Below are 132,026 nucleotides of genomic sequence, written 5' to 3'. Positions count from 1 at the left end.
GCTCATGGAAGGCATTCGGTGTCATGATCCACAATTGTATTTCATTATTTGTAATATGTAGTAATGAAATATTGCAGGTATGTAAAGAAATATTATTGTACATATGTGTCCAGTTTGTATGAAACATATATGTACCTATGTGTTCTCATATATTTTTGAATACAGGTATGGAGATGGACTCCTTGCTAAACCCAGTTATCGACTCGAGCCACAGGTCTTACTTTGCAGCTGTTGAGCACCGAGCCCTAGATGTGCTACATCCTCGTCCACCGGGGGAGGCGATCTCTATTCACCACGATTGGTGTGACCGGTATGTAATGAAATATTATTGTTTATCACTTATGTATTGTCGGTATTCCTTTGTTTCGACAATTTTGTTTATTGCATGTTACGTGAGGCCGGTCTACTGACTCTGAGCCGTCTTGTCGAGGTTGGCCCTATTCAGCTCGACCGATCCCTCCTGACGGCGCTCGTTGACAGATGGAGGCCGGAGACACACACGTTCCACCTCCCGTGTGGGGAGATGACTCCTTCGCTGCATGACGTGGCCTACCTCCTCGGCCTCCCTATCGTCGGGGAGGCTGTAGGTCCGCATGTGGTGGCGGCCTCGTGGAAGGATGACCTGGAGGCCCGTTTTGCCCTGGTTGACCGCGTGGAAGAAGCAGGTCCGATCAACCCGCACCCGCGAGCAGCAGGTCCTTCGAAGACCTGGTTCCTACAGTTTACAGTACGTATTCATTCCATATATAAATTTAATTGTTACAATTCACATGTTTCATTGTCAGTTGAAACCATTAATCTTAATTGTTTATGCAGCCTGCCCTGTTGGCTGCGGATGCCGATGAGTATAGTGTGACCAGATCGCTGGAGGCGTACCTAGTATGGTTGTTTGGTTACATCATGTTCAACAACACTCATGGCAACTCGGTCGATAGGATTCTCCTTCCGTATGCACGGGAGATTGCGGATGGGGACGAGGACGTACCGCCCTACAGCTGGGGTGAGGCGGTACTTGCAGCCACTTACCGTGGACTCTGCGACGGCTGCATGAAGACACATGGGAACGCTATCCTGGCAGGGTGCCCACTACTGCTACAGCTTTGGTCGTACGAGAGGCTAGCCATTGGTTGGCCCATGGTCAGCCATGAGCCTTACCACGGGGGCATGTACGGCGACGAGGAGGACGAGAGGCCCACTATGGGAACTATCTGGATCTGGCGTCAGGTACGTTCGCAACAAATCTAATTTTATTATTCATTGTTGCATGCGCAGGTCAGACGCGCATATCCTGAGTTTGTTTCGGAGCTCGACATGCTGATGCCCGAGGACGTTGTCTGGGAGCCTTACAGCCCAGAGGCTGTGGCTACCCGTGCACCAGCAGGCCTGTCTTCGCACTGCTCCGCAAATGCGAGCCTGTGGCTTACTACCTTCGTCCTGGTTTATGACATCGCGGTTGAGGCATATTGCCCCTGGAGAGTCAGGAGACAGTTTGGGCAGCGCCAGGAGTTTCTGGTGCCCACCGCGTTGGAGCGTGTCACTCGCCAGGACCACAAGTAATTATGAATGAACTTGGCTCATACATTCGTGTGGAATCTAACGATTCTTCGTGGTCCACTTTTGTAGGTTGTCAAGGAGTGGCTTGTCGTGCTCTGATGATTGGCTCACCAAGATGCAGCCGTGGGTGGACCAATGGGAACAGGCAGACGAGCACTTGGTCCATCCAACAGGACCACACACAGACAGCTCCTTTAGGGCTTACCTCACCTGGTACTTACCCCGGACTCGGGCTCGTCTGGTTTATGTTGACACTCACCCGCAGCCACACCAGGCGAGGCCTCAGGATGGCTATGCCAGGCACCACGTGGAGGCACTAACTGGCGCGGTGAGTCTCTTGATCATATTTGCATATATATATTCATATTCATAAGATAATTCATGTGTTTCTAACTGTACCTTTACTGAATGGATGCAGTTTCGCTTTTGCAACATGATGAAGACGGACTGCTCGACTTACCTGACGAGGGTACATGCCGGATCCCCAATGACCCAGTTTGAGCAGACAGAGGCATGGTCGAGGCAGCGTGATCAGTTGCGTCAGGTAGTGCACAACTTGGGAAGCCGTGTGCAGTACGAAGACAGCCACGGCTCGTCCCAGGCCTCATCGTCGTTCCCGTGTCCGTCAACTGTGCATGGGCCGAAGTCGCAATTCTTCCCAAGTGCAGGTAACGTACATATCTCTTTAAAATTAGATCAATTGTTCCTACATATTTACTAATGTCACATACAGTATACGATCCAGCTACTGCGTTCGGCCATACTGCAATGTTTAGAGGGACAACACCAGTTGGCGGACTGTATCCAGGGATGGTACCGGGGCCACAGATACCGGTCTACACAGGTTAGTTTATATTTTGTATTTCGGTTTCTACATGTCATGACGAAATACACGAGCGTACGCTAACATCCACATTTTATGCGTAGGATTCTACCCCAATGCGGGCGCCGGACCTTCTTCTTCCTCCTTTCGACCAGATAACGAGGCCTTCACCTTAGATGACCTCGACAACTTGACTCCAGAAGAGCGACAGGTGAGGTCTCCGGATGTTCTCACCTACTCCGAGGGCCATGTCCGTACCCAACAGAGGGCTAAGAGGGTCCGACGCCCTAGGGGTGGTTAGATATATCTGATGTTTATTTGTAATGAGATAGCTGTGGACCGCTTATTTCTATCCGATGTTTATGATTGTGCTAGTTTACTTGTCATTTGTTTCTATAGATACTATTGATGTGAACTTGTTATGTTTGTGGGTTCCATAATGCTCGTGAAATAAGGGAAGTTCTTGCGAATTTTTTCGTGATTTAATGAAGGACAAGTTAGGTGCGGTAGGAGTTAGCGGCCGAGATCCTGCCGACGATGATGACGACTACACGCTCGAATAGCTCAAAATAGGAACCATAGTGTATCTAGCTGCGAGTACGAGATCACAGGTTGCCACTGCTCAGTACGGCGATCACGGGTTTCCCAAATGTCGCATTCTTTGCCCAGACATACGTGACCCAATAGCAGTGCCCTTCCACCATTTCAAAAATATGTGACAACATGACAACCACTCCAGCTCACCTTCAAAGCAGTCTCTCCGGCGAGGACGACGGACCTATCATTCTACAGCGCAGGTCTGTGGCGTGTAGTGGGGAAGGCGGCATCTAGGCGCGATCGACCGAGCGGCAGCAATGCAGCGCTGTGAGTCTGCATGCACAGAGATGCATCGAGTAGTCATTTCGAGAATCGAATCTAGCCTTTTCAGTGTTAGGTCAGCTAGCCTCTTCACTGTGTTGTCATGTAGGCTTTTTAGGTGCATTTACACTCCACACTCCGGGTATCAGATCTTTGTGCGCCTATAAATACTCCGAAGTTTGTGAACTCCCAGCAGCACTTAAACACCAAAGCTCATTGTATACCCAATGTCTAGAGGTGGGTCTAGCGGGAAGAATTACTAAGGTTTTGGGAAAGGAAAAGGGGGAAGAAAGGGAGACCCCATAATATGGGAGGGGCCTCTTGGACCTGATTCCTTTCCGGAACCAGTGTTTGAGTTTCCGCCACAGCACAAGAGTGAATTTACCCATGAAACTCCTCTTCGACAATACGATAACAGTAGAGAACCGTGGCCAAAATGCAGACATGGTGAGGACTGCTTAGTGCAGATGTGCACCGACGGGATGGATGGCGGTCGGCGTTTCTTTAAATATCCACACGCATGGGTAATACTCGGTTGTTTCATTTCTTTATCTTCAATGAAACACCTTACATGAAATTTGTTTTGCAGTCTTCCGATGCTCCAGAAAACTGTGGTTTTACTAGGTGGGTCGATCCTGCACCATTTGATTCTATTCAGGAGTTCATCGAGTACCTCCAGATAAAGATCTTTGATCTGGAATGCAAGGTGAACCATTATGAGAAAGTGAGCGAGGGTAACAAAGGCGACGAAGTTGATGATACCAGCAATGCTGCCGGTTCACAGGATGAACCATGCACTATTCCTTACTGCAACTGCCCTTGTCACAAGAAGAAGGGCCCTGCGCCTCCGGCACCACCGCCTGCACCACCTGCAATGGGTGCATACTGCGGAGAAGGCTCAACGCAGTTTGCTACGTGGGGGTACGGCTACTAGGACTACCCTAGTGCTAGTGACTTGCTGCATCGTTGTGTTTGTTCTGTTTTTTTTTAAAATTACCTAATGCATGTTAGGTTAGTCCGGAATCTGTTTACCGTAGTTTGCAACGGGTTCTGCCATGCCACTGCATGTGTGATGTGTGTTTCATTATCGTTGTACTATGATGTAAAATTTGATGGTTCACATTATGTAATGCATTTCTTAGTTCTTATTTCTTATCGTTATATTAATTAAATGTGTGCTTTTTAGTATTCTAGTCACATGAAAAGCTCCGAGGGCCATGCCCGTGCCCAACAGAGGGCTAAGAGGGTCTGACGCCCTAGGGGTCGTTAGATATGTCTGATGTTTGAATCTCTGATGTTTATTTGTAATAAGATAGCCGTGGACCGCTTATTTATATACTTCAACGTTCGCCTCTGATCACTCTTATATTTTCCATTACATACAATAGATGATATGTTTATACTTCAATGCTCCATTACGACTAAGTACGATTCAAACTCGACATTATGTACATGTCCAGTGAATACAAGTTTGGTACGAGACATACATACAAGCATAATACAACATTAACAATACTAAATGCGAATACATCTTAAACCGATGAACATCATCTGTTATAGATCATGGCATGAAATCATCTTGGTCGTCATCCCAGTTGACAGATGGTGGTGCTGCAGGTGGTGTAGTATGGCTCGACGAACCTCTTGGCTTTCCCTTTCTCTCTTTTCTGGATATACGTTCATGTACAGGAGGAGGAACATCATGTGTTGGAGGCCATGGTTTGGGGGGCATGAAGTCATCCATGTCGTCATCCCAGTTAACACAAGTTTGTGCTGCAGGTGGTGCAACATGACTTGACGAACCTCTTGCCTTTCCCTTTGTCTCTTTTCTGATTCTAGGTTCATGTAAAGGGGGAGGAACATCATGTGTTGGAGGCCATGGTTTGGGGGGCATGAAGTCATCCATGTCGTCATCCCAGTTAACACAAGTTGGTGGTTGAGGTGCTGAAGCATGACTCGACGAACCTCCGGGCATCTGTTCTTGCGCAGGCCAAGTACTATCACCCGAAGATCTTATCCACCTCCTTCGTCTAGTTTGCGGCATAAGTCCACCGAAGATACATACCAATTTACGGAAATTTGGTATCGTTTTGTTAATCAACTCCGTGTCCTCGGGGTAATCCTAGCATATAATTAAAAAACAATGTTACTGTTTCATAAATATGGATTCGAAATGACGGACGGGATTACAACTGGATGAGAGTTACCTTAATGTGCATCTCATACACCTCTGGCCGCATCCATATCTTATAAGAACTTTGTAAGAATCCAATGATATTAGGATGATTCGCTAGTTCACATACTCTCATGTATATCTTCCGACGTTCTAGCAGGTGTCCCTTTACATCTTGCGTCGTAATACCTCGAAATAATGTGAAATCTTTAAACTCTACTACTTTGGACAACACCATCTCTATCGTACCATCCGCTAACGGATCCAACTTCTTATTGATAACAAGATGGGTCATGATATCAAGTATTATACTAGATTTTTCTTCGGTCCATGAAAATCCTCCACAATTGAACGCAGCCATTGCCTTATGCTGCAATATCAATAAGGTACTTTTATAATTCTATTCTAATTCATAATTAATTTAAAAACAAGTATGTAATAGTACTGAAATTGTAATACTAAACGAGTGTTCTAAAGCACCAAATCTAATTCAGCTAATCTGCTAATTAAATTAAATTGTTATACAATATCAATGGATTTATACGGAAGTTACCGGTAGATCAGAAGTACGCAATTCGGCAGAGCTTCACCGCTTTTCTTCTCCTCACCCCTCTCTTTTTTCCTGAATTTTTAGGCTCAAATGACAAAGGGAATGGCGGCATATGGCGGCCAGGGCTTATATAGGGGGAGGGGACCCTGTCGCCCCCCCAACGGGCGACAGGCCCCTGTCGCCCCAGGGGTGGGCGACAGGCCCTTTTTTTCCAGGGACCTCGTTGCGAATTTGAAGAAAAAAATAATACTTAGGGCCTGTCGCCCTATGGGGGGCGACCGGGGGTATTTTTGAAATATTTCAAAACGGACATATATTTTTGAAATTTTTATTTTTTAAAAAATATAAAAAAGAAAAAACCGCACCCGGCGGGCGGGAGTGGCGGTCCAGGCCCGGCACGCCCTACCGGGCCGGGCCAGCATGGGCACGGAGGCCACCGGGCCGGGCCGGTCTTGGGCCGGGCTAAAAAACATGCTTTCGGACGAGCTGTTGGGCTGCGGGCTGCATGGACATCTATAGTTGCGGCGTGAGGAGATAAACCCTAACTGCGACGGCCAGGGATACCCTTTTATAGCGTCGCGACTTAGGGCTCCCAACTGTTTTGGGCCTCTTATCGCAAATACTTGACAAGTCCATGTCTACTGAATTGGGCCCATGTAGGTAGACCTGCTCAGTTTCAATTTTATTTTTATGTTTATGGATAGCCATGGCCTCCTGGAGTTCATTTAGCTTTTTTTTCTCCCGAGTCTTGCGAGATGTGATCGGTGCAGGTGGAGAGATTTCGCTGTCCAGATTTTTCTTTTTGAAAGCCTTCTATTTCGAGGCTAGTTGATTGAGATTTCAGTTTGTCTTTGGTAACTTAGTCTCTCGTTTTCATCATCTGGACAAATCAATATCAGTGACATGAACACGACCATATTTTTGTGCACCACTGAAACTGCAGCGTGTTCCTCACAGATAGAACATTTCAGTTAGACAAAAGCAGCTACTGCAAAACATCAGCCAAGCCTATCTCGGTCTTCAGAACATACTGAAACAAAAAGCTCTTCCGAACAGGATGAATAACCTAACCACATCAGCAGAGACCAGAGAACGCTTCAGTCAAGCACTCAAGCCAAAGGTAGCCATAGCATTGAAGCATAGACAATTGCGAATACAGAAATAACTCCATTTGGGTTTCTATAGATGTTTCTCGCACAACACACCAGTTCACAAATGCACAGCTGATAAATATCACTAGAACATTTGGTGCGCGTTGCGCGCCCTATCATGATCATCATAATAGTTGTGTGAATGCTCTGTTGTTTTTACTGCAGATAATTTTATCATCTTAAAAAACTCTTATATTCTATTAGCCATTTAGCGTATCCTTATGCTCAACAATTGAGAAGGGATAATAATAGTGAAAAAGCAACAGTGAATGCAGAATTATAGAAAATGATATCACACTATATTGAGATCAGCAGCAAAACATTTTCGCACTATATAAACCAAACAATTTTTCATGCTGTTTCAAGTATATCAAAGCACACATTTAATTTGACAATATAGCATTTGGTGAAACAGGAAGTGAGAACTTGATATCTTGAGCTATTTCCAAAAGATCTAAAAACAGAAAAGCATTCCAAAGATAGCACAATAATCAATCAAATCAGATTAATTAATATATACATTTTGGACCATCAATATATGCAATTTAGAAAGCTGATGAGTACAAAATACATATAAATCCGCCATTCCTGGCAGCTGCATTTGGTCCCCTAACATTTACAAATTGCATACCATCTTGCACCCTGCCTATTTAAAAGAAAATGATAAGGACCTTCCACCGGCGCTAAATAATGGGGCCGACTTGCATCTCCATCTCTCAAGAGGTCTAAGATCAAATATAAAAACACCAAGTGAGTCTGGATAGAATGTTAAATGCTTGCATGAAAATACTCATGAAAATGGCAAATGAGCTCGTCATAAAGAAAACGTAATGCTATAACGACACAACGAAACAGAAAAAATGAGTTGAGACAACCTTAACAAAATACCATGGAAGCACTATGAGCAAACCTACACCTAACTCAAGCACAAACTAACAGAACTTAGAGGTTGGCACAGAGTTAAAAAAAAAGGCAAAACATATACTGTTAAAAGTTAATCTAAGGAGTAAAAAAATGTCAGCCGTATGTCTATGATTTGGAAGATGTGAGAAAGAGCATGTCTCAACTGAAAGAGTATCTAGATTTAAGAAATAGACAAATTAGCCTACAGTGTCAGATTCTACCTGTATCCAAGGTCCCTTGACATAGTGCTGTCAGGACCATCTTTCATGAGAGCAGATTTCTTATCAAGTCCAACAAATAAATTTCAATAGTTGAATCCTTTATGGTCAGAAAGTTCAGAAAGCTTACACTTTGCTACTGCAATCGCTAGAGCTCTGTGTCAGGCATCACCAAGAATGAAAGCATTTGCGGGCGAGCAATCTGCTTCTAAGAATAAAGAATAATAAAAGATAAGCAGATAAACAGATAGAACCATGAAACCAGCAGGAACCATTTTATTATTGCTAGAACCAAAGAATGAAGAAAACTTATAGCAATTCTGAAGTCTCCTTGTTGGTGCCTTCCAAACAGACAATATGCACAGGAGAATCACCTGCCATGCATGAGAGTTTGGTTGGCAGTGAAGGTAGTGATGCAGGTCACTTTTCAATAACTAAGCTGGGAACAATTGAATCTTTGTCCTCTAATTTTTGCAGCCAAGGAAATGCTTCTGAGCTCAAGGTAAGAAACATTGAAATATCATTCCCTTATGCGAATTGCCTCCTCCATTGATCAACACAGCAGTACTGCTTATGCACCCTACCAGTTGATGAAAAATTAGAGAATACAATAACCTAAATTACATGTAGGAGGGTAGGTTGTTTCATACTTTTATTCATAAGGTGTTTAAGAAAAATTGTATCAACGATATTAGGTATTGATTAAGACAAATCATTTGTGGCCAAAGTTGACTGCAATTTCTACAACCCTGCATAACTTACCTTGAAGTAGGAAAAAAGAACCTGAATAGTAAAATATTTCTAATCCACATATGCTAATGCTCCAATGGATGAGAAGGACCTGAACTTAATCCTTATGCAAGGTAAATTCCTTCGAACATTTCAGAAGAACTTAATCCATGGTTTTGATTCTTTTCTTGGATTTGATGTTTTTAAGCATTTTTAAGCAATGTATACTGACCGACTTGGTGACCCAATGTAACTTTGTCGAATTCAGGCTGGTTCATTTTGAATATGCATGGACACGGATCAAGGTGCTCTAACAGTACCTAAGATGACTTAAACACATAAACCTAAGACTTTGGACCATGAAACTACACAAATCAGTGAGGGACAAAGGAAGCTGATTCAGTAAAGGATCTATTAGCAAACTTACTAATATCACGAAAGGGAATACGTCAGCTTTATCTATCAAATAAGATGCATGGCTGAAACAGTGTGGCTGGATTTACCTAGTAAGTGTTTTGGAATTGCCCTAAACTCATCGAACTTATTATGTCAATCTCTGTACTAAACTATAGACTCAATAAATATGCAAAGCACAATTGGTAAAGATGTGTAATTAAAATTGAAAGGGGATAAAAGAAAACAATGTATACCTTTATGCCCATTTGATCGAACACAATGAGGGCATCGTCCATGGGAGGTTGATGGCACCAGTAATAGGGAGCAGGAATGATCACGAGGGGGTGCGGAAGCTGCAGATGCATGGTCGGTGACCACCTAGCCGAGCTATAGTCCAGCACCATGTCGTCCTCCACCAACCTCCAGTCTCGGCGCCGCCGGCCTCCGCCACGGCCCACGGCCACCCGGTCCCCGCACGCCTCCGCCTCGCCGTCCTCCTCCAACCTCCATTCCCGCAAGCGCCGCCGGCCTCCGCCACGGCCACCCAGTCCCCGTGAACCTCCGCCTCCGCCTGCTTCCCCGCACGGGCCTCGCGACCAGCAGCGGCCACGGGGGTGGGGGTGGGGGCGGTGGGGGGGAGGATGCGGCGTCAGTGGCCAGGAGCAGGGCGCCAAGGACGACAGCGACGGAGCGCGGCAACCGAGAGCAGGAGAGGGGGAGAGGGTGAGATGGACTTCGTTGTGATTCATAGAATGTTGGAGGATTTTTTTGTGAAATAGCCAGAATACGCTATAGGTGGACAACCGGGCCGCACGGCACGGGCATGGCCCGAGCACGGCCGGCACAGGCATGGCCCGAGCACGGCCGGCATGTCGCAGTGCCGCCGTGCCGTGCCGTTGGGCACGCTGGGCCCGAGCGGCGCAGCGGTCTGCGCGGGGCGGCGGCGGACGACCGGCGACGGCGGCAGCCGGGGGTGACGGTGGAAGCGGTCGGCGAAGGCGCGGACGGAGGCGAGCGAGCGGAGGTCGAGCCGTCGAGGGGATGCAGACCCACGCGCCGCGCCGTCTCGGCTCCGGCCGTCGATGTCGCTGAGGAAGGGATGGAGGGAGGACCAGAGGAGAGAGGAGGCTCGATCGGCGGCGGCCGGGGGAGCAGCGCTGCGGCGGCGACGGCGCGGGAGAGGAGCGGCGAGAGAGAGAGCGGCGGCGCGAGGGAGAAGAGGGAGCAGAGCGAGAGAGAGCGGCGACGCGAGGGAGAAGAGGGAGCAGAGCGGCGCTTAAACGGGCCGCAAACATGCCGGCCCACTAACCGGGCCGGGCCCGTGCTAGTGCCGCGGGCCGCTTCGCTTGCCCAGGCACGGCCCGGTGCTTGCCACGGGCACGGCACGAGCCCGAACGGCCACAGGCCGAGCCGTTCTCGGGCCGTGCTTTCTCGGGCCGTGTCCGTGCTGGCCCAACGGGCTCGGCCCAGTTGGCCACCTATAGAATACGCCTTGATCGACACGCGTCCATTCTTTCACGAGGAATGCGGAGAGAGCAGCAAACCTGGGTAGGTTTTAATCAACCTAATTGCGGCTAAACTAAGAATACAATCACCAGTAGTACATCACAGATTTTTGCCCCCTTGCTTTCTTGTTTTCCTAGTTCTCCACCACAGTGGCATCCTCCTCGCTGTCGCTGTCAGTGAGCTCAATCTCGTCCTCCGCGTAGCCCAGGGCATTGTACTGACGGATGAGAGCCTGCTCGTAGTCACGGAGCTTGGCATTGATAAAAGTTGAGAGGGCATGTATTGACGGAATTTAGGAGAACGTTTTGCCAGCTGAGCAGGAGTGAGATAGTTGCCGCTCCCGAACGGCCAAGCCACCATGTGGTCGATGAGCGCCTTGGGCACCCTGCACTTGACCACCCTCTTCCTCTTCTTCTTCTTCATCGCCTCCTCCTCTGCCGCCATCTTGGCCTTCATCTCCAGCCAGTGATCCATCCAGATATCTAGGCCCCCCGGGATATGCTTGAAACGATTGAGACGAACAGCCGCCACCGCCGCCTTCTTCGCCTTCAGGATCCCGTACCCCTCCTCCAATCTCCTCGTTTTCTTCAGCAGCATCCCGTCCGACGCGCTCCCCTGCAGTTGCAGGTGGCGGTCACCGGCGCCCATCTCGCAGCAAGGTGAGCGCTGGTGATGGATGGAGATGCTAGCCCCGATCTGGATGGCGGCTAACGACGAGCCGGTTTTATTGCCAGGCCGCCAGGGGAAGTCCGGAACGGGAAGCTCTCGCTCTCGCTCTCGCTCTCGCTGTTGGATTCGGATTCCGATCGCGCGTCATGCCCACGCACGGTGCTCGCCCAGCCCGTTCTGTCGGGACTAGCGCTTGGCTTGACTAGATTGATTAGCTCGGACTCGGGGTGGATCCGGGGTGTCTCGTCCGTCAAGGTCCGACGCCGGGAGCTGCTCCCTCAGAGAGATGCTGCAAGATGCGCATACATGCGCAGGGCGCAGAGGCTCACCGGAGCACTGTCTCAAGTCTAAACCACGTGTTGGTCCATTCTGTGGCGGCGGTGGCAAGGCCGTCAGGATGATGGGGAGGGAAGGTAGGCACGCCCTGAGCGCCGACGAGCTCCGGCTCACCGCGGCGTGATCGTGAATCGGAGGCGGCGCGGCGTCTGGCTGGGATCCCGGGGTGGACGCTATTCGACCGGGGGTGGACGGCATTTGCTTGGGTGTCTGAGGCCCGTCCAATCGGCATCGTGCCGCTCGGATCGGGTGGATCCGGGGAGGCGGGGCTGCCCTCGCCGAGCTCGGAGTCTCGGACGCCGGGGGCGCAGGCGGGCAGCGCGGCGCTCCGCCGGCTCGGGATTCCGCGGAGGAGCTCGGGCCTGCACTCGCCGCGGAACAACGGGACGTTCGATCAAGACAAGAGAGGGCTGCGTCCGGCCGGCCGCCAGCGCCTTGCCTGATTCGAGCGCCGGAAAGCACGGCAGGGTGATTACTCGTGGCCGCCGACGGCACGGTAGAGCCCAGCGCTAGCGGGTTGAAGAAGCGCGGCTGCAGGTTGTCCGAGGCGTGGCAAGGAGAAGAGGAATGGGGTAGAGGAGCGGCATTGCCAGGCGGCGGCGCGGCACGGTGTCGTGCACGCGCGCTCGTGCCACCACTGATGGCAGGCACACGGCATGCAGCGGAGGCTTCGTTTCTCGCGACCACCTGGGAGGGTTAGCATGTTCAGCACGGCAAGCTGGTCGCGAGGCCTGAACGCGGTGGCTCCGCGGGGTGCGCGCGTTGGTTGGGACTTGGGACCCCGGGTGTGGTCGGTATTCCAAATACCGTCCGGGGGGGACGGTATTTGAAATACCGTCCACCCCTGGGTACGTTAGCTCCGTCCGATCAGACATCAGCGGCGCAGATTCGGCAAGGTTCATGAGTCGTCTTCCTCGTCAGGCATTCAGGCTTCAGGGAGAGCAGGGTCCGCCGGCATTCAGGCTTGCTTGATGCTCACCCGGTCCGCCGGCGAAGATGTCGCTACCGGGAGCGAGCCATGCCGAATGTTGCCTTGGAATGGATTTGGAGACACCGAGCTCATGTCAGAACACAGGCCCAGGCCCCTTGTGCCATCGACGCCAAGTTGTTGAATCGTCGTCAGGGTCGCAAGGACTCGCATTCTGGCATTCGTACTGTCGAGTTGAATCGAAGACGACCTGCAACTGCACTACTACTCCCAAGATTGCAATTGCATCGTCAGTCAGATAATCAGTTTGCGAACAGACATCCTGAGAAGACTCCAAAGCAAATTAAGCAAAGCAAAATAATAGAGGCGGCAGTAGCTCACTTTGAACTTTGAAGGCATCATCATCTTGTTGCCGTCAGGGTCGGAAGTCGGGAGACGATCTGCAGTCTGATTCAACGCCAGCAGAGGCAGCAGGGATTCTGATTCAGAGAAACGTGCAATGCACACCGTGGTGGGTTGGATTCGGGTGATCAATCCAGAGCTGGCGTCTGATACCACTTCCTTTCCATACTCCTCTGCTGCGCATATAGGCAGGCAGCACTGATCCGTGATGTTCAGAGAAGCAGCGCATGTCGATGTGAACAGACGTCCTGAAATCCAAGCAGATGCACTGCGGTTTTCAGTTACTACAGGCTAGCAGCCAGGCTTCCTGCAGCGGCAGCTAAGCGCTGGGACAGGCGCAAGTTCCCCAGAACGAATGGAGTCCGCCCGCCGGAACGCGCGACGCTCCGGCGGAGGCATGGGACCAAGCGCTGGCCGTCATGCTTTTTTTTTTATTCACCCCCAGGCCGGGGTGGCCGTCGTCTCAAACGCGTGTTCGTCCGTTCGGCGGCGCCTCCTGCGATCCCGGGGGTGGACGGTGTTTCAGATAATACCGACCGGGTGGACGGTATTTGAAATACCGTCCACCCTTTGGGTTGCCGAGGCCCCGTCCAATCGGCTTCGTGCGGCTCAGATCGGGTGGATCCGGGGAGTCGGGCTGCCTCATCGAGCTCGGACGCTGCGGGCGTGGCGCTCGGCCGGGGACGGAAGGTTCCGCCGCGGAGCCGCAGGGATGCACCCACGCGGGACGACGGGACATTCGCTCGAGAGAGGGCTGCGTCCACACGGCCGCCGTCGCCTCGCCTGATCCGAACGCCGCCGGAAGTGCGCGGCAGGGCGGTGGCCATGCCATGGATGATGGGAGGGTGACCACGCACACTCTCGAGCTAGCTACGCCACTCATGGCTGGCAGGCACACGACATGAAACGAAGGGTGCGTTTCCCGCCATCAACTGTGAGGGCCGGCGCGGCGGAAGAAGCTCACAGGCGGCGCACCGTCCCGAGAAGGCGAGGAAGAGCCCGCGGCACGTCTGTCATGGCAGCTGTTCAGGTTCACGCCGGAGCAGAGCTCTGCGCGTCCTCGCCTAGTCATGTCCAGCACGGCGAGCTGGCTGCGAGAGCTCTCCGCGAGGAAGCTGGAGGATGCGGGAGGCGGCCTGGACGCAGCGGCGCCACGGCGTGCACGCGGTGGTCGGGACGGCGCGGCGGGTGCGGTCGGTATTCCAAATACCATCCGGGGTGGACGGTATTTGAAACACCGTCCACCCCCTGGATTCGTTAGGTCCGTCCGATCAGTCTTCGACGGCTCAGATTTGGCAAGGTTCCCGAGTCGTCTTCCTCGTCAGGCTCGGGGGAAGACTGGGTCTTGAATTGATGATGCGCACCCGATCCGTCGGCGACGACGGCCAGCGGCGCCGCGAGCCGCGCCCGCGCCCAACCTCCGGCGGGGCTGGTTCTCGATGGCTCGATGCCGCGTGCATCTGCAAGCACCGCCCAGGAGCGAGCTGAGCCTTCTGAAAGTCTGATCAACCTGAATGCGCAAGTATTTTTTTTCTTTCTTCAAATATCACTATGCATAAATTGGTGTTCAGCAGCCGGCGTTTCCTCCTCTCGTCGGCCGTCCCGCTCGCCCGCCGCCGCCGCCGCCGCCGCCATCTGCTACTGCGGAGAGACGACTCACGGCCTGAGCGCGATCGCGGAGTTACCTGACGCTGTTGTTGTACAGTCTGCAGCGGCAGCAGAGCGACCTGAACGGCTGAACCTGTTGCCCATAGCTTAGCTGCAACAAAACGCATCGCATTCGCATTGCGGTTGCAGACTTCCAGCGCGAATAAACAGCTTGTTCGTGGAAAAATTTTACAAGGCAGAAAAACGTCGTGTTACTGGCAGAAAAACGCGAAGAACAATTTGGTATTTACAAGGCACCAATAATGTACTGTCAAACCAAAATTTTACATCGCCGGTCACGGTACATTGGGAGAAAACTTTCTGGCTGCATCACAAGTATACAGAAATGTGCCAGACCGTCGAACCAAACCATTTCTTTGAACACAAAAACCATGTGCTGCACCTATCTTCCCATACGCTGCACAAGTGCTCACTGACCAACGGTGTTATCATCAGTTTTCCAGACGTGGGGGAGTTGACGAAAATGTGCATTCCAAGCATGCTACAAAATCGCCCGTAAGTTGTATGTGTCTCCCGGTTCGTTTAAAAAAAAAAGGGCCTCCCGTAGTCTTGGATGCCCCAGAGCGCCTACAAGCTCGGACGGTGCGGGGGTGGCGCTCCGCCGGAGACGGAAGCGTCCGCGGCGGAGCCGTAGGACTGCACGCACACGGGACGACGGGACGTTCTCTCGAGAGAGGGCTGCGTCCGCTCGGCCGCCGGCGCCTCGCTTGATTCGAACGCCGCCGGAAGGGCACGGCAGGGCGGTGGCCATGCCATGGATGGGGAGGGTGACCACGCAGCGCCGCGGCGACTCTTGGCTCTCGAGCTAGCTACGCCACTCATGGCTGGCAGGCACACGACGTGAAACGGAGGCCGCGTTTCTCGCCATCAACTGGGAGGGCCGGCGCGGCGGAAGAAGCTCACCGGCGGCACGGCTGGGCTGTCATGGCAGCTGTTCATCAGGTTCACTCCGGAGCTGAGCTTTGTGCGTCCTCGCCTATTCATGTCCAGCACGGCGAGCTGGCCGCGAGAGCTCTCCGCGAGGAAGCTGGAGGAGGCGGGAGGCGGCCTGGACGTGGCGGCGCCACGGCGTGCACGCGGTGGTCGGGACGGCGGGTGCAGTCGGTATTCCAAATACCGTCTGGGGTGGACGGTATTTGAAACACCGTCCACCCTCTGGGCACGTTAGCTCCGTCCGATCAGACATCGACGGCACAGATTTGGCAAGGTTCGTGAGTCGTCTTCCTGGCCAGGCTCAGGGGAAGCAGCGGGGCTTGATGCTCACCCAGTCCGCCGGCAATGACGGCCACCGGCGGCGGGAGCCGCGCCCGCGCCCAATCTCCAGCGGGGCCGGTTGTCGATGGCTCGATGTTGCGTGCATCTGCAAGCACCGCCCATGAGTGAGCTGTGGCACCCCTGCTCCCGCTCCCGCTGTGGCGCTTGAAGGACGTGTGTTGCTGGGAGCTGGAGTGCCGGTGCAAGGCGCTGCGGGAGCTTGAGGAAAGGTACCCATGGCCTCAGCGCGTACGAGCTCCGGCGAGCCGCGGCGTGAATTGGAGGCGGCGTCTGTTGCGGTTCTGGGGGTGGACGGTGTTTCGGATCGGCATCGTGTTGCTCAGATCGGGTGGATCCGGTGAGTCGGGCTGCCTCGCCGAGCTCAATACAGAGCTTCGAACGCCGGAAGGGTGTGGCAGGTGCGGCCGGTCGCCATGGCTGGGGAGGGTGAAGCGCGGTTGCAGATTCGCACGTTGGCCGGGCCTCCGGCGGGATAAGAGGCGGCGCGGTCACCGCGTTCCTCGCCGTCACCATCAGGGAATGGCTTTGGCTGGTCGATGTTTTTCTCGCGGCCGGCCTGAGCGCGGTCGCGGAGAGACAACTCCTTCACAGACGCGGCCCATCCCACACACACCGCGCTGACTGACTATGGCGGCGGCAGAAGCTCGCCACCAGGCCGGGGCGCCGTCCGAGGAAAAAGAAAAACCTGCCGCGGCTGTCATCGGCATGCATGGCAGGCACGGTGATAGCTGCTTACGAGGGCTCGGCGGGGAAGAAGAAGCTGGAGGATGCAGAAGCCGGCCTGAACGCGGCGGCGTCTGATCGGGCATTCGAGGCCCAGATACGATGGCCGTCTTCCTCGTCAGGCTCAGGCTCAGGGGCATGTGGTCACCCGGGCACGCTAGATGTTTTACAGTCTGCAGCGACGGCAGAGCGACCTGAAGATTGCCCAAAGCTGCAACAAAATGCATCGCATGCAGTTGCAGACTTGCCGCGCGAACAAACAGCTTCTTAGCGGAAACATAGGGTGTCAGTGTGTCTGTGTCACAAAATAAGGTGCTCGCATTTCTTAAGTTTATATATATACATAGGGTATCAATGTTTTTGATCGCGGGCTATGAAAAATAGGGTCGTCCTAGTCTGGCCGCTATTTGGCGCTATTGCGCCGCTATAGCGGCAGCTACGCGCAGTAGCGCTAGCTTGCTGCTGCCGCTATATCGCCGCTATAGCGGCCGCTATAGCGTACTATTTGATTGAAACAGCAACAGCTGCATGATAGTGTTCAACCAACCTTAATAAGTTAATAATTCAAACAGCCATGACAATAGACAACATAATATGATAAGTTCTCAACCTCAAAGCAAATACCAAATAGCCATGAAGGCATCAAGTCAACACTTCAAGTACATAAGCAAACAACCATGGACCACACAACCATAAAGTTCACAAATCACAATTCAAACAGCAACAGCCTAAAGTTTATAATTGAAAGGAAACAAGCAACAGCCATAAAGGCATCAAGTCCAAGAGCATGATCTATTATGGACCAGTTCACACTTCAGTCTTCACCCTCAGAATCGGAAGGAGATGTCATATCAATATCAATGTCATCTTCTCCTCCATCAGAAGATGGAGATGACTCCTCTTCCTCAAATGTAGGGATCAACCTCTTTCTCTTCCTACTTCTTAATTTCTGTTGGTTAGCTCTCTTAGTTCTCTCTTCTCTTTGAGATGTAGCTGCAACTCCTTGTGATGACGCTTCAGTTTGTTCCTCTTGCTCTTCATCTCCTTCTGTTGGCTCAATGCCAGTGATCCACTCGTTGTCTTCATCTTCTAAAACCACATCATGGACAGGTTTCTCAATGGGATCTTTATCCTTGTTGTCCCTCTTTTGCTTTAGTCTTGAGTTGAACTTGACAAACACAAGATCCTTCATTCTGTCATGAAGGAGCCTGTTGCGTCTCTTTGTGTGGACTTGCATAGGTTTCAATAAGTCAATAACATAGGAGGATTAAATCACTGCTGAACTGAACATAGAAATCAATAAGTCTAAGTCAAATTCATACTTGTTCAAATGAACTCCAGCATCTCTCACAAGCTGATGAACTGCATGTCAAACTTAGAATTCTCGCAGCTAACTTTCTGAGATTTGGTGCACTACTTCCATAATTCAGCCACCATTTAGCTAAGGAAAAAAAGTGACAAACAAAGGACAATGTAGGTATTCAGCCACCACTCAGCCACCATTTAGCTAAGGAAAATAAATTAATAAATTTTCAATTTTTCATACCTGGATCAAAATTGATATTTTTACACTACCTTTTAGCAATTTCTTTGCCAAAGGATCCTTCAGCATCCTGAAACAGCTACAGCTCTTCGATAATCTTGTCTTAAGTCTCTTCTTCTGGAACAAGCTTGGTAATGCAAGTGACTACAGCATCTCTAAAAGTTTCATTCTCCTCCATAGCCAACTTGTTTTGATTGTAATAGAAAGAGTTCAAGTAGTAACCAGCCCTATGTAAAGGTGTCTTCAGCTTGCTCTCCCACCTTTTGTCAATGATGTGAAAAACTTCCTGAAACTTGGTACTGTCATGGTTGAACCTCCTAGATATCTCAATCTTAGCTTGTACAAGATAACCATACAAGAAACCCATGGCTGGAACATCACTGTCCATTCTCCTCAACACAACCGCTAATGGCTCAAAGAAATTCACAGCAGTTTCAACTCCTTTCCAGAAAGTTTCAGATTTGACAATCATGTTTGCTTTCTTCCCTTTGACACTTTTTAGGTAACCAAGTTCATTGAGCTCATCATCTCTAAAAAGTCTCTGCAATTCTTTCTTGTTTTCTAGCAAACTCTTCAAGTTGAGATAAGATGTTGCAAACCTTGTAACAACACACCTTACTAAATCTCTGGAAAGAAACTTCCTCATCAAGTTCAAAACTCTAGTATGGGCATATAGAAAAACAGTCACGCACTTTGCTTTGGTGATTGTTGCTGCAACCCTTGGCAATTTTCCTATATCTTCTAACATCAGATCCATGGTATGGGCAGCACAGACATTCCAAAAGATAGAGGGGTGCTTTGCTTTCAACAAACTTGCTAATGCCTCATTAGGTCTTGCATTGTCAGTTACAACTTGAACTACATTTTGCACCCCTATCTCCTCAATACATCTATCAACTAGTTCAAAAATATACCTACCATCCTTCTTCACAGCTGAACAATCCACTGAATCAATAAAGCAAACACCATATGCACTATAAACTACCAAATTCATCACACCTCTACCTCTCTTGTCTGTCCAAGCATCTGTCATAACTGTGCATCCATTTAGCTCCCAAGACTCTTTGTGAGACTTCAATGTCTCCTGCACTTTCCTCTTCCTTTTCTGTAAGAACTTCCCACTCATCTCATATGGAGTTGGACCTGTCAAGTTCCTGCCAAAGTCTCCAATAGCCTCAAGCATAAGATCAAAGCTAGGCAGTGTCACTGAATTGTGTGGGATACCCGCTTCATAAAAAAATTGGCATATGTACTCACATGCTCTGTCCCTTTTCTCTTCCCTTTTTTCAGTTGATAGCTTGGATTGGACCTTTTCAGCAACACCAGATTTGCCCTTCCTTGCAGCCACTACCTCTTCTGGTGTCAGTTTACAGTACTTATCCATAGGATCACCTTTGCTTGTCACCTTCTGTCGGTGTCCCGACCCGGGGGTCCGGATCCCAACTAGTAAATGCTGCGCGTTTCCTCGTCCCAGATGATGATGCAAGAGGCAACACAGTAATGCATGGGTTTACCCTGGTTCCGGCCGCGGGGCCGTACGTCCAGCAAAGGGGGTGTGCGAGGACACTGTATTATCTTGCACCAGAGTGCTTGTAGTAGGGGGTACAAGCAAGGCGAGAGAGGGAGGGAGGCTCCCAAATCTCTGCTAGAAATGGAGTCGGTTGAGGCGAGTGCTCAGTGGTGCTGAGAGTGTGGTGATGATCGCGAGTGTGGGTGACCGTGGTCGCTGATGTCCAGAATGTCAGAACCCCCCTTAAAGGAAGCCCGCCTCCTCCTTTTATAGTCACAAGGAGGGGCGGGGTACATGTGCAGGGGAACGTGGAAGTCATCGTCTTCCCCCGAATCGCGGGGGTGCAGTGGTCGAACACTGTAGGAAGTACACTGTGGGGCATGACGTCGGGCGTGGCGGTCGTCCTGGATATCGTCCTTGGTCTTGCAGAGATTGCGCCGGCGTCCTGCCAGCTCCAGCAGGCAGCGTGGTCGTCGCTGTAGGGTGTACTGTCCTCCAGACGTGGCGTGATGGCATTCCGTGGGCCCCGTAGGCCAAGGTCTTACATGCCCCAGCGGTGGCGGGGCACGCGGCGGTCCCGGACCCCCCTGGATAATGTGCTGGTGCGCGCACTAAGGGGGGGTCCGAGGGTTGCATGGAGGTCCCGGACCCCTCGAGGAGGGATGTCCGGGACTCCGGCTGCGTGTGCTGTGCGCCCCTCTTGGAGGGGCACATGGCGTCGCCGGACCCCTTCCCAGGCAGGAGGTGGGTCCGGGGCCATACGTGTGATGAGGTGGAGTCCGGACGGCCGGAGTTGGCAGAATAGTACGGGGGAAGTGCCGGGCACGCTTCGTCCCGCGTCGCAGGTCCCACAGTGCGCCACAGCGCCCGGGATGGCTGAGCAGTGACCGGAATTGGCGGATGGGACTCCGGTCACATTCACTGTGGGGGATGGCGGCCTGACACCGTCTGTCTTTAGCACTGCGGAGGAGTGGTTGGCATTCAATGCCTCCGTACGACGGGCAGTTGAGTGGCGGGGCTGTTTGTCCCTTATGCCGAGGGGTGGCCTCAAGCGAGGCGGAGACGAGTTGTCTGCTCGAGGGAGGTTCACTGCCCTCGAGCGAGGCGGAGATGATCTGCCCGCTCGAGGGTAGATTCGCTACCCTCGAGTGAGGCGGAGATGCGGGGCGCAGTCGAGGGCCCCGATGGGAGCCCTCGAGCGAGGCGGAGATCGTCTCGCGGGCCCGAGAGGGGTGTGAATGGGCTGCATGCTGGGCTTCTTTGAGTCCTTTTCTTTCTTTCAGATTGGAAGGAGGCCGCGGGTCTTCGTGGGCCCAGTTGCCTTAACATGTATTTGCATTTTTCAGAGTGATTCTAGTACCCCGATTAGGGTGCCCCTAATCGTGTTACTCGACAGTAGCCCCCGAGGCTTTGGTCGAGTCAAGGGATTCGTCCAAAGGGTATTTCGGCGATTTTCCCCCTTGATGTGATCGGTCGGTGCTGTGCATCCGCCAGATGCACCTGGATGCCGACCCAGTGGATGCGACGACTCGTCGGTCGGGGTAGTGCGTCTGCGAGGTAAGTTCTTCGAGGCGCGTGCCTTTTTTGTTTGTTCTGGGGACGAGACGTGTCCGTGCGCTGAGGGGGCTAGGGCGACGATGGTGCCTGCTGCTCGGCAGCTGGCGCTTTCGTCGTGCTGTCCCGCACTCAGGGTCTTGGCCCGGCTTTCCCTGGCTGCCTTGCGTCGCGCCGTTTGAGGGCGGTCGGCCTGAGCTGATGCTATGCCGCTTAGCGTCCAGGGGCTCAGCTTCGCTTTATTTCGTGCGGTCGCGTCTCGGTGCGGTAATCGAGGGCATCCTTTGCTCGTGGAGTGCCGCGTCATCACGGGCGGTCCAAGCCCTTTGCCCTTCGACAGGCCTGAAGCTTGGTGCCCGACGCAGCTATAAATAGGGGTCGTGGGGTTCCCTTTCTTCTCCAACTTCCCTGCTTTTTCTTCCAGCGTCGCCTAAGTCTTGTAATGTTTTCCTTTGCCTTTCGTGACCGGCCCCCAGATGGGGTGGCCTGGCCTTTTTAGGCTTTGGTGCTAGAAGAATGCTTGCGAGCGGCGGGAGAAGACCGGAGAGGGCGTGCGCACCATCCCTCAGCTTCAGTGGGATCAGCAGAAGAGCATTGGGCCCGTGGAGTCCTGCTCCTGCGATGTCCCCTAGCTTGAAGGGGGATGGAGACGCCTGACCATGGCGTTAGTGCCAGGTTTGGTGGCTGTTCTTTGCATCGTGCCCCCCGTCAACAAGGTTGCTCTCGGGGAGACGGTGCAGAGGGTGCTGTCCGCCAGCTCGATCCCCCGCATAGTCTTCGGTGGAGGAGATGCTAGAAGAAAGCTTGCGAGGAGAGCATCCCGCTGGACCCGTGAGGTCTGGGGGCTGTTCCTCGCATCCCTAGCAGCCTGGCCGTTGCACCAGCCAGGGGCTCGGTGCCTTTCTTTGTCGCTCGCTCCTCCCCAAGACAGGGAAAATTGCCACGCGTGTGGCAATGTGTTTGTATTTTTCGACGGCTTCGCGCCGGTAACCCTTTGTAATCTTTGTGTGTATTGAGCAATAAAGTCCCTTTCCTCCATTACGGGGAGGATGGCCGAGGGTATTGGGATGTACAGAGGGTTACAATAATCGAATATGTGTGGAGTTTCCTCCGTGGGGGCGCGTCAGCGCACCCGCGGGTGTAGCCCCCGAGGCCTTGGAGGAGTGTTTGTACTCGTCCAAGGGCTACAAACGTCGCCCCGCTGGGTTGCCTCACTGGGGTGGCTTTTCAGCGTCTTTTCAGCCGGCATCGGCACTCTTTCAGCCGCCCTCGACATTCTTAGCGCTGATACAGCGACCCGGCGTTCAACTCGACCATGAGGCGGGCGCGCGTTTACAGTGGGGGATTTGGTTAGACACACGGAACTTCTCAATCGACGATTGTCGACTCATTCGAGGGTGCGACCTAAGCCGCAGCGTGCGAGGAGCCCCCGAGCCTAGGCCCATGTGAAGGTGTTCAGGGGCAGGGGCGGAGACAGGGGGCGGGGAGGGGCCTGGCCCCCCCATGGTCCCCAAATTTACATTACAAATTTAAATTTTGATTAAATTTTTATATAAATTTGTATGGTTGGCCCCCCTAACAATGAAAAAATCGACTTCCTGGCTCCACCCCTGTTCAGGGGAACCCTCGTCTTTGATTACGACCCTCGTCGCCCTTCCGCAGGGAGGAGGGGTGAAGCGCACCATGCTACCCATGCCCGGGCCGCGAGCTATGGCTGCTTCAGTGAGCTGTTAGCGAGTAGTTCAAGCAGACGTCCGTGCCCCGTTCGATAAGGGTCGGCTCGTGGTCCATGGACACGTCTCGTAGAGCGCTCGCGAGGGTTCACTAGGCGGGGCTCGGATCTGTTCGATAGGATCTGAGGGCTCGATGCTCTCCCTCGATGGGATCCCCCTTCTAGGCACCCTCGACTGGCCTTGAACACTGCATAGGATGTCTCGAACTCCGTGTTCGATGGTAGCTTGTATGGCACATCCATGCAGTCCCTGACTCTGGCGATCTGGGGCGCCTGTCAAACCCCCGACGGGCCAGGCTTCGAACCCCTGATCAGTAAGGCCTCAGAATGCGATTCCTTTGAGGGTAAAGAGCCCCCGGGAGGAATATTCCGTCACGATTCGAGAACGACGCGGAGTCGGGAGTCACGCGCGTGGGTCTTCTGCTGGTTGTGGGCGACGTGGCCCGATTCGTGTGGTGCGGTGCGGGCGTGCCTTTTCAGGCGGCAGCCTCGGGCAGACGAAGCGGCGTGGGCGGCGGCTGACGATTGGGACAGTGTAACAGTCGCACCGCGCTCGCCGGTTATCATGCCGAGTCAATGCGGTAGATTCGGGCTGTGGCTGCAGACCCGCCCGTCGCGGTTAATAAAAACAAAAAGGAAGGGGTTGTTTTGGGCTGACCTGGCCATTTGCCTTCGCCTCGCTTTGCCTTCTCCGCCTCCCCTGCATCCTGAGCCCGCAGCCAAGAGCGAAAGGAGGAAGAGGAAGGAGAGTGAGAGCGCACCTTAGCCATCCTGGAGCCTTCATTTCCGCATCCCCCCTCGACTCGAAGAGATGTCGGATGTCCAGGAGCCCTTGCCGTGGGGGAGGTCCTCCGCCACCGTGGCGGTTCTGGAGCAGTTGTGTCGGGTACCACGATTAGGGGCATCCTAATCGGGGTACTAAGATCGCTTTAAAAACACAAACACCTGTTAAAGCAACTAGGCCCACGAAGGCCCACGGCCTGCTTCCCATCCGGAAGAATTGAAAGGACTCAAAGAAGCCCAGCATGCGGCCCATTCGCATCCCCCTCGAACCTGCGAAAACGATCTCCGCCTCGCTCGAGGGTAGTGGACCTACCCTCGAGCTGGTGACTCATTTTCCGCCTCGCTCGAGGGCTCCCCTCGGGACCCTCGACCGCGCAACACCTCCGCCTCGCTCGAGGCCGTCTCTCGGCACAAGGGACAAACGGCCCCGCCGCCCAACCGACCGCCGTACGAAGGCATTAAAGGCCAGCCACTCCGCCACGGCTCAAAGGACGGGCGGCGTCAGACTGCCACTCCCACAGTGGATGTGACCGGGGTCCCATCCGCTGACTTCGGTCACCGCTCCGCCATCCCAGTTGCTATAGCAACACTGTGGGACCAGTGATACGGGGCCCCGCCCGGCACTGCTCCCGTACCATTCTGCTGACACCGACCATCCGGACTCACCTCCCCGCTGGTGAAGGGGTCCGGCGATGGCACATGTCCTTCCGAGAGGGGCACTCAGCACACACGGGCGGGGCCCCGGACCTCCCCCCTTGTGGAGTCCGGGACCTCCGCGCGTCCCCCGGACCTCCTAGTGTGCACGCCCGCACTCCGACCAGGGGGTCCGAGGCCGCCGCGCGCCCCGCTACCACTGCCGCCGGTGCATGCAGGACCCTAATTCGTAGGGCCCACCGAATGCCACCGCGCCGTATATAATAGACCATACATCAGCGACGACCACGCCGCCTACAGGGACACTACAGGACGACCGGCGCGATCCTCGCAGAACCAAGGACGAAATCCAGGACGACAGCGACGCGCGCTGCCTTCCCACAGTGTACTTTCTACAGTATGCAACCACTGTACCCCACGATTCAGGGGAAAACGACGACTTCTATGCCCCCACTCATGTACCCCGCCCCTCCTTGTGACTATAAAAGGAGGGGGCAGGCTTCCTTTAGCCGGGGCTGCTGCTGGCTGGTTAGTCTCTCTCTCTGGCTTCTCTTTTCCAAGAGGACATTCAGGGACTACTGAGCACTCATCTGAGCCGACTCCACTTCTAGCAGAGACTTGGGGGGCTTCCCTCCATCTCTCACCTTGCTTGTATCCCCTGCTACAAGCACTCCGGGTGCAAGATAATACAGTGCCCTCGCACATCCCCTTTGCTGGACGTACGGCCCCGCTGCCGGAACTAGGATAAACCGCGCGTTACTATGTTGCCTCTTGCATCATCATCTGGGACGAGGAAGCACGCCGCATTTAATAGTTGGGATCCGGGCCCCCTGGGTCGGGACACCGACAGTTGGCGCGCCAGGTAGGGGCTCAGCGTGACAATTTTCTATCTTTTTCCCATTTGATCTCCAGGGATGGCGGGCAGATCCAACCCATACCCCATGGGCGTTTTGGATCCGTTTCCAGTGGGACGCGTGATCTCGTTTGGGAGTCTCGAGTTCAGGGCAACCGGCAACGGTTACCTCATGCAGCTTCTCTCGCCCGGACGCAACCCCGTCACCCCGACTTCACCAGCCCGGCGCAACAGGCGCTCGGGCCAACGTTCGCGACAGGCGCAGGCGGAGCGGCGTCGCGCGGCACGCCACAACTCCCCCACGTGGGTCGAGGCTGTTATGTCGCTGCTCAGCATCACGACTAGCGGGGCCACCGCCTCATCATCACGTGCCTCGGCGTCATCTGCGCCGATATCGTCACCTGCTGCGTCACTAGTGCCTCCCAGGAGGGGCTCGACTTCGGCGTCACCCTTCCCCTTTGGGATGTGCAACGCTGCCGCCCACGCCTCATCAACCAGCGCTAACTTCATCGAGCATGAGGATCTGCCGGGTCATCATCTTCTGTCGATCCACAGCCTCATCGCATCGTCTTCTGACGAATCCTACCCCGAGACGGCGAGCTCGATCGCCGACGACGTCAGCTTCTTCATGAACAACTTTATGGCCGAGACCCCGACGCTCTCCACACGTTCCAGCTGTCGACGGCTTACTGCCTCACCTGCTCCGAAGACTCCAGTGAGGGAGATTTCGATCCTTCCCGAGAGTGCTTCATGGCGGACCTCGCGGACGAGCAAAACGACAACGCCCCGAGCAACCACGAGGACGGCGGGGCGGACGCGCAGGCAAACCCACCGGTGATACCGCTTGCATCCCCTTCTTCGTCAAGCTCGGCGGCGCGACAAGCTCAGCTGGCACAGCTCAATGAGCTTCAAGCCAAGCTCGACGAGCAGCGTCAACTGTAACACCCGGTTTATAAAAGAACATAAACCGAGCAATCATATACGTGCCAGGATCAAGTCACACGTATATACAACAGAATGAACAGTATATCATAGCACATATCACGTAAAAAGATATAATAAATCGAAATACGAATGTTATTTATTACAATAATGACAAAAATGTCTGATACAGCGGAAGCGAAGTACAAAATACGGTAAAAGCTCTCCGAAGCTGAAGCAGGGCGCCACAGGGACGTCGACTGGGAGACGAAGCACCTAGAAGTCCTCGTAGTCCTGGTAGCGCTGGACGAACTCCCTCGTGTCGGCAGGAACTGAGCAGCAGTAGCGTAGCCAAGAGGAAAAAGTAGAGAAGAGGCAAGGGTGAGTACACAACTTGTACTCAACAAGTATAACACAAACTATGAGGCTCTAGGCTGGCTGACTCAACTGCATTAGCTTTTAAGTGTTGGCAAAATTTTATTAAAGCTATTTACTACGAGTTGATGAATTACCATTAACCCAGTTACATAGTAATTAATCAGAATTAAATTATACTACTACTGAGAACCAAACCACGACCAAGCCACCAAGGTAACCCCGAGAAGCACCTCCCTCATCGGAAGGAGATAACTTCACTAATCAAAAGGAGGATCTGGGCCGCTCATAACCGTGAGCACGGCTAGTATACCAGTTTTACACTCTGCAGAGGTTGCACATCTTTACCCACAAGTCGTGAGCTACGCCAGTTGTTCATCACACTTCCTTAGGTGAGATGGCCAGCGACTCACTACGAGGCCTTTAGAAAGAATCTCGTTGGTAAGGCGTAACCGCGAGAGTTAGGTCGGCGACGATGGGGCCCACCTCCGGGGGTACAAGCACAGGAGCGCAATCCAAGCACAGACCAAGCCGGAGGAGCAGGGACCATTGAAGCTTACTACTCTTGCCCCGCAGGTAAGTTACTCCAAACCAAAAAGATCTAGTTATTACGCCAAGTCTATCCCATTCTAGCCTTGTGGTAGCGCTGTTGTCCCAGGTTGTCGCTCTATGAACCGGTCCTTATGGAGAGTGGCCAACCAGGCAGTAAGCACCGTGCTGGCCCCCTAAACCATGTTTCTAAAAAAAACATCTTTTAACGAGAAGTGAGCCACTCAAGCCACATAGAGTGACACTCTCAGAATTAAGTTCAAGTAAAACATTAATCAATTTAATTAAAAAGGACCAGAGTGTGTTATGGCGCAGCAAACTAGCACAACTAACCAAAATGCAACCCAAAGGTATATATAAAGGGTATAAAGTGGCTAGGAATGTCCTTATAGGCATACAGTATTAAAATGCAGTATGAAATTGTAATTAAAAGTGATAGGTTGTTCATGTTATACTTGCCTTCCTCGTACTGCTCCTGCTGCTGCTCGAACTGCTCGGAAGACGGCTGCTCCTGGTACTGGTACTGGGGCTCCTCAGGTAGCTCAGCGTCTACTCACGAACACATGGCCAAAACAATGCACAACAATAAGCATACAAGCGAATACTAACAAAAACTAAGAAACAGTACATCAATACATAAAAACAGCGCACAGAACTACTCTAGAACTATTCTACGCGTTACAACGATCGCGTGGATATAAAGAACGCTAAAAACGGAGCTAAAAGGCATAAACTAGGCCTAAAACAAGTTCTAGGGGCTTATTTGTAAGAAAACTGAAGTTCTAGGGACTTTTCTGCTAAAACCGAGGGCTAAAACGTAAATAAACATTAAATCTAAGGGCTAACTCGCAAAAAGAACTAACCTGGACGGCGGGTTTGATATTTAAAAAGATCAGGGGCTTAAGTGAATAAAACAGGACCTCTGCGTAAATATTTTTGAATAGATCAGGACCGCGGGTTGATTAGCAATAAAGGGAGGGGCTCTTTAGAAAAAAGTCAAGGCCGAACCGGTACGCGCCGATCTGGATCGTTGGATCCAGATCTGATGGCCTGGGTTTTAAGGCCGCTGGATCTAATCTTGGCCGCTTGTTTCGGATCGAACGGCCGAGAACGGTTGGGGCGTGGGCGGCGGCGGCACGCTACCGCCGGCGAGGAATCCCGCGGCGGCGCGCAGGGGAAACCCGCCGGAGTCGGGCAAATCCGGCGCTCCTGGGCTCATTTTGGGTCGGTGTTCGGCCGTGGAGCACCGCCGTGGCATGAGTAGTCCACAGGTGGGCTCGGACGGGCGGTGCGGGGCTGGGAACGGGTCCCTCGACGGCGAGGGCGGCTCGGCGGCCACGAAGCTCGCCGGAGCGCGACGCCGGGGCGCCTAGAGCGCGCCAGGGCCTACGAGGACTAGCGCAAGCGATCAGGGGGGACTTGGGGCGCTTACCCAGGGCTCGAATCGGGCCGGAGCTGCAGCGGGGAGGGGTCAACGTCGTGGACCGGCGGCGGTGCACGGGCGGAACTTGGCGACGGGGTCGGCGCAGGGGCTCTCCGAGCTCCTGGGTGGCACGAGTCGATGCCTGGCGTTACTGCGAAGCAGGTAAAGGGGTCAGCTGGATCCGGTGCGCCACGGCGGCGAGAAAACCGGGCGGCGGAGTCTTTACCGGCGGCGTTGAAGTTCTGCTACGGCGGAGCTAGACAGGGGCGGTGGGAAACGGGTTCTGGTGGCGCTGGAGTGCAGGGGTGGCGGCGCAGGGGGTGTGGCTGGGTTTAATAAGGGGAAACCAGGGATCTCGGGCGGGATTCGGGCGCGGGGCTCGCCGGGGATCGCGGCGGTTTCCGTTGCGCGGGCGAGCGGCTCTGGAGGAAGACGGGGCTGACGGCATGGGCCCACCGGTCAGCGGGAGGGCGGCGACGCGAGTCACAGGCCGAGCGGGGTGAGGCGGGGTGCGGGCTGAGCGCTCCGCGCGGGCTGAGCAGCGGCTGGGCCGCGGGCTAACGCGCGTGCGGTGACGGGCCGAGCGGGAGAGGAGAGTAGCTGGGCCCAGGAGAGAGGGAGCGCGGGGGGGGGGGGCGCTGGAGCGGGGCCAAGCAGGCCCAGAGTGAGAAGAGGGCCGGGCTGAGCTGCTAGCTGGGTTTTGGGCTCTCTGGATTTTGGGTTTTCTTTCTAATTTCTATTTCTCTCCTTTCTAGATCTAATTCAAACTAAGTTTGAATTCAATATTGAATTTGAATTCAAACCACACTCAAATAAAATTATGCACCAGCATGAATGCAACAAAAAATTTAAACCTATGATAAATTTTAATTAATTAAGGAACAAAAATTAGATTAAATGCCAACTAAACACAATAAACCTTAGAAAATTTAACTAAAGCCAATTAAATTTATTAATAAATGCTGAAATTTAAAATTAGGGTGTTACATCAACAAACCCAGGAGCTGCGCGCCGCACTCGAGCAGCAGCGTACCGCGCGTGGTGCACACGCCCAGGCGGCGGGACGTGTTGCACGGGAGCGCATCCTGGCCGACCACAACGTTGACAAATCTCTGGAGCTGAAGACGGCGGGCGAGAAGCTCGTCGCTGTGGCTTACCTACTCCAAGCTATGCCCGAGCCATCAACACCTTCCGGCCGCAACCTGCGCCGCGAGGCACAGGAGCTCATCGAGCAAGCTGCCGTGTAGCAGGCCGAGAGTTCTGCGTCTAGTATGCGCTCGAAGGCCCCGGAGCAGCGTGATGGGACTGCGCATCAGGACCGCGAGGTTTCTGTGCACACCCCCCCCCAGTGGGGAAGGGCAAGGCAGCCGTAGCGCCCGGTGCGAAGGCGCCCTCGGTGCACGAGTGCATCGGGAGAGTTCCCGTAAGGGAGCGAATCCGTGACACTCGCGGGCACGCTGGCGACGGCGACGCCCAGAACATCATCGACGGCAGGAGGTACACCCCTCGACGGGGTGGACGCTTCGACCCTGAGCACGACAGGGGAGAGTCACCGGAGCCTCCGGGCACCCGGGTGTTCAGCCGGGAGATTCGAACAGCATCTTTTCCCCCGCGCTTTCGACAACCCAATACCCTCGTCAAATACTCGGGCGAGACTGATCCTGCAGTCTGGCTCAATGACTACTGCCTAGCGTGCCAGCTAGGCGGCGCGACAGAGGATGCGGTCATCATCCGCAACTTTCCTCTTCATCTTGCTGACGCCACACGAACGTGGCTCGAGCACCTGCCTGCGGATCAGATCCACAACTGGGCCGACTTGGTCCACATCTTCGTGGGCAATTTCCAGGGCACGTACGTGCGCCCTGGGAACTCCTGGGATCTCAAAGGGAGTCGCCAGAAGCCCCGCAAGTCCCTGCGTGACTACGTGCGATGCTTCTCCAAGCAGTGCACCGAGATCCCTAGCGTCACCCACGTCGAGGTCATCAACTCTTTCCTCGAGGGTACGACCTGCAGGAACCTGGTGCATGAGCTCGCAAGAAGCCAACCCGTCAACACCAATGAGCTGTTCGACGCTGCCACCAACTACGCCCCCGGCGAGGAGGACGTTGGTGCCATCTTCGATGACAAATTGAGCAAGCGCAAGGACGATGCGCCCACGGAGGGCAGCAACGCCAAGCCCAACGCCCCCGCCAAGAAACAAAAGCGGGGGAGGAAGGGAAAGAAGCCGGTCCCACCGAACCAGCGTGGGTCGGGGCAGGCAGAGGACTCCGACGAGGCCTTCGCTGCCGCACCAGATCGCAAAGGACCTCGAGGCCCCCTCGAGGCGGTGGTGGCCAGTTCGACGACATGCTCAAGAAGCCGTGCCCTTACCACAAGGGCCCGGTCAATCATACCCTCGAGCAGTGCGGAATGCTCAAGAAATGCTACAACCGCGTCGCGCATCGTGACGAGGACAAGAAGAAGGATGCTGGCGACAAAGGTGGAGATGACGAGTTCCCCCCAGTGGAGAACACCTTCTTCTTCTTTGGAGGAGCAACGACGAATATGACTTCTCGGCAGCGCAAGCGTGAGCGCCGCGAAGTCTTTTCCGTCACCAAAGCCACGCCATCCTACCTCGAATGGTCGAAGGATACCATCACCTTTGGCCACGAGGACCACCCCGACTACGTCCCGCATCCGGGATGGTATCCGCTCGTTGTCGACCCCATCATCGGCAACTCTCGCTTCTCCAAGGTGCTCATGGATGGAGGCAGCAGCCTCAACATCATGTACGCCTCTACCTTGGAGCTCATGGGGATCGGACTGAACAAGCTTTGCCCCAGCAAGTCGCCATTCCACGGCGTCGCGCTGGGGAAGCGAGTCCAACCCCTCGGCCAGATCGATCTGCCTGTGTGCTTCGGCACAACAGCCAACTTCCACAAGGAGGTACTCACTTTCGAGGTGGTAGGGTTTCGAGGATCCTACCATGCCATCCTGGGTCGTCCTTGTTACGCCAAGTTCATGGCCGTCCCCAACTACACCTACCTCAAGCTCAAGATGCCGGGTCCAAAGGGCGTGATCACCATCGGCTCTTCGTTCGAGCATGCCTACGAGTGTGACGTTGAGTGCGTTGAGCGCGCGGAGGCTCAAGCGGAGGACGAGGCCCTCGCAGCCACCCTCGACAAAATGGCAAGCGAGGCCTTGGACTCCACGCACCGACATACCGGGAGCTTTGAACCCGCCAAGGGTATAAAGAAGGTGCCCTTCGATCCGAACCACTCCGACGACAAGGCGTTGCAGATCAGCGCCAACCTCGACGGCAAATAGGAAGTGGTGCTCGTCGATTTCCTCCGCGCCAATGCAGACATCTTTGCGTGGAGCCCCTCGGACATGCCTGGCATACCGAGGGAGGTCGCCGAGCACTCCCTTGATGTCCGACCCAACTCCAAGCCGGTGAAGCTGCGCCTGCGACGCTTCGACGAGCTCAAGCGCCGGGCGATTGGCGAGGAGTTGCAGAAACTTCCGGCGGCCGGATTCATCAAAGAGGTATTCCATCCCGAGTGGCTAGCTAATCCAGTATTAGTGAAGAAAAAGAGTGGAAGCTGGAGGATGTGTGTAGATTACACTAGTTTAAATAAGACATGTCCGAAGGTTCCCTTTCCTTTGCCACGAATTGATCAGATTGTAGATACTACTGCGGGATGTGAACTCCTATCCTTTCTTGATGCCTATTCCGGTTACCACCAAATCAAGATGAAAGAGTCCGACCAGCTCGTGACTTCTTTTATCACACCCTTCGGCATGTGCTGCTACGTTACGATGCCCTTTGGCCTCAGAAACGCCGGAGCCACATACCAGCGGTGTATGCTCCACGTTTTCGGAGACCATCTCGGGCGGAGCATAGAGGCATATGTCGATGATATCATTGTAAAATCCAGGAAGGCGGACGACCTGGTTGCCGATCTCAAAATCGCGTTCGATTGCCTATGGGCCAAAGGGGTGAAACTCAACCTCGAAAAGTACTTATTCGGGGTGCCTCGAGGCATGCTCTTGGGATTCATTGTCTCCCAGCGGGGCATCGAACCCAACCCTGACAAAGTCTCGGCCATCACTCGGATGGGAACGATCCGAGATCTAAAGAGGGTACAGAGGGTCATGGGATGCCTAGCATCCCTTAGCCGTTTCATCTCGCATCTCGGCGAGAAAGGCTAACCCCTGTATCAACTCTTGAGGAAAATCGAGCGCTTCACGTGGACCCCCGATGCCCAAGAAGCCCTCGAAAGGCTGAAGGCATCGCTCACTCGCGCCCCATTCTCACACCACCTACGGACGGCGAGCCCCTCTATCTGTACGTAGCTGCGACGACCCAAGTGGTCAGCGCGGTGATCATGGTCGAAAGACAAGAGGAGGGTCATACTCTGCCCGTCCAACGACCGGTATATTACATCAGCGAGGTGTTGTCTGAAACTAAGACACGCTATCCGCATATTCAAAAGCTGCTCTACGCAGTGGTTTTGGCTCGGCGCAAGCTGCGCCACTACTTCGAGGCTCACCCCGTCACCGTGGTCTCGTCTTTCCCCTTGGGAGAGATGACCCGCAATCGGGAAGCCGAGGGTAGAATTGCCAAATGGTCTGTGGAGCTGATGGGAGAAACACTCACCTACGCCCCCCGCAAGACGAGGGTCGTAACTCTATGTACACCCCTATACCCTCGGTAATCCTCCCCGTAGAGGAGAAAGGGGACTTTATTGCTCAAATGCAAATAAAGATTACAAAGGGTTACCGGCGCGAAGCCATCGAAAGATACAAACACGTTGCCACCTATGTGGCAATTTTCCCTGTCTTGGGGAGGAGTGAGCAACGAAGAAAGGCACCAGGCCCCTGGCTGACGCAACAGCGAGGATGCTAGGGATGCGAGAAGCAGCCCCCAGACCTCACGGGTCCAGCGGGACGCTCTCCTCGCAAGCCTTCTTCTAGCGTCTCCTCCACCGAAGACCACGCGGGGGGTCGAGCTGGCGGACAGCGCCCTCCGCACCATCTCCCCGAGAGCAACCTTGTCGCCGGGGGGGACGATGCGAAAAACAGCCACCAAACCTGGCGCCAGCGCCCCGGTCAGGCGTCTCCATCCCCCTTCAGGCTAGGGGACATCGTAGGAGCAGGACCCCATGGGACCAATGCTCTTCTGCTGATCCCACTGAAGCTGAGGGATGGTGCGCACGCCCACTCCGGTCTTCCCCCACCGCTCGCAAGCTTTCTTCTAGCGCCAAAAGCCTAAAAAAGCCAGGCCGCCCCATCCGGGGGCCGGTCACAAAAGGGCAGAGTAAACATTACAAAATTAGGGCAATACTGTAAGAAAGAGCTAAGAGGTTGGAGAAGAAAGGGAACCCATGACCCCTATTTATAGCTGCGCCGGGCACAAAGCTTCAAGCTTATCAAAGAGCGGAGGCTTGCATCGCCCGTGACGAAGCGGCGCTACACGAGCAAAGGATGTCCTCGGTCCCCGCGTCGAGACACGACCGAACGAAATAAAGCGGAGCTGAGCCCCTGGACGCTAAGCGGGGCAGTGTCGGCTCTGGCCGACTGCCCTCGAACGGCGCACTACAAGGCAAACAGGAACGCCGGGGCCAAAGCCCTATCTGCGTGACAGCGCGACGGGCGCACCAGCTGCCGAGCAGCAGGCGCCACCGTCGCCCTGGCCCCCCTCAGCGCGCGGACACGTCTTGTCCTTCAAACAAATAAAGAGGCGCGCGCCTCGAAGTATTCCCCTCGCGGGCGTAATACCCCGACCGGCGTGTTGTCACATCCGCCGGGCTGGCGCTCAGGCGCGTCTGGCGGGTGCGCAGCATTGACTGATCACATCAAAGGAGAAATCTCCGAATCACCCTTTGGTCGAATCCATTGACTCGGCCAAAGCCTCGGGGGCTACTGTCAGGTACCACGATTAGGGCACCCCAATCGGGGTACTAAGATCTCTTTAAAAACACAAACACCTGTTAAGGCAACTGGGCCCACGAAGGCCCACGGCCTGCTTCCCATCCGGAAGAAGGGAAAGGACTCAAAGAAGCCCAGCATGCCGCCCATTCGCATCCCCCTCGAACCCGCAAAAACGATCTCCGCCTCGCTCGAGGGTAGCGGACCTACCCTCGAGCGGGTGACTCATTTTCCGCCTCGCTCGAGGGCTCCCCTCGGGACCCTCGACCGCGCAACACACCTCTGCCTCGCTCGAGGGTAGCGGATCTACCCTCAAGCGGGTGACTCATCTCCGCCTCGCTCGAGGCCGTCTCTCGGCACAATGATAGAGCCGGAGTGCCCGATCTTTCGGTGAGTGGGGATAAATTCGACTTGGCAGAAGATGACCCTCACGATCCGACTACGACGAGCGAACCCGAAGCGCCAATGCAATCGCTAAACCAACTCCTTGTGGTTACTGACCTTGTTGAAGCAAGATCAGCCTGATCACGAAGATCGTTTCCTGTCCGCAATCGAAGAACGAACAAGAAAAAGATGCGAGCAATCTGATTATCTCTCGAAGGTGGAGTTCTGAATACATGAGGACAGCGCTGATTTGCGCGTGTTCCAGAGTAGCTAAAGCTAGATGTAAAACAAAACTCAAGTCTGAATTGAAAAGAAACCTCTCTATAAATAGAGGGAGAGGGGGCGCAGCCCCTAGGGAAAGGCGGCCAGGAGATGGGGGCGCCGCCCCTAGCATCCAGGGCAAAGGGGAAGGGCGCAGCCCTAGGCGCCCACACAAGGGCCTTTATTGGGCCAGCCTCTATTCTTCTGGGCCTTCATTCTTCAGTAGCATGACGAAGTTCAGTTCTCTTACACGGGCCCGAGTGATTGGCCCAGAAGGTGGCGCCTGGGGTGGAGGTGCATCTGGAGGCGCTGGAGAAGGTGTTGCTGGTGTAGACGTACTCGTGGTGTCCTCATCACACAAGGGACAAACGGCCCCGCCGCCCAACCGACCGCCGTACGAAGGCATTAAAGGCCAGCCACTCCGTCACGGCTCAAAGGACGGGCGGCGTCAGACTGCCACTCCCATAGTGGATGTGACCGGGGTCCCATCCGTTGACTTCGGTCACCGCTCCGCCACCCCAGTTGCTATAGCAACACTGTGGGACCAGTGATATGGGGCCCCGCCCGGCACTGCTCCCGTACCATTCTGCCGACACCGACCATCCGGACTCACCTCCCCGCTGGGGAAGGGGTCCGGCGATGTCACGTGTCCTTCCGAGAGGGGCACTCAGCACACACGGGCGGGGCCCCGGACCTCCCCCCTTGTGGAGTCCGGGACCTCCGCGCGTCCCCCGGACCTCCTAGTGTGCACGCCCGCACTCCGACCAGGGGGTCCGGGGACGCCGCGCGCCCCGCTACCACTGCCTTCGGTGCATGCAGGACCCTAATCCGTAGGGCCCACCGAATGCCACCGCGCCGTATATAGGAGACCATACATCAGCGACGACCACACCGCCTACAGGGACACTGCAGGACGACCGGCGCGATCCTCGCAGAACCAAGGACGAAATCCAGGACGACAGTGACGCGCGCCGCCTTCCCACAGTGTACTTCCTACAATATCCAACCACTGTACCCCGCGATTCAGGGGAAAATGACAACTTCTATGCCCCACTCATGTACCCCGCCCCTCCTTGTGACTATAAAAGGAGGGGGCAGGCTTCCTTTAGCCGGGGCTACTGCTGGCTGGTTAGTCTCTCTCTCTCTCTGGCTTCTCTTTTCCAAGAGGACGTTCAGGGACTACTGAGCACTCATCTGAGCCGACTCCACTTCTAGCAGAGACTTGGGGGCTTCCCTCCCTCTCTCACCTTGCTTGTATCCCCTGCTACAAGCACTCCGGGTGCAAGATAATACAGTGCCCTCGCACATCCCCTTTGCTGGACGTACGGCCCCGCGGCCGGAACCAGGATAAACCGCGCGTTACTGTGTTGCCTCTTGCATCATCATCTGGGACGAGGAAGCACGCCGCATTTACTAGTTGGGATCCGGGCCCACTGGGTCGGGACACCGACAAGTTGGTTGCCGACCGGCTATTGCCGCAAAACTCCGACTCGGGGGCGCCGGCGTGGATCTCCCCGCTGCCAGAGGAGACCGAGCCGAAGCCTCCCCACGGCTATGTTGTGAGCTTCGTGCGTCTTCATGAGCGAGGCTTCGGCGTCCCCATCTGCAGGTTCATGCGGGCGTTATGCGAGTACTACAGAGCGGAGCTGCATAACTTCAGCCCCAACTCCATCTCGCAGGCGGCAGTCTTCGTCGCTGTCTGCGAGGGGTACCTCGGCATCGAGGCTCATTGGGATCTTTGGATCCATCTATTCCGCGGCGAGCTCTTCGTCGAGAACGCGCGGGGCCAGCCGAAGTGGTTCGCGCGCGCCGGTGGCCTGACGCTGCACGTGCGCCCGTACCGGAAGAATTTGTACATCCCCTGCAAGATGACGACGAACAACGCCGGGTGGAGTCGAGGGTGGTTCTACCTTCGGAACCACAGCGGCGCGCTCCCGGCGTTCACCAACATGGTACTCCGTGAACGACCACCGAAGTGGGACTGGGGGGTATCGCCCCCAGTGCAACAAGCCAAGCTCGGAGTCCTCACGGACGCGCTGGCGCTCCTGGCGAAGAAAGGGTTGACGGCGGCGGCCGTCGTCGCGAACTTCCACCGGCAGCGGGTGATCCCTCTCATAGAGAGGTCCCTGCCGATCTACAAGCTCACCCCCGAGAGCCAGGCTGAGGGCTCGAGGACGGCGTTCGAGCTGCTTTCCCGCACCACCGTCGCCCGGAGGGCGAGGTACGCGGTGGCGGATTTCCCCCATGACCCCGAGGATCTTTGGAGGATCAAGATGTGCCCCGAGGCGGGGTACATTTCACTGGTGAGTTTCGATTCCAAATTCGTTATGTCTTGTGCAGCCCCTTTCCTCGCCCCTGACTCTGTCTCGGTTGTACTTTGCAGGGGTTAAAGTGCCACTCGTCGAGGCCCCCGGCCCCGTTAGAACGCCAAATCAACCGCCTGCACGCAGAGAAGTTGAAGAGGCGGAAGGACGCGGCGGAGACGAAGGCCGAGAGGAAGAGAAAGAGGAAGGCAAAACACGACAAGGCGTGCAAGATTGCACGCTTGGAGGGGAAGCCGCGGCCTGCCCCGCCTGAGTCCACAGACAAGGAGGAGGACGCCTCGGATGCTGAGGGCCACCTTCTGGGGGACGACTGGGCGGTAGCGGGTGCGAGCTCCCCGCCGATCTATCAGTGGGATGCCGATGAGGGGGCGTCGGCAGCGCCGGAAGAAACGAGAGCCGCGGCGGAGTCGTCGGCGGATCCGTCCCTCGAGGGGGCGGAGCGGGAGTCATCCCCTCCGGCGGGTGAGGAGACGCCCGCGCCCCAGGTGCTGATTCGTGGCGACGAGTCTGCGGCGAGCGCGAAGACGCCCGTGCTGACAGCTTCGAGTCCGCACCAAGCCGACCCGAGGGCAGCGCCCTCGGGACATTCTTCGAGGGGCGGCGTGGTGCCACGGGCCCAAAGAAGTGGTACGAGAAAGGGGAGCATGAGCGCTCGATCTGGGTAAGTGGACTTGGACTTTATTTCTGTCGTCTGTTTGGTCAATTTCTCGATTCTGTTGTCCTCAGCTTTTGTTCCTCGATTTCCAGCCCCGGGGTCGCTGCCAAGGATGCGGTCCAACTCGCCCCAACTAAGGCCCTCAAGACCAGGGCACGCAGTTCGCGGCATACGGCGCCGCAGCCCCTGCCTGCCGTGGACCTCGTGGCAGAGGCCGCGAAGCTACGGGAGGCAATGGCTCGAGGGGCCCAGGTGGCCCAGCAAGCTCGGGCACAGGAGGATGAGGGCAACGCTGGCCAGAGTAGCGAGGAATACAGGGATTCGATGGACATCGACCCAGCTGCTGCGGCAAGCGCCGCCGCGCACATCGCCGAGTTCGCATCGGCCAACGCAGATGTGCTCGAGGCGGGGACGTCCGAGGGGCCTCATCACGGGGCAATCGTCCCATCCGGGCTCCCCTCGAAGTTTCTCTGCAAAGAGCAAGAGGAGGAGTAGGCCTGGAACGCGCAGCTCGACGTCGGCCGCGAGATCCTACAAGCCCTCGACCGCGCCTTCCAGCTCCATCAGAGGACGGATTACTAGGTCAGCCAGGTAAATGCTTTCCCCTGAATATTGCTCGGATTCGATTTCGGCTTTAACATGCTTTTACCCACACCCTTTCACTTGCAGCGGCTGAGGGAAATCTCGCGCGAAAAGAGCGCCGAGATGACCCGGATTGACTCCCAGATGAGCCAACTCGGGCAGCACAACGCCGAGCTAGTGCTCAAGAACATCGAGGCTAACACTAAGATGGCGGATCTGGGAGCGCGTCAGTAGGCGCTGGAGGAGGATCTGGCGCGGGTTACCGGTGAGCGGGATATCCAGAGGGCCGCGGCGGAGCAGAAGGCTCGGGAGGCCGAAGCACAGGCTACCGAGCTGCAACGCCTCCGGACAGCGCTCGAGGAGACGGCTCGAGAAGCCGAGGCGCAGAGCGCCGAGCTACGGCGCCTCAGGACATCGCTCGAGCAGCAGGAGACCGAGCTCCTCCACAAGGAGGTGACCGTGGTCACGCTCACCGGGACCCTCCGGGAAAAGGGCGAGGCCCTTGAGGAGAAAGAGGTGGCCCTCCAGAACGTGGGGGCCGCCCGCAAGGAGAAGGAAGACTCCTTGTCCTCGCTCGAAGAGGCCGCCCGAGTCCAGAGGGAAGAGGTGCAGAAGAGTATCATGGGTAAGTACCTTCGAGTTTTCGTTGGTTTGTTTCTTTTCGTAGCTCACGTTGATTTCCTTTCCTCAGAGCTGAAGCAGAAGGTGACGGATGAGTCCGCGGCGAAGGAAGCAGTCCACACCGCACTCACGGCGGCGCAGGTGGAATTCGCCGAGCTGGAGCAAACCGTCGTGAGCGTGTGCCAAGAGCTCGAGGGGGAGGGTGCCGTGTCGGGTAGTTCGGTGATCAGCCGACTGCGAGCGCTAGGCGGTCGGATTGCCGAACACGCCAAGAGCACCTTCCACCTCAGTGTCCTGCGGGCCCTCGCCGTGGCCTCGACACACTACCTCATGGATCTCCAGAGGGTGTCGTCGGGGTACGTCATTCCCAATGACGCTGATGCGGACGCCGCATCGGCCATTATGGACGATGCTGATGCAGCCGCGGAGGAGTTTGCCACCATCCTCGCCGGAAAGCTCGAAGCAGACATCCCTCCCATCGCCAAATTCGACGCCCCTGAAGGCCTGCAAGGGGGGATGGTAGCCTGTAGGAGATCTGGGCCTCGAAGCCCATGTAATAGATTAGCGTTTGTTGTAATCGTATTTTGCAAATGTGCTTATGAATATAAGAAACTCGTTTTCGTTAAATCGACTGTGTGGCCCATCGAGGCCTTCTGTGTTCGAGCCTTCGTTTTCTTTACTTTATTTCCGTGTTCTCGTATGTGACTTAGATAAACTTCTACGAGAAATTTCGCGTTCATAAGCAACGTAGGCGTGGGGTGGTGAGGAGGGTGCCGTATCCCGGAGGCGTAGGCGGCCCCACGACTCGGCCGGCCACGTACTGTAGTTGCTTACGCCTCGCGTCCGTTTTTTCCAAGGATACGAGAAACTTAGGGGCGAGACGGAAATATTTCGAAAAAACATTGGCGATTTTTGGGGACGTTCGGGGGTTCCCCCCGTAGTAGCCCCCGAGGGAGGCGTGGCTTTGCCGAGGGTAAAGCCAGGAGTACCTCAGTGTTCATGCGCATCCGAGCCTTCGAGGGTCTGGAAGGTTCCCAAAAATAAACAAGTAAAGCGTACTTCTTTATTATTTCGGGAAATCGAGAAAGTGAGTACAAACGATGTACAAATAGCTTAGAACTCTAAGGATATAAGCGACGTAGCTATTGTATGTTCCAAGCGTTGGTGAGAACTTCGCCGTCCTCGTTCGCCAGCTTGTACATGCCGGGTTTGAGCACCTCAGCGATTATGTACGGGCCTTCCCACGGTGGTGAGAGCTTGTGGCGGCCCCTGTTGTCTTGTCGAAGCCTCAGCACCAAGTCCCCTTTGTTAAGGTCTCGGCGCCGGACCCTCTGTGCTTGATATCTTCATAAAGATTGCTGATAGCGCGCAGAGTGTAGGAGTGCCACATCTCGAGCCTCGTCCACTTGATCCAGCGAGTCTTCGCGAGCTCGCTCGCTGGTTCTGCTGCTCTTGGTATGTCTTGAGCCTTGGCAACCCGTACTCCAAGTCCGTGGGGAGTATGGCCTCAGCGCCATAGACGAGGAAGAATGGGGTAAAGCATGTGGCTCTGCTTGGGGTCGTCCTCAGGCTCCAAATAACTGAGGGTAGCTCCGTGAGCCACCTCTGGCCGAATTTGTTCAACTTGTTGAAGATTATTGGCTTCAGTCCTTGGAGGATCATGCCATTGGCACGCTCCACTTGCCCGTTCGTCTGTGGGTGCGCCACAGCCGCCCAGTCCACACGTATGTGGAAACTGTCACAGAATGCCAAGAACTTCTTGCCTGTGAACTGGGTGCCGTTGTCGGTGATGATCGAGTTCGGGACCCCGAACCTGAAGACGATGTCGGTGAAGAATAGAACCACTTGCTCGGATTTGATCTTGCCGATGGGTCGAGCCTCGATCCATTTGGAGAATTTGTCGACTGCCACCAGTAAGTGGGTGAAGCCCCGAGCGCCTTCTGCAGCGGACCGATGAGGTCCAGTCCCCACACGGCGAAAGGCCATATAATGGGGATGGTTTGCAGAATGTGGGCCGGGAGATGTGTTTTTCGAGCGTAGAACTGGCAACCCTCGCAGGTCCGCACGACGTCGGTAGCGTCGGCGACTGTGGTGGGCCAGTAGAAACCTTGCCGAAACGCGTTACCCACGAGGGTACGTGGCGCAGCATGGTGGCCGCAGACGCCAGCGTGGATGTCGCGGATCAGCTCCTTGCCCTCGGGGGATGGGAATGCATCGCTGCAAGACGCCCGAGGGACTGCGCTTGTATAGCTCGTTGTCTATTAGAATGAAGGACTTGGCCCGCCTAGCGAGGCGCCGCGCCTGAGCGCGGTTCGAGGGTAGGACCCCTCGAATCATCCAGTCAAGGTACTGGACGTTCCAGTCTTACGAGGTGGGGCCTCGTCAACTTCCATTGCTTCGGCCTCGTCCGCGGAGGTGGTCCCGAAGTCAATGTCCATGGGTTCGACCTCGTCCGCCGAGGGTTCTCGTCGAAGGGCCCGGCGATCGAGGGGCCTGGCTCCGCTGGATCCTTAAATTCGACATAGGGCTTGATGATGTCGCGAGCGAAGATGTTCGGGGGGACGGTGGTCCGCCCCGACGCAATCTTGGCTAGTTCGTCGCCATCCTCGTTGTACTTGCGCGGGACATGTTGTGCTGGGCTGGTGAAGTCGGAGTGACGGGGTTGCGTTTGGGCGAGAGGAGCTGCATGAGGTAAGCGTTGCCGGTTGCTCTGAACTCGAGACTCCCGAACCAGATCACGTATCCCGCTGGGAGCGGATCCGAGATGCACATGGGGTATAGGTTGGATCTGCTCGCCATTCCTGGAGATCAAATGGGAACAAGAGAGAAAATGTCACGCAGCCGAGCCCCTACCTGGCGCGCCAACTGTCGGTGTCCCGACCCGAGGGTCCGGATCCCAACTAGTAAATGCTGCGCGTTTCCTCGTCCCAGATGATGATGCAAGAGGCAACACAGTAACGCACGGGTTTACCCTGGTTCCGGCCGCGGGGTCGTACTTCCAGCAAAGGGGGTGTGCGAGGGCACTGTATTATCTTGCACCCGGAGTGCTTGTAGTAGGGGGTACAAGCAAGGCGAGAGAGGGAGGGAGGCTCCAAAATCTCTGCTAGAAATGGAGTCGGTTCAGGCGAGTGCTCAGTGGTGCTGAGAGTGTGGTGATGATCGCGAGTGTGGGTGACCATGGTCGCTGATGTCCAGAACGTCAGAACCCCCCTTAAAGGAAGCCCGCCTCCTCCTTTTAGTCACAAGGAGGGGCGGGGTACATGTGTAGGGGAACGTGGAAGTCGTCGTCTTCCCCCGAATCGCGGGAGTATAGTGGTCGAACACTGTAGGAAGTACACTGTGGGGCATGACATCGGGCGTGGCGGTAGTCCTGGATATCGTCCTTGGTCTTGCAGAGATTGCGTCGGCGTCCTGCCAGCTCCAGTAGGCGGCGTGGTCGTCGTTGTAGGGTGTACTGTCCTCCAGACGTGGCGTGATGGCATTCCGTGGGCCCCGTAGGCCAAGGTCTTACATGCCCCAGCGGTGGCGGGGCACGCGGCGGTCCCGGACCCCCCTGGATAATGTGCTGGTGCGTGCACTAAGGGGGGTCCGAGGGTTGCGTGGAGGTCCCGGACCCCTCGAGGAGAGATGTCCGGGACTCCGGCTGCGTGTGCTGTGTGCCCCTCTTGGAGGGGCACGTGGCGTCGCCAGACCCCTTCCCAGGCAGGAGGTGGGTCCGGGGCCTTACGTGTGATGAGGTGGAGTCCGGACGGCCGGAGTTGGCAGAATAGTACGGGGGAAGTGCCGGGCATGCTTCGTCCCGCGTCGCAGGTCCCACAGTGCGCCACAGCGCCCGGGATGGCGGAGCAGTGACCGGAGTTGGCGGATGGGACTCCGGTCACAGCCACTGTGGGGGATGGCGGCCTGACACCGTCTGTCTTGAGCACTGCGGAGGAGTGGTTGGCATTCAATGCCTCCGTACGACGCGTGGTTGAGTGGTGGGGCTGTTTGTCCCTTATGCCGAGGGGTGGCCTCGAGCGAGGCGGAGACGAGTTGCCTGCTCGAGGGAGGTTCGCTGCCCTCGAGCGAGGCGGAGATGCGGGGCGCAGTCGAGGGCCCCGATGGGAGCCCTCGAGCGAGGCGAAGATCGTCTCGCGGGCCCGAGAGGGGTGTGAATGGGCTGCATGCTGGGCTTCTTTGAGTCCTTTCCTTTCTTTCAGATTGGAAGGAGGCCGCGGGTCTTCATGGGCCCAGTTGCCTTAACATGTGTTTGTGTTTTTCAGAGTGATTCTAGTACCCCGATTATGGTGTCCCTAATCGTGGTACCCGACACCTTCTTCAACACAAGAATAGAATTGCCATCTCTATCACTGTGTTCCTCTCCTTCAGAATAGTTCAAATCAACTTGAGCTCTTTCTTCTTCTTTCTCCACACTCTTCTTTTGCTTGTTATCATCCTTCTTTGATAGCAAGTTAAGCATTTCTTCTTGCACATCAGATGGAACTTTACCACACTTTGCAACACCACATTTAGGAACTTTACCTAGGTGGTATTTTATTCTGGTTATTCCACCATGATAAATCTTGTCACAGTAGTTGGACTTGAGATATTGTTTCTTGTTCACATCTGGCATTGTGCAATACTTCCAAGCTGGGTCAGTTAATTCAGCAACATCATTTGATTGCCTTGTGGATGCAGTGCTAGATAAGCCTACAAAGAAAAATGAAAAGTGCATATTAATCTTTCAGAAAACTATGTAGAAGAGTACTGTACTCAACTAGACAATATCTGAAAGACTGAAACTGAAATATAGCTACATCGAACATATGACAATCTCAAATAATCTGATAATCTGAGTATCTGACAGTAACATCGAACATATGACAATCTGAAATAATCAGATAATTTGACAGTAACATCGAATCAAACATATGACAATCTGAAATATAGCTAATAGAAATCTGATCTCAATATCTCATAGTCCACAGAAGAGAAGAGTACAGGACCTAACTACTAAGAATCAGATAATCTCATAATCTCATATTCATAGAAGACTAGATCAGGGGAGAAGACTAAAAACTTGCCTGTTGTTAAAGCGGTGGGATCAGGACTTGGACCTGTTTCAACTGGATCAGCCATGGTTGCCTGCTGGTGGCCTGTAGTCGCGCTCGTCCAACACCCGTCCGGCGGGGCCGCAGCCGCCGCGCCTCCGAGCACCCGCGTCCAGCGGGGCCACGTCCGCCGCGCCTCCGAGCCCCGCAGCCGCCTTGCCTCCGAGCCCCGCAGTCGCCGCGCCTCCGAGCAGCCGTCCGCCCGTCGCCGCCGCATTCGACCAGCAGCCGTCCGAAGGAGCATGGGAGAGTGAGGAAAGATGGACGAGAATTACTGGACTAGGATTCAGTAAAGCGGAAGCCTAAGGCCAATTGGGCCGGGCCACTATTTTTTTATAATTACGGTCCTCTTGTCTGTGTTTTTTTTGCCGGAGCCTATAGCGGCATAATAGCGGCGCTATGCCGCTATTCTGGAATAGCGGCGTAATAGCGCGATATAGCGGCAATAGTGCCGATAGCACAGAAAAGAAGAATAGCTTCACGGTGTGAGCTACGGGCCGCTATAGCGCCGCTATTGCGCCACTATAGAGCGCTATTTAAAACCATGATATATATAATACATATAAGCCTCGTATTACTAGCTGTGGCAGACCAATTTATTTTTTGGGTCTGTTTAGTTGTCTGTCGACAGAATTTTCTCAAGATCTGGCACTTTTTCAACCAGTCATAAGCTGACACGTATCCAAAAGAAATCTGACAGATTTATAGATATTTCAAATCTGTCATTTTTTTACTTGGACAAACATGTGTCATATAGAACCTATATCTAAGAAACAAATATACATACAGCAGCAAAAGTGAATGCAAAGCCCAAACCACGAAAAGCAAGACAAAGAAAAAGCCCACAAAAATATGCAACATGTTCATTATTACATAAAAAGTGACCAACTCAAAAATAAAAATAAAATATTTTACAAAATACAAATTTATTACATAGAAGTACAACCCTACTACACAAAAATACTTGGTCTAGAATAGCTTGGAGGTTACTTCATCTTTCTCGGTGATAATCTTCAAGTTCGAATTGTCTAGAAGCAATTGTTTGCAAGGCATAACACAAAAAACCTGTAACTCTAGATGCTTTGGCAAGCATACTTTTGGCCATGCCCGTCTTCAGCTGTGCAAATTTGGAGAAACTAGAGAGGATGCAAGTTTTTCTTCCTCAAATATGCAGAAAATTTGCGTAATTTTTATATTAAGGAAGAAGAAAAAATTTCAACACGATTTCGTGCGCTGGCTCGCTTTTTGCTAGATTACATGAAGAAGCCCGGGCCAAGTAGATTACAAACGTGATTACTTACAAATTAGACAACCTAATTTAACTGCACCAGCGTCAATCTAGGATTCAGCTCCCTTCCTTATGGCTGCGAGCAATTGCTGAATCGAACAACGACGCCTCTGGGGACTTTTGCGTTTCTTTCCTTCCAGATTTTCCATTACACCAGAGCAAACAGCGAGTTGAATCCCTTCCTCTTGCATTGCTGTCTAAGCATTGCCCCCGAAGTTGTAGCCAGCGATCATTGGTGGTCAAGGCCTACCTACCTCCACGTTCGCTATCTTCTTCAATGCGGACATGCGGTGCACCCCTTCAAGTCAAGCTAGGCCTACGATGTCAACTCGGAGCAGCTAGCTAGCTCCGGCCGCCGGCGAGAAGGATTACCGGTAGAAGCTTACAAAAACCTGAATGTAATTTTGTCTTTTTACATGAGTGTCTTTTGTAAGTGTTGGATTGTAAACTATCAGATTTTTTTAAAATATATACTTAGTTTTTTGTGTTCCTCGGTTGGAGGTTCGTAGTCTAGCACTCATGTAATTTCTAACTTTGTGGCCAGATTTGTTTTTTTGTTGTCGTAGACATTCACATGTGAATGTTCAAGACCAGAATATTTCTTTACTAAAAATATCTGTTTAAAAAAAGATAAATTCTCTCAGTGCCACAAAAAAATTAATGAATCCCTTCTATGCCACGAGATTTGAGAAGTTTCTTCGTGGATATTGAGATTTTGATCCCTTCACTACCATTCCGTTCCTATTTCTAAGTGTTGTTAACTCAGATGCGAAAACATGATCTTACCTTTAACGCTACCTGTCAGTTCGATGCTTTCTTTGTTCACCCCACCTGTCAATTTGATGCTTTCTTTGTTCACTGGCTACGTTCGACTTCATCAGAGCTGGCTTAGGTGTTAGGAAAGCAATGACAAGGCCTTCTACGAACAATCAAGAGTAATGCTTCCTCAACTCAAAAAAAGAGAGTAATGCTTCCAGTGGCCAATCTAACAGACAGGCAGACACACGCACGACATCATTAATGAAAAAAATCCCAAAATCTGTAAACTTTCAGTACTATAATATCATCTCGTAATTGGATGAATAATCGTAAAGTTGAAACAAGCCAAAAGACATTTTCAAAGATGGCTTTGCCACAAAAGAGAAATTCCAGCAACTTAAATGAGTTTTTTTTTCTTTTTTATATTTAAAAAATACAAAATTTCAAAAATATATGGCCGTTTCAAGAAATTTCAAAAATGGACCCCTGTCGCCCGGGCCTGTCGCCCAGGCAACGGGCGACAGGGATCTTTCTGTAAATTTTTTTCCAAACTTGCAAACAGATCCCTGACATGGGACGTGGTGCGGGGGGGGGGGTCGCCCCCACAACGGGCGACAGGGTCCCCCTCTATATAACGCCTCCCCCCTCATTCCCTCCTCATTTGAGCCAAAAATTTCACCAAAAATTCAGAAAAAAAAGAGAGGGGTGAGGAGAAGGGAAGCGGCGAAGCCCTGCCGGATTGCGCACTTGGGATCCGGCAGGGCTTCGCCGCTTCCCTTCTCCTCACCCCTCTATTTTTTTCTGGATTTTTGGTGGAATTTTTTGGCTCAAATGAGGAGGGAATGAGGGGGGAGGCGTTATATAGAGGGGGGGACCCTGTCGCCCGGTGGGGGGCGACATGCCCCCCTTGTCGCCCGTTGGGGGGGGCGACCGGCCCCCCTGCACCACGTCTCCCGCCAAGGATCTGTTTGCAAGTTTAGAAAAAACAAGTTTGGAAGAAAAAAATTACAGAAAGGTCCCTATCTCCCGTTTTCTGGGCGAAAGGGGTCTATTTTTGAAATTTCTTGAAACGGCAATATATTTTTGAAATTTTGTATTTTTTAAATATAAAAAAGAAAAAAGTCCCTTAAATGACGTTCGCTGGGCCGAAACATCCCGCGTAGACGAACGGAGCCCATCATAAGGCCCAGCCCAAACCGGGCAGCCCTAGAGCGAAACCCTCAGCGCCGCCGCTCACTATAAGTATCTTCCCCCAAACCCTAGACCGCGCCCTCTCCTAACGCCGCTCGCGTCCCCTCTCGCCCTCGCGCCGCCGCCGCCGCTGCAGCTGCAGCAAGACCCCGCCCCGCCGTCGCCGAAGACAAACCCCCAGCCGCCGCCATGGGGCGTATGCACAGCCGCGGGTAAGCCCCCCCCCCCTCCTCCTCTCCCTCCGCTCGTGGAGCCATCGCGCTCCCTCTCCCTTCGCTCGTGGTGGCATCGCGCTCTAGCTTTGCGAATTCTGCGCGCGCGCTCATGGCCGATGTGCTGCTCCGTGACGCAGGAAGGGTATCTCGTCGTCGGCGCTGCCGTACAAGAGGACTCCCCCGACCTGGCTCAAGATCGCCGCCAACGATGTGAGTGGTTTCCCTTCTCATTCCTCGATTCGATTCGGGCTTCGTTGGCTTCGGTGTTTGATGCGATTCGTTGGTTGGTTGGTAGGTGGAGGAGATGATCACCAAGGCCGCGAAGAAGGGCCAGATGCCGTCGCAGATTGGCGTCCTCCTCCGTGACCAGCACGGTATCCCGCTCGTCAAGAGCGTCACTGGTAGCAAGATCCTCCGCATCCTCAAGGCCCATGGTGAGAGCCCGGAACGTGCTCTCTTGTTTGATTTGTCGTTGTGCGCGCGTGCTGTGTGTTGATGAGTGGATGCGCTTTCGTAGGGCTCGCACCCGAGATCCCGGAGGACCTTTACTTCCTGATTAAGAAGGCGGTGGCGATTAGGAAGCATCTGGAGAGGAACAGGAAGGACAAGGACTCCAAATTCAGGCTCATTCTTGTTGAGAGCAGGATCCACCGCCTTGCCCGTTACTACAAGCGCACCAAGAAGCTCCCGCCAACCTGGAAGTAGTAAGTCAATCCGCCCATTCATGCCTACTCCTGTTGTCAGGTCCTCGTAGCTGCGACTCTGAAAATGTTCGGTGCTTGTGAAATTTGTAATTGGTATGTCTTAGTTATGAGTTATAAATGTCGTGTCCTCATTATGAATTGTATGTGGTTCGATGAGAACTTGAACAAATATTTAGATGTTATAATCCACTTAAGCTCGATAGACATGTTAGGTGTGCCTTTGCCTTAAACTTGTAAGCTAGATAGTCATGTTAAGTGTGGCTTTGTCATTAGCGGAGGGGAGGATTTAGGCTATTATGTGTTTAGAACATCGGTACATAATACAACAAAGTTGATAGACTACAAGTTGTCTGCAGTTGAAATTTTGTTCTGCACTGGTTTCCATAAAAAAATGATGTTGTATCCTTGAATATAAGCGAATGTTCACTAGTAATTGTATCGTTATGAATTCAATAATCCCTTTATAGTGATGTTAAATTGAGAAACAAACACTTGTATGTGCAGAGCCACATTTGTTTAGTACTAATTCATGTTAACTGATGTAGCTGCTGAAATTTCTGGGTTCATAAGTATAGTATGCCGTTGTTTCCAGGGTATTCCTTGTTCTCTGATGTATGTCTAAAGTTCATCACTCTGTTTAGCAGAGCACATGCTATGAATTGAATCTGTTCTCTCTACTTGAACTCATAGGTCAGAACCTGTATTCTTATTGCTGATCATTAATGTATCCTTGTTTTTGTGCAGTGAGTCGACTACTGCCAGCACTCTGGTGGCCTAAGTGATCCCATCAGATGGTGTGGTCCTTACCTTCTTTGAGATTGGCTTGTTCTAGATATGAAATTTATGTAATGCTTAATGAGTCTGGAGCGGGTTAGATGGACAAGGAACCTCAACTTTTTCTATGTTTACTTGGAGAATCCCATAAACCATTTTTGGTTTCTCGAATCTGTCTGTTAAACGTAACATGCATCCATGTTTTGTCCCTGAGCCTGATTTTTCTGCATCAGCTATCATTGTTATGGTGGTTCAGTGCTCGTGAATCCTCCTTTTCTTTCTGGTTGACTGGTTGATTATTCTCTACGGATAAGTGCGCAAGGCAATTGACAGTACTAAACCAGCCTTGAAATGTTTTTACATATTAAACAGTTATATGCCTGTGTTTGACATATGAAAAATGTTAGCGTGTTACACTCTGTATCATTGGCCAGCTTGTTATGACGATTGTAAGTGTAGCGGTGAACAAAGTTTCAGAATGTGTAGGTTAGTGTTACCTGATGCATCGACTAGTGTTTACTTCCAAATCAGATATAGAAAAAATATTCTCGTCAGGTTCCTCTGCTGGCTCGTTTCTTCTTCTTTGCATGTCAGGTTCCACTGCTGGTGGAATATTTTTTCGTGCCTTGAGTTATAATAGACACATCAACAATCGTGTGTTGCTGTGGTGATGCATTTTTGGCCCGTTCGTCTCATACTCTCACTTCCCTGCTTTGGTAATGATATTGTCAGTACATCCTTTTTTGCTATTGAGCCTTGAACATTATTGTGGATCCAACCTTAATGCAGACAATGTACAACAATAGTATTTGCACCAGAGTGGTGAATTCCGCTCCATTTCCTCTGCAAAGTTGACGCCTAACAAACCCCCGCTCGGCAGGGGATTGCCGGTGGCCTCGTCTTTTATGCGACCGACTCTTTCAACCTAACATTTCGTGGAGAAGAAAAGTGACTTCACACGCCACCACCGAGTAGGTTCACAATCCACTCCTAACCGTGCTTGCTAGCTATGGCCAAAGCTTTATTGTGGTAATATGGAAAAGAAATTACCACTCCAACATTCCCACACGATCACCATAGAAAATCTGCTTAAGAATTTGCCTATATACGAAAAATGATAATTGAACATGCAATCCCTTACGCGGACCACCTCTGAGAATCTTATTTTTACGAACGGGTTATTAAGTTTATGTGTATAAATTATTTCACAACCTGAATAAAAGCATTATAGCACTTGGAATCCATATCCAGATTTCTAGATCGTCATTATTGTTGCAACTATGTAACTATCACACAGGCTCGTGAGCTCTGTTAATGGTGCTATATGAGAACCTTTGTGCATAAGCTATGATCTTGCTTGCTGTCACCGCGAACGGACACGCAAATTGGCTCCGCCTCCCCATCAATGCCATGGACAAGGCTAGCGAATCTAGCAACAATTGTGGACGAACCTGTGGAAGAGTTGAAGAATACCAGTTAATTAGAGTCATCAGGGGATAAATCCTACTTAAATTTTTCATAGTGCGGAGTTCCTAATATTAATAATCGCCTCTAAAAATGTTTCTAAAAATTTAGCTTCAATTTGTGTCTTTATGATTAAATTGAGTTTGGTAATGAAATTTTGGGAAAGGATATATCATAGCCATCTCATCTTCTAGTAAAAATTATAAATTGTTTGCAAACAATTTTAGTATACATAAAAATAGAATGTCCAGCACCACCATGTTTCAATACTGCACATTCCATTTTCACTTGTCTGTAAAGTTTTTCAGTAAGCACGTATCTGCAAATAGTACCATTTTATAAGGATCCAAGTGAAAATTCTCTCAAATAGTACTAGTAAGCACCCCAAAACCCTAACCCGTTCCCCTCTACTCGCACTCGCGCCGCTTTCCTCCCTTCCCGCGCCGCCGCCGCCGGAAGCACCCGACCGCCGTCGCCCGACTCAACACCCCAAAGCAGCCATGGGGCGTATGCACAGCCGCGGGTATCCCTCCCTTCATCATAGCCTAGAGCTATCGCTCTTGTCCAGTGAATCTGTGTGCTAATGGCGGCTGTGTGGCTCCCTGACGCAGGAAGGGTATCTCGTCGTCGGCGCTTCCGTACAAGAGGACCCCGCCGACCTGGCTCAAGACTGCCACCTCTGATGTGAGAGACTTCTCCTCTCCCTCAATTGTCGATTCCATTCCATTCGGGTGTCGCCTGCTTCCGTTATTAGTGGGATTGCTGATTTGGTTTGTTGATGCGTGCTTTGGTACTCCTGGTAGGTGGAGGAGATGATCACGAAGGCGGCGAAGAAGGGTCAGATGCCGTCGCAGATCGGCGTCCTGCTCCGTGACCAGCACGGTATCCCCCTTGTTAAGAGCGTCACCGGCAGCAAGATCCTCCGCATCCTCAAGGCCCATGGTGAGAATTGGATCCCCGTTGGTCGATCTACTTATTGTTATATTGTGATTTATGGTGTATTCATGTTTCGTATTTTTTGTGATTTGTGGTGTATTCGTGTTTCGATGGACTTGTGTAGGTCTGGCACCAGAAATCCCGGAGGACCTGTACTTCCTCATCAAGAAGGCGGTGGCAATTAGGAAGCATCTGGAGAGGAACAGGAAGGACAAGGACTCCAAATTCAGGCTTATTCTTGTGGAGAGCAGGATCCACCGCCTTGCTCGCTACTACAAGCGCACCAAGAAGCTCCCGCCCACCTGGAAGTAGTAAGTCATTTGAGTCCATGATACCTTCAATTGTTGCTTGTCAGTAATATCTAGCTCCATATATATGCGGTGCTAGTTTACATAACTTTATAATTGTTCCGTGCCTTGGTAAATTAAGTATGCTTCTGCCAATTACTATATAGGAGCTGCAGTCTTATCATTTTTCTCCATGATGAGTATTGTTGATTGTGTGCAGAAGCCACTGGTTGTTTGTTACTTAAAGAAACACATTATTATGATCTAGATTCTGCACTGCTTGAGCTTGCCTTTATAGAATGGTAGAGCTACATGCCTACATTGCTGCACTGCGTGGCCTGTAATTCTGAAGGTGCTAGATTGGGCTTGTGCCCACTTGTTAGTTGAGAAATAGCTGTGGGCTCAGGAAGTTCGGTTAAGTTCAGAGTATTCTTGTTTGAAATGCATCTGCGGGCTCTACTTCACCATAGTTCAGAAGCTTGCTGAAGCATGCCAACCTGACACAATTCCATAGGGCAAATAAATTCATTCACATTTCAGTCTGTACTGTTTTGTTTTGTTACCTTGATACCACAGTAATAACAAACTGAAAATCGGACTTGTGTAACAAAGAAAACATCAAACAATTACTGTTGAATTTAGGGATACATAGTACTTGAGCTGATTTACCTGTAGTTCTTTTTTTTTAGATTATGTGTTGATTTTGTTAACCTCGTAGGGCGATGTGTGGTTCTCATGCATTTTTTGGGTATTATATACTTATGATATGATGTAGCTGACACAAATTCTTGCTTTGCTGCAGTGAGTCCACCACCGCAAGCACTCTGGTGGCCTAAGTGAGGAGCTCAGCATCAGAGACACTCCCAGCGGCTTGAAGCTGGCCCTATTCTTGGGATATCGCTTTATAAGTTTAGAGCCTACTAGAAATCGTGAATCTCCTGTGGAGGATGGTGTAAAACCCTTTTTGGTTCCGCAGATCTGCCTGTTGTTGACTTTTGCTACTCTGCATCCAGATTTTGCAGCTACATTGATCATTTACATTACATGTTTTGCCCATCCTGTGGTTGCCTCTGCCTTTGTTATTTCACATTCTGGTGTATGAATAATTGTTACATGGGTTTATAATTCTTGTGATGACAACGTTGGTGATGAGTTATGGGTGGGCTGAATAGCATCCTGTTAAATAATGTGCTTCAGCCAGGTTGTGTGGGAATTACCACAGCTTGCATCTGCTTGGTGCTTACCGCGACTAGAATCACATAATTATTTGCAACTTGTACTTTGTGTTTTGACTCTTTTTGAGTATGTATCCTCAATTAGGAGTGAAACCAGGACATGCGATCTATGGCGGGGGCTTCACAAAACTGTTATCATGTGGTCTCTTGCTGCGCCACTTGTAGAGGCTGAAACGCAAAACATCATGCCACGTCGATGTGTAAGGAGTGGAGATCTCAACTCACAAGATTGTTTATATCAAGACAGACGTTACTGAGGACACTTAATGCTTACGAATATCTTATGGCTACAATATCAGTTGTCAATGCCTCGTAAATTTTTCTCAGTCACCAATCCCAGTGTTAACAAAATTGCAGCAGCCGCACACTCTTACTCAATTACGCTACCACTTCTCTTTTTGTTTGATGAACTGTGAACTCAATTGCTTCATACATACATAAGGGGTCATGCTCGTTAGCTGTGTGGCCTGTGCCTGGAAAGTAGGCTCAATTAGCCAATAAACCATAGAGAAAAATGCTGGAGTTCTGAGGTGTAACACTCAACGGCTCATGGTGACGGACGCTCTACATGAGCTTCCTTGACGACGATATCCCGTCCAAAAAAAACCTGTTGTGGAGACAAGAGTTTATATAAGCCAAGATGCTTGTGAACATGGGAGCAATATTATTGGGTATGACAAGCAGAAGACTAGAGTACAGGACTAGCAGCAGGTGTTCAGAGTTAAATAGGAACTAAGGGCTGCTAAGTAGGGCTAAACTCAAATAAACATTAATGGAGCTTTTATCTAGGATACTGGCAGGAAAAAAATTGCACCATGTTTCAATGTTTGAATTTCATATGAATCAGCTCAAGTCCTCCAAAATTCATATGAACTTCCTCCATTATTCAGAACACTAGGTATGCTAGAGTAATATATGTAACCAAAGTTGCAGAGCAATTTGAGGAAGGAACTTATAATGACTGTTTTGTAAACGCAAGCTACCAGAATGACTCAAATGAATAATGAAACACAAAACTTGAGCCTTACTGTTTTGTCAAGCTTTAATGCGGCCTCAAGCTCTTCAGCCGAAGAAAACGAAAGGAACCCATACACACGGTTTCTCCCCCCTTTGCGATCTGTCAACAGCCTAGTACTAACAACGGTTCCACACTGGGTAAAGAGTTCTCTCAAGTCTTGAGGCTGAACAGACCAGGCAAGGTTACCAACATATATCTTGTGTGGGCTTTCGAAGATGTGGTCCTTTGTGGGCGTTATATGGGTCAGATTGACATTTTTCCTATTGGAAATGACATCAGATGCTAGTTTAACAAATATTTCACGCCCATCTAAGTCCTGAAAGAGAGAAACACATGCAAGTACAACTGTACAAGTTAGTGACTCATAGGAAGAAGGATTGGTACGTGCGACAAAAATACATTTGTTGACAATGTGAGAATGGAGTAGCTCCATTTTAGATAACAGGGAAAGAAACTGCAACTGAAGCTGTGGTGTAGTGTGACTCACAAATCCATCCAGAGCACTGATGGCTGTTCTTGCTTCTGCTAGAGAACACATTGTGACAAAAGCAGTCCCTCGGCTAATTCCCGTCTCAGCATCACGTGAAACCTGCATGTTAAAAAAAAACGGGGTAAGCGTCAAAGCACATTTCAAGGTCCTGGTAAGAGTTGCAATACACAACAAAAGATTTAACAACATCGTTCGAATGAAGGCATGAAATGAAATGTAGTTTATATTCAGTGTACCTAGGCCACCATTTAAAAAATCTAGCTAAACGGTTCCACGTTCAGTCGGCCAGACATTTAAAAAGTAGCATCTAACATAGTCCGGAACGAAGTTATTCGGGATAGGGTCGGGGTGGCACCAATTGAGGAGAAACTTACCCAGCATCGGCTGAGATGGTTTGGACATGTCCAACGAAGGCCTCCTGAGGCGCCGGTGCGTAATGGGGTTCTTGAGCGGGTCGATAATGTAAAGAGGGGTAGAGGTAGACCTAAACTGACGTGGGATGAGTCGATTAAGAGAGACCTTAAGGATTGGAATATCTCTAAAGAGATAGCTTTGGATAGGAGCGCTTGGAGACTAGCTATCAATGTGCCTGAACCTTGAACTTATTTCTTTCGGGTTTCATCTCTAGCCTACCCCAACTTGCTTGGGAAAAAAGGCTATGTTGTTGTTGTTGTTGTTCATCTAATAGTTCTTGATCTAGATAATAGCAGAGTACAGTAGATGCAAGACTAGTAAACTACCAGTGGAGATTCTAGATGTCTGAAAAAAAATTCAGCATATTTGCCCGAACAAAGTATCCAAGCCAACCATAATAGATTCAGAATAAATATACTGAATTCTAAGCTTTGCTGATGCATTGTTTGGCAATGGCGGCAAGCTACTTGTACAATTACAAGGGGTGTATGTATGCATTTTCCAAGACCGCTGAGGATCAGTTCCTAGTAAACTACTCCGGTACCAAGCACAACCAGAGAGCAACTAATCTATGCACTATGCAGGCCTGCCGGGTAAACATACTTGTATTCAGAGCAAACATTCAGAAATTCTAATCCTTAGTTGCATTGTTTGGTGGGCTAGTAATACAAGTTCAAGTGGCGTGGGAGGCCGATTCCTACTAAGGCGCTACAGCACGAGCCATCGGACACGCATCCCCTCAACCAGAGCGCGGACGAGTTGGATGCTGCGGCAGGTGGGTAGTGTACCTCTACGGAGAGGACGGTGCCGTGGGGCCCGAAGAGCTCGAGCAGGTCCTCGACGTCGCAGCGGCGCGGGAGGTTGCACACGAAGAGCTCCCGCGGGCGCGGCCACTGACGCGTCCAGCCGCTCAGGTCCTCGCCGGCGTCCGCCCCCAAGTCCTTCCCGCGCGCCGCGCCGTTGCCGCCCGCCCACTCCTGCTCGTCCTCCACCTCGTCACTGAACTCCGCCTCCGCGTCCGACCACCCACGCTCCTCCTCTTCCTCCACCACCGTTTCAAAAACCGGTGGCGGTGGCGGACCCGAGCTCGCTCTCGCCCTCGGGCCGAAACGGGCGACGGCCGCGGCTCGGCGGGTGGCGAAGGAGAGCTCCAGGCGGTGGGTTGGCGGGGTGATGCGGCGGAAATGGGTCGGCCTGGGCAGGTGGAGGAGGGTGTTGCAACAATAGGTGGAGGCCGAGGTGGTAGCGGTGGCCATGGCGGTGATGGATAGGAAGGAGACGGGGGGATTGGGGGCGGGCGAGAGGAAGAGGAGCTTGGGTTGGCGAGGTAGGGAGGACACCAACGGCTGGATGCGAAGCCATGTGTGCAACCTGCCGACAAGACAAGCCGATTACCATTGCGGATTTGCGGAGCAAAACCGAGTCACAGAATATTTTTTTTATCAAATTCAACCGAGTCACTGAATGGATGAAAGTACTAGACTTCAGCACTAATTCATCTATACTGGAGTGCTAATGGGATGACCTTGAAAACTTTAAGCAAAACTTCAAAACTATAGTATGTGTAGCACTCGACTTTCTCATCCAAACAGACCCAATATCGCCAGAGCAACAGACAATGAAGATGAGATGGGAAAACAAATGAGAGCAAATCCTCAAAAGCAACTAGGCAATTCCAGCAAAATAATTTCACACGAGAAAAATCTGATATACATATCAATAATTTTTTTCCGCCACATTTCAAACAGGTTGATCCTCCAAGCATACGATGATCTGTTCTGCAAGTGTACCACCAATAGCTCCATGATTTGTGATCCAAATGTATGGCATGGTTCGGCGGCTAGCTCTCATATGCGATGAGTCGAGCGAGATACACGGACAGACATTCGATATTCGGCTCTAGCCATCAGCCTGGAACAAACCCAAACGGCCGGAGGAGGGGCGCGGGCACGAAATCGAGCAGGGTACGGCTCCGGGCTGCTGCTCCAGCAGTGGCAGCGGCAAGCTGGGCCTGAGCGGAGATCTCCTGCGCGACTTCGAGCTCACGCCTGAGCTTCTGGTTCTCATCAGTGAGCTGCAAGCGGAAAGCGAGAATCAGCCCCTGAACCTTGGAGTCCTGACAAACGGTGAGACAAGGGTAAATTTGCACCACAGCAGCGAGGTTGGGTTAAGGTTTGAATGACTGGTGCTGCTACCTCTTCCACGGTTCCTTCGAGGTCTTCCACGGCTTGCATCAGCAACAAGATCTCCTCGCTTCTGGTATCCTGGCAAGCAGAGTCGATGTCCGTGATGGAATTGGGATCAAAGATGATGCCTTCTTGCAGGAACAGTTCCTCCAGGAGGTCTACATCTTCCTCTTTCAGGCTCAACCTTAGCTGAACAGGAGATTTTGTTCAGAGTAAGACGTTGCCATTGAAATATTATACAATCCAAACTAATCGCCTCGGCTTGATTGCTACAGACCTTGCTCAGTATCCTATCACGCAGATCATCTTGATCATGGGTTCCAAGGATTGGCTTCTTGGCATTGTCCACCACCTCAGGAATAGATTTGGGAGAAGCCTTTATGAGCTTTGTCCTGAAAGGGTATTTACCATAGAGAACAATGAATTACAGTGGTACAGTAAAGATGTATGTGAGGTTGAGTGGTTGGCATGCCATGTTCATGGGGCATACCTGGTTCCGAAGCGAAGCGTAGACAGACTCTCTGGTGCATTTGATGGGCTGGGAGAACAGCAGCACAGCAACGCTGCTCTTGAGTTGCCACCCTGGAAAAGAAGTAGCGTTTATAAAAGCCACATGATCTTGAATCTTGTAGATATACTTCTCTTCCAAAAAAGGTAATGCTGGAGAAACTTGTGACAAACCAATGCATCTTGGAGAATGCGCGTAAGCTTTGAGTCACGGAAAGGCACATGGTTCTGTTTACCTGAAGGTCAATATGACAGGTAAAACCAATCACAAACACATAGTGAGCTAACTTTTATATCGAGTTTGTTCTTTCCACACAAGATCCTTCTGTCCTTACCAGTCGTTAGGGCGTTGATGACATTTCCTAGAGCTGAGAGGGATTTGTTTATTGTTTTTGCCTCATCAAGAACCCGTCCTTCAGCACCAGTTTTCTCAACTTTCTCAGAACCAGCCAAGTCAACAAGAATAATCTTCCCTGCTTTTACCCTATAAGGTTCGAAGGTAGTCACTAACTGCATGCAGTAGAATGATTTTCTTAATGATTACAGTAATGCAAATGTCAGAAACTATGTTCAAAGGTAGTCATTACCTGCATGCAGTAGAATGATTTCTTAATGATTACAGTAATGCAAATCTCAGAAACTAGTTTCCTTTGCAAAAACAGATTCAATCATTTGAGTGAAAAGAAATTAGGCATTTGGACACTTTCAATTTCCGGTCTCCAGCACGAGAAAGGAGAATTGCATTGCACACAAATCATTGCATGTGTAGCAAGATGAGAGTTGCTTAATAGATATTTTAACAAAAGCACTTGAAATTTAAATATTCATGGTCACTAATGGTCTAAAAACATCATGATGCGTGAATCAACCTAAAGTCCTGATCATCTATCTAATGTTATAAAGGTCTATAACAGTCTACAAGAGCCATCTAATCATGATGCAGGGAAAAAAAAGAAAAACTCAACAATGAGGGGACTTTGTTTTAAGAAGGTGGCGTGCTTTGAACACATGTTGGGATGGGAGTTTCAACGACTCTCGGAGATCAACGCTCTAACCGGTCCACCACGAGAAGCTTGGCAACCATGATGCAGAAAGAAACATGAATAATGCCCCCCCCCCCCCCCCCCTCCATACACACACACACTAAATGCACATAGAGCCATGTACTGCTGATGTTTGGCATACCTCTCATCTGAAGTAGATCCATGCTGTACTGAGAAAATGTATAAGCAATGACTTCTGCTGCTAGCAAGGTTCATTTCTGCTTACATTAAGGATGGCATACCCTATCAAATTCAGATGTTTTAGAATAACTGTTTCAGGACTCTAGATTAACAAATAGAGGATACGTGTTTCCCCAACAGCCCTGTTGGCAATTCCTTGCTGTAATTTAGACAAGTAAACAAACATAAATTCATATCTGCTTAGAGAAAGGCATTCCAAGTAAAGCTCAAGAAAACTTACAGAAAGGTTCTCTAATGCATCTGAACTGTTCGCAATTGATATCTGCAGGGATAACAGTTACCAGATAAGTGTTCAAGAAAAAACAGATATTGCGGAGGTCCCAATGCTAAGTACCTTTTTTCTGAATATCAAAGAAAAACAAAATAGAAGGATGGTTTCATGTTCTCCATTCTGACCTCTGTTGCTCCAGAAATGTATATCCCTTGGGTTTTACTCTCCTTGATCTGTAGGTTGTCTTTGGACAAGTCGAGAAGGTCCCTGGGATATGAGGAAAAAAGAATTGATCCTGTCCAGCACTTAACAAAATATTCTCCAGAGAGAAATCATAAGAAATTCTCTACCCAGTGCTCACCTCACTTTTTCCAAATATATCTCCACCTGAGAAATGGTAGATGAACTTAATGTTACTATAAATCAACTAACCTAAACGTTAAGCAAAAGTCTACCAATGTAAATGTTAAATCAGCATGAGGCTGGCATGTTACCATTGACAACTTCACAGTCCATGTGCCTGCTGATGATCTTAAACATACAAATAGCTCGTCCACAACTCGCTGTACCAGTCCAGTTTTCTGCTCATTGCAGTGCAAGATGCTTGGTCCCTATGTTACATTTCAAATTAAATACACGTGTAAGGTCAAAAATGAAGCGAAAGGATCAGTATTTATCCCAAGTTGATGCCCAAGGACGTCCACTTTACCTCCATGCTATATGTCTTTCCAGCCCCAGTCTACAAAAAGCAAATTTAAAATAAAATGTCAGTATGGTAAAAAAAACATTCAGACATGTACAGTAGGTGCACCACAACGACAAATAATGACCGTTTACTGCAATTAGAAAGTTGCAATACGACAGACATTGTTTAAACTTTTAAGAAAAAGCAGTGGTTTCACATATACATCCTGTGCACCAACAAGTGTGCAAAGCAACACATACCTGACCATAAGTAATTATAGTCCCATTTATTCCGTTGATGGCATCTGTTTCCAAAAAATATAGAATTGCTATCAAACAATCCAGGCATGAGAAAAGTACAGTAATACGAAACAGCTCAGACTGCCTTGAATAATAAATCTAGAAGAAAAGCTCAAACCTGAAACAATGGGCACTGCAAGGAAGTCGTAGACATCAGACTGTTGCGCATCTTCATAGAACACCTTGTCAAAGCTGAATATAACATCTTCTTCCCTCTCATCCTAACTCAAAGTGTTTGCCAGCACATTAGAAGCAGAAGCATTAACTCAACATGAGGAGGCTGAAAAGACACACCAACAAGATCAAAGAGATGATGATTGATGACAAGGAATGCATCAACACAGAACAAACAGGGGTGTCTTCCATTCTCAATTCACAAGTTCTTGATTCCACCCTTGCTCGTAGTGCTCATTACGTAACTGTGTATAGTGATGCTTAAGCAGGTTAATGTTCAGAAGGGCATGATCACAACTCATGATAACTGACGATATTCAGTAAACTGATCTAGTGCAGTGAATAAAACAAGAACATAACAGCAAGCCCCAAAAGAGACTGCACATGAATATTCACTGCATGCATTTAACTAAGAAAGCTAAAGGCAGCAGACTGGAGAAGGTCCAAACCTTGAAAACAAAAGACTCGGAGTCCAGTTTCCTGAAGCAGACATTGTCACCATTAGCCTTCCTCTCTTTGTGACTCAGCGGTCTGAACCGCACACACACAGTCACATTGGACATCCTGGCCCCTGGCAGTCCAACACCTGTCGGATTTGGTCAGAATTAAGAGGACCCTTGAGCTTGTACTCGTATCATCCTGATCACACGAATCCAATGATTACTACTCAAATCCAGGGAGTTGCTGTCCAAGGGTGCTGGGGCGGTGGCGCAGGAGCCCAGGGGCGTGGGACGGTGGGGCAGGACTCCAGGGGCGGTGGCGCGCAGGACCCCAGGGGCGGTGCCGCAGGGGTGTCGGGAGCTGCTGGCGGTGGTGCAGGGGCGCTGGTCCCTGGCGCTGTGGGAGGGGTGCCTGGGCCTTCGCGCTGGAGGAGAGCGGGTGCTGGGGCCAGCCGCCGCCGTCGGCAAGGGGCACCGCCGGCCAGGAGCGCCGCCGGCGAAACCCTAACCCTGACCTGCGACCTGGAGGAACGAGCGAGGGGAGGGGCGATGGGCCTGGGGCAATGGGGTTCTACTGAGCTCCCAAATGTTTCCTCAAGGAACGGTGTCAGGCGAGATTAATAGCATACATCAGGGTTTCGGGAGTTCGGTTTCGCACAGCGGGAAGAGAAGGGAATAAGCGGGCGTACCTTCCGAATGCTCGTCGCCGGCGCTCGACGAAGACCAGGCCAAGGGCGGCCGCCGACGAAGACCTGGCCGAGGGCGTGGCTGCTCGATTTGTCGTCCGCCGGTAGGAAAGAAAAGCCGCGAGAAAGGAGAAGGAAGGGGAGGGAAGGAAGCTGATGGGCTGGGTTAAAATGGGTGGACCGTGCTGGGCCGGAAGGCAGCTTGCCCTGCTAATGGGCTGGGTTAAAATGGGTGGGATACACTTCGGGGATCTTTTTCATTTTTATATTTAAAAAAAAATAAAATTTCAAAAATAGACCCCTGTCGCCCCCTGCCTGGGCGACAGGGAGCCTGTCGCCCCCTGGCTGGGCGACAGGACCTAAACGTAAAAAAAAAATTACATTTAGGTCCTGGCGCTCAGGATGCATTAAACAGCGAACTTGTAAAATCGATATAAAATCGTAGAAAAATCAGAAAAATACAAACTCAACTGTTATGGATTCTATGAAACAAGATCTACAACTTTTGTTATATAAAGTTTTTCATTTGATCAATGTATCTTGCTCTGTTTTAAATATCAATTTAATGCACTTTTATTTAAATCTCAAGATCCATCCTTTGGATGCATGTCATCTTTGGCCATAGTGTTGCATATGGTGAGCATAGGCTTGTAAAAAATTGGTAGGCCCAGAAAACATTTCTAGAATAAGCTTTTAAATTAAATCTTGCAATATGTCTAGTTTAAATGGGTTATTTATCCATGCTGCTATACTGAGTTTTAGAAGCCATAACTTTTACAGTACTATTATTTTATTTCCTAAGAGCTATAAAAAAAGTTTGGTAAATTTTAGATAAGCACAGCTAGACCAAATGAATTATGACTAAGGTAAATGCACTAAATCAAGAAAAATAGTTCTTGTACCTAGAAAAATTTGAAATAATTCATTTGGTCTAGTTGTGCTTATCTAAAATTTACCAAACTTTTTTTATAACTCTTAGGAAATAAAATAATAGTACTGTAAAAGTTATGGCTTCTAAAACTCAGTATAGCAGCATGGATAAATAACTCATTTAAACTAGACATATTGCAAGATTTAATTTAAAAGCTTATTCTAAAAATATTTTCTGGGCCTACCAATTTTTACAAGTCTATGCTCACCATATGCAACACTATGGCCAAAGATGACATGCATCCAAAGGATGGATCTTGAGATTTAAATAAAAGTGCATTAAATTGGTATTTAAAATAGAGCAAGATATATTGATCAAATGAAAAACTTTATATAACAAAAATTGTAGATCTTGTTTCATAGAATCCAGAACAGTTAAGTTTGTATTTTTCCGATTTTTCTACGATTTTATATCGATTTTACAAGTTCGCTGTTTAATGCATCCTGGGCGCCAGGACCTAAATGTAATTTTTTTTACGTTTAGGTCCTGTCGCCCAGCCAGGGGGCGACAGGCCCCCTGTCGCCCAGGCAGGGGGTGACAGGGGTATAGTTTTGAAATTTTTCGAAATGGCCATATATTTTTGAAATTTTAATTTTTTTTAAATATAAAAATGAAAAAATTCACACTTCGGATTCTCCAAGGGTCACTTTTTTTTTTTTGATAAATTCTCCACTCCAAGGGCCACTTTGAACAAGATAGAGAGGCATGTTTAAGGGCAACATTTTTTATTCTTCCAACTACTCCCAAACTCATGGGCTAAAGGAACATAACCATGAGCAATCATGCCGACACTTGGCGGCGTCACATGCCCGGCCATGTGCAAATGCATTGCGCTAGCTTCTCCAGCCTCACAAAAGGGAGCAACAATCAATGGGGCTAGCATTGAAAAATGATCATGCGGCGGGCAACTAATGAGCGTTACGATACCTATCATTGTCTGCATCCTTTCGGTGAGGGAAAAGTGAACGTCCTTTATCTCATCTTTTTTTTCTCTCTCTTAGAGAGAGGACACAATGCTTACGCGACTCTAGTACTCTACCAACCACCTTTGTGTCTCTAGATTGCTGACGAGCTCAAGTTGTATGTGTAGAGTAATTACCATGCAGAGCTCGCTTATCTTCGATGAGGGTCCATTGTTTTCTCTTGTTTGAGAGGGAAATGCTCCTACTATTAACCCCAAGGGACCAACCGGCTTAGTATTCTAGAACAATAACTAGCTTTACTCAATTACCGTGTGCGAAACTCACTTAACTTTGATGTTTACGTTTTGATTATTTTTTTTTACTTCTCACGGGGATGCTTGCTTACACTACTACTACTCTTACCAACCAGCTTGGATCTTTAACCAATGCTAGATTAATCACACTACTACAAAAAGCCTTTTCCGAGGCGGGCAAAAAGTTTTTTCCGAGGCAGGCAGCGAAAACGCCTCGGAGCTTCCGTCATGGTTAATGAAGCATTAACCGAGGCGGTTTGCTGCCGGTCTCGGTTAATCGAATAAAAAAATTAAAAAAAAGAAAAACCCGTGACGAGCCCGCCGAGCCCATCACAGGCCCGCCGGAGCCATCTGAACGGGGCAGCTCGCCGCAGCACCGCTCGCCTGCGCCGCTCGGGGCCCCGCACCGCCGCTGTCGTGCGCCCACCGGCGCCCGCTCAGAGCCCCCCCCCCCCCGCCGCCGCCGCAGCTCCTCGTCGTGGATTCGGTGGAGCGGTGGATCCGGTGCCGTGGAGCTGCGGCCGCTCGTCGGTGTCCACCAGATCCGCTCGGCGCCGCCGCAGCTCCTCGTGGCCACCACCCCCCTCGTGGCCGCCCCCTCGCGCCCCGCCACCCAGATTCGCCGGCGGGGAGCGCGCCGCCGAGATCTGCGCCCCGGATCTGCCGGCGAGGGCCGCCACCAGAGCTCCCGCGCGCCGCCGCCGCCGGGGGGGCCTCCTCCCTGACCTCCCGCGCACCGGGTCCGCGTCGCCGGGAGGGAGGGAGGGGGGCGCCTCCGCCGGAGGGGGCCGGGCCTCCGCCCGCGCGTCGCCGCAGCCGGGAGGGAAGGAGGGAGAGGGGCGCCGCCGGTTGCAGAGGGAGGGAAAGGGAGGGCGCCGGGTGCAGGGGAGGGAGAGGGAGAGAGTGGAGGGAGAGGGCGCGGAGAGAGAGTGAGTGAGAGAGTTAGGGTTAGGGTTTGTGGTTGTTATATAGTTCTTCTATGCAACTGGGCTCGTATGGGCCGGATTTGGGCATGGTCTATTAATCGAGGCGGACCACTATAAGTGTACCGCCTCTGAAAATAGAAGTATTAACCGAGACAGTTATTTTAATATTGACTGCCTCGGTTAATCAATTTTGCGAGACGGTTTTTGTAACCACCTCGGTTAATAGAAAATAACTGCCTCGGTTAATGCTTATTTAATGTGTCCGCCTTCGAGGCCTTTTCAAAGCGTCTCGGTTAATCAGTTTTTGTAGTAGTGTCACCATAGGATCTTTTTAGACGAAGTCGACATTGTAAATAGATATTGTGGTTGGGTAGCTCATGAATCATCTCGGTTGGAACAAATAAAAAAACACACTTTTTACCAGCTTTGTCAAGAAGTTCCCTCAGCTGATCCTCCATACATGATACACTCCCTTATCAATAATGCTCTGTATCTTTTTACCAAAAAGCCCCTAGCTTCGCCTTGGCCTAGCCTCAGGTGCACTAGCAAACAGCCATCAATGACAGTGGGCCCGCAAAAAAGGGTCCTTTACACTGCTGGCCGTATGCCGGTGGGCTATGCCGGTGCACGGTGCACGGCGCTGGTTGGCTTTGCCCCGCGCGGATTCGTGGTACGACGGCGACGACGTTTTTTTTTCAATTTTTTTTTGCGAGGGCGGGCAAGCAACCGGCGAACCTTCCACCACGGCGCCACCCGTGGACGCATTGGCGGAGCCTTTTGGAGCCCCGGTCCCCATTTCTCCCGAATTTACGAGGCTTTGATTTATTTTAATAGTCCGCTTATTACAAGTAATTCATGTATCCGAGTTCATTCATAAATCTTTAATAGTCCGCTTATTACAAGTAATTCACGTATGCGAGTTCATTCATAAATCTTGCAGGACTATCTAGAGAGGACCACGTGCAGTCATGTCTATTGCTTTCTTTGTATTTTGCATCGTTTGACTGTGATTGTTGGATAATGCATCGCGACGCTCTTTTTTTATTGTATTGGCTAGCTGTTGCTACCTCACCGGCTGCAGAGCTCGCTAGGCACTGTCGTCTGGACATAAGAAGAAGAGCACATGGCTCCTAAAAAACTACAGCTAGTCTCTTTGTCGATTCTTTTCTAAAACTTAACTTTGTAAATTCATAGATTCATAGCTTTTGGTGATAACTTGATTTTTATGCTAATTGCTACCCTCAAAAGCTTAGGTAGCCAGGTTTATATTATTTGATGCCTCACACATATTTATCTAATACCAACGTCAACCTTTCTCTCCATTACGCTCTAGGACGCCATGATATATAGCATTTAAAAGCTTGCCTGCGGTGCGGCATATGAGCTCTTTGAGCTTGAACCTTCGTAAATTGACCCCCTTAATTGAGTACTATACTATCGGGCCAAGAATTGCTGGCCTCCCGTGAGTTCTGGCCCCACGTGGGCCCGTGCACTGTTCACGCAGTCCCACGTGGGACCCGTGCACTGTTTATGCGGGTCCCACGTACTATTTAGGTGGGGCCCACATGGGCCCACGTACTATTTAGGTGGGGCCCACATAATTTTTAAATTTAATTAAATGCTTCCTTCCCTTCCTACATTACCCTTCTTCATTTTTATGTTTTTCTCATTTCTTATACTAATAATTGATATACAAAAAGTCATATGCAACACCATTTTAATTTTTTCCCACACCTCACAACGGTAAACTAAAAATATATTTATAAGAGTTATTAAAATTATGAACCAGTTTAATCTAACATAAATAAATCTATTTCCTTCTAATAATTAGTTTTCATAATTCATAACACGAATCACACGGTATTATTTACAATGACCCACATACTGTTCACACCTACACTCACACAAATACTACTAATCATAAACTTTAATACATATTTAAAAAATTACCAAAAACCTTAAACCATTCCAATGTAACGTACAAATCCCAACAAATATTCACATCCAAATAATTGAATTTTAATTTTCATACAACTTTTTTCACTATATAATGCTTTTTTAAATTATTTTAAATAATATTTTTGCACAGGCGCGCATCGCGCCAACCTGTCTAGTTTTATCTATTGCTCCGCCACTGCGTGACACGGCGGACCATCAACACCCAGCGCTGGCAGCTTGCGGCCTCGGCCCCCCCCCCCACCCCCATCTCCTGGCTCTTTGCGGAGTCGGTGGTGAGTCGCCGCACCTGTGGTCTTCCAACACCGGGTCCAGGCACAGCCAGCCACGGCCTCCGCAGAGGACGAGAGGAGAGGACATGCCCGCTTCGTGCTCCGCGTACAACACAGGAGGGCTACAGCGCCAGTTAATGCCCCTTGTCTGCGTGCAGAACGCGAGAAGTTGTTGGTGCACCTGGTCCATGGCAAGGATTTTTTTTCCAAGTAAACAAGATTACAAGAGAAAATTTCATTTCCGCAAGGAAAAGACAAGGTACCACGGTCCGGTTGAATCAGTGCTGGCTAACTTGCGGTGTTTCTGTTGCTTCGCTTGTGTGGATTAGAAAGTTGCCATTAAAAGCATATTTCGTAGCCTAAAGAAGCATATCTGTTAGACAAGGACAAAAGGAAAATAAATAAAGAAAAGGAAATCTGAGACTAAGATGAAAGATGTACATGCAGGAAATGCAACAGGCATCATTGAAAAAAGAAAGTTCATGCCACCTTAGTCTTCTTCAAACAATGCAATTTCATAGTTGTATCCAAAAGCCGTAGTCGTTTAATCAAACACCGTTGTCACAGAGGATAGTGATTATAAGCCATTGGATTATTACAAATGGTCGGTGAAAATACTAAACCATACATAAAAACACTTAGCATGCCACATTCAGAAATCAGGAGTTATAAGTACTAAAGCTTTTTTGTCACTATTTTTTTGAAATAAATTTATCGCTATTTTTTTTATTTAGCACCCCTAGTGTCGCATAGAATGACGACACTCCCAAGTGCAGTGCAAAAGATGATGAAGGGGTAAATGGAAATTCACAAGGAAAAAGGCAGGGTATATAAGCATGGACCGAGTCCACGGAGCACTCAGGCGCCCTGCGTTGGCAGCATTGCAGCAGCAAGCAGGCAGAGCCAGAGCTCTCAGCCTCTCACAACGCGGACACGGCCCTTCCCTTTCCCTCTCCTCTCCCCACCCCCTTTCGAACGGAGGCATCCGAGGTGGCCAAGCGCAGGCGGGCGCCATGATGGCGGCGGCGGCACTGAGGCCGCACAAGGCGCCGCCGGCGCGCGTGCCCACGCGGTGGGTGGCCGCGCTCTGCGCCGCCTGCTTCCTCCTCGGCGTCTGCGTCGTCAACAGGTCAGCTCGCCCACGCCCCCCCCCCGCCCCGCCCCCCAAATCCGCCGTGCTTTCAGACGGAGTCCCCCCAGTTCCTCGCTACTCTGGTCTTGCGTTCACCAATCCGTCCTCTTTGCTGCTGATTGAGACAATGCTCGTCGATTTCGAGCCCGGAAACGGTGTTGTTTGGTCTACATTGGTGTGCTTTTCTGCAGGTACTGGCCAGTTCCCGAGCATCCCGGTTGCCCTGACAAGGTAATGCATAGTAGTTTTGTTTTCAGATTTCTTCTCCTCCCCCTTTCATGTTCCCATGGATGCGCATTGACATCGGGTCTCCAATTTTCCAGGCAAGCTCTGACCACTCCAGGGCCGCGCTGAACCAAGTGTCACAGACTCGCGAAGTAATTATGTAATGCCACAGACTCTTCAGTTACTCTGAAATAAACTTCCCCAGTTCTGAATTTATCTTAACCAAGCATGGAATTGTTATGGTGTATTGATGTTTCCATTTTAGGGCTTTGGATAAGACGATTTCGGACATTGAGATGCGCCTGGCTGCTGCAAGAGCTGCCCAGGCGATGAGCCAGGGCATGTCACCGAGTGATTCGGAGGGCGACCAAGGAATCATGCGGCACAGGATGTCTTTTGTTATGGGTGTTTTCACCACTTTTGCTAACCGCAAGCGGAGAGACTCGATAAGGCAGACATGGATGCCACAAGGTGGATGCCCTTTTCCTAATTTTTGTACCGTGGAGCCTTTTTTCATGTAAAATGTTGAACATTTTGTAGGTGATCAGTTACGGAGATTGGAAGAGAAGGGTGCTGTTATCCGTTTTGTCATTGGACGCAGGTATTGACCTTGTTTGGAGTTTGGTTTTATAAAAAAACAATGACACAATCTTAGTCTGTGGTATATTCCTGAAATTTGGGGATTCCTTCTTGCAGTGAAAATCCAAATCCCAACAATGAGGTGGACCGCGCAATTGATGCAGAAGATAAAGAATACCATGACATTTTGAGACTTGTATGTTCAGTTGATTAGTGTCAAACTTTCTTCTTCTTTTTTAATCAATGACATGCACCACTTATGTCTTTGCTACATTGATCATCCTTTACAGAATCATGTGGAAGGCTATGGAGGGCTACCTATGAAGATTCAGATGTTCCTTTCAACTGCTCTTACCACGTGGGATGCTGATTTCTATGTAAAAGTTGATGATAATGTTCATGTCAACATTGGTATGCCAACATGAGGACCTTTCCATTTTTATGAATCTGCTATAGCACCAGTGCACTGCACTGAGATTGGAGGGACTCTTTTGATACAGGTATCACCAGATCGATTTTGGCACGACACAGGATGAAACCTCGGGTGTACATTGGCTGCATGAAATCCGGACCTGTTGTTGCTAAAAAGTAGTGTTCCATAGTTCCAGTCTTTCTTTTTTTACATAACATGGTTCATCTCCAAAGCAATTGAACAATCAAGATTACACTTTCACATTTACTCATAAGGACATTACTTAGCAGTTGCTCCCTACAGATAGATTCATCTTACCAAGATTTGTCCTCAGAAATGGCATAACAAAGTGCCTGTTTATGTTAACAGTGACTCCAAGTATTATGAGCCAGATCATTGGAAGTTTGGGACTGATGGTAACAACTATTTTAGGCATGCAACAAGGCAGCTTTATGCTGTTACCAGGGATTTAGCTACTTACATATCAGCAAACCGGTGAGTTGTAATGATGGTGTGCAATACTATATACCAGATTAGCTGTCTGTTTAATTCATTTTTTTTGTCCGACACCACCTTTCAGGCATATCCTGCACAAGTATTCAAATGAAGATGTATCATTTGGCTCTTGGTTGATTGGGTTGGAAGTCGAGCATGTTGATGAGAGAAGCCTTTGCTGTGGTACTCCCCCAGGTTGGCACCTGTATTTTACACTAAAAAATTTTCATGCTTCTTGGGTATTTACTCCTGCCGCATCTAGTTAATTATTGCATGGTCATTGTGATATTAGCTGAGCAATTTTTTGAAGTTTCTAGTAGAGAAGGATGATATGAATGCGTAACAACTACACCACTGGCTAGCATCCATCTTCACTAGTCAAAAGTTGCTTTAACAAACTTTCTGTCCTCCGCTTACCAGCATTGTCCTCCGCTTACCAGCAATGGCCCCATACTCAAAACATATTCATAGCTGACACATTGGTGTCCAACAACAATCTCACCAACACAATACAAGCATCTTTTTACTTGTCATATGTTCGCAAACCTATTCAGGTCATTGTTCAGGTTACAGTGTGGTACCTCTCATAAGTCTCACTATACTCTGCACACATTTGATGCATCTCTGTTGATCTTGCAGATTGTGAATGGAAAGCACAGGCTGGAAATCCATGCGGGGCGTCCTTCGACTGGAACTGCACGGGCATCTGCAACCCGGTGGAGAGGATGACAGAGGTGCACCGGCGATGCTGGGAAGGCCGTGGAGCCGAAGGGCACGCACAGTTTTGACAGCCAGGGGACATCGTTGTACCATTTCTTCTGTAGGGCTCTGTAATTAGTCAAGAAACATTCTTGGTATGCAATGGTCGGGTTTTTCAGATGTGCAGCAATGCCATCTTTTCTTGGTCTGGTGCATGCGGGGAATGGGAGAGGGTGAAAGATCAGGACGAGTGGACGACTAACCTGCAATTGACCTTAACTGACGAAACCTCAGTGTATGCTTGTCTAGATATTGGCAGACTGATCTCTGAAGAATCGGCTATGTGAGTTCTCTAGATTTGTCCTCGATTCCGAGCGGAGGATCGGGCCTCTCTTAAAAAAGAAGAGAAACGAAAAGCTTCCTACCAGAATTCAGATCTTACATGAAGACGCCAACGGATCCAGCACGCCTAAAAAAACAAATCTGTTGTCTTTTTTTTTTGAAACTTTTTGCACAAGTATATCGTGATGTTGAGAAAGTTTCTCAGTTATTTGATATACACAGACCGAATTGTGGATATTACATGTGAATTACGTTTCTTTTTCCATACGAAATACTGAAATACATGCCGAGTAGATATGAAATACTAAAATACACGACGAGTAGATGATATGCATTGAATGTACTAGAAGATAAAGGAATACTCCTTCCGTTCTAAATTACATTTTCGTTTGACTATTTTAGCTCTAAATTTGGCTCTCTCGTCTTATTCAAAAATTTATAAAAAATATTACTTTTTTTTGTTGTGACTTGCTTTATCAACGAAAGTTCTTCAAGATTAATTTAAATTTAACTATATTTGTACGATTTTTTTAATAAAATGAGTGATCAAATTTGAGGTTAAAAATTAAATGAATTATAATTTGAAGTGAAAATGAAAAAATAGGTTATACGATTACACGGATACTTGCCGTGTACTCGCATACGTGGCACGACGAATCGCCCAGACGCAGCGCAGCAGAGGCCAGCGGCGGCACGAATCACCGTCGCCTTCATCGCCGTCATCCGCCTCCTTCTCCAAGCAAACGGAACTGAAAAAGCCCAAGCCCCGACCGCCGCCACCCGGCCTCTCCACCATCCGCCGCCCGCCTCCCGTATCCTCCTCGTCACCCTCCGCACCGCTCCACCCTCTCCCCGTCTCGTCCCCGCTACATGGGAGCGCGGGCTCCCTAGGTTGTCCCCGCCGCCGCCATGTTCGAGGGGGTGGTGAGCCAGGTGCTCGCCGGCCTCCTCGGCCGCTACGTCAAGGGCATCCAGAAGGAGCAGCTTAAGATCGGCATCTGGAACGGTGGGTCCTCGATCCCCTCCCCTCCCTCTCTACCGCCGCTTCGCCCAATCATAAACGCGCAAACTGGTGGTTGCCTCAACCCCGCTGCGCTGCAATTCGTGCCTGTCCTGTTGCCGCAGCATTTGTTTTGGAAATTATGTGACTGCATCTGGTGTTTCACTTGTTCGGGTTTTCACACACTATCACAATTCACAGTGTAGTACCCCTGCCTGATCAGTGTCCAGTTTGATATGACTGCGGGTTTTAGGGGCAGTTTGCGCATTGTTCAGAGTGTTACAGTTATTTTAGTAAGGCATGAGTTGCTAAGTAATGCTTTGTAGTGTTGATACTTGATAGCATTGGCTCGTGACCGTACTGTGTATGTGATCGAGATTGTGTTTTTGATGACCCCCATGTGCTGCAGAGGAAATACTGCTGGAGAATGTAGAGCTGATTCTGGAAGCCTTTGACTACCTGCAGCTGCCATTCGCGCTGAAGAGCGGTATTGATTTCTTGATGCCGTTGCAGTGTTTTCCTGTATGTTAATCATTGCATTGTTGCAAAGTTTTAGTTCTACTGTGCTGCTTTGCAGGACGAATTGGGAAGCTAAGCATCAGGATTCCATGGAAAAAGCTTGGATGGGATCCTATTATTATTGTCATAGAAGATGTCTTTGTTTGTGCATGCCCGCGGGAGGATTCGGAGGCATGTCATTGAATTTGGATGTAGTAGTAGTACACTGCTCAATTTGCTTGCCAAATATGTTTCCACACTTGTGACCAATGAATTCTTTGTTTCTTTATCAGTGGAGCTCCGATTCTCTGGATAAGAGAGAACTAGCTGGAAAGTTGGCTAAACTTAATGCCATTGAGCTTGCTAAATTTTCCAGAAGAGTTACAGGTCAGCCTTCATACCCATGTTCTTTATAGGCTATTTGGATTTAGTGATAGAGTGTTAGGATTGGGATTGCAGTATGTCAAATGGGTAGTTGTAACCCTCAATTGAAAAGGATGAAGTGTTGGGATTAGCCTACCCTACTTGATCCTTATGCCATCTATGTATCCCAAATCTAGGTAACCTTCTGTTTGTTTAGTAAACTTAGCTTAACAACTTCATTTGCATATTCTAGTTGTAGCTTTAGGTTTCATACCGTCGCCATTTTTGTTTACTATGCCACCGCCTACATTTTCTACTCTATTGAATATGAAACTTCACGGAACTGGTAGCATAGACATAGCCTCACAATTTTCATGTCATATATACTAAAGTATGTCTATAAGATGTGTTTATCAAAGGACCTTCATAAAAATGATTTGAAGATTTCCCATCATAAACTCTTCGCAATCACTTGATAACATGTTTCTTGTACTTATTGTTGGATGTATATGTATCTTTCGTAGTTTTCCCGTTGTGTAAGGGGTTTTGTGCATATTTCCTAATACCTAGAGCCCTCATAATGAATACAAGTGCTATTCATAACACTTATATTTATCCAAATTTAACATAACTGCTGCTAACATCATGTGTGTTCAGAAGAGTTATGCAATTTACACTATTCATGGCCTTCCCTATTCTTTTGACCTCTAGATAACCAAACGGGGCAGTCATTTTTGTCATATATATCAGCAAAGGTAAACTTGCATTATTTCAGTCAAATACATTAGTTTCGAAAGTTGTGCTCAAACATTGGTTATTTATTGGTTCTGTTTGACTCCTGATGGCAGATACTGGACAATATCCAAGTTTCTATGCAAAATTTTCATATTGTATACATGGACACCCACAACAATCAAGTATGTCCGTTTTTATTTCTGCTATTCAGTGTTGTGCATGGTTTTGTTTCAGTTGACATCTAAGTTTGGTTTTATTGTTTCCTCAATTAGGTCTAAACCTTTTTTGTAAAAGATTTCCCATGAAGATGGAAATATCCAAATTCATTTTTATGCTATCACAACGACTGCTGGATATAAGTTTTTTAACCTGTTAGGGGCCCTTTTGAAGTTAAAAAAAAAAACGTGGCCCTCTCAAGTCTCCATAGATCCAATTCTAGTCCATCCAAAATCTCTCTCTCTCTCTCTCTGAAATTGTAATTGCGTTGCTTGAAATAAATATCCAAATAACATCTAATGGGCATTTCCTTCTGTCAGCAACCCAGTTTTAGTCCACTTTACTCACTTATGTTCTAAAATCTACAATTCTGGCCTTAACTGTTGTCTCTGTTTTTTTTTCCTGTCTTGTTGATCTGTCTGCTATTCTGATATTTGCCTATTATTCTTGGTGAAATGTCAATAGGGGAACTTTGTATTTGGTTTGGAATTCTCCAGTCTCTCAATACAAACAGATACTCAGAAGCAAAGTTTTACCATGTGAGTTTATCCAATCATTTTATTCCTTTGTTCTAAAAAAAGCAATATTTTGAGAACAAAAGCTTCCACTATGCTAGTTAAGTTCTTCTCCACATACAGCTTATTCATCACGGAAGATTAAGATTAGAAGGATATGTTCTGCTTAGAAATTATATAATTTTGGAACATATGAAATTGCGACACAATTAGTAAAATGAAATTGATCACGGGCAGAGGGGCTTTGTCTTAAAGAAGGGGTGTGCTGAACCCTTGCTGGCAAGGAAGCTCACTGAAATCAATTCTCAGAAAGGTACTTAAATTTTGCAAGCACCCGGGTTCGAGCGCCAGTTGTATTAATCAAGCTCACTCGGTTCTCAGATGCAATTACTAAGAAATGAAGAAAAGATGTTTGCAATTATGTGGAAATACCTTTGTGTCAGATAGCTTTGGGAACATTGCCAGCTTAACATGGAAGCATACTGTAGAAACTACCGTTACTCATGAATGCCTTGACTCTTGAAGGAGGCAAGGAGCCCAAAATCTTGTGAGAGTAGTTTACTTTTGACTTTAATTATAGTTATGTCTTTGGGTTTTCCTGTGGTGCTCTACATTTGTTTAATGGAGGACATAAGATCCTGATATACCTGATTTTATTGCGGATAAAAGCGCTCATTTTTCTGGTGTGGAAACTGTTAGGAAGTTTTTACACGGCCATTAAATTTTTTTATTGCATATTTTCAAGGACATTATAATTATGGAATAAGGACAAAATATAGAAACATTGTTACTGTTGGTGTATATGTGAGCCCATGTATAGAGGCCCATCTAGAGACCCATGTATAGGATCTATATATCCCACCCTTCTAGGGTTTGGAGGAATACATCCATTATTTCCCTCCTACAGTTACCATGTACCTTTTAAGCTCATCATAACAGACATTTTAGTATTTCACGCAGTTGATACAGACCTATATTTGTACTTTCTATGCAATATGTTAATGTTCATCGTCTTTTGGTGCAGGTCATTGATGTCTAGGTCAAGACAGGATGAAGTGAATAAAATGATAGAGATATCAGATGTTGGAATTTACTGTCATGTGTTAGAAGAACAGCAGGACCCATGCAATGTTGGTGCTCTTGGAAATGGCCATTCAAGAGATGATCATCTCGTAAATCCATTTTCCGTTACTGTATCTGTGCTTGTAAGTGCATTGTTCCCTCAGCATGTTTCCATCAACATCAATACTGTCATCAGTCTGGTTTTTCCAAAAGGCTTCCAAAGCTTTCTGAATACTCTCATATTTGCTCAGTTACTTTTTTTTACTGAATGTGACCAGCCTGATCAATTCAATCATGTCTTCATTGTAGGCTAACAAAGCTGCAAAGTTTGACGGTGCCCCTCAGTATGATATGACTGTAGAGCTTTCTGCATTGGTTCGTTTGTAAACTTTTCTAGATGTCTAGTTTTATATGTAGCACAGAGTATCATATGTGATTAACTACAGGATTGATCTGAGCAGTTGCTTATATTTCCATCATGTCTATGTAGGCCCTATCAGTTGATGAAATCCAGCTCACGCAAATCTTAAGTCTTTGTGATTACTTCACTATCTGTGCTTTGCGAACAAAGTAAGCATTCTAATATCTAATTTAGAAGGCTAAAAATCCTATCCTGCTATCTTATTAACAAAATCTGTTACCATTCATTTTGTGTGCGGATACCATGGGTTTCTTTTGTTGTTTTTCGTAAAAGATATCATTCCTAGCTTAAAGTCGTTGCCTGTTCGCTTGTCCTTTATCATTCTACCTTCAAATAGATAAGGTTGTGATACATAATAACTGCCGCAATATGGCCAATAAATGGGCTATGGAATTTGCAGCAGGTCCTCACTCCCACAGCAATATTTTACAATGGAATTCATGTGCTTTGAATATATGAAACTCAATTGGTTTACTGATATGCCAGATTTTTGAGTTACCTATAATTCTGATGCAGCAAGCAGAGTCCAACAATATTCCTGTAACTTTCACAGATATGGTCGTTACCGTCCATCTCAAAGCTCTTTATCTAAGAGACATAAAGGTTGGCAGAGAATGTGGTGGCAGTATGCTCAGAATTCCGTATTAGCAGATGTTCGCAGAAGACTGAAGAAAACTTCATGGCGTTATTTGAAGCGGCGACTGTAAGTTTGACTTTCCTTGTACAGTTTGATTGCGAAATTTAAATTGAGAACAAATACTGTATTAGTTGAATGGTACAATATAGGCATGATGAGTTTGAAATTTCTTGAAGGTTGTTCTTTACAGCAATAAAGTATGGTTTCATGGTCTTCTTTTGTGTCATGGTTAGGTTGTCAATAACAAAAAATGCACTAAATCTATCTGCTGACAGATAGGAATATCAAATGAATTGATGACCTGGTTTTCCCTGTAACCCTAGAACTCTTGATTTGGTTCCATCAGCATAAGGCAATACCTTAAAAATAAGTGTATGGTTTTCAATTAGGTCTGGTACAATTGTGAGAACACTATTTACATTTATGTTCATGTTTACTTGCTGTACTGCCTCATTTCGCTCCTGTTGCACTAGCACTTTGCTGTTTGGTGATTTTGCTTATAAGGTAGAACAATACAATAGCATCGCTCCTGTTGCACTAGCACTTTGCTGTTTGGTGACTTTGCTGTCTTTTGCTTACAATAGCATCGCTTTAGTGTACCATTTACCTTGATATTGGATTAATACACATTTAAATATGGCAGCCCTTAGTTGTGTTTTTTCTATATGTTTGGCAGAAATTATCGCATAGGATATGTCAAATTGTACCGAATGAAATTGGAGCTTCTGCAGAAAGGACAGGTATGCATCTCTTCATGAACCTTCATTTTTCATGTTTCTGAAGTACTGCACAACTCAATGAACAATTGTTATAGTTTAGTTCAAATGTACAATGACCTCAAAGGCTGGGTAGCTGTAATTGCACTTACTGATTCCAATCTTTTAAAGTTTACACATAAATCCTATGCATATGAACCTGTCACTTTTTCACTTCCGTCTCTCGCAAAAGAAGCTGATTCTCATATTGAGCTTACCATTCCTATGTTCTGAATTTGATCACACTCACTATATAACCCCTTCTCGGGCTGCTGACTTTTCATGATACTGTGTATATTTCTTCCCTCTCTCAAGCAAGCAATATTTTATGAATGAATTTTCTCTCTAGACAAAGTTCTGAATTAAGGCTTTAGATTTTATTATACCAGGAGATTCTTCCTTTATGTGTATGATTATGGTTTCTACACATCATGGTTTTCTTGAGTTTTACTTTGTTTGATGTTTGCTTTTTTCAGATTGTTAGTAAAGACATTCTACAAGAGCTGGAAAATATGGACAAAGAATGCGATATAGATGACATACTTAACTACAGAACAATTGCAGAGCAACAACTGCAGGTAGTTGATGCTTCTATTAGAAGAACGTGTGAGGGTGATTGTGAATTACATTTTGTTCAGTTTAGCCATTACGGTTGAAAATGTGACCTAAACATTGGACCACTGTGATTGAATCTGTATTTGCCTGCATTTCATATATAACATCATTCATGGTTGGTATACTACTTTGGCCTGGGAAGTACCTGTTTAAGATGGCTTAATGCTGTTTAAACTATTGTTAGCCTTGGAACCTAAGCAAGCATTGGCTCTCCAAGGCTGAAGTGCATACAGTGGACTCTAGTTTCATGTCGGAACATATCTGTATGTGCATCATACCTGAAGTGTTGTAGTAACTCAAGGGTAACTTTGACACGACGATGCTGTTCAGGTCTTTCTGATAATGAATCCTTTGGCACATCAAATATCAGCTTCTGAAAAAAAGAAACTGTTTGAAGGCAATTGATGTGAGCTGCTGTAAAGAAAAAAACTGATTGAAGGCACTTGCTGTGAAGGACTACCAAATTACATGCCATGTGTATGTTCTTTAAAGTGGGACTGAACCAGGTGTATTATAACAATTTTTTTGGGGTAGAAATTAACTTTGATTCATTATGCTTACTAGAAGAATAACATCATATTTGTCTAATGCATGCAGTATTGGAAGGTATATATATCCTTAGGTGCCCATTCTTCACATTTTTCAGTATAACTATAATAAGAGTCCTATGTATTTTCGGCGTTATCTATGGTAAATTTTTACTGATCGTTGGCAGGAATCATTGGTGAAATCTACCAAAGATACTTCTAGTCCAGGAAGTCCTCGAACTGATGAACAGTCAGCAGGGGCAAGCCGGGGATGGCTAAACTGGCTTTCTCTTGGAATGCTTGGTGCTGGTGGAACAGCTGACACTAGCTCATTTGCTGGTGTTATTTCTGAAGACATTATTAAGGTTATACTTTATAGCGCTTGACCTATTCTGCTTATGTGGTTAGCCAGTTTAGTGTTTTTTTCCTTGGACATGGTTAACCAGGTTTATGCACTTAAGTTTTTAGGAACAGGCAGTTCTAACCTTTGTTTTCCGTTTTCAGGATATATATGAGGGAACAGAATTTCATCCCGTTTCTTCTGCTGAAAATTATTTGACAAAAGAAAACTACTATTCTTTGTTTGTTAGACTCTCTGTTTCTCAGATAGTCACAACTATCACCTCCAGGCAAGTGATGTTTTTTTTTCATGGCCCTTCCATAACTAGTAAAGTTAACTACTCAAAAAAATTGACAACCCTAGTAGTAAAATGCACCCGGGGTCCTTAAACTTTTCTCTGTGGGTCCTTAAAGTTTTCAAGTTGTTCACTCTAAATTGTAAATTCATTCTATGAATTCTCACTTGGGACAAACCACTTAAAAAGTTTTAAGGACCCAGATGGTTCACTTTGAGAGTTCATGGATCTTGATGAGAATCTGCAAAAAGTTGAAGGACCCCAGATGCATTTTACTTCTGTTCTATTATGGCTCTAAAGATGTGGTTTCCACTTAGTCTTTCTTTATAAGAGTTCGAACAACTCGCAAGGGAGGAAATTGCATCGCGGTGGCAATTGAACTCTTAATTATTCTATTTCTGAATGTCCACATATACTAGCAGCTTTGTGGAATCCTGAAGTGTTAGACTTTATAGGATTCTGTGTGGCCTAATTGAGAGTTCCAAGAACTTGCACAAAAAAAATGCCGTCAGAAAGCCATGTTCAGTTATTCAGTAAGAGTTGCCCAAGATGATCCTTATCCTGATCTTTGCCCAAAAAGTCTTGAATCCCAAGCAAGTTGGGGTAGCGTAGTGTTGAAACAAACAAGAGCCACATGAACCAAAAAGAAGATAGCAATAGTAAAAGTGCATTGTACTTTGAACATGAATAAATGCAGATTTACTAAATTTTCTTCATTTAGTTCATCATATGTCCTTCCAGGTTTTATTTGTACCTTTTAACACTAGCAACTCAAAACTTAAGTTTCTTAAAGTTCAATATCTTCAGCCAATGGTCAAGATTTGTTTTTCTGCGTGAATGATTTAACTTAGGGACGAGATGCCTTTGTTATCGGCTAACATTTCTGCTCGTTGATTGGCTAGGCGGTTCGGCATGAAGCTTGTAAATACAGTGTTTGCTGGTCTTGGTATGGAATGTAAAATATGGGATGACTCAGCAACTGTTCTTGCCTGGCTTGATTCTCTTCAAGCTATCAACCCGTTAAACGATATGAAAATCTTACTGGCTGAAAAGGTACAATGCGGTTTAATCCTCAGATCTTTTTCATTACATTTGTGGGTTGCTTATATCTCAAATTGATATATATTTTAGTGTAGCGCTCCTGATGGTCTTGGGGCACCTGTTATCAGTATCCAAGTTGACTTTCCCAAGGCAAACGAAGGATCAGAAGCTTCAACAAGAGTACTTGTGTTCTTTTCTATACAGTTAAAGTTCTGTCTTATTGCACATGTGGTATTTGTGGTTGCTGATTCTAGGTATGTTGTCATGTTCCATTTCAGGTTGTTGTCCAGGAATTCAGTGCCATCTATGAACCAGAATTTTTTATGAATGTTCTATACTTCTACAATCTATTTTCTTCTTTCCAATTTCAGCATGATAGGGTAAGTATTATTGCTGTGCATTCACATTATTGTACTCTATTTTCTAGTTTCTTGCTTTGTTACCGTACTGAGTTCTTGTGCATAATTTTTTATTAAACATAGCTAACACTGGTAAGAAGAAAGATATGGATGCAATAGCCAATATGCAATTGGTTTCTCAAGTGAAAACTTTTTTGAGAATGTTTGATGCAATAGAAGTTAAATTGTTCGCTGTTGTAGCCATGGTCCCCTCTCTGTAAATATTTTTGTTCGTTTGCAAAAATGTAAAGTCAGTTCCTGTATATCTTTATAAGATTAACTGCATTTTTCCAGCATTTCCATAGATCAGCCACTTTGTGACGCCTGCCTTTCATCATATAATGTATTTTTGTTTCCCTGGACTTATGCTCATTTTGTCATTTATTTGTTGGGCCATCGAAGTGCTTAGTTGTACTGTATGCGGGGTTGAGAGACCTTGGATATTTTCATGCAATTCTCCCTGTATGAAATGTTATGCATAACTATTCTGATTTATGCAGGTGCTTTCCTCTCTAAATCAGTTCGATAATTTGGGAGCCAGACTTGTCTCAAAACTAAAGTATTTACTTATCTCCCTTTTCTTTTCTGTTCACGCTGTAGTATGATTGTCTAATTTGAGTAATATTTTGAACATAATTCAAGGTACATATGTGCTAATCATAAAAAGCTCATTTGGGATTTGAGGATTCACCACATCGCCATTAGGCTGCCATCACAGAATTGTGTAAGGAAAGAACTTACCATGGTATGTGCTAACACTAAATAACATTGCCTGACAATAGTGTTCAAGGGGCATGTTAATACCTTGATATTTATGTGAGCATAATTTCTTCAGATTAGGTTCCCATATTTATGTTGAGACTGGCTACCAATTTTCCCTGGACCCAACCAGAATTTTATAAACTGGCCTTGTTTAATTTATTTCAAGTTTGAAATTTAAATTTGATATTTGATAGTCTTGGAAGTAAGCAAATTTGGAAGATGTCAACATCTATGACTTTTTTGATAATACAAGGCCCCATTTGCCTGTGCTGTTGATCAAAAGATGCACTAGCTTAATGTTGTCAAAAGAAAAGATAACTCTAATGGGTCTTAATCATCACCATCTGTAGTTGTAGCTTCAATTGGTTGATTCAGTAGCTAGTTTTTTCTTTCTTTTATCATTGAACAATTATTGTAACTGCAGGTTGTTGAGGCTGGAGATATATTGGTTCAGTCCAAAGATGTTGTTGAGGATGTTTCTCGGACACAAGAAAGCAATTCCTTACTTGATCACATATCAAAAAGTCTTCCTAGTTATTTTTCTGATGATCTGTTACATGGTATCCAATTGGATGAGCTTTATAGCCACTTTGAGGTTGGCCTTACTGGGTTTCAGGTCAGACATGGTGCATAATTTGTAGTTCTGTTTTTTGGTTTATTGAATATCTCTATGAAACAGCAATAAATGATTGTTTGCAGGTGAAGGTATTGCTTCCTGACAGAAATAATGTTTCCTCCACACTGATTAAACTTGATGCTTCCATTGCACTACGATTATGTATGTTCCTAGATGAACCAGTGCTAAAACAATTGGAGGTAAGATTCTTAAAGGGTGGTGACAAATTATGTGTCTTTAATGGTCAGTTTTCTGATGCAACTGTACAAAGTGTATGCTAATAAAGTTGGTTCACTATGGTTTGTGCAATGTGTTGCTTACGTTATTTTTTCTCAATGTAAGTTTCTGCAAGAAGAATATTTTCTGAACTATTGTTTTGGCAGGTTGGTTTTATTGTGCCGTTTATTGACATATACCTCTCTCAAACAATGTACAGTGCTATTGTTAATTTGCCTAGAGTGAAAGAAACTAACCTTGTCAGGAACAGTATGTTTGATAATGCCAAGACACATGGACCCAAGAAATTGGCCTTAAACATGTCTGTCTCCCTCAAGCTAGCCAAGTTGGGTTTACAGGTTGACCTTGATGGTAATTATGAGGAAAGTTCAGGTGTTATTGTTGCCGTCAAAGACATTGATATCAGGTTAATAATTGGCTACTAATCTTGTGATCACGAATTTTTTACTGTTTTCTGGTTTTTTATATTTGATTTGCTGTCGTATTTGTAGATATGCTACATGTGAATTGTCAGATCTCTCTCTCACCATGAAGACGATCAATATTACTTCCAATGATCGGAAGGATGAATCAGTTTCACATGTGTTATGCTTATCAGGAAACTTAACACGATGCCCTGAAAATTCTGTTGAAACTTGCTTGAATCTGCATTACAGAACTCACAAGCATGATGGTCAAATGCATCATGTGTACCGCCTAAATTTATGTGATGTTGATCTGCATGTTAACCCATCTGTTATTGGCCAGATACGGATGTTTTTTAGAAAACTTGATTCGGGACCTTCAGCTGGCAGTGTTGTTGAATCAGCAATGATTGGTCAGGGTTCCATGAAATCTGGAGCAGCTAATGGCATACTTCCCAGTGATGTTGAATCAGCAATGATTGGTCAGGGTTCCATGAAGTCCGGAGCAGCTAATGGCATACTTCCCAAGTTTTCCTTGTCAAATTTATGTGGGGCGGATGGTACACTATTCGCAGGCGTTTCCATTGACCACTTTCCCTTTTTAGATACAGATTGCACATATGGATATAGTTTTGGATTCTTAGGAACTCATGATGTTCAAGCACAAGAAGGTTCATATTCGAAGAATGGGCAATGCCATGATTCTTCAGGTTTGAATGGCTATCATGCATCAGATCTTGAGAGCAATTCACTGTGTATTACTCGGCATTCAAACTGTTCATCCACATCGTCCAATAACCCCAAGAATGTCAGCAGAACTGTTCTGGATCTATCACTTGTTTCAGTCAGAGTACATTTCCCTGAATCACATGGCACTTTAGCAACAATTTCCATTCCTGAATCTATTGCAACACTCACTTGTTTTGACGCAAGCTCATGGGACCTACTACTGTCAGCTAACAATTTGACTCTTGCTTCACCATGGACTCCACCAAATATCCATGAGCTACTCTGGGGCACATCTTCACATCATAATGCTAGCGTGCTCAACATCCGAGTTAAAAAAGAATTACTGTCAACCGAAGTATGTGTTGGAATTCAGAATGTTTGCTGTGTATTGCCATCAAAGTTACTGGCTATGTTTATTGGATTCTTTTTGTTGGATGATTGGAATCCTATAGCAGAACAGGAACACCCTATGGCAGGTAACAATCTTGAGTGCATGGAAGAATCACATGACTGTATAACATACAAATTTGAGATCTGTGATTGTGTTGTAATTTTTCCTGTGGAAGAGCAAGATTTTTTTTGTCTAAATCTGGCAGTTCCACATTTGTTCTGTGAGTTCATTGCAACTGGAAGTTCTGTAGAATTTGCAAAGTGTATTCCCAAAGAACTCTTCAGTGCGGAATGCATAGTTTCCAGTAGAGTCGATGTCATCTGCATATATGCAAGAAATGCATCTATATCACTTCTATTTGTAAGAGAACAAACAAATTTTATGCTGAAGCTTGATGAGAACATTCCTAAGAGAATCCATTCTCTTATTGAAAAGCTTGATGCTGGCATATGGATTCAGGTTCCTTGCAAAGAAATATCGTGCTCCCAGCTGCCTACTTTGCCCACCTCAATTATGAGCAAAATATCACAATGCAACTTGGTTGCTGAAGGTAGATCATTGTTTATCTTGCTTTTCAACTTCTTGAAAATGTCTTTTTGTAATATTGACTTTAACTTTGTCAAATTTCTATACAGATCTCTATTTTATGAACGGGATGGAGATGGTTATTGGTGTTGTTGACAAGTTAATTTTGATCGGCAAAGAAAGTAAAATGTACAATGGCAATGCCTTTCAGTTTTTGGAACATAGAAGTTTAAATGACGGAGACCCTGACCCAAACGAGCGTATCAATATTACTATTTCGGTCAAGGATCTGAGAATTCTCTTGGTTCACTCGAAAGATAAAGATTTGGCGCCTGAGAGAATTGCCACTGCAAACCTGGAGTTTGATGTTTCTGCTTTACTAGTTTGTGAAAAACCAGAGCGCATGAACTTTGAGATTGTTTCTTTAGTCCTGCAGTCACCCAGTGGTTACTCTCTCATCTCCATTGTTTCTGATGGGCCTTTATCCCCTGTTTTCATCAAGTTTACAAAGCACCATGCTGGACAAGATGAGATATTACTAAGTGTACCGCTTTTCGAGGTCTGGTTATATTTAGAGTATTGGAATACAATTATTAATCATTTCCAATCATATGTAAACAAAAAGATAGGAAATTTGCCAATGGAGCATCCAGCTGCTTTGCCTCAATTTCCAGAGATGGCATCATCACCGTTTATCGCATCCGAATTTGGTTCACCAGATGATTCCAACTTAGTGGTTACATGCGAAAGTATTGCCGGTGTGGTTCATATACCTATCTGGGAGAAACAAGAAAATCAAACAAGCAATCACATGAGCGGGACTTCCGCTTCTTTTCCAATGCAAGTGAGCACTCATCATGAGGCCGATGATATTCAATATAGTGAACCAAAAGGCTGCAAGTTTGTCACCGTAACTTTTGAGAGTAAACATTTTGTGGTGATGTCGGGTGATAGCTACATGAACTTTGAATGTGATTTACAGAGGATGAAGATAATGCTGGAAATGCTTCAAGAGAACAAGGGTACCTCTGTTCCATTTATGCATATATCTAAGGTTAAATCTTCTGGTTATATTCATCAATCAGAAAGGAGTTTGCAACATGTTTCTGTTGATCTACAAGCTGAATACATGGATGTTAGTTTTTCACACCAGATATTTAGCTTTTGGCGCAACATGGAACTCAAATTTCCTGCTGCATCATCTGCATCCTCTTTTTATTATGTGGCATTCAAGGCAGGATTAAGGAAAGGGTCTCTTCTGCTAAATGATGGAAGGGTAAGTTGTGTTACATGGCTGCTTATTCCTGCACTTTATTATATTAGCTGCTTATTAAATGTTGGAAATGTTTGGTTCATGTATGTGCATGCTGATGCCCATTCAGAAGATGAAAGAAACAGTTCAATTATATTGGTGTCAAGAAAAGAGCATCATGAAATTTGAATTGTGTAAGAATGGAAATATCACAAAATAGGAAATAACTTGTAGCAACTATTATGAAGTATTGGATTAGAGGACAAATTTTACTATTCACTGGCCAATATATAATTTGGTATTAGCTGATAGAGCAGCATGATACAGAGATGTTTTGATATAAAGATGAATTTGGACTATTAGACATGATCAGGCGCAGCTTGGATTATGTTTGTTTCATTATTTGGTAACATTAGATAGCTTTGAGTTTATGTCTGTAATTCAGTAAACAAAATATATTTGCATGTCTTCATGAACTTTTTATATATCAAATATGCTGAGTGGCATTCTGTAATTCCATTCAAGCTCTAACCTTCGACTCTTTATTGTTCTTGATGATTTTTTTGACAGTGGAGCTGTCATGGACCTGTAATAGAGACCTTATTGAAGAATTTAACTGTGCAATTTACTCAATTGAAGGATCAGACAGAAGTTTCTGCTTTTGTTGACCTTCTAGTAAATTACAACAACATTGACAAGGTAAAATGATACTCTGTTCTTGCCCCCCCAAAATTTGGCTGTGATAGTGTTGGAATAACAACTTATATTTTTGTAGGTTATGTGGGAACCTTTTATCGAACCCTCAAGATTTCAGTTGAGTATGCGTAGAAAATGTGCTGATTGTGCACTGAATATATCACCCAGTACTGATGTGTGTTTAAGTTCAAGCAAGCAGCTTAATCTGAATATATCAGAACCCTTGCTTGAGGTATGTTCCTGGTGTACTGTCTTTTTTCTCTTGCCACAGAGAAAATCTTGTAAATAATGTTACTATCAGTAGTTCTAAGCGATAATATTTGTAGTTTAATTGCAGATAAATATATTTTGATTCATTAATCAGGATAGTAAAGCATTTCTTATTTCTCTTGTATCTACTATATATCTGTTTTCAAGGGAAATAGAGGTTGGTGCAAAATTTGGGTTTTGGGGTTTTTGATCACTTATAATAGAACATTGAACATTAAAATTTAGAATTTATCTATGAGGTTCTCAAATTTATTGTTTGAACTCTTCATTTGCATATGTAGGCAATCATTAGACTTAGCCAGATGATTACAGATTCTCTTGATCAAAGTAATGGTGGTGGTCTTCGAGAAGATCCTGGAATCTTGAGATTAAGCCATGGTGATGTGCGCACCAGAAGATATGCACCATACATTCTCTCAAATGACACATCGTTGCCCTTTAGGTTCAAGGTGTACCGTGGTGCTGTTAATTCAGATGACATTGACAGTTTCTCTGTAGTAGATGAAAACTATGTGCCAGCAGGGTCTGCTGTCCCAATATACGTCGAGGAAACTCTCGATGAATTCTTCTTCCAACACAGAGAAGCACGGTCATCTGAACATCTCATTGAGAAAAGGATGAGTGCTGTATCACACTATATGATCTCTATTGAGTTTGATGGAACGTCAGGGCCTTCAAAACCAATGTCAATGGACCTTGTGGGTGTTTACTTCTTTGAAGTAAACTTCTCTTCAAGTAAAAAGCCAATTCTCCGTGAAGAAAGTTTAGGGGCATTTTCGTCTAATAATAGAAAGGGTAGCGATGGGTTAATTGTGCCTGTGGTGCTCGATGTTTCCTTGCAGAATTACAGCAAGTGTATACGAGTTTACTCGACGGTAATGACTATGCCCTTTTGAACAATCAGTTACTATACAAGTTACTATCAGCTTAATGATCTCCTTTTCTAGGTAATACTATACAATGCGACATCAATGCCCCTCGAATTGAGATTTGATATACCATTTGGTGTTTCTTCAAAGGTACATAATTTTCGACCTTGTTTTTTCTCGAATGCGCAGGACATAATTTTCGACCTTGTTACCACTTCAAATTCTTTAGATGAACTTATTCTAGTAGGAAAGTCAGTTTCATTTCTATGCCTTCAAAATAATAAAAAAATTCCCCAAAACTTGAGATTTATCAAGGACACTTTATTCTGCAGGTAATTGGGCCCATTCCTCCAAACAAAGAGATTCCACTACCAGTTCATTTGTCTGAAGCTGGCCAGATTAGGTGGCATCCTGTTGGGAGAAAATATTTGTGGAGTGAAACCCACTCACTATCAAGTTTACTTTCACGTGAAAGCAGGGTTGGGTTCATGAAATCATCTGTTTGCTATCCTTCTCACCCTAGTAATGATCCATTCCGTTGCTGCGTATCTGTTGAAGAATACAATGTCCCTTCATCTATTAGTACCCGGAAAGGCCAGTTCTGCACTGAACGTTTGAATGCACAACCGGTTCCTGGAAGTTCTCCAAATAATACCAAGCAGATTTTGACAAGGACACATTTTATACGACATGTCAGGCTCAATACACCACTTCTCATAAAGAACTATCTCCCTTTGTGCATTTCTTTGACAATAGACAACGGTGGGTCTGCACGTGTAGTTTCGCTAAAGGAGGTAAGTTTCTGGTGCCAGGCACATATCTTATCTCAACTCGTTTGGTTTCCATTTTCAAGTTTGTGACAATCATATTCACAGGTAGCCTCTGCCTCTATTTTTTCTGTCGATCCCTCCAACGATCTTGGGATTACAATTGATATTCAAGATTATAGGTCCTTGGCCATAAAGTTTCCCAGGGCTGAATCATTCTCTACTGCAGCCAAGTCAAATGGCTTCAAATTCTCCACAACAGAGACAATTACTTTCTATTCGAATTTGTCGAATTGTATGGACTTTGGACTTTCTTTTTATTATTGAATAACTTAAGCCCACTAACAAAGTTCTGATGTCAATTTGTTCTGCAGCTCCTCTTAATGTTATACTGGAGAAATCAATGGACGCTCGTTCTGGCGCAAGAGAGTTGTATCTTTCTGTTCCATTTTTGTTGTACAATTGCACGGATTTATTGCTTACTGTCACTGAAAGCAGCTACGAGAGAACTGGATCCACCCTTGTGATTCCTCCTAGTTTTGAGTTGGATGGACATGCAAGGCATTTTCTTGAAAAAAATGGTCTTTCTCTTGTTGATTCATCCGTACAGTAAGTGGCTTTCTGTCCTTTAGAATTCAGTTTCTGTATCTATTTTAACAATCTATGTATCTATTTTAACTATCTGTAAAAAATTGTCTTACAGACGCTTTGTAGGCAAAATGCCACAATTAGTTTTGATGGATGGATCTTCTTCAGATATAAGTTGTACCAATAGCAGTGAGCCTGTAAAGAAAGAATTTGACAAAGAGGTTAAAGCTTATATGTTTGCTCCTGATGGACACACTCCAGCAACTGAGCTTTCAGTTAAGTTGAATGCAACTCCACCTAATAACGGAACTGAAACAACTCGGCGAGATTGGTCAAATCCATTCCTCCTTGTCCCTGGCAGTGGTTCGACAAATATTACTATTCCTCAGTCATCTACATCTGGTGCCTTTTTAGTTGCAGTGGCATCTATACCTGTTTCGACCGAACTTTTTGGAAGGACAAGGGCTATTGCTTTCAGGCCAAGGTAATTGAAAGGTTTCCATTTCATCTAGTTGTGGCAACATATTTGTTTTTGGCTGTCATCCTTAATTCCTTATCTACCATGACTTTATAAAGGGTACGAATTACCCTGTATAAATGTTTCAAGCAGTTTTATTTGAGGAACAATTCCAGTCACTAGAAGCAAAGCTCAAAATAATAGTTTGATCATTTACCAAAAGCTTGGAACTTTACTGATCCATTGAAATCGACATTATTTCCTTTGCCCATTAACCCCAAAATGCTCATACCAGATTAATATATGTGAAATGGGTACTTGGGATTGATTGCATATTTTGCGATGACCATAAAAGAAACCACTTGTGCAAAATGGTTATTATGACATACTAAAATGAGGAATGTCTGTGTTGTTGGTCAAAAATTTACATACAACAACTACAAAGCCTTTTAGTCCCAAGCAAGTTGTGGTACTTAGAAATGAAACCTGGCAAAAGCCTTTGATATGAGCATAAAGAGGGTAATAGTAATAGCATTACATAGTAGTAACAGTACTATTGTTTCGGGGACATGGATAATGGATTTCTGATTTCTCCTATCCATTCTCCCAAGTCTCTGTTTACGGCTCTCTTGCCATATCAGGTTTGGTCTACCCCTGCCTCGTCTTAGATTATCAGCATCTCAGGATATGCTGCCATCGCCATGTGCTAGTTTGGATATGGCAAACCATCTCAACTGGTTCGTGGAGGAGGCCTCCATTGGTCAAAACTTTTTTAAATATAGTATGAAGACAAGTATAACAAAAATTCTTGTTTCATTGCTGTGAGTGATTCTAATGTGAATGGCTACCATGTTCTAGAGTTGGATTTATAGTTTCTGCCATCAAAGAGGATCCTTATATTTACTCGCTAACTTCTTCTTGTACATGTACCATGTGTCATTTCATTCTGTGGTCACCTTTCTAATATATTTCTGTCCTCTGTTCCTGCTATTTTGCAGGTATGTGATATGTAATGCATGCAGCAACGATTTGTTCTTTCGACAAAAAGGAACAAGGTTTTCTAAGCACTTAAGTTCTGGGCAGCACTCTTTCCTTCACTGGTCTGATACAGCAAGGTGATTTGCATAATTTACTACCCTGTGTACCTTGGCAGTCTGGTTTGTTTGAACCTATGAATTTTTTAGCATAAATAATGGATTTTACAGTTTAGATGCATACTTTAGAAATCGGGATTGAAATTTTATACGGCCCTACTTTCTCCAATGATGTGTTCATGCCACAGTTACCTATTTACTGTATGCTTTTGTATTTCAAAATTATCAAAGGAAAATGAATTTTATTCTTGATTTGTATTTAAAAACTGAAAGAGTACTAAACCTCATCCTCATTATTGCGAGTGTGTGATACACAGCTCTCCTTCGTGTTCGAGGAAAAAATGAGAGTACTATGTTCGTATGTTCTTTGTACATCTTCCAATCTTTTACTGCTTGTGCTGAACAACCTTGTTTTCAGAGAGTTGCTGGTCTCTGTTCGATTTGATGGGCCAGGATGGCAATGGTCAGGAAGTTTTTTCCCTGATCACCTGGGAGATGCTCAACTGAAAATGAGGAATAGTGCCTCAGGTGTATCATACATGGTTCGAGTAGAAGTACAAAATGCTGATCTAGACGTGCACAGCAAGAAATTTTCTGGAAGAAACAATATCAATACTGGTACAGTACTGATTCTGCTTTCCGATGACAAGACTGGTTTTGTACCTTACAGGATCGACAATTTTTCAATGGAGGTAACTAGTTTGTGAGTTTGTGCTGCTTTAGCTTCGTTTGAAAATTGAATGACTATCATTCTTATGATTACTCTTTACAGAAATTGCGGATATATCAGCAGAGATGTGAATCTATTGAAACAATTGTTTATCCTTACACATCATGTCAATACGCTTGGGATGAGCCTTGCTATCCTCATCGCCTTACTGTTGAGGTGCATAGCTTTAGCTTTTTTTTATTTATCAATTTGACTTATCTTGAACAAATTATGCAACATTATTTTTCCCTCATACTATGTACAGATTCCTGGAGAACGAAGTTTGGGTACATTCAATCTGGATATTCTCAGTGATGATGTTCATGTGTCACTACCATCCACATCTGAGGTAAAAATGTCTTCAGATTTGATTAGCATGTCTCTTCATGGGTTGTAACTTTAATATACCAAAGGAGTGTTTGGGCCAGGGCAAGCAAAAATTGTGCTGGCTCTGCTCCTTTGCTTCAGTTTTGTTTGTTCTTGCTTTTGTTTTTCTTGGTTTTCCCCTTCTGGCGACTGTTACCTTCAATTCCTCTTAATATAATGATGGTGGATCCCCTACTAGTTTGAGGAAAAATACACAGCATATGTACCTACTTGGGTGTATACCTATGGGTCTAAAATGTCCGTGGTACATTGTGCAGATATTGTAGTAACTTCCCCTGTGTGATTAGAATTTGGAAATCTTTAACTTCCTGTCCAAAAACAGTTTGTATTTTTGGGAATGACTTTTTTTTTTCAAAACTGGGAATGACTTGTCCTGTTGTCCAATTTCCATTGAAGAAAAGCTAATCACGTCAACAAACGGAGAAAGATAGATCGGTGCTTGTCTTTATATATTGCAATCTTGATTATACATATCTTTTTACAGAAAGCTGAAAGGAGATTCTGCATCTCAGTGCATGCGGAAGGAGCGATTAAGGTTGGTTTCTGGGCCACCAACTGCCTTAGAACTGTTGATCAGTTTTGTTTATCATTTTTTGTTTGCAATCATCATATGTAGGTGCTAAGTGTTATTGATTCAAATTGTCACAATACGGAAACAAAAGAAAAGGATTTTCTGGCATCAAAGGAACCTAAAGTTGCTGATCAGAAACTGGAGCTTGAGATGAACTTTGCTGAAGTTATCAACATACACATACCATTCATCGGGATATCTTTAATAAGCTCTTCTCCCCAGGTGAACTCTCTATGAGCTTTAGTTGAACTTTGCTTTAAGTCATCAAAATACACCTGCCAGTTTTCATCGTTGGAATATCTTTGATGTCCTACCTTGAATTTTTTTCCGTCACTTACAACTCAAGGGAAATTTGTTTCACTGTACTTATTTTTCTTTGGCAGGAATTGTTGTTTGCTTCTGCCAAGGAGATGACAATTGTTGCCATGCAGAGTTTAGATCAGCAGCGATTTACAGTAGAAATACAATCTATGCAAATCGATAATCAGTTCCCTGATAGCCCACACCCTGTCATGTTGTCATTCGAGGGCAGTCAGAAGGGAAAATCCATGAATATTTTTAAGAGTAAAGATATTAAGCTGAGATCAGCAAGTGACAGTCTTTCCAGTACCACAGAACCTGTGCTGCGGTTTGCTGCAGCTAAATGGAGAACCAGAGATGTATCATTTGTTTCCTACCAGTGTATAAACATAAGGTACTCCTTACTTTTTGGTTACATCTCATTATAGCTGTACTTGGGGTGACACTTTTTGTTTGTGGTTGGCAGTGTAGCACCTGTTCGCCTTGAACTTGAAGAACGGCTTGTATTGAGCATGGTTGAATTTTTTAGATCTGTTTCCTCTAGAATAAATCTTGGACACTTTGAGAAAAGTCTTGAGTTAAGTATTTTAGGTGGTGCTACAGACCTGTTAAGAGAATATGAAAAGATCTCAAAGCACTTACCAGACAAGTCCTTACTACAAGACAGTGAATTGTTTCCTTCTGTTGATCCAATTGGTGCTCCATGGCAACAGATACACCTATTAGCGAGAAAGCAGAAAAAGGTGTACATTGAATTATTTCAGTTGACTCCTGTCAAGTTGACTTTCAGGTTATCTCTTCTCTAATGTTTTGTGGTCTTTACTGCATATATGTTATCAACATCACATTGATGGCTATGTTTTCTGATGTAGTTTTACAAGCACACCGTGGCTTAATAGGAATGAATGCGGTTCTGATCCCAGCACAGGTTTCAACAACACTACTGCGATCCAGGTAGACACATATCCCTTTACAGATAGGTTTGCTGTTTTTAATATAGTATATTTTTAGTGTTATTTAATCCAGCCTTGCAATTGCTTATACAACATAGCAGCTGTTTTTGCGTGTCTTTGTGACTTCATTCTGTGGTGACTTCATAGCAGCTGTTAAGCTGAGCCATACGATGAAGCTTTGGGAGAGGGTCATCGAGCATCGCCTAAGAAGAGGGACAAGTGTGACCCAAAACCAATTTGGGTTCATGCCTGGAAGGTCAACCATGGAGGCGATTTTCTTAATACGACAATTGATGGAGAGATATAGGGAGCAGAAGAAGGACTTGCACATGGTCTTCATTGACCTTGAGAAGGCATATGACAAAGTACCGAGAAATGTCATGTGGTGGGCTTTGGAGAAGCACAAAGTCCCAACCAAGTACATTACCCTCATTAAGGATATGTACAAAGATGCGACGACGTTTGTCCGGACATGTGATGGCAACACCACTGACTTTCCTATTAACATAGGCCTACACCAGGGGTCGGCATTGAGCCCTTATTTATTTGCTTTAGTGATGGATGAGATCACAAGGGATATACAAGGTGAGATCCCTTGGTGTATGCTCTTTGCTGATGATGTGGTGCTAGTTGACGAGAGTAGGGAAGGGGTTAATAGGAAGTTAGAGCTGTGGAGACGCACGTTAGAGTCGAAAGGGTTCAGACTTAGTAGGACCAAGACCGAGTACATGATGTGCGATTTCAGCGCGACTAGGCATGAGGGGGGAGACGTTAGTCTAGATGGGCAAGTGGTGGTCCAGAAGGATACGTTTCGGTATTTAGGATCGGTGTTACAAAAGGATGGCGACATTGATGAAGATGTTAGGCATAGAATTTCAGCTGGCTAGTTGAAATGGCGGCAAGCTTCTGGCATCCTTTGTGACAAGAGGGTGCCACAAAAGCTAAAAGGCAAATTCTATAGGACAGCAATTCGTCCGGCGATATTATACGGTGCTGAATGTTGGCCTACAAAAAGACGACATGTGCAGCAACTGAGTGTAGCAGAGATGCGGATGTTGCGGTGGTTTTGCGGGCACACACGGAGGGATAGAGTCCGGAACGAAGTTATTCGGGATAGGGTCGGGGTGGCACCAATTGAGGAGAAACTTACTCAGCATCGCCTGAGATGGTTTGGACATGTCCAACGAAGGCCTCCTGAGGCGCCGGTGCGTAATGGGATCCTTGAGCTAGTCGATAATGTAAAGAGGGGTAGAGGTAGACCTAAACTGACGTGGGATGAGTCGGTTAAGAGAGACCTTAAGGATTGGAACATCTCTAAAGAGATAGTTTTGGATAGGAGCGCTTGGAGACTAGCTATCAATGTGCCTGAACCTTGAACTTATTTCTTTCGGGTTTCATCTCTAGCCTACCTCAACTTGCTTGGGAAAAAAGACTATGTTGTTGTTGTTGTTGTGACTTCATTCTGTATTGCAACTTTTTGACTAGAATTAACAATGGTATTGACAAATGAACACTTTCTTCCTTTGGTTGTATGGATCTATGCTATGATGCTAACTGTTGGAGTATATTGAGCCCATGTGTATAGAGGCCCATCTAGAGGCCCATGTATAGGTATTATATATACCCACCCTTCTAGGGTTGGAGGAATACAAGTCATTATTCTCTCCTATCCTCTCTCTTGCATGGTATCAGACGCTCCTTTCCTGGGCAGGCGCTGCCTCCTGCTTCTGTAGGCGCCGCCGGTGCCGCCGCCATGGACGGCCGGCCGCCGCCACCTCCACCCTCTCCTCCTTCCTTCCCCTTCCTTCCTCTGGCGCTGCTCTTTCCTCTGTTTCCGCCGCCGCCACCTCTGTTTCTGCTGTTCTGCGCGCGCGGGCCCCGGCCGCCGCCGTCTCCGCTGCTGCCGCGCCCACTGGCGCATGGGCTGCGCCCGCCGGCGCTGCGCACGCTACAGCCGCGCCCTTTCCCTCCTTTGTTCCGTGCGCGTGGGGCTCCTACTCCTCTGTTCCCGGCGCCATGGCCGCCGCCGCTGCCTCTGCTGGCTCGGCGCGCGCGGGCGGCCCCCCTCCCCTGCTCGACCTCTCCCAGCGCGGCGTAGATCCGGACGCCGCCGCGCAGGACGCCCGCGGCTCCTCCTTCGCCGCCGCTGCTGCATGCTCGGCGCGCGCGGGCGGCCCCCCTTCTGCTGTGCAGGTCGCCGCCGTGCAGGCCGCAGGGCGCGGCCCCTCCTCCGCCGCGCCGCCCCTGGGCGCCACCGTCGCCGCTGCTGCATGCCTGGCGCGAGCAGGGGCCGGCGCGCCGCCGCTAGGTGCAGGCGCACCCCATCCTCTACCGCCGCCGCCTCGCATGGCCCCCAGGACGCCGCCGCCGCCGCTGCACACCTGGCGCAGGGCCTGGCCCAGGCCGCCGCGGCCGCGGCCGCGGCCCTTGCGGGCGTTGGGACCCCGGCGTGCGCCATGCGCGCCGCGGGCCCTTCCCCCGCCGCTGCCCCTGCGGGCGCACTGGGCGCGTGGCCCCCCCGGCTGCCCCCTGGCCCCGTTTGCTCCGGCCGCGGGCGTGTGGTCTTTGCCCGGCCCGATCTGCCGCCGCTCCTCAGCACCGGCCGTCGGCCATGCTCGCCGCCGCTGCTCTCCTGTTCGCGCCGTTCTGGACCCCGCCCGCTCCACCCAGCCAGCAGCCGACCTGGCCTGGGGGGTGGGACTAGGTCGCACTGGCGCAGTCCTTCAGCGCCATGGGGCGGACGCCGTCGGTCAACACCGAGTGGATCGCCGACTCGGGTGCCTCCTTCCACACCACCCCACATGCCGGTATCCTCTCTTCTGTCCGACCCCCACACCCCTCTTGTCCTTCCATCATGGTTGGTGACGGGTCTTGTCTTTCTGTCACCGCCGTGGGTTCTGCTCCTGTCTCTTTTTTGTCTTCCCAATGTCCTTGTTGCTCCTAAGATGGTTCATAACCTTCTTTCCATTCGTCAGTTTACAACTGACAATTCTTGTTCCATCGAGTTTGATTCTTCTGGCCTCACTATAAAGGATTCGGCCTCCCAGCGTCCGCTACTCTGGTGTGACAACACGGGGCCCCTTTACACCCTTCGCCTTCCTTCTTCCGCTGCATCATTCTCGCCTTCTTCTTCGCCCTGGCCGTCTTGGTCATCCGCTTTTGCCGCGACGCCGTCTTCCACCACCTGGCACCGCCGTCTTGGTCACCCTGGCCGCGACGTTCTGACTCAGCTCAGTTGTAGTACCGATGTTTCTGGTACTAGGTCTCCTGCTGAGCCCCTCTGCCATGCCTGCCAGCTCGGTCGTCATGTTCGGCTCCCTTTTTCTTCTTCTTCGTATGCGACGCATGCATTTGACCTTATTCACTGTGACCTGTGGACCTCTCCTGTACTTAGCCTTTCTGGTTACAAGTACTATCTGGTGGTGGTCGATGACTTCTCGCACTACTCTTGGACGTTTCCTTTGCGCGCCAAGTCTGAGACTTTCCCCACCCTCCTCCACTTTTTTGCCTGGGTGTCCACTCAGTTCGGCCTCACCGTTAAGGCCGTCCAGTGTGATAACGGGCGTGAGTTCGATAACTCCACCTCCCGTTCCTTCTTCCTCTCTCGGGGTGTTCAGCTGCGTATGTCCTGTCCGTATACCTCTCCTCAGAACGGCAAGGCTGAGCGGATGATTCGCACGACGAACGACGTCGTGCGCACCATTCTGATCCAGGCCTCTCTGCCCCCGCGCTTCTGGGCGGAGAGCCTCCACACCGCCACCTAATTGCTCAACCGTCTTCCGTCCACTGCTTCTCCTGCTCCCACTCCACACCACGCTCTTTTCGGTACCCCTCCTCGCTACGACCACATTCGGGTCTTCGGGTGTGCGTGTTAACCTAACACCTCCGCCACTGCTCCTCATAAGCTGGCGCCCCGCTCGACTCGGTGTGTGTTCCTTGGTTACTCCCCTGACCACAAGGGGTATCGATGCTTTGACCTCACATCTCGCCGCGTCCTGATCTCCCGACACGTCTTTGACGAGTCGGATTTCCCCTACTCCACCTCCTCCACACCTTTTCCTGACCCCGAGTTGGAGTCTCTGTTTCCGACTGACCCGGTGGTTCAGCCACCGTTACCTGTCTGTCCTTTTCCTGCAGGTTTTCCCGGCACACCGGCACCGCTTCCAGTGATCCCTGCTGCGCCGAGCGCGGCCCCGGTGCCCGCGGTCGCGCCACGCGCGGCCCCTGGACCTCCGGTCGTGTCGCGTGCGGACCCGGTGTCTCCCGCTGCGCCACGCGCGGCCCCGGTGCCTTCCCCTGCACCTGCGCGGTACGCTCAACCGGTGTAGGTGTACCGGCGTCGCTCGGCGCCGACCCCGGCGCCGCAGCGGTACGCTGAGCCGGTGCAGGTGTACCGGCGTTACCGGCGTCGTCCGCCTCCTGCTCCGGAGGCTCCTGCGACGCCGACACCGGAGCTGTCGCCGCCGCCGCCTCCTCCGGCTCCCTCTCGAGCCGAGCCGGAGGTGTACCACCCGCCACTCATCCATCGGGATCCTCGGCATATCCATCCCATGGTGACTCGGCGGATGGCGTCTCAGGCCGCGACTCTCTCCGCCGCCAAGGGAGAGCCGCGGGTCTCTCCGGTACCCTCCTATATCCGCGACGCCTTGACGGATCCTCTCTGGCGTCGCGCGATGGAAGAGGAGTACGCGGCTCTTCTTGCCAACCAGACGTGGGACCTCGTGCCGCGTCCGTCTGGTTGCAATGTGGTGACTGGCAAGTGGATCTGGACGCATAAGTGTCGGGCTGATGGCACACTGGAGCGCTACAAGGCTCGCTGGGTTCTCCGGGGGTTCACTCAGTGGCCTGGTGTGGACTATGATGAGACCTTCAGCCCAGTCGTGAAGCCCGCTACGGTGCGCACGGTCCTCTCGCTTGCGCTCTCGCGCTCTTGGCCTGTGCACCAACTGGACGTGAAGAATGCGTTTCTTCACGGCACTCTCTCAGAGACTGTCTACTGCTCTCAGCCAGCGGGATTTGTGGACTCGAGTCGTCCGGATATGGTCTGCCGGCTCAACAAGTCTCTATGGTCTGAAGCAGGCTCCTCAGGCTTGGTACTCTCGGTTCGCCACGTTCTTGCTGACATTGGGGTTCACCGAGGCCAAGTCTGACACGTCTCTCTTTGTCTACCGCCGTGGGGATGAGACTTCCTATCTGCTGCTCTACGTTGATGACATCTGCCCGCTCGCCAAGAACACGCTCGTCTACTGCGACAACGTCAGCGCCGTGTATCTCTCCACCAACCCCGTCCAGCATCAGCGGACGAAGCACGTGGAGATCGACCTACACGTGCGCGACAGAGTCGCAATCGGCGATGTTCGGGTACTCCATGTCCCGACTACCTTCCAGTTTGCTGACATCTTCACCAAGGGGCTGCCCTCCTCGACCTTCTCGGAGTTTCGATCCAGCCTCAACGTAGCCGGTGGCTAGTTGTGGCTGAGGGGGGGGGGGGTCTTTGCCCTTTGTACTCTATTTGTACTCTCTTTTTGTCCAGTCTTGAACACCGCTGCGTCGTTAGTTCAGACTGCGGGGGGGGTGTTAGCTTTCTTGTTGTCCAGTGTTGAACACCGCTGCGCCGGTAGTTCAGACTGTGGGGGGGGGGTTTGGAGTATATTGAGTGTATAGAGGCCCATGTATAGGTATTATATATACCCACCCTTCTATGGTTGGAGGAATACAAGTCATTATTCTCTCCTATCCTCTCTCTTGCACTAACTGATTCCCTAAAAGAAAAGTTCCAATGTCAACTTCAGAAGAAAATGGTGGCACCCCAGGGGAAAAAGGGCCTGAGTGAAGTCTTTCTTTTCTTCTCGAGGGGAGCAGTAGTGAATAGTGATATTCTCAGTTCTATGCTCAATGTGTAACTAACAATATTGCCATGGTTTGCTGACAAAGTCGTCCTGTTCCTGAAGCTCTAGCGTAGACCCCCCCCCCCCCGATCTCAACCGCTGCCACCCACCCACCCTGCAAAACACATGGTTACTCAAGTAGCTAAGACTCTAACTTGGATAGCATTCAGGGTGATTGCTTCCAGTGTTATGATGTACAATTCTAAGGTTGCTTAGTAATATTTTAGTATAAATATAGATTTTTCTCAATGGTTCTTTCTTCTCCTGTGTTCGAAAAAAAATGTTTTTAGATATTTGTTTGATCTGTTGATAGTATGTATGATCCACAAATTTTTGTTAGAATGTATTGTATCTTGCCACTTAATGTTGCCGTTTTGATTGCAGAGAGGTCTCATGGCCCTCTTAGATGTTGAAGGAGTACCAGTTCACCTTGGAGAAATAATGGTGGAAAATCTTATGGCCAGCTGGCAATCTGTTCAGGACATTCTTCTGAGGCATTATAGCAGGCAAATTCTCCATGAACTTTACAAGGTAAATAGTAGCATCCAAAATGAACTGACTAGAATGCAAAGTTGTAAACACTTATTGAACAATAATTGGGTTTAAAATGTGCTTATATTTAATAAGAACAGTAGAACTAGGGGTGGTAAAGGGCCCAAGATTTGTTTTTTCCTCGAACACGCAGGAGAGCTGCGTATCTTTGTATTAAGAGGAAAAAAGTTTGTCCAAATTACAGAGTCCAGCTCCTCTCCTTGGAACCGGTGAGAGGGCTGCAGAAGCATGCTAGAGCTGTTACAAAAAGAAGACACTAGGACCTGACCATCTCACACTTATCAGCCTACACTTGTTCTACTAACCTTCCCGGGTCCAAGGCGGCAAGACCCTTAGGCCTTAGCCCCAGAGAACCTCCATAGTAAAGATTCTTCCTTGAAGGCCTGGAGAGCCCGCCGCAGATTTGGAGACGTCCCGTCGAAGACACAAGCATTCCTGTGTTTCCATAGAGATTTTGAACTAAAAAATCTAAGGGCCGGGCCCTAAAAGGGTCGGGCTCTAATCTTATACAATTTTGAACTAAATAATTTAAGGGCCTTGTTGGGCTGTGAAGAGGTCACTAGGGCCATGGCCCATTACCACCCCTAAGTAGAACACATGATTGATTCAACCAGGGTAGAAATATCTTGAGTGGCTGCACCTGTCTCTGTGCAGTCTATATGTTATAGCTTAAACTACTGGTGGCTTTCTGCAATGAATGTGGCAAATCTTACCTTTTTCTTGTTACGTTGGGAAGTGGGTCCTAAGGACCACTTTGGATTCTATAGTGAAACCAGTGATTCTGAAAACATATTTCAACTGAAACATTAACCTTAGATCTTGAAACGAGTCTCCTTTTCCATGTTCTACACGAATTGGGAGCAAAATTTATTTTGCTTTACGGCTTATTGCAGGTTCTTGGTTCTGCTGGCGTTATAGGAAATCCTATGGGTTTCGCTAGGAATGTTGGGTTTGGATTAAAGGACTTCATATCTGCCTCAAGAAAAGGGAAATTGCAGGTTTGTAAATGTAAAGTCTTAGCAGAAATGTCCATTCATTAACCTTCCAGCTTAAACTCAAAGAACTATGTGTTGCTCTTTTTACAGAGTCCAGTGGAACTATTAAGCGGTTTAGCCCAAGGCTCAAAAACTCTTATTGGAAGTACAGTGTATGCAGTCAGCAGCGCCACTTCTCACTTCAGTAAAACTGCTTATAAGGTATTTATGCTGATGGCCATTTTGATCATTAAAATGTACGTTTACTGAGGTCAGTGCTAAGTGATGGAGAGAATAATTGCTTGTATTCCTCCAAACCCTAGAAGGGTGTGATATATAGATTCTATACATAGGCCTCTAGATGGGCCTATATACATGTGCTCACATATACACCAACACCCCCCGCAGTCTGAACTACCGGCGCAGCGGTGTTCAAGACTGCCACCGGCTACGTTGAGGCTGGATCGAAACTCCGAGAAGGTCGAGGAGGGCAGCCCCTTGGTGAAGATGTCAGCAAACTGGAAGGTAGTCGGGACATGGAGTACCCGAACATCGCCGATTGCGACTCTGTCGCGCACGTGTAGGTCGATCTCCACGTGCTTCGTCCGCTGATGCTGGACGGGGTTGGTGGAGAGATACACGGCGCTGACGTTGTCGCAGTAGACGAGCGTGTTCTTGGCGAGCGGGCAGATGTCATCGACATAGAGCAGTAGATATGCAGTCTCATCCCCACGGTGGTAGATGAAGAGAGATGTGTCGGACTTGGCCTCGGTGAACTCCAATGTCAGCAAGAACGTGGCGAACCGAGAGTACCAAGCCTGAGGAGCCTGTTTCAGACCGTAGAGACTTGTTGAGCCGGCAGACCATATCCGGACGACTTGAGTCCACAAATCCCGCTGGCTGAGAGCAGTAGACACTCTCTGAGAGAGTGCCGTGAAGAAACACATTCTTCACGTCTAGCTGGTGCACAGGCCAGGAGCGCGAGAGCGCAAGTGAGAGGACCGTGCGCACCGTAGCGGGCTTCACCACTAGGCTGAAGGTCTCATCATAGTCCACACCAGGTCGCTGAGTGAACCCCCGGAGAACCCAGCGAGCCTTGTAGTGCTCCAGTGTGCCACGTCTGGTTGGCAAGAAGAGCCGAGTACTCCTCTTCCATCGCGCGACGCCAGTGAGGATCCGCCAAGACATCGCGGACAGAGGAGGGTACTGGAGAGACCCGCGGCTCTCCCTTGGTGGCGGAGAGAGTCGCGGAGAGAGTCGTGGCCTGAGACGCCATCCACCGAGTCACCATGGGATGAATATGCCGAGGATCCCGATGGATGACTGGCGGGTGGTACACCTCCGGCTCGGCTCGAGAGGGCGGCGGCGACGGCGATGCCTCCGGTGTAGGCGTCGCAGGAGCCTCCGGAGCAGGAGGCGGCGCTGGTGTCGACGTCGACGCCGGTACACCTGCACCGTAGGAGCGTACCGCTGCGGCGCCGGTGTCGGCGTCGAGCGGCGCCGGTACACCTGCACCGGTTGAGCGTACCGCGCAGGGGCAGGGGAAGGCACCGGGGCCGCGCGTGGCGCAGCGGGAGACACCGGGGCCACGCGTGACGCAGCGGGAGACACCGGGTCCACGCGGCACGACTGGAGGTCCGGGGGCCGCGCGTGGCGCGACCACGGGCACCGGGGCCGCGCTCGGCGCAGCAGGGATCACCGAAAGCTGTGCCGGTGTGCCGGGAAAACCTGCAGAAAAAAGGCAGACAGGTAACGGTGGCTGAACCACCAGGTCAGTCGGTAACAAAGACTCCAGCTCGGGGTCAGGAGAAGGTGTGGAGGAGGTGGAGTAGGGGAAATCCGACTCGTCAAAGACGATGTGTTGGAAGATCAGAACGCGGCGAGAGGTGAGGTCAAAGCATCGGTACCCCTTGTGGTCAAGGGAGTACCCGAGGAATACACAACGAGTCGAGCGGGGCGCCAGCTTGTGAGAAGCGGTGGCGGAGGTGTTAGGGTAACACGCACACCCGAAGACCCGAAGGTGTTCGTAGCGAGGAGGGGTACCGAAGAGAGCGTGGTGTGGAGTGGGAGCAGGAGAAGCAGTGGACGGAAGGCGGTTGAGCAAGTAGGTGGCGGTGTGGAGGCTCTCAGCCCAGAAGCGCGGGGGCAGAGAGGCCTGGATCAGAAGGGTGCGCACGACGTTGTTCGTCGTGCGAATCATCCGCTCAGCCTTGCCGTTCTGAGAAGAGGTATACGGACAAGACATACGCAGCTGAACACCCCGAGAGAGGAAGAAGGAACGGGAGGTGGAGTTATCGAACTCCCGCCCGTTGTCACACTGGACGGCCTTAACAGTGAGGCCGAACTGAGTGGACACCCAGGCAAAGAAGTGGAGGAGGGTGGAGAAAGTCTCAGACTTGGCGCGCAAAGGGAAAGTCCAAGAGTAATGAGAAAAATCATCAACAATGACCAGGTAATATTTGTAGCCAGACATGCTGAGTACAGGAGATGTCCACAGATCACAGTGAATAAGATCAAAAGCATGCGCAGCATGCGAAGAAGAAGAAAAAAATGGAAGTCTAACATGACGACCTAACTGGCACGTATGACAGAGGTGCTCAGCAGGAGCCCTAGTACATGGAACATCGGTACTATGACTGAACTTAGCCAAAACGTCGCGGCCGGGGTGTCCAAGCCGGCGGTACCAGGTGGTGGAAAAAGGCGTCACGACAAAGGCAGTAGACGAAGAAGAAGTCGAAGACGGAGCAGCGGAAGCAGGAAGCCGAATAGTGTAAAGGGGCCCCGGGCAATCACATCTGAGGAGCGGATGCCGGGAAGCCGAATCCTTCACAGTAAGACCAGAAGAGTCAAATTCGATAGAATAGGAGTTGTCAGCAGTAAACTGGCGAATGGAAAGAAGGTTGTGGACCATTTGAGGAGCAACAAGAATATTAGGAAGACGAGGAGCAGAACCCACGGCGATGACAGGAAGGCAAGACCCATCACCAACCATGATAGAAGAAGAACAAGAGGGGTGTGGGGGTCGGACAGAAGAGAGGATACCGGCAACAGGAGTGGTGTGGAACGAGGCACCCGAGTCGGCGATCCACTCGGTGCTGATCGGCGGCGTCAGTGCCATGGTGCTGAAGACTGCGCCAGAGCGGTCTGGTCTCACCCCCCAGGCCAGGTCGGCTGCTGGCTGGGCTGAGCAGGCGGGGTCCAGTACGGCGCGGAGAGGGGAGCAACACCGGTGAACATGGACGCCGGCTGGAGCTGAGGACGAGGCCCCCCTTCCGGACCCTGGAACGGCCACATTGAGATGCGCCCTGACCATGGGTTGCTGAAGGATGGTCAGGGCGTACCTCCAGGGGCAGAGGTAGAAGCGGGAGTCGGAGCCGGCGGAGTCGGCGCGCCCCGACGGCCCCCACCGGTACCGGTACCCCCTAGAAGTAGGGCCACCAGTGCCACCACCCCCCCACGTCCCCCCCCACGACATCCACGGCCCCCCACCTCCGGTCTGCCCGGCGGGAGCAGCACGAAGGAGAGGTGGCAGGGGCGGCGGAGGAAGCCGGTGGAGCAGCGACGAGCGCGGTGGAGGTGGACGAGGGCGATCCGGGCGCGAGACCCCTGGTGATCTCCTCGAGGGCGAGGTCGTCCCGGACCTGCAGGAAGGAGGGGAAGGGCCTCTGGCGGGCGATCCAGCTCTTCAGATGGTCATAGGTGTTGCTTAGGCCCCGCAGGACATTGAGCACCAAGACCTGATTGGACACCGGATCCCCGAGGTCGTGAAGAGCATCGGCCATGCCCTTCATTCGCCGGCAGTACTCACCAACGGAGAGGTCCCCCTGCACGAAGGTGCGGAAGGTGGCGTCGAGCTGGAGGGCGCGGTACTCGGCGTTGCCGAGGAACTGCCCCTTGAGCGCCACCCAGGCCTGCCGCGCGGTGCCGCCGTGGGTCCTGACGAGGTCCTGAAGATCTAGGGAGATAGTCCCGAAGATCCAGAGCAGGGCGACGCTGTCGAGGCGCAGCCACGCCACGTCCTGCGCCTCGATCGCCGTGTCGAGGAGGACGTGGTCGTCGAGGGCGTAGCGGCGGAGGGCGACCAGAACCTGGTCCCGCCAGCGTCCGTAGGAAGAGGACGTCGGGTCGAGGAGGACGGTGACCAGGGCCCTGATGTTCTGGACGCCGGCGGCCTGGAGGTGGAGCTGGGCGACCATGGGGTCGGTCAGGTCATACTGGGCTCCAGATCCAGCGAGCGGGGCCTGGCGGGAGGAAGAGGCGCCGGGCTCGGGGACGACGGGCCGGCCGGAGGAGGCGCGGAGGAAGTGCCCCGCCTCGGCAACCCGGAGAGCGGAGGCGTCGGCCGTGGCGCGCTCGTGCTCCCAGGCGAGAGCAGCCACGCGGAGCCGCTCCTGGGCCGCCGATGCCTCCGACTTGGCGGCGAGGAGGGCCGCAGCGAGAGCAGCGTCGGCCGGCTGCCCGCAGAGGGCAGCGGCGGAGAGCGGCGCATCCGCGGGCGACATCCCGAGCCCGGTCCACGCGGGAACGGGCGCGGCGTCGGCGGCGGGCTGCTTGCCCGCGGCGATGGCGGCGCGGTGGGCAGCAGCAGCGGCGGGATCGGCGGCCGGCGGCATCCGTGGGAGCCGCAGGGCGGCGAGATCGGCGGCCACATCCCCTGGAGCAGCACCCGCGGCCTGCAGCAGCTGTGCTGTGGCCCGCAGGGCGGCCGGATCGGCGCCCGCGGCGGCGACGGCGGCCTGCACGGGTGGCTCCACAACGGGCGGTGGCACATGCGGCTCCCCAGTGGCAGGCAGGGCCGGCAGCGGGCCGGGAGGGGCTGGATCGGGCCCCGGCAGTGGCGGATCCCCCCCCCCCCGCACCCTCCGCGCCTCCTGCCCCCGCGGGCAGGGGCGCCAGCGCGACCAGGGCGGTGGCGGCCGGGACGGCAGCGCCCCCTGCGGCGCTCCCCGCGCCTGCCGGCGGCAGGGCCCAGGCGGCGGCGGCGGCTGCAGGGGCAGAGGACGGGGCGGCGGCCCAGACGGCGCTCGGAGCGGCGGCCCACGCGGCGCGCGGAGCAGAGGAAGGGAGGGGGGAGGGGAGGAGAGGGGAAGGGGGAGGAGGCCGGCGGTGGCGGCGGCTGCTGTGGGCGGCTGGGAGGGGAGGGACGAGAGAGGAAACCTAACCCTAGGCTAATGATACCATGATAGAGAGAATAATTATTTGTATTCCTCCAAACACTAGAATGGTGGGATATATAGATCCTATACATGGGTCTCTAGATGTGCCTCTATACATGGGCTCACATATACACCAACACTAAGGAATAATTCCACTATGCAGGGCCTAATTGCCTTTACATATGATGAGCAAGCTGCTTCAAAAATGGAAGAACGGGAAAGACAGCTAGGTTTGCATGGGGAAGGAGTACTGAATGGGTTTCTAGAGGTAAAAGCCATCTCTCTTGATTATGCATTATCCTAAATCAATGCCCCTTTGCACTTTAAAACTAAATCATAGATGATGTCATCCTTGATCATGAGGGCTACTTGGAATGGAACTTCTTGTTGTACCTTTTTTTATTTTTACTTTTCACCATACACCTTATTGGACCTCTATCTAAGCACCATGTATGTTCTAAGCTGCAATGATTTTCCGTAGGGTCTGACTGGGCTCCTCCAATCACCAATCAGGGGTGCTGAGAAACATGGTCTTCCCGGGGTCATCTCAGGTACTGTGATTCTATTAAGCATACTTATTCATTTGTTATTGTTCTTATCTTTGACCAACTGCATATTTTGTTTCTACAGGTTTAGCTATGGGAACTGCTGGGCTTGTGGCGCGGCCTATGGCTAGCATTCTTGAAGCCACAGGCAGAACTGCCCAAAGCATAAGAAACAGAAGCAACCCTCATGAATCCAACCGCTTGCGTGTTCGTTTCCCCAGGCCTGTTGCCAGAGATCGTCCTTTGTTTCCGTACTCGTGGGAAGAAGCCATTGGCATATCATTGCTTGCCCGAGCTGATGGTGGTAGGCTAAAGGAGGAGACATTTGTCATGTGCAAAATACTCAAGGAGCCAGGGAAGTTCCTCGTGCTGACTGAGAAGCTGCTTTTGCTAGTCTCAAGCGCATATTTAGTGGATCTTGGGTCACCTCAGTTTGCCGGTGTTCCTCCTGACCCTCAGTGGTCAATTGACACGGAGATGCACCTCAAGAGCGTTGTTCATCTGGATAGGTCTCTGGAGGTTGTGAATATTGTTGGGAGCAATGGAGAGACTTCGCCGAGGGACAAAAGAGGCATCGCGAGAAACAGGGTTCCAAGCTCGGCCTTTGTCCCCCTGTTTCACCTCAGCATCAATCTGCCAAACATTGAGGATGCAGAAGGCACGCTGCAGGTCCTACAGGCTCTCATCGAGAAGGGGAGGGCGCGGAGGTGGGATAAGAACATCCTACACCGAAGCAACATCAGTTGAGGTCTTTATGAGCAAGCGATTTGTACAGTTTATGGTCAGGCCACATGCCAACATACATTGAGCTAGTGTGATCTTGTAAGTAACCCAGTGTTTCATAGGTGATCCACCGCAGCGCAGCTGGGCGTGCTCCGGTTTTTTGCAGAGGCTAGGTGTACACTTGTAGCTATAGAAAATTTTGTCGACAGATCTTGTGAATGGGGGTGGGGGGCGTATGTGTAGCAACACAATTGTAAAGATTTTGTGCAAATGTCACCAGGCTTCTTTGGTCTCTTCTCCTTCGGTATGTGTTTATAAGTTCGAGTTCTCACCGCTGGTTCCCATTTGCCTCCAGCTCTGGTCACCAGATATATTTGAATATCAGGCTTCTTTGGTCTCTTCTCCTTCGGTATGTGTTTATAAGTTCGAGTTCTCACCGCTGGTTCCCATTTGCCTCCAGATATATTTGAATATTCGGAGCCACTATTGCTGGGACATTTGACATCAGATATATGTGAATATTCGGAGCAACTATTGCTGGGACTTCTGATGGAAAATTTTCCATCGAACGTTTGTCGCAACATTGAAAATTAATTGAAATTTTTTCATCGGATGTTCTATCATAATATTGGAAATTAACTGCTGCAACATTAGAAATTTCCCACCGCAAACATGCAATATGATGCTATGTTAGCATCAACTGATAGAGGCAACATGTATAAATAATAATTGTAGTATTTTTTAACTACAATTAAATGAAACTCTCCTGCAACATAATTACGTGTAAAAATTCTTGTTGCAGAGTTGGGGGCGTCGCCGTAACCAAGAATTACCGTTGAATATTCCCCACTGATCTGATGGACCTTGCCAGCTTTAATAGATCATGATCCTAATATCCTCTTCACAATCCAATTCAACGCTGAAAAATTAAAATATAAACATGGGCACAGATCTTGAGTCTGGGCATTTATAAGTTTCTAAACTGAACTTTTAAACCTTTTACCACCCTACACTAACATTGCCATTGTTCTGATTCGTACTGCGGTAAATTTGGTTAATATATATGAACGAAACAATCGTAGGCGACATCCGCACCTCCGACCACGGTGCTCACTATGGCTGCGCTTGTGCGCTATTATAATGGACTGCTAAAGTAAAAGATTCTTCGCTCAGATTGTAGAGCTCGTGCGATACGGGTGCCTCCATATAAATTTTTTGAAAAGTCATCTTTTTACATTTAAATTACTAAACATAGACTAATCACAAAAATAATTACAGAACTCGTCTGTAAATCGCGAGACGAATCTAATGAGCCTAATTAATATATCATTAGAGGCTATTTACTGTAGCATTACTGTAGCAATTTAACATCTAATTACAGCCTAATTAGATTCAGTAGATTCATCTCGCCATTTACAAACAACAGTCGCAATACGTTTTTTTTTTCATCTAGATTTAAGTCTATGCAGATGCCGGAATTTTTTTTTTTGGAATTTTAGTTTTTGCAACCAAACACGGCGACAGTTACCAAACTGCTTAATTCAGAAAACCTACGGTAATGCAAGAAATCAAAGAAACCAGCCAAGGAACGTTCAGACAGACGGCGAATACAACTAAACAACAAATTGAAAAGTAGTTAAGTAGAAAGGGCAGCGCAGATACATATCAGCCAATCAGCACAAGATTGCAGGGCATCTGAACCAGAATCTAAGAGAAATAAACATAGACCTCACGAAACTTTTAAGATTGAACACAAGAACATAGAAACAAGTTTTCACTTTAATAAGATGGTTTGAGGTTCAGCACATAGCCATAGCACATCTCAAAAACTCAAAATTTGAGTACTTATAACAAAAGCCTAGGGACATAACATAAGATAGTCTTGGACAGCATAAGTGAATTTGCTAATGGCTGGCCAGGGGCTCCTCAGTCGAACAGGCTGAAGCCCATGTCGTCATCAGACTCCTCCTTGGGCTCTTCCTTCTTCTCCTCAACAGCCGGGGCAGCAGCTGCTGCAGCACCACCAGCAGGGGCAGCAGCAGCAACTGGGGCAGCACCACCACCTAAATCAAAGTTCAACACACACCAGTAAGTACACAACATTTGCTGAACTATCTTGGGTAGCAAGGATAGCCCTGTCTTGGGTATCAGTTTAAATTTACCCCCAATATTAACAACAGCACGATCATAGTTTATACAGCACGAACAGAGAATATGCAATGAAGTGACTGACATGTTTAATATGCTAATTAAATCTTAAGAAACAGATAACAATAACTTTAGAAGAGAATTACAGTCATGTTGCATGTATTTAATGGCTCAATTACATTTATGGGACACAACTGAAGGTAACAGCAATCTATTAATCAGTGTTATTGACCAGAATACTGACCTAACAGTACAATGTAATGAAATTATCATAATGCAACCAAATAATGATATGAACAGTAGTAATAAACAAAATATCAAACAAGCTACACGACCGATCAAGGTAAAACTACAACAATTGCCGTCAAGCAAATTATACAGATATATCAAAATCATTGTACAATCATACGCATAGTAGCATGAGATCGAGGTAGGGGGTATACCAGATCCAACGGAGAGGATGAGGTCCTCAACGCTGCGCTTCTCCAGGAGCTTGGCAAAGAGCGTGGGCCAGTAAGACTCCACCTTGACGTTCGCGGCCTTCACCACCGTCGCGATCTTCTCGGCCTGGCGGACGGAAACACCCAAACAATCACCCGAGCGCCCAACGAACGGAGAGGAAGATCCAAACACGACAGACAGCGGGGACGAGAGGACGCACCGTGATCGGGATGCCGTCATCGCTGAGGATGAGGGCGGCGTAGGTGCAGGCGAGCTCAGCGGACGACATGGCGGCGGGCGGGCTCCTCTCACCGGACGGATCTACGGTCTCTGCGATGGAAAACAAGAGGACGATGTCAACACCAGATGCAACGGCGGCGGCCGCGAGCGAGGAATCGGAGGAAGTTGCAGCGGCGCGTACCGGAGGGGGAGAGGCGGCGAGGAGGGTGGAGGCGCAGGAGGCAGGGGGCTTCTAGGGTTTGGGAGAAGGCGGCGTGCGTGCAAATATATAGCAGCTTGAGTTGCTAGGGTTTCGCAGGCGCGAGGACTGTGGGCCGGATGGGCTGTATCGTGGGTTCTCGTCGCTACACATCGGCATCGCGTTTTGGGTTGACTTTTTTTTTTCGAGGAAACGGCTCTTCCAATTTTCCAAAGTTTCATCTAAAAATTCTGAATGCGAAAGGCTTTTAGCCTAGTGGTTACAAGAGCCTTGGTAGCACCTGAGGTTCTGAGTTCGACTCCCCATAAGAGCGAATATTCTGGAATTTAACGACGTTGTACATGCAGTGGTAGACGACGTTTCCATCGACAGCGAGGCATCTGTAGTGACTTCGTCGATCTCGAGGATTTGCAGGCTCAGTCTTCGAAGATTCTTGATATTTGCAAGATGCAACTAAAGCCGGGAATGAATTGTTAAAGTACAAAAGTGCTAAAGCAAGGATTTACGGAGAATTATCTGATTTTTTAGGTTCTATATATATACAAAAGAGTCCCATAGAGGTGCTAAACCTAGGTCATCTATCAGCCGCTAAATCTGAACTCTTTGTCACAGCATTTAGACTGTGCTTTACACATAGGAAAAAAAACTCCCTTTTGCCAATGTTTTGGTACATGTTTAGGGATTTATAATATATTTTGAACTTTCACATGGTGATTTGGAAGCTGCTACTGATTGACGGAGAGAATGAATACAACATGACATGCATGTACTAGTTGCAATGGTTTGAATCGGTTATCAACAAAATGTAACTCTACACACTACAGCATGAGGCAACTAGGGGTGATAACGGATCATACTCTAGTGCTCTCTTCCGAATCCAACTGATCCTTATTTGTTTTAGCTTAAAATTGAATAAGATAGCAGTCCGACTCTTTTAGAATCCGGCCTTTAAATTATCTAGACTAAAATTTAATGACATTTACCACTCCTAGAGGCAACCGACGATCATCAGGAAATATTCAGACTAAATCAAAAAAGTATTAACGACGCTGTGAGAAAAATGCCATCACTTGATGATGCATGGACTATAATTTTTATTCTTTTAAAAAATGAATGACAGAATAGTAGCATATCAGATGCAAACTAACTCATTCGTGCAAACCGTGCAAATTTCAATCTGGTCCATCAGATCAACATCCAAAGGGTGTGTAGGGGGAGTGGGAGGGGGATTTGAAAAGTGTGATTAGAGGCGGACGGTTAGTTGTAAAATTCTCAAGTCCCCCATGCCCCTTGGATGTTGATCCGGTGGCCTAGATTGAAGTTTACACGGTTTGCACGAGGAGATTGATTTGCACATGATATGTTCCCGTTATAGATACCAGAGACTAGCTGACTTTATATTGCGTTTTGTCAGCGCGCGGCTGCGCGCAGCAAGCTGAAGCTTCCTGCAGATGGAGGCGAAAGGCTGCACATACATGAACCAGAGCAGAGGATGCTGAAAGGGCCAGGGTTCCTAGCTGATGGAGGCGAAAGCTAGGGCGAGGAGGCCTGATCGAGCTACAGATTTTGAAAATCTTTAGGATGTGAAGTTCAACGAACTGCTCCCTTTTTAGTTTGACTCTAATGTTCTCTTGTTACATGTACACTTTGGTACTTGGTCCTGGTCATTACATAGGAAAGTAGGGATTATATATGTTTGTGAATAGGGATATCTACTGTGCTAGTTATATCTGATTGTGCAAACATACCTTTATGTATCCTGTCAAGCTTGATGGCTAGGCAAAGCATTTTTTATATTGGATCCATTTCTTGCAACATCCGCGTTGTCTGTGTTTGGTTTGTCCATATGAGGAGCATCAGGTTAATTAGTAAGTAAATGAGTTGTAGTATGCATGTTGAGGGTCGATGGGTGCCCTGGAAGAGCTCATGCTGGACATGGGCACCAACTTTGAAGAGCGAGCAAGGTTTTTGATGAATGTGTACCATTTTGTAAGTACCATTTGGTAGATAGCCTTGAGACTACTAGATTATTATGTCTCGCTCACTTTCTGAATCCAGTCGCCACCCAGAGGTAGGTTTGCCTTTTCCTAGCTTGATCTGTAGCAGCAGCCAAGCCAGCATCGCGGCGAATCTGTCAAACACGCGATCGACATAAGAACACCATTATCGTCTTTGTTAAAGAGATATGGATACTTATTAGGATTGTACTTAAAATGTGTGCATCACATTCTCAATGGAGATCCACTTGGATCCTCAGGGAAGACGGGTTACATACTTTATATCAATCCAAGAGCTAAGGCATAACATTAGAGTTTCTCTGCGGGATTCTTTTGATGAAGGCAAATTCGAGCATGAAGGTCCGAGGACACCAGTTTGATCTCCTCCTTATCAAGATGGAAAAGACTGGTTAGGTACAGTAATGGAGGAAGATGAAGATATAAGATACTGGCCATCTTAAGAGAATTTAAAATTGACATGTATGTAACAAGAGGAGGGAGGAGGGAGAATATCAAGATTCAAAAAGCTGAGATGAACCTAATCAAAGATCCTTTTTTAGTAGTGGGAAGCAAGATATCACGCTTTTCTACAGCTATAGCCTCCAGTGGCATTGACTGCATTGGTAAACCTAGACTTCTCGAGGGTTTATGCTTAGGTGGATAAAACAGTGTGAATTTGTACCAGTGCTTTCCTACAACCCTGGGTAGAATTATGAGCATTGAAGTCAAGAGAAACATTTTTTTGCGCCTCAGGCACTTCCCAGTTGGAGAAAGATCCAAATGGCGATCAGGTCTCTAAAAAGATTCATATGATATAATCTGTAATATCGTAGACTTGTTTGTCACAGTGATAAGAAAGGTATGGTGGCTAGACTATTTTTCTTCAATTTCAGCTATGCAGCATAAATAACTATTTCTTCAATTTCTTTTCATACATTAATATGGAAAAAAGTACACAAAATATATTTCTAATGAGTCTTTTAGTATTATGTTTTGTTATACAAATGGTTATATTTAGTTTGAATCAAATTTAGAAATCTTTTATGTACTTTTGTGTGCTCTTGCCGTAAATTATGATGTATATGTTGTTTGGAATATACTAAAACTGCTCTTTCTGTTAAATTTTGTGAGATAAGCACATTGGTATTTAGGGTCTGATTGGTTGTCTACCAAAATTTGTCATGCCAAAATGTGGGCATGCCAAAAAAAATTTGACACATGTTTGGTTGGAATCCAAAACGTAACTCACATTCTAAATTAAACGTTTGATAACAAAGATTGGCATGTCTACGTTTTGACATGGCTGTAGTCAACCAATCAAGCTCTTACATCATATGAGTGTACCTAACAACTTAAATGTGGAAAACACGACATTCCCAGTGTGACTATTTTGATGAGTAAGACTACAGAGAATGACAGTCCTAACATGGACCATTTCAACTATTTAAATATAAGGCCAAATTAAACTTTGTATGTGACTATGTACCGGAAGTAGCCATGGATATTTTGACCCTGTCTTCTACTAGAAGTAGCTAGGGATAAATATCCCAGTATGTTGGACGGGGGAAAGCAAATTGGAAGACACATCTAATCAATAATGCTGCGTCTATGGCCCCTAGGCTTGACATGACATGTGTCTGTTGGGGATTAGACCTTCGGGAGTCACACCCGGAGGTAGCCCCAGGCTTCAAAAACATCCCCTAACCTATCTGCAGGGCTCCGATACGGGGTAACAAACAAGCCTGAAGGTTCGGTAGCGTCTGCCGAACTGCTGGCGGACAAGGAGCCTACCTTCGGAACCGAAGGTGACGATCGACCGCTCAGAGGCACAAGCGTGGAGATCAAGACCTGCGGAGGATCATGAAGACCGAAGGCTATCGGGCGCCAGGCCAAACCCAAACGAAGGACGCCAAGACCTTCGAAGGGGACATGCGTGCGTGTAAAATGTGAACACGTGAGAAGGTCGGATTTGTGCACCTATCATCTTGTAATTTTACTATGAAACCGGCTGTAAGTGAGCTGTAAATGAGTTGGGGAGGGGCAATTTGGAGATAGCACATCTGTAGCTAAGGGTATAAATAGCTCCTCTCCTCCACCATGTAAAGGGTTGAATTTCTGGTTATTTACTAGAGAATTTATTGTCCATTTCCTTTGCCATTTACATTCCGTTTATGCTCTCTGTTTGGGCATCTACCAAGTAAAGATCTCAACAGCGGCGCCTACCGTTCCAGCTCGTAAAACAACCTTCGATGGCCCAAGCAAAGAAGAAAGCTCCCACTGGCACTTCCAACAACTCCACTCAGCCTGGCACTGTCCCCGATGGTCCACCACTCAACGGGCAGGCCGAGAAAATCAACCCACATATCGAAGATGTCACCACAGAGGCTAGCCTTCACGGAGGACCAGTCGAAGATGACGCCACCACCGAAGCCTTGCAAACCCAATCCGCAGAGCTCACAGAGGCAGCACTCCAACTCAAGGCCCTTGAAAAGAAGAGAGAAATCATCGAAGCTCAGCTTGCAACCAAGAAAAGAGCGCTGGACCAGGCAAATAAGCTAGCCGAGGCTAGGCGTAAGCTGGCAGAAATGGAGGCAGAGGTCGAGCACCTGCAGAGAGCCTACCAAGACATGCCCGGAGGCTCCACACAGCAAGAAAACCGCATCATCCATCAGACAACCTTCGCTCATAACGAAGACCAAAGACCACCACCGGTCAATCTCCCATTTGACCCAACCTCGCCACTCTCAGTCGCCCTGCAGCGAACCTCATCGCTGCTTGGCTACAAGCCTACTCAACTCCCCAAATATAATGCTACCACCGACCCAACCCAATTCCTCATGGCCTACGAAGCAACCATCGCTTCGGCCGGAGGTGATGACTCCACCATGGCCAAGTCCTTCGTCATGGCCTGCGAAGGCTCTGTCGCCAACTGGTACTCCTACCTGCCTCCACAATCAATCAACAACTGATACCAGCTGAAAGGAAGGCCCCTCCAAGACTTCCAGGGCTTCAAAAGACTAAGTACAAACACTGTGAAAGACTTCAAATGCCCTCAGCATGACCGTGAGCCTCTCTATGACTACTTCCGAAGGTTCGTCCAAAAAAAGGCTCAAATCCCAAACTTTTCAGAAAAAGATGCGATAAAAAAATGCATCGAGGGTCTCCTGCCGGGCCAGCTTGCTTCCCACCTCATAAGAGAACCTCCGAGGACCCTCGAGGAACTCTATACAGAAGCAGAGAAGTATGTGAAGTCAGATGATGACCATCGCAGAAGGGTCGAGCAAAGAAGGATCATGCGTCAAGCAGGAAAGTACAACCAGCAAACATGGCAGCAAGAGAAGCAGCCAGCTCAGCAACTCATCTTACCCGTGGAACCCTTTGCATTCGTTAACCCTTGATCTTGTCATGACACCACCAGAGTCGGAATCTCAACACACAAATGACAGACAACCTTCGTCTGGAGCATGGGGCAGAGGTCGTGGCAGAGGAAGAGGAAGAGGAAGAGGCCGAGGTCGCGGACCTTCGCGTGAGCCCAAAAAACTCTTTTGTCACTTCCACGGGCCCGATTCTGATCACAGAACAAACTAGTGCCCGGAGAAGAAAAAGACCCTCGAAAGAATGGAGTACGAGAAAAAAGCTAAGCTAGTTGGGCATACTACATGGCCTCAGACCCCACAAACACAACCCCCGCAAATACAATACACACAACCTCTGTTTGTCCCACCACCTCCATTCACCCAAACATACCGCCCACCCACATTCAATTACAACTACAACCCCAACTGGCAGCCGCAGCCAAACCCTCAAACACAACCATGTCAACCCACCACTCAAGCTCAGCCAACACAAGAGCAGTTACCCCCCACCCCCAATACACCCACCAAAGCAAGAAAACCAAACCACAAATAGCCAACCCTCGGCATTACCAACCTTCGGGATGATCATGCCCATCTCTGGAGGTTCCACCTTGGACTTCGAGAACAAGAGATAGCGCAGAGACTACTTCAGACAAGTCCATTGCATTGTCTCCGAAGGCCCCACCAAGATAACTTCGTGGTCACACTCTCCGATCACCTTCTCCGAAGAAGATGTCAACCTCATCAGTTACCCACACACAGATGCTCTAGTAATCGAGGCAAACATCCAAGGATGGAGGATTCGCAGAGTGTTGGTCGGCACAGGCAGCTCTGCAGATATAATCTTCTTGGACACATTCGACGGAATGGGCATCGACCGAAGCCTGCTTCAACCTTCGAATATCCCTCTAATGGGATTCGGAGGAAAAAGAGTAAATGCCATTGGTAAGATGTCACTTCATGTGTCCTTCGGAGACACAGCTAATGCATGAACAGAACACATCACCTTCGATGTAGTAGAGATGCCATACCCTTACCGCGCAATCCTAGGAAGGGGGACCATCAACAAATTCGAAGCCATTGTTCATCAACTGTACTTGTGCATGAAGATTCCAGCTCCTGCGGGGGTTATCACTGTCCGTCGGGATCAGCAGCTTGCGAGAGACATAGAACAGGGTTACACCCCAGGCCAGAAAAATGTCCATAACCTTCAGACTGAACCCAAGTCTTCTACCTTCAAAGAGCAGCAGAGAGACAAAGAGAACGCAACCTTCGAAGAAGACTACGAAGTCAAGAAGGTCCCTCTAGACGAGCACCTTCCCGACAAGCTAGTAACCATCAATGCAACACTAGAGCCAGAAGAAGAAAAAGAACTCCTCGAGTTCCTTCGCAAGAATCAGGACGTCTTTGCATGGTCCGCCAGTGACCATCGGGGTATCAGCAGGGACATCATTGAACATCGCCTAGACATTACCCCCAACATCAAGCCGAAGAAACAGAAGCTTCGTAAAATGGCGGACAAAAAAGTCGCAACAGTCAAAGCTGAAGTTCAGAGATTACTGGACGCAAATGTTATCCGAGAGGTCAAGTACCCAACCTGGCTGGTAAATACTGTGCCGGTCAAAAAGAAGAATGGCAAATGGTGCATGTGCATCGATTTCACCGACCTCAACAAAGCCTGCCCGAAGGATGATTTCCCGCTGCCAAGAATCGATAGAGTTGTTGATGACGCAGCAAACAATCAACTGATGTCTCTGCTAGATTGTTTCTCTGGCTACCATCATATATGGATGAGGAAAGAAGATGAAGAGAAAACAAGCTTCAAAACCCCCTTCAGCACCTACTACTTTGTAAGGATGCCCGAAGGATTAAAAAATGCAGGATAGTCTTTCTCAAGAATGTCTTCGGTGTTCCTAGAGCACCAACTCAGAAGAAATGTCTTAGCTTATGTTGATGATATTGTTGTGACCAGCTCAATAAGGAGTAACCATGTGGCGGACCTGGCTGAAATCTTTGCCAGCCTCAGAAAGGCAGGGCTGTCACTAAACCCAAACAAGTGCATCTTTGGAGTGCACAAAGGAAAGGTCCTGGGTTGCCTCGTATCTACAAAGGGGATCGAGGCCAACCCTAACAAAGTCAAAGCCCTCTGGAGCATGGAGGAGCCCAAATCCATCAGGGTCATCCAGAAACTCACAGGAAGGATCGCGGCCTTAAACAGATTTATCCCTCGCTCCGTCGACCGAAGCTTACCATTCTTCAAGATCCTTCGCAATGCGAACAAATTCGAGTGGGGCCACGAGCAAAGTGAAGCTCTTCAGGCACTCAAAAACCATCTCCAAAATATGGTCAAAATGACCTCACCTGATCCGAAGGATGTGTTGCTTCTGTACATCGCAGCATCTTACTCCGCTGTCAGTGCAGCTCTTGTACTTCAAAGAGAGGTCGAAGGAAAGAAGAAACAGCTACCTGTCTACTTCGTATCCGAAGCTCTTGCAGGCTCAAAGCTTCTATATTTAGAGCTAGAGAAAATTGCATACGTAGTAATCATGTCTGCTCAGAAGCTTTGCCACTATTTCGAAGCTCACAAGATAATTGTAGTCACAGATCAACCATTACATGACTTGTTCAGCAATAGAGAGGCATCAGTTAGAATCGCCAAATGGGTTTCGGAGCTTTCTGAGTTCTACATTGACTTCGAGAGGTGAACGACCATCAAATCACAAGTCTTGGCAGATTTCATCGTTGATTGGACATCCCCAATCTTCAAGGAGGAACCTTCGACCGAAACCTGGATCGTGCACTGCGACAGGACGTGGTGCAACGATGGAGCGGGTATCGCTGCAATCATAGAGTCTCCCTCAGGAGCAAAAAACAAGATACGCATCACACCTAAACTTCGGCAACCTCGAATCATCAACCAACAACACCACCGAGTATGAAGCCTTGCTCCTGGGCCTTCGCAAAATGAAAGCCCTTGGCCATCAAAATTTCATAGTCAGAATAGATTCGAAGGTTGTCAGAGACCACATTGAAAATGACTCAGAGCCAAGAAAAGCAGAGCTTATCAAGTACCTCGATGCCGTTAGAACCATGGAGAAATATTTCAAGGGCTTCGATATCGTCCATATTCCGAGGCATATGAACGACGAAGCTGACAAGCTGGCAAAGGCAGCATCAAGAAAAGAGCAATTACCTTTAGATGTATTTTTCAAAGAAATCATAGAACCTTCGGTCAAGCCAAAGAAAGAAAAGCAGGTCTCAGTCATCTCAACTGAAGATTGGAGAACACCTATAATGGAGTACCTTCGGGGAAACATCGAGCCAGCTGTTGTCGGTCGAAACCCACCGGCGAGAAGCGACGGGCAACACGAAGAGCCGGGAGGTTGCTGGGGCGCTGGCAGGCACTGCTCCCTCGTCGACGGCCCTCAATTCCGTCACGCGCCCGGAGGTTTTGTGGAAAATCGGGCGTGCCACCTGACCTATACCCGATCAGGAGGGTGCAGACGTGCTCCGAACAGTTTCCTGCGTACAAAGACACGTGTAAACATAAGTCCGAGCCGTGGTCGGCTCCCCGGGACGACTCTTGCATCGGCTTTGAAGAGCCGATCGAGTCCCGGTGTCAGATGGGATCTGATTGTATCCAGATATGGTAAATAAAGAAAATAACTATAAAACTGCTTCAATTAAATCTAATTGATCTAATCCACGATAGTAACAGCTTCACTGCTAGATCGGAACATCCTACACGTGACTAGGCCTAGCGAACGTAACAGACAACCAAACCACAACCCAAAACAGAGGCCTAAGAACTAGCAAGAGCCGATTTCCGGAACAATCCCTATCAAGGCTAAGATAAAGCATCTATTACACCACCGGATCATCCAATCCGTTTGCAAGGCCTAACCTAGCAGATATTACGCCAACTCTTAAGATAAGAGCAAACCATAACAGATCAGATCTACTAGACATAAAAGAAGCAGGGTGTTGCCTCTGTGCGACTAGTTCTATGCGATAAGAACTAGCGTGAGATCGAAACATGACTGCACAGAGACAACATGATATTCGCAGATGATAAGCAACGAAGCACAACAGATCTACTAAAAGCCATACTACGAACATCATGATAACTAGTATTACTTACCATAAAAAACGCTTCAGTACGAGTAATACCAAGGTAAAAGCAAGAATAATACTGCCCTGATCGCAAGAAGCGATCAGGGCAGCATGGCGCTTACTTGGATGAAAACCCTAGGATTAGGGGTGGCGATGCGCCGAGAGTTGTTGTTTGCGAGTCGTGATGACGCCCTCTTTACGAATAACAAAGGATACATATTTATAGTCCGGAGACTTGGGAAACAATCTAAACTAATCTTGTCCCGATCGGACTCTATCTCTAAACTTGAACTAGATCTAAAGGTACATGGCCCATGTGGCCTAGATGCTCACGCAGGAGCCGATTTACAAGTCTTCTTGATCTTCTGCTTTAAGCCCATCTTGCTTTCGGCCCATAAATTAACCATGTTAATTTATGGCGATAACACATGCCCCCCTGGTTTTGGCAATGATAGTTCCAAAACCAATCCGTCGCTTCATCTTCCCGTTAATGCTCATTAAACACACTGCAACCACCAAAGAAGACGCAACGTCTCTGCAACTGGCTCCTCGTAGAATGTGAAACTGTCGATCTGTCTTTCATCTTTTCACTATTTAATCTCACCCGAATCGGCTTCTTCCCACAGAAACTCCTTCTTCCTCCTAGAGCCAGTAGCGTAGAAATTCCAATCCTCCACCAGCCATGGCCATCTCTTCTTCCTCCGGCTCCAACTCTTTTGGAGATTCCTCTTCTTCCTCCTCATCTCCTCCTTCTTCTTCTTCCCTCTCGGCTTCCTCCATCGACTCTATCCCAGAGAGCCGAGAGCCGACCCCCGAGTGGGACCCAACAGCAGCCTACGAGGCGCTAGCTCCTCTGCACTGGGATGCAGAGGAGTTTGACTTCGGGGTCGCCTCCGAGGAGGACGAGCCCATGACTGAAGGAGAGGAAGACCTCCAGTCCCTCTTCCAAGAGGAACTGGAGAGCAGTGAAGACGACGCCTTCTCCTGGGAAGGAGCCGACTCCTCCGAAGAGATCGGCTCTTCTTCCAGCGACGATACGGCGGCAGGGGGAAACCCCCATCAATTCCTCAAGGCCCCCATGGAGGGAAGCGAAGAGGGAAGCAGCAGCAATGGCGGGCGAAGCAGCAGCAGCGGCGACGACGGCGATGATGACGACGACGATGACGACGACGATGGTGGAGACGCACCGTCGCGAAGCCCGAAGCGCCGCAGGTGTTCAGACACCTATGACTGGTAGATGTAGGTAGCATCGTAAGAATAGGACCTCAAAGCCGAAGGATTGATTCCTTTGTAAAATCGGCTTTCCTTGTAATAAACTTTCCTTTAATGAAATCAAGTTTCCTCAATTTCATGTGTCTTCGTTTATTTTTCAAAAAGCCGATGGCAACGCATCAGGCTTCCATAAATATCCAAGAGCTGACGAAATTCAAACTAGAAGCAACCCGCAAAAGAATAACACTCCCAGTCTGAACCGAACTCGACGAACCCTCAAATTCGAGTGTAATTCGAAAAACCAAGCTCTACAAATCCGAGCAAGAACTCTTCAAGCAGCCGGAATTCGAATCAGAATCTCCAGCAATCCAACCCTAAGTCAACAGATCTGACCATGGCAGATTCTGCAGCTCAAACAACAAGCTCTGCAATCCACGATACGGCAATCCACGGCCTGAAGGTAATATCCGGCCTAATCCTTTAGTTTTCTTCAGCTTACCAAGTTTCTGAAACTGAAACTCTAAAACATGACACCGTACGCATATTTCTGAATTTCTGAACTTCAGGTGTCGGACATCCTTTTGCCGCATCCCTCTAATCCAAAATCTTTCTGTCTTGGCCCACAAACCCATGAAACCCCCACAGATTTAATCTCTTGTGAAGCGAATAGGATCCCTTTTGTGAGCCAAAACATTGATTTGAACCTCTGGGCCGACTGCTTAAGAGCCTGGCCTAATCCTCCTGAGAGCTGGATTACATGGTACAACAGAGTAGCAAAAACTCACATGTCCTTGTGGCAAGATTTGAACATAGCCGATGCACTTAGCCTATCACTATCACCCCTTGACAAAGATGAAAATCTTCTGAAAACCATCGGCTATTTCTGGTCTGATGCTCTGAATTGTTTCCTCTTTGGTCATGGACCCATGACTCCCACTCTGCTAGATGTTGTCATGATCACCGGACTAGACATTAGCTCTCCCAATCCTGCTGCTCACAAAATGGCAGAAGTTCCCTTCTAACTTTCTTCCAAGGTTAACTGCACAAATTGGGGTACTTACATGAGTCAGCACATGAAAACAAAAGGTCCAGTGACTGAGAAGGAACACACAGCCTTCTTAAATCTTTGGTTAGAGCACTTCATCTTCTGTGGTCCTTCTTTAGCTCCCACTAAGAACTACCTTCCCTTGGCCTACCACCTAGCCCATGGTAATCACACCGGCCTAGGCAAACTCTTCCTTGGAGAAACCCACAGATATCTCCATTTGATGACATCTAATTTACTTAACAAAAAGAAACTGAGAACTGGAGGCCCTTGATGGTTCATTCAGTTGTGGGCACAACTGTACTTCCAGCACCATATTCCCAACTTCCAAGGCCTGACCAAGAACTCTTTCCCTGATGAGAGTGGCAAACCAATTAGATGTACAAGCTATGGCCAAGCTTTATTCAGTCTTCCTGGCAGTAAACTAAATTCAGCAGATGCAGCAAACTGGTTCAGAGTCTTCTACAAAGGACTAGATAATCCCATATATTTCCCATTTACTGAATTTGAATCCTTCGAAAACCCAACTGCCTTCAGATTAGATAACTTTGCCGATGACAACAGCACTCGGCATCTATATTCTCTGATGATTCGACCTGGCTTCCTCCCCGTTGGCATCAGCACTTCTAACAGAATTATCAAGCCAGGTTATGAATCCTACCAACCAGTTATAGCAGCTCGGCAATTTGACCTAGGACAGGTCCCTCCCCACTTCCATATTCACCACTTGGTGGAGAGCAGAGCCGATCTGCCTGACGGTCTTACTAGTTCAAGATGCTAAAGCATGTTTGATGACCTCCACATTCCAATACCAGCCAATATGTCCTTCACTTCTTCATCAATCGGCTTTGATACCTGGTGGAAGATGTGGAAAACTCATGTCTTCAGAAAAGCTCTAGGTCCTCGACTGCAGCAAATTGATCCTGAATACGTAATCCCCGAGGAAGAGGTACTGATTCTATGCATTTATCCTTTTAAATCCTCTATTCCCTTCTCCTGGCTTAACCTGCTCATCCTGTCAGCAGCAACAAGATGGTCCAAAACCCTTGACCAGTATTGGGGAGCCATTTTACTTTCTTCCAACTGCTCCTGATGTACTCTTCTGCAAAGGATCACCACCAATGAAGAAAGTGATAATGACTGTTCAGCCAGACTTACTTCAGTCGGCTTTCAAACGAAGACAAGCCTCTGTAGTGGTTGCCCCCCGAGTCTTGACCAAGAAAAGAAAGATGATCACAAGGCGAGTGATCAAGAAACCAGCACCAGCTTCTTCGAGTCCATCAGAGTCTAATACCAACCAGGTAACTCATTTCTCTGAAACTTCTTCTTTATCTCATACATGTGTACTCCGGTTGACTGTGGTTCTATGTTCAGGATGCAGCTGAAGACATCCCCAATGCAGAAAGCCCGGAACAACACGAGATGGCCGCAACTCCTGATGCACTGATGGATACAAGCGAGGAACAAGCCGATGCAGCAGATGCTCTTGACGTCAACACCAGCTTTGATAGGACGATTGCTCCTGAACCATCCAACACTTCTTCTTTAGAACAGGTAACATTACAAAAACCAATTCTGAACCAGCCGATAACTCCATAAATGCATCTTGCACTAACTCCAGATGTGCCCATAGAGTTTTGATATTTCAGGTTTGCTTTCCTTTGACCCTGCATCAATGGGCCTAACTGTCCCTGGAGCAGAAACACTTTCCTTACAGCAATCGGCTAACTTGGCACATCAGCTCCAACTCATCAAAGACCTCCTATCTGCTCCGATCACTGCTCTAGTTGATGATTCCAGCAAGATAAAGAACATCTTCGAGCAAATAGAATCCCAACTCCCGGAGCCGTTGCAAATCAAACTCTGGTCAGCCAGCAACCTTCCATTCTTTCGGATAGAAGTCAGTAAAGCGCAAGAAAGGATGAAAGCACGTCGCTCTCAAGCTTCTCTAAAAGCTGATATTACCCAAAAGTGCAAGGCTCTTAACCAGAAGAAGGCAACTCTAGATATCAAAGCTGACGTGTCTGCCAACACGAATCGACTCGACCTCCTGAAGAAAGAACTAGCAGAACTCGAAGAAAAAGTCCGCATTACCAAAGAACTCATCCAGGCCGAGAAAGCTTCCATTGCAAACTCCAAACAAGAAACCCAGGAAATATCCAAGTAGATACAAGCAGAGTTTGCAGAGATAAGCACCTTGAGTCGGCAGATAGTAACAGGCGATGACAAGGATGACGAAGCAATCATAGCACGAGCAGACACCGTCCGTATAGAAGCCATCCATGTCATAGAAGAATTCCTGAACCAGTAGATAGGCTCAAGAGACAATCAGTACTGCCTGTTAACCTGAAACTTGTACTTGTTTAAAAACATCTTAAGTCGATGGTTACACATCGGCTATCTTTCTTTACCGGCCAACTCAACGTGTTGGCCTATCATCATCATTTTTTTACGGCCAACTCAACGTGTTGGCCTATTACATTGCAGCCAGATGGATCTCATCGGCTTTTCTTTACTCGCCTTTCCACATGCTCGGGAAATACTTCTTCAGATGCTGTCCATTGACAGCAACAGGAAACTTGATGCCGTCCAATTCCTCGAGCATGTACGCATTCCCAGGCAAAACCTGATCAACCTTGTACGGACCATGCCAAGTTGGAGACCATTTACCGAACTTTTTGTCTTTAGTTCCCAACGGCAATACTGCCTCCCAAACCAAATCTCCCACCTGGAAATCCTTAGGCTTGACCTTTTTGTTGTATGCACGGGCAACTTTGGCTTTGTTCTCTTTGATTTTTTCCAGCGACCAAAGCCTTAGCTCTGTCAGATCCTCCACATTATCATTCATCAAGACTGCATACTGTTCAGCAGATAGATCATTCTGAAACTCAACGCGCCTTGATCCAGCCGTGATCTCCCATGGTAGCACAGCGTCCTGGCCGTAGACTAAATGGTACGGCGATGTCTTGGTGGACCCATGACAAGAAATACGATATGCCCACAAAGCTTCTGATAACACCTCATGCCAGCGCCTAGGATATTCATCGGTCTTTCTTTTTATGAGCTTGATGAGGCTCTGGTTGGATGCTTCAGCCTATCCATTAGCTTGGGCATAATATGGAGATGATCTGATCAGCTTTATCCCCATGTCATCGGCAAACTTTCTGAACTCCTCCGATATAAAGACCGATCCTCCATCGGTCGTAATGGTCTGAGGGATCCCAAATCTGTGAATGATGTGTTCTTTGACAAAGCTGATCACATCTCTTGACACCACTGACCTCATGGGTACTGCCTCTACCCACTTTGTGAAATAATCTGTGGCAGCTAAGACCCATTGGTGACCCTTGCTAGACGACGGGTTGATCTGTCCAATCATGTCCATGCCCCAACCTCTGAATGGACAGGGTTTGATGATAGGATTCATCACTGATGCTGGCACTATCTGAATTTTACCAAACCTCTGACATGCTTGACATCCCTTGTAATATTTGAAACAATCTTCAAGCAAGGTGGGCCAGTAATAACCCGATCGCCTAATCAGCCACTTCATCTTATGAGCCGATTGGTGAGTACCGCAGGCTCCTTCATGAACCTCATGCAAGAGTCGATTTGACTCTGAAGGTCCCAGACATTTGAGCAGTAGTCCTTCCAAGATCCTGTAGAACATGTCATCCCCCATCAGAACGTACTTCATGGCCTTGAGTCTTATCCTTCTGGGTGCCCCCGAGCCGAATCCTTCAAGTAATTGAAGATATCGGCTCTCCAGTCTCCAGGTTCAAGAAACTGAACCTCCACGTCGACTCCATCGGCTGTCTCCTTGTAGCCAGAAGCCATCTGTGCCAAATCATTGGCTTCATTGTTCAGAGTCCTGCGTATCCAGTGAAAATTGATGTACCTGAATCGTGACATCAACTCACGGCACTGCATCCATATCGGGAAAAGAGCCTCGCTCTCACACCTATATTCCTCCGTGAGCTGAGAAATCACCAGCTTCGAATCTCTAAAAATTTCCACCGCTTCTGCACCAGCTTCGAGAAGCAATTCCATCCCTTTGCGAACGGCTTTATATTCCACTAAATTATTGGTGCACGGGGCAGTCATTCTGATGGAGAAGGAGTAAGTCGCCCCACGAGGCGACACCAACAGAATTCCCACACCGCACCCGTCATCACAAGCCGATCCGGCAAAGAACATAGCCCAAGCACGAATAAATAATGCAGCAATATCATTGCTGATCCTGTCCGCAATAAGATCCGCCAGTGCTTGTCCTTGGACTGCTTTTGCAGGCTGGTACCGGATATCGAATTCTGACAATGCAAACATCCATTTTCCGAGCCGGCCTTTAAGGACAGGGGCCGACAGCATATGTTTTATGACATCCGATTTGCATATGACAATTGTTTCCGCCGAGAGCAAAATATGGCGAAGCTTTGTACATGTAAAGTATAAGCAAAGACAAAGCTTCTCGATTTCAGGATACCTGGTCTCGGCATCTAACATGCGTCTGCTGAGGTAGAAAACCACCCTCTCTTGGCCATCATGCTTCTGGACTAGCACCAAAGCAATGGAAGTGTCACCCACGGATAGGTACACATAAAACGGCCTATCATGCTGAGGAGGAACCAACACTGGAGGCTTTGACAAATACTCTTTGATTTCATCGAAAGCTTGCTGCTGTTCTGCCCCCCAGCGAAACTCATCATCAGATTTGATCTTCACTAAACCCATAAACGGCTCAATGCGCCCAGACAGATTAGAAATGAATCGCCTGACAAAGTTAATTTTACCGATGAGTTTCTGCAACTCTTTCTTCGTAGTAGGTGGTTTCATTGTCTTCACAGCTTCTTGACTCTTTAGGCCGATCTCGATTCCCCATTCATGCACCAGGAATCCCAGGAATTGACCGGCCGATACACCGAAGGCACACTTCTTTGGGTTCATTTTGAGTCCAAACCTTCGAGTCCGCTCCAAAACTTGACGCAGATCTTCTAAATGCCCCGCAGCTGATTTGGACTTGACCACGACGCCATCAATATAAATCTCTACCAGCTTGCCGATGAGATCATGAAAAATGTAATTCATAGCACGTTGGTACGTTGCACCGGCATTTTTCAGTCCAAAAGTCATAACCAAGTACTCGAACAAGCCAACTGCGCCTGGTACTCTGAACGCAGTCTTGTTCACGTCCTCTGGGGCCCATGAAGATCTAGTTGTAACCGGCATTACCGTCCATGAAACTCATCATTTTGTGGCTAGCAGCGGCGTTGATCAATGTCTCTGCAACAGGCATTGGGTATTCATCCTTCGGAGTTACTCTGTCGAGATCTCTAAAATCGACGCAGACACGCCATCGGCCATCTTTCTTTTGTACCGGCACCACACTGGAGATCCATTCTGCATACCGGCACGGCCTGATGAACCCAGCATCCAGCATCTTCTCCACCTCTTTCTTAACCTCTTCTAAGACTTCAGCCTTCATCTGACGTGCTCGTTGCTGAAACGGACGAAACCCTTTCTTGAGTGGGAGCCGATGCTCGACTATGCTTCTATCCAGTCCGGGCATCTCGGTGTAGTCCCATGCAAAGCAATCCCGGTATTCTTTTAGCAGTGCGATCATCTCCTCTCGCAAAGCCGGATCCAACTTCTTGCTGATAAATGTCGGCCGTGGCTTATCCCCAGGACCGATGTCAATCTCTTCCAAATCATCAGCTGATGTGAACCCGTATCCGAGTTTGCCGTCGTCTGAAAAATCAGCTGCGTACGCAAGCAAGTCTTCATCATCCGCAAGATCAGCGGCAAACACAGGGAGATGACAAGAAAAATTATTTGGCCAACCGCGTGGGCTGGCCGCCTCTACACTTCCATTATCATTCGAAATCAAATAGTCGATGAGTGGCCAACTGCCAGAGCAGGCCATCGTGTGTACATGATGTAACAATTCCGACCAAAAACATAATTTTTCTATTTTTCGGCGCCAATCGCCAGGACCGGCCTCTCTATTTTTATTACACCCCGTGGCTAGCCAAGGTGCATCTACTCTGTGAGGCCAGTGGATAAGACCAGCCTCAGTCTGTTTTTTGTTGCCTCGATCCGATCACAGTCTTCAAGGGCAATCCCTGAGATCGGCTCTTGTCCTTCTGCATCCCAAGCGTGCATATCCGCGACGGAGACCTCGCAGGAATCATCTGTAGGGACCACTTCTACTTCATCGCCGTCCTATTGGACGAGGTACTTATGCATTGTGGAGGGGATACAACAGTTGGCATGAATCCAGTCCCTTCCAAGTAGCACTGTGTATGTACTCTTGCTGTTAACGATGAAGAACGATGTTGGTACAGTCTTGCGGCCCACTGTCAGTTCCACATTAAGAACCCCCATCGCCTCCGATAGCTGTCCATTGAAGTCATTAAGCATCACATTGGTCTTGATCAGATCAGCAGAAGAACGACCCAATCGGCGCAGCACAGAATATGGCATCAAGTTGACTGCGGCACCAGTGTCGACCAACATCCTGTTCACAGGCTTGCCATTGATGAAGCCCTTGAGATATAACCCCTTCAAGTGCTTGTAGCTCTTCTCCTTGGGCTTCTCAAAAATGATTGGCCGTGGGCTGAGATCCAGCTGTGCGATGGCCGATTCTTCCAGTTGGGGTGCTCGAAACTCCGACGGGAGCACGAACACCATGTTCACATCAGCCGATGGCTTCTCATCGGCTTTTGTCTGCTTGGGGCGCCACTCCTTCCTTGGGGGGTGCCTCTCTTCCCTCTGCGGTCGCCTGACTTGCTCCGCGAGATCCGGACGCGCTTTCCTCATCACGTCAAGATACTTTGCTTCTGCCTCTTCTAGATTGCGCAAGCGCTGAACTCTGCGCTTCTGCGACCGATTGAGCCCGTCAGGACACCACCGTGGGCGATGGTACCTGTCTTCTTCCTCTAGCTCTGAATCACCCCCGGATGGGCGCCTCACATGGTCCTCCTGACGTGTTCTGGGCCCCAAACGCCGGAACACTGATGTCTTGTCCTGCTGGTGTTCTCGAGGCCTGCACTCCAAGCAATCATCTATAGTAGGTAATCGGCTCATGCCGGAATTCCAACAGTACCTGAAGAACGGGCAATGCTAGTGGTCACGTATAGCCTGGCGCCTCCCCAATGTCCTTCCTGAGCGGTGCTCGTACTCGTCTTCTTCCGATTCATATCGGCGGTGTAGCTGGTACTGGTACTGGTATTTTTCCAGAAGCCGATTAGAAGCTGGAAGCTGATTGAGGATGTGGCGCACCTGCTCTTCAGTCACATGCCGTTGTTCCAGCTCACGTTCATCTTGCGGCCGTTTGCCAGAAATGGCCTCTCTCCTCTGCTTGTCATGGCGGCGCATGGGTCCCACCATGTTGATCTGGAATGCCAAGTCCTGGCCCTCGGATCCGAAAGCTGACAGCTCCACCACGTTGGCTTGCGGGAAGGGCTTGGTGTCAACCTTCATCGTGTGTTGAGCCAGGATTAATCGGCCTTGCTTGATAGCCGATTGTATCTGACGACGTAGCTCCTTGCACTCACCCGTGGAATGAGTGAACGAGTGGTGCCATTTGCAGTACAGTCTTCCCTGCAGCTCTTGGGCCGTTGGCGACTTGTGATTCTCTGGAAGCTTCAGCTGTTTTTCTTTGAGGAGCAGATCAAATATCTGCTCCGCCTTGGTCACGTCGAAGTCGAAGCCCTTCAGAAGTCCCTGCTATTTGACCCACTTACACGGGACAGGGTTTGCCCCCCGGGTCCACTCTGCCACGGCTACTTCTTGCTCCTCTCTAGAGTCGTCAGATTCTTCAGCTTGTGCCATGTTTACATGGTGCTTGAACTTGTCCTGGTACAACTCAGGATGATAATGCTCGTATGCTGTAAGCTTCTGCACCAGGTGCGCCAGAGACGTGAACTCCAACTGAAAAGCCGCATCCTTGATCGGCTTAGCGAGTCCCAGGACAGCCAGATCGACTGCCTCCTTCTCTGTGATGCGCGACGAGTAGCATCGGTTCTTGACCTCCCTGAAGCGCTGTATGTACTCTGACACAGTCTCTCCTCGCTTTTGCCCGACTTGGGCGAGGTCGGCAATTCCAGCTTCTGCAGCTTCCGAGTGGTACTGGGTATGGAATTGATCTTCAAGCTGCCTCCAAGTCCGAATTGAATCCGGAGCTAGTGACGTATACCATCCAAAAGCTGGGCCTGTAAGGGATTGGCCGAAGAACCGGACCCTCAATGGATCCGACACTGAGATCATCCCAAGCTGCGTTAAGTATCGGCTCACATGCTCGATGGAGCTGTCTCCTTCTGACCCGTTGAACTTGGTGAACTCAGGAAGCCGATACTTGGGTGGCAGTGGGATCAAGTCATAGTCGCTTGGATACGGCTTGGAATAGCCGACCGCTTTCCTCTTGGGCAAGATGCCGAACTGGTCTCTGAGTATTGCACTGACCTGCTCCACACTAAGAACTCCTGGGGCCGATGGCTCAGCACTCGGCCTAGTAGCATACTTTGCCAGCCACACTTGTTTTTCTGCATCTGCTCCAGAAGTTCCTGGGTTCACCATCTGCACCGAGCGTGCTGGACTGACGCTGTCAGGGATGTAAGCGCACGTGTAGCCGTGCGGAATCTCCTTAGGTGGATCGGTGAGGAACTGGCCTTCTCCAGGATCACCGCCGATCTTGTGGACGACGTAGATCGGCGAGCTCTGTGGTCTTGGAGCTGCAAATGAGAATGGCAGTTGCGGCCTAGAATGCAGTGCAGCTTCCTCTGTGTGACTCCCCAGGATTGGCCCCGATGGAGAGTACTGGTTCTTGATTATCTCCTGGATGACGCGATGCGCCATGCGCTCAAGCTCGTTCATCAGGCTCTGAGAATGCCGATGAAGCGAATGGGCCACCATGTAGTTCATCTTCTGACGCAGGGCCCTGGTGCGCTCCTCTGATGGTACAGACAGGTCCACATTGTCGAGAGCGCCTTCAGACGAGAACCCCTTCCACCTGATGCCATGATTGCGGGTCCTCTCAAAAGAGCCGATGAGATCGGCTTCCAGCAGAGCTTTGATCTCTTCATACTTCTTCTTGTGTTCAGGAGAGAGCTCTTCATACATGACGGGCTTGAGAGCGGGTTCTTGATCTTGAGCTCCAATCATCGTTGCAGTAGATGTTGTTGCCGAGAAGTGTCCCACCGAGCGTGCCAGAATGTGTTGTCGGTCGAAACCCACCGGCGAGCAGCGACGGGCAACACGAAGAGCCGGGAGGTTGCTGGGGCGCTGGCAGGCACTGCTCCCTCATCGACGGCCCGCAATTCCGTCACGCGCCCAGAGGTTTTGTGGAAAACCGGGCGTGCCACCTGACCTATACCCGATCAGGAGGGTGCAGACGTGCTCCGAACAGTTTTCTGCGTACAAAGACACGTGTAAACGTAAGTCCGAGCCGTGGTCGGCTTCCCGGGACGACTCTTGCATCGGCTTTGAAGAGCCGATCGAGTCCCGGTGTCAGATGGGATCTGATTGTATCCAGATATGGTAAATAAAGCAAATAACTATTAAACGGCTTCAATTAAATCTAATTGATCTAATCCATGATAGTAACAGCTTCACTGCTAGATCGGAACATCCTATACGTGACTAGGCCTAGCGAACGTAACAGACAACCAAACCACAACCCAAAACAGAGGCCTAAGAACTAGCAAGAGCCAATTCCCGAAACAATCCCTATCAAGGCTAAGATAAAGCATCTATTACACCACCGGATCATCCAATCCGTTTGCAAGGCCTAACCTAGCAGATATTACGCCAACTCTTAAGATAAGAGCAAACCATAACAGATCAGATCTACTAGACATAAAAGAAGCAGGGTGTTGCCTCTGTGCGACTAGTTCTATGCGATAAGAACTAGCGTGAGATCGAAATGTGACTGCACAGAGACAACATGATATTCGCAGATGATAAGCAACGAAGCACAACAGATCTACTAAAAGCCATGCTACGAACATCATGATAACTAGTATTACTCACCATCAAAAACGCTTCAGTACGAGTAATACCAAGGTAAAAGAAAGAACAATACTGCCCTGATCGCAAGAAGCGATCAGGGCAGCATAGCACTTACTTGGATGAAAACCCTAGGATTAGGGGTGGCGATGCGCCGAGAGTTGTTGTTTGCGAGTCGTGATGACGCCCTCTTTACGAATAACAAAGGATACATATTTATAGTCCGGAGACTTGGGAAACAATCTAAACTAATCTTGTCCCGATCGGACTCTATCTCTAAACTTGAACTAGATCTAAAGGTACATGGCCCATGTGGCCCAGATGCTCATGCAGGAGCCGATTTACAAGTCTTCTTGATCTTCTGCTTTAAGCCCATCTTGCTTTCGGCCCATAAATTAACCCTGTTAATTTATGGCGATAACACCAGCAAATGAAAAAGAGGAGAAGATAATGTTCCAAAGA

The 132,026-nt window shown here is 48.8% G+C and overlaps 8 protein-coding genes and 1 long non-coding RNA gene across 16 annotated transcripts; 4 read left to right on the top strand and 5 right to left on the bottom strand.

The window, feature by feature from the left end:
* Nucleotides 1–7,589: 7,589 nt before the first annotated feature.
* On the bottom strand, nucleotides 7,590–10,139 carry LOC120711209. The gene is made up of 3 exons (XR_005690210.1): nucleotides 9,610–10,139; nucleotides 8,361–8,810; nucleotides 7,590–7,834 (listed from the first exon to the last, which is right to left on the bottom strand). It is a non-coding gene; the product is annotated as an uncharacterized LOC120711209 (long non-coding RNA).
* Nucleotides 10,140–18,508: 8,369 nt separating this feature from the next.
* LOC120639304 lies at nucleotides 18,509–19,789 on the bottom strand. Its single transcript, XM_039915273.1, has one exon. The coding sequence runs from the start codon at nucleotides 19,787–19,789 to the stop codon at nucleotides 18,509–18,511; it is 1,281 nt and encodes a 426-aa protein (XP_039771207.1).
* Nucleotides 19,790–47,898: 28,109 nt separating this feature from the next.
* Nucleotides 47,899–49,772, top strand: LOC120711207 (40S ribosomal protein S13-like). The gene is made up of 5 exons (XM_039996668.1): nucleotides 47,899–48,036; nucleotides 48,177–48,249; nucleotides 48,335–48,473; nucleotides 48,557–48,743; nucleotides 49,488–49,772. Exons 1-5 carry the CDS (start codon nucleotides 48,014–48,016, stop codon nucleotides 49,519–49,521), a joined length of 456 nt encoding a protein of 151 aa, XP_039852602.1. The 5' UTR covers nucleotides 47,899–48,013; the 3' UTR covers nucleotides 49,522–49,772.
* Nucleotides 49,773–51,341: 1,569 nt separating this feature from the next.
* On the top strand, nucleotides 51,342–53,356 carry LOC120711208 (40S ribosomal protein S13-like). The gene is made up of 5 exons (XM_039996669.1): nucleotides 51,342–51,504; nucleotides 51,593–51,665; nucleotides 51,785–51,923; nucleotides 52,042–52,228; nucleotides 53,007–53,356. The coding sequence occupies exons 1-5, from the start codon at nucleotides 51,482–51,484 to the stop codon at nucleotides 53,038–53,040; spliced, it is 456 nt and encodes a 151-aa protein (XP_039852603.1). The 5' UTR covers nucleotides 51,342–51,481; the 3' UTR covers nucleotides 53,041–53,356.
* A 288-nt stretch (nucleotides 53,357–53,644) lies between these two features.
* On the bottom strand, nucleotides 53,645–56,703 carry LOC120711206 (28 kDa ribonucleoprotein, chloroplastic-like). The gene is made up of 5 exons (XM_039996667.1): nucleotides 56,150–56,703; nucleotides 54,945–55,046; nucleotides 54,468–54,773; nucleotides 53,984–54,046; nucleotides 53,645–53,912 (listed from the first exon to the last, which is right to left on the bottom strand). The coding sequence occupies exons 1-4, from the start codon at nucleotides 56,615–56,617 to the stop codon at nucleotides 53,987–53,989; spliced, it is 936 nt and encodes a 311-aa protein (XP_039852601.1). The 5' UTR covers nucleotides 56,618–56,703; the 3' UTR covers nucleotides 53,645–53,912; nucleotides 53,984–53,986.
* A 179-nt stretch (nucleotides 56,704–56,882) lies between these two features.
* LOC120711205 (kinesin-like protein KIN-1) lies at nucleotides 56,883–61,963 on the bottom strand. 5 transcript variants are annotated; one of them, XM_039996663.1, is made up of 17 exons: nucleotides 61,797–61,960; nucleotides 61,117–61,306; nucleotides 60,612–60,714; nucleotides 60,455–60,498; nucleotides 60,219–60,248; nucleotides 60,004–60,120; nucleotides 59,871–59,896; nucleotides 59,695–59,776; nucleotides 59,519–59,560; nucleotides 59,404–59,437; nucleotides 59,240–59,315; nucleotides 58,390–58,538; nucleotides 58,229–58,290; nucleotides 58,038–58,129; nucleotides 57,825–57,939; nucleotides 57,557–57,736; nucleotides 56,883–57,435 (listed from the first exon to the last, which is right to left on the bottom strand). In XM_039996663.1, the coding sequence occupies exons 2-17, from the start codon at nucleotides 61,228–61,230 to the stop codon at nucleotides 57,268–57,270; spliced, it is 1,434 nt and encodes a 477-aa protein (XP_039852597.1). In that variant the 5' UTR covers nucleotides 61,231–61,306; nucleotides 61,797–61,960; the 3' UTR covers nucleotides 56,883–57,267. The 5 variants fall into 5 exon arrangements, with proteins under 5 accessions (XP_039852597.1, XP_039852595.1, XP_039852599.1 ...); XM_039996661.1 differs by having other exon boundaries at nucleotides 61,117–61,253; nucleotides 61,797–61,959; XM_039996664.1 differs by having other exon boundaries at nucleotides 57,286–57,435; nucleotides 57,511–57,736; nucleotides 61,117–61,253; nucleotides 61,797–61,963.
* A 6,042-nt stretch (nucleotides 61,964–68,005) lies between these two features.
* LOC120711204 (beta-1,6-galactosyltransferase GALT31A-like) lies at nucleotides 68,006–70,946 on the top strand. Its single transcript, XM_039996660.1, has 11 exons — nucleotides 68,006–68,223; nucleotides 68,418–68,457; nucleotides 68,550–68,611; nucleotides 68,717–68,922; nucleotides 68,992–69,052; nucleotides 69,148–69,226; nucleotides 69,321–69,441; nucleotides 69,531–69,618; nucleotides 69,812–69,937; nucleotides 70,023–70,132; nucleotides 70,577–70,946. The coding sequence occupies exons 1-11, from the start codon at nucleotides 68,108–68,110 to the stop codon at nucleotides 70,723–70,725; spliced, it is 1,158 nt and encodes a 385-aa protein (XP_039852594.1). The 5' UTR covers nucleotides 68,006–68,107; the 3' UTR covers nucleotides 70,726–70,946.
* Nucleotides 70,947–71,637: 691 nt separating this feature from the next.
* Nucleotides 71,638–107,142, top strand: LOC120711202. 4 transcript variants are annotated; one of them, XM_039996656.1, is made up of 48 exons: nucleotides 71,638–71,984; nucleotides 72,388–72,465; nucleotides 72,556–72,668; nucleotides 72,770–72,863; nucleotides 73,551–73,594; nucleotides 73,688–73,756; nucleotides 74,256–74,329; nucleotides 75,330–75,510; nucleotides 75,677–75,742; nucleotides 75,858–75,937; nucleotides 76,342–76,491; nucleotides 77,102–77,165; nucleotides 77,657–77,758; nucleotides 78,511–78,687; nucleotides 78,827–78,951; nucleotides 79,860–80,010; nucleotides 80,089–80,178; nucleotides 80,277–80,378; nucleotides 80,897–80,955; nucleotides 81,039–81,141; nucleotides 81,583–81,774; nucleotides 81,858–81,974; nucleotides 82,158–82,417; nucleotides 82,503–84,085; nucleotides 84,171–85,336; nucleotides 85,883–86,011; nucleotides 86,088–86,240; nucleotides 86,560–87,153; nucleotides 87,226–87,297; nucleotides 87,480–87,941; nucleotides 88,023–88,209; nucleotides 88,289–88,523; nucleotides 88,618–88,986; nucleotides 89,958–90,074; nucleotides 90,472–90,745; nucleotides 90,826–90,939; nucleotides 91,028–91,111; nucleotides 91,634–91,684; nucleotides 91,766–91,942; nucleotides 92,104–92,414; nucleotides 92,487–92,810; nucleotides 92,893–92,974; nucleotides 99,246–99,392; nucleotides 100,307–100,411; nucleotides 100,499–100,609; nucleotides 105,707–105,811; nucleotides 106,025–106,094; nucleotides 106,174–107,142. In XM_039996656.1, exons 1-48 carry the CDS (start codon nucleotides 71,888–71,890, stop codon nucleotides 106,833–106,835), a joined length of 10,272 nt encoding a protein of 3,423 aa, XP_039852590.1. In that variant the 5' UTR covers nucleotides 71,638–71,887; the 3' UTR covers nucleotides 106,836–107,142. The 4 variants fall into 4 exon arrangements, with proteins under 4 accessions (XP_039852590.1, XP_039852591.1, XP_039852592.1 ...); XM_039996657.1 differs by lacking the exons at nucleotides 105,707–105,811; nucleotides 106,025–106,094; nucleotides 106,174–107,142 and having other exon boundaries at nucleotides 100,307–100,421; XM_039996658.1 differs by lacking the exons at nucleotides 71,638–71,984; nucleotides 72,388–72,465; nucleotides 72,556–72,668; ... (8 more) ...; nucleotides 77,102–77,165; nucleotides 77,657–77,758 and adding an exon at nucleotides 78,372–78,401.
* Nucleotides 107,143–108,519: 1,377 nt separating this feature from the next.
* Nucleotides 108,520–109,971, bottom strand: LOC120711201 (60S acidic ribosomal protein P1). Its single transcript, XM_039996655.1, has 4 exons — nucleotides 109,822–109,971; nucleotides 109,621–109,730; nucleotides 109,403–109,526; nucleotides 108,520–108,874 (listed from the first exon to the last, which is right to left on the bottom strand). Exons 2-4 carry the CDS (start codon nucleotides 109,687–109,689, stop codon nucleotides 108,738–108,740), a joined length of 330 nt encoding a protein of 109 aa, XP_039852589.1. The 5' UTR covers nucleotides 109,690–109,730; nucleotides 109,822–109,971; the 3' UTR covers nucleotides 108,520–108,737.
* Between the last annotated feature and the right edge of the window lie 22,055 nt (nucleotides 109,972–132,026).

The sequence above is a fragment of the Panicum virgatum genome, chromosome 6K (assembly GCF_016808335.1).
Source record: "Panicum virgatum strain AP13 chromosome 6K, P.virgatum_v5, whole genome shotgun sequence".
NCBI lineage: Eukaryota > Viridiplantae > Streptophyta > Magnoliopsida > Poales > Poaceae > Panicum > Panicum virgatum.
The sequence above is the reverse complement of the archived record's forward strand: the minus strand, read 5'-3'. Positions and strand labels throughout refer to the sequence as shown.

Bases quoted from the DNA above. Each gene is read 5' to 3' on its own strand.
- LOC120711204 (XM_039996660.1), top strand. From the start codon at position 68,108: ATGATGGCGGCGGCGGCACTGAGGCCGCACAAGGCGCCGCCGGCGCGC. The intron at 69,053-69,147 runs GTATTGACCTTG...TCCTTCTTGCAG, and splicing joins CGTTTTGTCATTGGACGCAG to TGAAAATCCAAATCCCAACA. The intron at 69,442-69,530 runs GTATGCCAACAT...CTTTTGATACAG, and splicing joins TAATGTTCATGTCAACATTG to GTATCACCAGATCGATTTTG.
- LOC120639304 (XM_039915273.1), bottom strand. From the start codon at position 19,789: ATGGATAAGTACTGTAAACTGACACCAGAAGAGGTAGTGGCTGCAAGG.
- LOC120711208 (XM_039996669.1), top strand. From the start codon at position 51,482: ATGGGGCGTATGCACAGCCGCGG. The intron at 51,505-51,592 runs GTATCCCTCCCT...TCCCTGACGCAG, and splicing joins GGGCGTATGCACAGCCGCGG to GAAGGGTATCTCGTCGTCGG. The intron at 51,666-51,784 runs GTGAGAGACTTC...TACTCCTGGTAG, and splicing joins TCAAGACTGCCACCTCTGAT to GTGGAGGAGATGATCACGAA.
- LOC120711201 (XM_039996655.1), bottom strand. From the start codon at position 109,689: ATGTCGTCCGCTGAGCTCGCCTGCACCTACGCCGCCCTCATCCTCAGC. The intron at 109,527-109,620 runs GTGCGTCCTCTC...TCCGTCCGCCAG, and splicing joins ATGACGGCATCCCGATCACG to GCCGAGAAGATCGCGACGGT. The intron at 108,875-109,402 runs GTATACCCCCTA...ACTTTGATTTAG, and splicing joins CATCCTCTCCGTTGGATCTG to GTGGTGGTGCTGCCCCAGTT.
- LOC120711207 (XM_039996668.1), top strand. From the start codon at position 48,014: ATGGGGCGTATGCACAGCCGCGG. The intron at 48,250-48,334 runs GTGAGTGGTTTC...GTTGGTTGGTAG, and splicing joins TCAAGATCGCCGCCAACGAT to GTGGAGGAGATGATCACCAA. The intron at 48,474-48,556 runs GTGAGAGCCCGG...GCGCTTTCGTAG, and splicing joins CCGCATCCTCAAGGCCCATG to GGCTCGCACCCGAGATCCCG.
- LOC120711205 (XM_039996663.1), bottom strand. From the start codon at position 61,230: ATGTCCAATGTGACTGTGTGTGTGCGGTTCAGACCGCTGAGTCACAAA. The intron at 58,291-58,389 runs GTAAGGACAGAA...ATTGACCTTCAG, and splicing joins CATCAACGCCCTAACGACTG to GTAAACAGAACCATGTGCCT. The intron at 58,130-58,228 runs GTTTGTCACAAG...CTTCTTTTCCAG, and splicing joins GCATTCTCCAAGATGCATTG to GGTGGCAACTCAAGAGCAGC.
- LOC120711206 (XM_039996667.1), bottom strand. From the start codon at position 56,617: ATGGCCACCGCTACCACCTCGGCCTCCACCTATTGTTGCAACACCCTC. The intron at 55,047-56,149 runs GTACACTACCCA...TTTAACATGCAG, and splicing joins GCACCGTCCTCTCCGTAGAG to GTTTCACGTGATGCTGAGAC. The intron at 54,774-54,944 runs GTGAGTCACACT...TCTCTCTTTCAG, and splicing joins TCAGTGCTCTGGATGGATTT to GACTTAGATGGGCGTGAAAT.
- LOC120711202 (XM_039996656.1), top strand. From the start codon at position 71,888: ATGTTCGAGGGGGTGGTGAGCCAGGTGCTCGCCGGCCTCCTCGGCCGC. The intron at 86,012-86,087 runs GTAAAATGATAC...ATATTTTTGTAG, and splicing joins ATTACAACAACATTGACAAG to GTTATGTGGGAACCTTTTAT. The intron at 92,811-92,892 runs GTTATCTCTTCT...TTTCTGATGTAG, and splicing joins CCTGTCAAGTTGACTTTCAG to TTTTACAAGCACACCGTGGC.